The 144,179-nt window shown below is 41.1% G+C and overlaps 3 protein-coding genes and 1 pseudogene across 3 annotated transcripts; 3 read left to right on the top strand and 1 right to left on the bottom strand.

Annotated features, from left to right (window-relative positions):
• Positions 1-25,152: 25,152 nt before the first annotated feature.
• Positions 25,153-44,937, bottom strand: LOC129073461 (procathepsin L-like; annotated as a pseudogene).
• On the top strand, positions 44,926-103,275 carry FLT3 (fms related receptor tyrosine kinase 3). The gene is made up of 24 exons (XM_054577059.1): positions 44,926-44,978; positions 55,419-55,540; positions 65,007-65,212; positions 67,763-67,878; positions 72,100-72,229; positions 74,785-74,912; positions 75,469-75,608; positions 75,704-75,857; positions 76,833-77,001; positions 83,004-83,107; positions 83,786-83,897; positions 84,175-84,353; positions 85,147-85,253; positions 85,388-85,520; positions 85,610-85,714; positions 88,935-89,045; positions 89,913-90,066; positions 91,882-91,964; positions 92,764-92,891; positions 96,887-97,009; positions 98,832-98,943; positions 99,305-99,404; positions 99,922-100,027; positions 102,904-103,275. Exons 1-24 carry the CDS (start codon positions 44,936-44,938, stop codon positions 103,024-103,026), a joined length of 2,988 nt encoding a protein of 995 aa, XP_054433034.1. The 5' UTR covers positions 44,926-44,935; the 3' UTR covers positions 103,027-103,275.
• Positions 103,276-112,476: 9,201 nt separating this feature from the next.
• Positions 112,477-120,821, top strand: URAD (ureidoimidazoline (2-oxo-4-hydroxy-4-carboxy-5-) decarboxylase). The gene is made up of 2 exons (XM_054577060.1): positions 112,477-112,743; positions 119,804-120,821. Exons 1-2 carry the CDS (start codon positions 112,569-112,571, stop codon positions 120,148-120,150), a joined length of 522 nt encoding a protein of 173 aa, XP_054433035.1. The 5' UTR covers positions 112,477-112,568; the 3' UTR covers positions 120,151-120,821.
• Positions 120,822-128,520: 7,699 nt separating this feature from the next.
• Positions 128,521-133,631, top strand: CDX2 (caudal type homeobox 2). Its single transcript, XM_054577061.1, has 3 exons — positions 128,521-129,061; positions 132,388-132,533; positions 133,392-133,631. The coding sequence occupies exons 1-3, from the start codon at positions 128,521-128,523 to the stop codon at positions 133,629-133,631; spliced, it is 927 nt and encodes a 308-aa protein (XP_054433036.1).
• Positions 133,632-144,179: the final 10,548 nt, after the last annotated feature.

Here is a 144,179-nt window from a genome sequence, read left to right on the forward strand (position 1 = left end):
GGCAATTATAAACCAGTATCTTAGGTGCTAAGCTTACCACATTTGCTGTTAGAGGATCTTACAGATGTTATACTTTGTGGAGAAAGTTGATAACCCTAATGGCAGGAGTTGAGAACTGCTTTCAATCCAGAGAGATCAGAGTTTGTAACCCAGTGCCTACACTTAATAGCTGTGTTACTCTGGGTAAGTTGCTTCACTTCTGTGCCTTATCTGTAAAACAGGTTAGAATAGTACCTACTTCATGAAATACAAAAAAATGTATATAAAGTGTCCCCTGCTTAGTAATAATTCAGTAAGTTGCAGCTATTGCTATTAGTAATATCGTGGCTAGTAGTAGTCAACATATGAGAGTTCAGGAAAGAGCATTCCAGGCAAAACAAACAGCTGTACAAAAGTCCCTGAGGAGAAAGAAAGATTAGATTGTTGGTTAGTGATTGTACAGAACTGAAGCAGGGACCATATCACAGAAGTCCTTACAAGGCATGTTAAAGGATTAGACTTTTTCTTGAGGGCAATAGAAAATTATTACAGAGTTTTAAAAAGGCAAGTAATGACATGATCAAATTTCCCTTTAGAAAAAAATTTTGATCCTTCTAAGAACCTATGAGGAAGTAAAGAAGAAAATAGATCATCCCCATTTTGTAGATGAACCAACTGACTAAGACCTAGAGTTACACAAAATTACCAGCTGTAAATTGCAAAGCCAGGACTTCAACTCAGAACTTCGAATTACAAACATGTGCTTTTTCCATTTGTTACACATTTTGCCATTTCTGAATGAAAGTATATGTCTATTAATGGCTTGGAAAATGGTATCTTCTGGTGAGACAACAGAGGTTCATTAAGTTCATGCCAAATTAAGCATGTCATTCAAACCTTTATTGAGAATTCTACATTATATTATACGACATACCAATCAAGTCATGTGCTAGACTCCCAATATACAAAAATGTATAAGATATAACCTGTCCTCAAGAGTTACTGAGAACCATGAGGGAAATGCCAAAAATAAATCATTCCTCCAAACCACATTTGACAAAGTTTTCTATTAAATCCTCTAGACAAGATGGAAGAAAGTAGGCTGAGATACTAGAGCTAGGTGACTTCAGTACTCTGATTAGTCATAAAGTGTTGATAAAGCTGATTTTGGAGCTCCCTGAGCAATATCCAAAGAGTACTGATAAACTGATATATTTCAACATGGTCATTACAGTCCTCATTTGGACTCTACCCTTAGCCTACTTTTATGAAAAAATGTTATCTACTGTCTAGATGAAGAAATATATAGCATATTTAACAGATCTGCAGTATGTTGCAAAACTGGTGAGGATAGATAATTCAATAAATGACAAATTAGGATTTGTAAATCTCCATCAGCTGGAAAAATTGACTAGCGCTAACGAAACCTGAATTAAATTGGAGAAAACAGGGCCATCACTTTAATACACTGTTGATGATGCAATCTCTTCCCCCACCCCACTTTACCTCAGGCAGGTTAGCAGTGTTTTTTCAAAAGCCTTTGAAATAATAATATCCTACTTGACAAGTAATTCCTAAGAAAATAACTATAAGAAGTCTTATGTTCCATTGTGCTCAATTCAATATTACATATGAAAGCTAAAAAAGTTGTAAAAAACCGAAATTCTAAAACCAAGGGGAATGGTTAAATATTGGACTATTTAACCATTAAAAATAATAGCATTGGAAACATACAACAGTGCTTATAATGCAATGTAAATATTTAACAATATAAAATTATATATGCTATTTTATTATAATGATATAAACAATTTAAAAACCCTATATAGAAATAAAGATTAAAGTAACTGCCTCAGAACATTAACAGCGATTTTACTAAGGTGGGAAGATGACAGAGTAGATCTTTCCTATTTTTCCTCTACTTTTCAAATTTGTATCATGACATTATTTCTACCATAGAAAAATAAGCATTAAAATTTTCTCTCAATTCTGAGTACAGGATGTTTGTTAATTTGTACTCTGTATTTTGGGTTTTGTTTTCAAATTAATTTTATGAAGATAATTGTACACTCATTGTTGGCCATTTCTTCAAATTTTCATTAATCCAGTGTTTCTCAAATTATATTTCATGGAAGACTGGATCAACAGTATATTAATTGGTGTAACACAAAGGTTCTATTGTTGAGAAAGTTTGGGAAACACTGAATTAAACAACTTTACTTACTTCAAGTCTTCTGAGCCTTTATATGATGTGTTATAATTCTCTAAAGGCAGGATATAATATGCAGAATTTACAAAAGTTTTTTTTTAACCACACAACACTTTTTTCTCTAGTCACCTTGTGAAGTTAGTGTTCTTTGAACATGCCCTGAGACACACTGTCCTAGTCACATGCCTTTTCAGTTTTGCTATATAACCTATTTATTTTTTTTAGTATTGATTTTATTTATTTATTTTTATTTATTGACTTTTAGGGAAAGAGAGGGAAACATTGATTTGTTGTTCCACTCATTTATGCATTCATTGGTTGATTCTCATGTGTGTCCTGACCAGGGATCAAACCCACAATGTTGGCCGATCTGTGTGACACTAATCAATTGAGCTACCTGACCAGGGCTATAACCTATTTTAAAATTTGTTCACATTCTTTAATTTCTCCTATCCCAACCCTCCTGCCTTGCTTTCTAGTTCATATATGCATTAAAAGCAACAACACTGTCCTAGCTTATTAGAACAGGAGCCCCTTCTATCTAGGACTAATCTTTTCTCTCTTGTTCTGAACTTCCGCTAACATTTCCTCATGAATTTCATCGTTCTTCTACCAGGATTTTATCTTTACTGACTCTCCTTTTAATATGTGAATATGAAAAGTCTCATTTAAATAATTTTAAGGCATTCAATTCCTTTCCCTTGTGAATCTGTAATCAAAACCAAAATTGTTTTTGTTTTTTAAAAATTTCAGGAACAAACACTGCTGGTAGGAGGGCTAACTGATAAAGCCACTTTGGAGAGCAATTGGTTGTATCATTAAAACTTTTAAATATTCATACCCTATTACCCATCAATGCCACTCTTGGTATCCATCCTAGAAGAATACCTTTGTGTTCAAGAGGTATGCATAACAATGTTCATTTGAGGTTTGTTGATAATAGTCAAATTGGAAATAACCTAAATGTTCTTAGAGAGATGGAAATAAGGTCTCTTGTTGAATGAAAAAGGTGTGATGCAGATAAAAATTATCTGTGTCTTAATTTTCACACATTTTATATCTATTAAAAACATTTTATAGGCAAGTGCCACCCTCTATAGTAGAGGTGTCTAGGTAGGGTTCATTCTTGAGTATCCTTCACTAAAAATATATCTTCAGTCTACTCTAAGTCATTTTCATGTTAAGGAAGATTACATCGAAAACTGCAAAGTATCCATCAATTATGTTTACTTTGGGATATAGTATAAGAATTATCTTTTGTCTGGGTAGCCTCCAGCAACATTCCACTAGCAACAGATTAGTAAAAGCTAATGTTAGTATTAATTTGTATTAAGTAACAGTAATTGGAGAAAAACTTCACATTTTCTGAGAGGATGGTGTTAGTGATAGTAACTCAAGTTCTAAAATGCTTCCCCCAGACAATCTAGAGGGGAAACTACATGTGGATAAGTGAGGGCTGAACATTTCTGAGTTTAAAACTGCCTTTATATATATTTCTTTTTTTAAGTTCTTGTTTAGAATTATTTTTAATTGACTTTAGAGAAAGAGGAAAGGGAAAAGAGAGAGAGACATCGATCTCTTCCATTTATTTATGCATTCATTGGTTGATTCTTGTATGTGCCCTGACTAGGGATCAAATTTGTAACCTTGATATATCAGGATGATGCTCTAACCAAGTTAGCTACCTAGCCAGAGCTATATGTGTCTTGTATATTCATAAAGTTCTATGTCATCTTATGCTCTAAGTTCTACTCTAAAATTCTATACAAGGTTATTTGTAGCTGCCTAGTGTTAATCTTGTTTCAACAAATTTTGTCCACACTAAAAACAAAAGTCTCCCTATTTGTGGCAGTTATAAATAACTGCTATGTTGAAAGATTTTTTAATATATCTGTGCCCCTCTGCTAGACAGGATAGTCTTTTATCCCTGTCATACTTATATAGTATATTTTGCACAGATTGTTGAGTCTTTGTGGCAGTAAAAGCAATGGACTACCTTAAGGCTTTCAAAAAGACTTAAAGACTCATATTCCTGTGAGATTATATGATTTTAACATTAATTGTAGCTGGGAGATAACCCCCAGTGTGGCTCAGTGGGCTGAGCACCAGCAGTAGACTGAGCACAAGCCTGCAAATCAAAAGACCGCTGGTTCGATTCCCAGCCTGGGTTGTGGGCCAGGTACCCTGTTGGGAGTGCGCAAGAGGCAACCTTTCACACACATGTTTCTCTCCTATTCTTTTTCCCTCCCCCCTCTCTAAAAGTAGATACAGATAAAATCTTTGGGAGGGAAAAAGCTTGCTGAAAAAAATAAATGTATTAAAGCAAAAATGTTATTAAGATGTGCCATTAGTAAAATTGAAGCTCCTGGAAGCAGAAAACTTTGTCTTTTGCAGTCTGTTAACCCCCTCAAATTACCTAGTATAGACCAAGGATCTAGGTAATACAGTTTATTTAGAATTTTTGAAGTTTGCCTAAATGCAAACAAGAGTAAAGTTTGTTGTTACTCAACCAATGAAGGAATCCTGGTGCCCTCTATGTCTTCTTAGCAGTTTTTTAATGAAGCCTGGGGCACTCAGCCTGCCACTGAAGACTGGTCTGCAGCCCCCACTGCTCAGGCCACTGAATGGGTAGGGAAACCACCAAGGGGTCCTAAACTGTTCAGCAGACATTTAAACAGGAATTGAAAATAAGGGTGGTGGAAAATATAGTTTCTTAAAAAAAAAAAAAAAGAAAAGAAACTTTTTGCGTGACTGGCCTTGCTCAGTGGGTTGGGTATTGTCCCACAAACCAAAAAGTTACCAGTCGATTCCCAGTCAGGGCACATGCCTGGGTTGCAAGCCAGGTTCCCCGTTAGAGGTGTACAAGAGGCAACCAGTTGTTGTTTCTCTTCCTCTGTTTATCTCTCCCTTCCCCTCTTTCTAAAAATAAATAAAATCTTTAAAAAAAAATAACCCTTTTAGGCCCTGGCTAGGTGGCTCTGTTTATTGTAGCATTGTCCTGTGTATACCTAAAAGGTTGCAGGTTTGATCCCCAGTCATGGTGCATAGCGGAGGCAACCAATCGATGTTTTTCTCTCTCCCCACCTCCTTCCTCATCCCCTCCCTCCTTTCCTCTCCCTCTAAAAATCAATAAAACCACCTCCTTGGGTGAGGTTTAAAAAAACAACTTTCCAAATCAGAGGCCACGCTTCCAGTCAAGATGGCAACATAGGCAGAAATGGCTTGCCTCTTTGTACAGCCACATAAAAATTACAGCTAAAACATAGAAAAACCATCACTCAGGAACATCAGAAGTCAAGTTGAATGGGAAGTCTGACAACTACGGAAATGAAGAAACCACATCCATCCAGACTGGTAGGGGCGGAATAGATGCAGAATAGGCTGGCCCCACACCCACGTGGATAAAAATTCAGGAGAAATATCTCAGGAGTGAGGAGTCTCAGACTCACACCAGGCCCCCCAGCCCATGATTCCAGTGCCAGGAAGATAAGTCCCCACAACTTCTGGCTGCAAAAACACAGCAGGGATTGAGTCAGTGGAAGAGGCTGCTGGAGCCCTAACCAGTTCCTCTTGGGGAACCCACACATGGATTCACCTACTCAGACTCACTCCCTCTGAGCTCCAGCACCGGGGTGGCAGCTTGAAGGACACCAGTGATACATAGGTAGAGACTGAAGTGTCTGGCATTGGGATGAGCAGAGGCCATTGTCACTTTGCTGAGACCTCTCCCCCACAGAGCTAGTAGGCGCTCTGGTGCCATATCTGAAACTCCATCAACCTGGCTAACACTGTGGACCACCTTGGAGATCCACAGAGGCTGTAACCCACCCAACTTACAGACCTACCCAAGCTGCTTTTCCATAAGGATGGCTCGTCTTGGTTCCCAAATCCTATCAAACAAGCAACAGCTGGCTAGAGAGCGCTAGTGGCAACCATATTAGAGTCATAGCTTGGCTTCACCTGGGAATCGCCAAGCCCAGCACAAGTAACAGCCATCTCGGCTCAGTCAGGGTGCCTCATGCAAAATATAGGTGGGGACAGACCTTGGCCTTCACCATCCAGGAAAACCCAGGGCTAGTGCACCCAGTGGAAAGCTACAGACCATGTCAGAGCACCACCACTCTGCCTCTGCACAACTGATCCTCCATGGAGAGCAGAGGTTGGTGGTCAGAGCCAGTCTTTGCAGCTGACTGGCCTGCGTAAGTCCCTCCCATTGATCTGCCAATAGCAACCAAGACTCAACTACAAAAGGAGGGTGTACTCAGCCCACACAGAGGGCACACCTCGAGTACCCAGCTTGGGTGATAGGGGAGGCTGTGCCACTCTATTCTACAGGACACGTACTACATTAGGCCACACAACCTAGACACAGAGTCAAAGCAGCTCTACCTAATACATAGAAACAAACATAGGGAGGCTGCCAAAATGAGGAGACAAAGAAACATGGCCCAAATGAAAGAACAGATAAAAATTCCAGAAAAAGAACAAAACAAAATGGAGATAAGCAATTTATCAAATGCAAAATTCAAAACACTGGTTATAAAGATGCGCAAGGAACTTAGTGAGGACCTCAGCAGCATAAAAAAGACCCAGTCAGAAATGAAGGATACACTAACTGAAATAAAGAACAATTTACAGGGACATAATAGTAGAATGGATGAAGCCAAGAATCAAATCAATGATTTGGAACATAATGAAGCAAAAAAAAAAAACCAAAAAAAAAAAAAACCAATCAGAACAACAAGAAGAAAAAAAGAATCCAAAAAAATGAGGATAGTATAAACAGCCTCTGGGACAACTTTAAGAGGTCCAACATTAGCTTCATAGGGGTGCCAGAAGGAGAAGAGAAAGAACAAGAAATTGGAAATATATCTGAAAAAATAGTAAAAGAAAACTTCCCTAATTTGGTGAAGGAAATAGACATGCAAGTCTAGGAAGCACAGAGAGTCCCAATTATCATGGATCCAAAGAGGCACTCACCAAAACACATTACTAATAAAAGGTCAAAGGTTAAAGATAGACTCTTAAAAGCAAGAGAAAGGAAGTTACAGGAAGGTTGCCAGATGGGAGGGGGGAGGGAGAGAATGGGTGAAGAGGTGAGGGGATTAAGAAGTACAAATAGGTAGTTACAGAATAGTCATGGGGATGTAAAGTACAGTATAAGAAATGGAGTAGCCAAAGAACTTAAACGCATGGCCCATGGACATGAACAATGCTAGAGGGAGCGCCCGAGGGAATAAGGTGTGCTGGATGGAAGACAGGTAAAGGGGGGAAAAAGGTGACCTTTGTATTAGAGAAGCACAACCACTGTGGATAAACAGTGCTGGTGTCTGCATCTCGTACATAGCTGAAGCCACTGTTGGTTGGCCTATCCAATAGCAATGAAGGAGTGCTGAATGTGAATAAGAGCAGGACTAGCTTGAGCCTAAAAGGACAACTGGAAATTTTGAGGAAGAACTGGAAACCCTGTATTTCTCACTGAGTTCAGTGGTTGTCATGGTGTTGCACATGCACTTGGCCCAGGAATCATAAAACCTGGAAGAAGCCAAAGGAACTTCAGGCCCTGTTACTTCTCCACACCAATAAGGGCAACTTGCAGATCAGTTGCCATAATGCCTGATGCCCTCCACCTTCCAAATTACATACACATTCCTCTTGTGTGTAGAACTAATGAAGAATCATACTGGGAAATAAATTCTGCTAAATATAAATTCCATTTAGCTAATTTAACATAGCACAAAGCCCTCACAGTCCTTGACCTGCCAACTTCGTATCTGTGCATGCTTTTCCTTTAAATATTTTTAATTTGAAACTAAAGATGATTGCAAAGTATGGTTCCAGCTAAGATGATCAGCTAACCTTCATAAACTTAAAACAAGCAAATTCACTCTTACCTGAATTACACATTCTTCTGTTGATATCCTGTAATTTACTATAAACACAATTTTGTTAAATGATAGAGGAATCAGAAAGGGGAGGAAAAAGTTGTTTAATATACACAAATATATTCAAATCAAAAGAAATTGCTATTCTTACCCTGTTTCTTCAATTTAATCACATGATCACGGCTGTTTACATTACTACCGTCCTCCACAACCCATTCCTTATTCCATTGGCCTAAGCAAGCACCCTTCACTCTTTATGACCTACCTGTTAAGGTGTCCCAAACCTTCATTTCTGGGAGGTCTGGACCTTTGGCAGTCCTGTCTGTATTGGGTAGCTGTAGTTTGCTGTTGACTTTAATCAATGGGCAGGGGAGTACCATGAAATGCCCCAGGGTATCTCTTGCATTCTGACCACACTCCTTACCTGTTTGTATAGTAGCAGTTATAATTTCCCCTTGATAGCTAGGATCAGTCACATGAGCTACTGCATTAATCCCCTTCTTTGATTTACAAGCTTGAAAAGCTAAATATGGCCAGCTGCAGTCTCAACCCCTAATTCAATGGATCAGTTAATATGTGCACCTATAGTCAATGCAAACAGTAACTAATATTTTTAAACATAATCAGATTAGAAAACTAAATCCAAATAATCCAGAACAATGCAGCTAATCCATCCATAAATTTCCATTCCACTTCTGCTTGACAAACCACACCCAAAAATTAGTGTCTGAAAACTACAGCAGTCATTGATTTCTCCTCATGAATCCACAATTTTGGTAGTGTTTGTCAGGAGTGGCTCATCTCTGCCCCATGCAGTCACTTGGGACAGCTTGTCTGGGAGCTGGGGATCTAATTTTATTTATTTATTTTTAATTTTTTTCCATCATCATTTATCCACTCATACCTTCTTTCACTTCCACCCATATCCCTTGGGGATCCACTTTCAAGATTTCTCACTCACATGGCTGGCAAGTTGTGGCTAGTTGTCATATGGGAAATCACCCAGGACTGTGGGCCAAGGGTCTTTGTTCTGTTCCACTTGATCTTCAACATGGGCTGCTTGGGCTTCCTCAGAGCTGGTGACTGCGTTCCCATAATATGAGTCTGATGTGAATCGGGCAGAAACTGCATAGTCTTTTCTAACTGAGCCTAGGAAGCCACAAGGTATCACTTCCACCACATTCTATCATGGAAGCAGGAACCCACTCGCCCAGAGTCAAGGGTAGGGGATTACCCTACTTTTTGATGAGAAGGTGGTTACTAGAAGAGCATGTGGGATGGGAGATAGTGTCGAAGCTATCTTTGGAAAATATAATCTGGTACAATGTGCAACTTTAAAAATCAGGAGTTAGCCCTGGCCAGGTAGCTCAGATGGTTGGAGCACTGTCCTTATATGTCAAGGTTGCAGGTCCCCAGTCATGGTACATACAAGAATCAACCAATGAATGCATAAATAAGTGGAACAACAAATTAATGTTTCTTTCTCTCTCTCTCCCTCCCCCACCTTTCTCCAACCCACTCATTCCCTTTCTCTCTCAAATAAATAGATTAAAAACCAGGAATCAAAAACATGCAAGTAAAAGGATGGTAAAATATGTATAACAACACCGCAAGAAGTACTTCCAGAGGTAAAGCAGGATATTTCATATTGAAGAGTTAAAGTCACCAAAAAGATTTAACAGTGCCAAATTTGTATGTATATAAGGTTTGTCCAGAAAGTATCCAGCCATGCAAAACAAAAAAATAGAGACAGTTATTGAAGAAGACACAAGATACAAGAACCATTGTACATAGGACAATGACACCTTAGACTCCTTCAAAGTAGGCACCCTGGAACCTCACACTGTTCTCCCAATTACCATCAACTGCCCCAGCATATTTTCCTGAATCTCAGCCATGGTCTGAAATCTCTTCCTTTCAAAGATGATTTTAGTTTGGGGAAAAGCCAGAAGTCACAGGGAACCAAATCTGGGCTGTATGGTGGCTGAGTCACCTGGGTGATTTGATGTTTTGCCAAAAAATTCTGCATGAGCCACGATGCATGAACAGTCATGTTGTGATGAAGCTGCCAATCAACAGTTGCCCATAGCTGTGGACTTCCAAATCATCCAAATAGTTTCTGCAGAGGAATATTTAAGCTTAATGCAAAATTTGATGCAGATTCATTGCTCTACTCGCTCAGTCATTTTGAATGCGATAGCTACACAGTACAAATGCTCATTCAACAGCATCTACCTCCCTTTCTGACCAGGACGGTAAAGTCATCATTGTTCACGCATGTACATTCCAGTTCACTCTCCTTGGCTGCCAGGTTACATCAATGTCGCACAAACCATTCTTGTTGTATTAACAATGACTGGACTTTTTCCAGACAGACCTCGTATACTCAAAATACGTAATGTAAATTGTCCACACTGTAAGGAGAAAATAGACAAATCCACATTCAAGATGGGAAATTTTGAACATATATCTCAATAAATGATAGATCAGGCAGACAAAATCAGAAAGGATACACAAAATGCAAATATGATGAACCAATTTGCCCTGTTAGGCACTTCACCTGCATTGGCAAAATATATATATTCTTTTTAAGTGCATATAGAACATTTATAAAACTGACCACATGCTGAGCCATAAAGCACGTCTCTTCTCACTGAATTTCAAAAAATTGAAATTGTATATAGTCTCTGATCACAAATTTAAACTAGAAAGCAATCAACAACAAAATCTATAAACTGGTAACCGAAATGTATACCTTCAGTCTGACCTCTTGATGTGTATGTCACTATTACTTGAATTTTCACAGATATTTCAACAATGCCATGTCTAAAGCATTCTCACTATTTCCCCGAACTTCCTCCTCTGCCAGCCTTCCTATCTTAATAAACGGCTTCTCCAAACATCCAGTTTCTTAAAGCAGAAAACAGAGTCATCCTGGGCACCCCTTCTCCCTAACTCCCTTTACCTTACTTTCAAAATACATCCATTCTCTCTCTTCCCCTCCACTGTCATGGCTCTTGTTCATATAATCATCATCTCTCTCCTAGAGAATTGTTAGTCTCCTACTTAAATTTGTACAATTCATTCTCCAAAGAGCTTCCAATCAACAGTTAAAGAATATAAATTGTCAAAGGGTTCAAACTTCCAGTTATAAGATGAGTAATTTCTGGATATATAATATTCGATGTGGTAACTCTAGTTAATAATACTTTGTTACATACTTGAAAATTGCTAAGAAAGCAACTCTTAATTGTTCTCACAAGACACAAAAAGACGTAATTATGTGAGACAATAGATGTGTTAATTATCCTAATTGTGGTAATCATTTCACTATATACATGTACCAAATCATCACATTGTACATCTTAAACTTACACAATCTTTTCTTTAAAGATTTTATTTATTTATTTTTAGAGAGAGGGGAAAGAGGGAGAAAGGAAGGTAGAGAAACATCAGTGTGTGGTTGCCTCTCATGTGCCCCACACCGGGGATCCAGCCAGGCATGTGCCCTGACTGGGAATCAAACCAGCAACCCTTCGGTTCACAGGCCAGTGCTCAATCCACTGAGACACATCAGCCAGGGCAGCTTACACAATCTTATATGTTAATTATACCTCAATACCCTTGGGGGAAAATAAATAAAAAGTAAATATTGTAACTGGAGAATCAAATCACCTCCCACCCCACCCTCATTAAAACCTTCATTCATTTACCATTGAATTCTATGTATATCTAAATTCCTTGACATAACCTGCAGAGCTCTGAATGGTATGATACATCTCTCTAGCTCATTTTCTGTTAATACATCCCCTTGGCCTTATTTGAGTTCCTTGGCACACTAAACTGTTTTGTACTTCAGGGCCTTTGGTACCCACCATTTCCTCTGCCTAGAATGTAGCCTCCTACCCTCACTTCAACACACACACTTTGTCTAACTAACTTGTACAAATTGTAGGTCTCAGTTTAAGCCTCCTTAAAGAGGCCTTCCCTTACCATCCAATTTAAATTAAATCTCTATTATATAATGTCTCGTTAATACCTTACAGTTTCTTTTAGCATACACCATATTTTGTAATTATAAGTTATTTGTTTAATGTTGTCTATCTTCCTGGGCTATAAGCTCCATGAGGGCAAGAACTGTTTCTATGTAGCTCAGCACTTGGTACACAAAAAGCTTTCAGTAAATATTTGTTGAGTGAATGAGTAAATAATATGATGCCTAATTAAAATTAAAGCAAGCCTACTAAAATTATGGTATAGGATAGAAGAAAATAATCTCTGCTCCTACTATTATATTTTGGTATGGTTTTCATGTCAGTATTGTTTATGAGCTATCTCAGTGTCAAATATATTGCCTTTTCTCAGCCTAATAATAATTACTACCAGTTAAATTATAGACTTTTTAGTATTAAAAACATGTTTAGAGCTAGAAGTAGCCTTATGAGTGAAAAAACAGAGAAACTTCTAAGGTTATATAGAGTGTGAATGATACACCAGGTCTTATAATAATGACTATACCAGTGATTTTTTTCACTAGGAGGTAGTAATGAACTGCAGGAAAGGGGAGAAGGCATGAAATTGTAAATGCTAAGTAAACTAACAAAAATATTTTAGGATACAATTTTTACCCCTATAATATTTCAAACTATTTTCAAGCCTGTTTAGTAAATACTGACTTTCCAAAGAAAGAACTTTTAGATATTATTCTATAATAATTGAGCATTTTAATATTTTAAAACTACCTATAGGAATATATAACAACTTTATTCATTTGAGATATTTTAGAATGTTTTTTTATTTATTTTTTTATTGTTCAAATACATTTGGCTCCATCTTCCCACCACCCCTTTCCCCTGCCCCACCCAACCCCACCTCCTACCCTCAATCCTTCCCCACTCTGGCTTTGCCCATGGGTCCTTTATACATATGATTTGACTCTTCCCCTTCTTTTCCCCATTACCATCCTTCCTCCTCCCCTCTGGTTACTGTTAGTGTGTTTTTTTCTTTCAGTATTTGCTGGTTATATTTTTCTTGCTTGTTTGTTTTGTTGATTAGGTTCCACTTATAGGTGAGATCATGTGATATTTGTCTTTCACCCCCAGGCTTATTTCACTTAGCATAATGCTCTCTAGTTCCATCCATGCTGTCACAAAGGGTAGGAGTTCCTTCTTTTTTCTTCTGCGTAGTATTCCATTTGGTATACGTACCGCAGTTTTTTGATCCATTCATTTATTGAGGGGCACCTAGGTTGCTTCCAATACTTGGCTATTGTAAATTGTGCTGCTATGAAAATTGGGGTGCATAGGTTCTTTTGAATTGGCATTTTGGGATTCTTAGGTATAATCCCAACCATGTTAACTGCTGGGTCAAAAGGCAGTTCCATTTTTAACTTTTTCAGGAAATTTTTAACTGTTTTCCACAGTGGCTGCACCAGTCTGCATTCCCACCAACAGTGTGCTAGAGTTCCCTTTTCTCCACAACCTAGCCAGCACTTGTGTGTTGCTTTGTTTATGATGGCCATTCTGACTGTTGTGAAGTGGTATCTCACTGTGGTTTTAATTTGCATTTCTCTGATGGCTAGTGATGATGAGCATCCTTTCATATGTCTCTGGGCCCTGTTTATGTCCTTGTTGGAGAAATGTCTGTCCAGGTCCTTTGCCCATTTTTTAATTGGGTTGTTTGTCTCCTGGAGTGGAGTCATATGAGTTCTTTATATAATTTGGAGATCAAACCCTCGTCTGAGGTATCATTGGCAAATATATTTTCTCATACAGTTGGTTCCCTTTTCATTTTGCTGATGTTTTCTTTAGCTGTGCAGAAGCTTCTTATTTTAATAAAGTCCTATTTGTTCATTCTGTCCTTTATGTCCCTTGCTCTAGAAGACATGTTGGTGAAAATATTGCTGCATGGAATATCTAAGAGTTTCCTGACTATATTCTCCTCTAGGACTTTCATGGTATCATCACTTATATTTAACTTTTTATTCATCTTGAGTTTATTTTTGAGTATGGTATAAGTTAGTGGTCAAATTTCTTTTTCTTTCTCTCCCTTCCTTCCTTCCACTCTTCCTTCCTTCCTTCCTTCCTTCCTTCCTTTCTCTTCTTTTCTTTTCTTTTTTTTTTGCAGGTAGCTGACCAGATCTCCCAACATCATTTGTTGAAGAGGCTATTTTTATTCCATTTTATGCTTCTGCCCCCTTTGTTGAATATTAGTTGACCATAGAGACATTGGTTTATTTCTGGGCTCTCTATTCTGTTCCATTGATCTATGTGTCTGTCCTGATGCCAGTACCATACTGTTTTGATTACAGTGGCCTTGTAATGTGGTTTCATGTCGGGTATTGTGATCCCTCCTACCTTGTTCCTCTTTCTCAAAATTGCTGCAGCTATTTGGGGTCATTTATGATTCCATATAAATTTTTGAAATGTTTGTTCTATATCTGATAAATATATCATTGGTATTTTAATAAGGATTGCATTAAATCTATAAATTGCTTTGGGTAGTATGGGCATTTTGATGATGTTAATTCTTCCAACCCATGAACATGGTATATGTTTCCATTTATATGTGCCCTCCTTAATTTCTTTCTTCAGTGTTGTGTAGTTTTCTGAGTACTGGTCTTTTACCTCCTTAGTTAAGTTTATTCCTAGGTACTTTATTTTTTTCTTGTTGCTATAGGAAATGGGATTTTTTTCCTGATTTCTGATTCTGATATTTCATTGTTGGTGTACAAAAATGCCTTCAGTTTCTGAATATTGACTTTGTATCCCACTGTCTTACCAAATTCACTTATTAGGTCGAGTAGTTTTTTGGTGGAGCCTCTGGGGTTTTCTATGTACACTATCATGTCATCTGCAAATAATGACAGTTTCACTTTCTCCTTTCCAATTTGGATGCCTTTTATTCCTTTTTCTAGTCTGATTGCAGTGGCTAGAACTTCCAATACTATGTTCAATAGAAGTGGTGAAAGTGGATATCCTTGTTGCATTCCTAATCTTAGTAGGAAAGCGTTTAGCTTTTGCCCATTGAGTATGATGTTGGCTGTAGGTTTTTTATATATGGCCTTTATTATGTTGAGATATACCCCTTTTCCTCCCACTTTGCTGAGTGTTTTTATCATGAATGGGTGCTGTACCTTATCAAATGCTTTTTCCACATCTTTTGGTATGATCATGTGATTTTTGTGTTCACTTTTCTTTATGTGATGTATTATGTTTATTGATTTGCAAATATTGAACCATCCTTGCATCCCTGGGATGCATCCTGCTTGATTGTGGTGGATGATCTTTATACTGTATTGCTGGATGCAGTTTGCCAATACTTTGTTGAGGATTTTAGCATCTATGTTCATCAGTGATATTGACCTGTGGTTTTCATTCTTTGTTGTGTCTTTATCTGGTTTTGGGATTAGGATGATGCTGACCTCATAAAAAGAGTTTGGGAGTCTTCCCTCTTCTTGGGTTTTTTGGAATAGCCTGAGAAGGGGTTAGCTCTTCCTTAAATGTTTTGTAAAATTCTCCTGAGAAACCATCTGTTCCAGTGTTTTTGGGTGCAGGGAGTTTTTTGATTACTGCCTCAATTTCACCAGCTATTATTGGTCTGTTCAGACTTTCTGCTTCTTCTTTATTCAGTGTTGGAAGGTTATATTTTTCTAGAAATGTGTTCATTTCCCCCAGGTTTTCAAATTTCTTGGCATATAATTGTTCATAGCAATTTCTTACAATCCTTTGTATTTCTGTGGTATCAATTGTAATTTCTCCTTTTTCATTTCTGATATTATTTATTTGGGTCCTCTCCCTTTTTTTCTTGATGAGTCTGCATAAAGTCTTCTTGATTTTGTTGACCTTTTCAAAGAACCAGCTCCTGGATTTATTGATCCTTTGAATTGTTCTTTTAGTCTCTATGTCATTCAGTTCTGCTCTGATCTTGATTACTCCCTTCCTTCTACTCTCTCTGGGCTTTGTTTCTTGTTGTTTCTCCAGTTCTTGAAGCTGTAGGGTTAGGTCATTTATTTTAAATGTTTCTAACTTTTTTAGGTAGACTTGCATTGCTATGAACTTCCCCCGCAGGACTGCCTTCGCTGTGTCCCATAGGTTTTGGACTGTTATGTGTTCATTTTCATTTGTTTCCAGAAACTTCTTGATTTCTTCTTTGATCTCATTATTGACCCATTCATTGTTTAATAGCATGCTATTCAGTCTCCATGAGTTTGAATGTTATTGAGTTTTTTCCTTGAGGTTGGTTTCTAGGTTCAAGCCCTTGTGGTCTGAGAAAATGATTGTTATGATTTCAATTTTCTTGAGTTTGTTGAGGCTTGTTTGTATCCTATCATGTGCTCCTATCTTTGAAAATGTTTCATGGGCACTTGAAAAGAATGTATATTTTTCTTCTTTGGGATGAAAACTTCTATATATATCAGTTAAGTCCATTTGATCTAATGTGTCATTCAGTTCCACAATATCCTTGTTGATATTTTGTTTGGAAGATCTAGCCATTGTTGACAGTGGGGTGTTAAAATCTCCTACTACCAGTGTGTTGCTGTCTATATCTTTCCTGAGGTCCTCCAAGATTATCCTTATATATTTGGGTGCTCCTATGTTGGGTGCATATAGGTTTACAATGTTTATGCCTTCTTGATGGATCCTTCCTTTGAGTATTATGAAGTATCCTTTCTGGGTCTCTTTTTATGGCCTTTGTTTTAAAATCCATTTTGTCTGGTATAAGTATTGCTACGCTGACTTTCTTTTCCTGTTCTTTACTTGGAATATTTTTTTCCATCTCTTTACTTTCAGTCTTTGTATGTCCTTTGTTCTGAGATGAGTCTCCTGTAGGCAGCATATGTACAGATCAAGTTTTCTTATCCATTCAGCTACCCTATGTCTTTTGATTGGAGCATTTAATCCATTTACATTTAAAGTTATTATTGATAGGTACTTCTTCATTTTTTCCCTTTGTACGTGTGTTCCTCTCTTTTTCACTCTTTTTCTTCATCTTCTTAAAGCAGTCCCTTTAGCATATCTTGCAATGCTGGCTTGGTGGAGGTGTTTTCTTTTAGCCTTCTTTTCTCTGGGAAATTCCTTATTTCACCTTCCATTTTAATTGAGAGCCTTGTTGGGTAGAGCAGTCTTGGTTGCAGGCCTTTGCTTTCATGACTTGGAATATTTCTTGCCGCTCCCTCTGGCTTGCAGTGTTTCTGTTGAGAAGTCAGCTGCTAGCCATATCGGGACTCCCTTGTATGTTACTGCCTCTTTCTCCCTTGCTTCCTTTGGGATTCTCTGTCTTTGATATTTGCCATTTTAATTAGAATGTGTCTTGGAGTGGCCCTCATTGTGTTCCTCTTGAATGGGACCCTCTGTGTTTCCTGGACTTGTGTGACTTCTTCTCTCCTCCAATTAGGGACATTTTCCATCATTACTTTTTCAAACAGAAACTTCTTTGTCCCTTCTTATCCTCTCTCCTTCTGGTATCCCTATTATGTGAATATTATTACATTTCAGGTTGTCCTGCATTTTCCTAAATGCCTCTTCATTCTTTCTGAGTCTTTTTTCATTTTCTTGCTCTTTCTGGAAGCTTTTTTCTACTTTGTCCTCCAGCTCACTGATTCGATCCTTGGCTTCATCTAGCCTGCTTTTGATTCCTTCTACTGTGTTCTTCAATTCAGAAACTGTATTCTTCATTTCCTCTTGTCTCTTATCAATAGTTTTTATGTCCTTTTTCATGCCGATATAGTTTACAGTAAGTTCCTCATAGTTCCCCTGTGGTTTTTTGTAATTCTCTCTGAACGCACTGAGCTCATTGAGCTTCCTTAGAACCATTGTTTTGAACTCAGTATCTGATAGTTTACTTGCTTCTATTTCATTTAGTTCTCTTTCTGGGGATTCCTCCTTTCCTTTCAGTTGGGTGTTGTTTCTTTGTCTTCTCATTATTTGTGAGACTCTTCTTTTTTGCTTCTCCTTAAATTGATCTTTCTTGACTTCCTGATTTTGTTGTGTAAACTTCTATGGAAGGAGACCTGTGAGATTCAGTGGTGCAATGTCCCGGATCTCCTGAACTTGGTGCTCTTTGGATGGCTTTTATGCTATTTATGTTGGTTCTCTGGAAGTGATTGGGTTTTGATTGTTGGGTCATTCTTTGGTGGGTTTTTCCCTCCAGCTGGTTGCCTGAGGGTCACTCTGCCCACCATGTCTTGTGTTTTTGTGCAGGTGCTGCCAGAACAAAATCACAAAGCCCAGTAAACAAATCCACATCTGCAAAAATATCTTTTCCAATCCTACAATTGACAGCAAATGTACCAGTATTAATAAGGCTGTAAAGAGATTAAGAGTATTATAAGAAAGGATAGAAATAAACTATTAGTATAAAATCTAATGACTTAATATGCACAAACTTGATAGGCCCAAAACAAATGTTAAAAAGCTATGCAGTAAAGAAAATATTGCAAATCATGGAGAAGACCACAGTGGATTTCATCTCAGTAGCCACTAGTATTTACCACTGTTTTTTCTTTCTGGATCTGCCTCTGGTGATGTCAGATGTTGACCCCGTCTGACCTCAGGCAATCTACTGGAGACTTCCAGGAATCTACCCTCTGTGGCTGTTAATCTAGTCACTCTGCACTCAGCAGGCCAGCTTAGACACCACAGGACTGGCCAGAGATCCCTCCTGGGGGCAGGGTTATTGGGTCCTCTCATGCTGTTGCTCCTCAGGAGAGTGGTCTGCCCAAGTAAGATGGCTGCTGCCATATCGGGGAGGAGTCAGTACTGGCATCCTGCCAGTTACTCCCTCTGTTCTCTCCCCAAAGCCTCTGTCCCCAGTCTCTCCTCAGACTGCTCTTCTCAGGGGGATCCAACTGGCTACTTAAATATTCCTCTTGTGCTGCTGCCTATGGACGCCCAGTCAACCTCCTCAAGTCTTTACCACACTCCTTACCAGTCATGTTGTGCTGAAGCTGATTCTTCTGTCTGTCTGAGGTTATGAGGCTTCTCTCTTGCTATTGTTCAGTTGTTTTTTCTGGGTGACTTCACAATTTAGTTGTAATTCCAGATTTGTCCTGGGGGGAGGTCATTGTGACTTCCATTCACTCCTCTGCCATCTTTCTCCTCTAGAACTGTTTTAGAATATTTTTATACTCAAAAATTAGTATGTAAATTGGACTATTATATACCATCAAATATAAGGAGCCATTGATTGTAAGATACACTGCTATTTTATGTAATACTAAGAAAATAGTCTTCTTATTTCAAATTTTTATTTTATACCTTTCATAAGAGCTCTTTTAGATGTATTTAGATATGTTTTTCTTTAAATTATATAAACTCTTGCTCTACATTAAAAGGAAAATTAAAGCAAACTTAGCACTTGTTTATGATAAAAAGAAAAAAAACTCTGAGCAAAGTGGGAATAGATGAATCATACCTCAACATAATAAATGTCATATATGACAAACCCACAGCCAACCTCATACTCAATGGGCAAGGGCAAAAACTAAAAGTGTTTCCCTTAAGATCAGAAACAAGACAGGGATGTCTGCTTTCACCACTCTTATTCAACATAGTACTGGAAGTCCTAGTCACAGCAACCAAACAAAATGAAGCAATAAAAGACATCAAAATTGAAATGGAACAAGTAAAACTGTCATTATTTGCAGATGACATGAAACTATATGTAAAGAACTCTAAAGATTACACACACACATGCACATACACATACACACACACACACTACCAGAACTGATAAATAAATTCAGTAAAGTAGCAGGATACAAAATTAATAATCAGAAATTGTTGGTATTTTTATACACCCATAATGAATGATCAGAAAAGAAACTAAGAAAACAATCCCATTTAAAATTGCATTTTTTAAAAAAGGGGGCCCTGACTAGTGTGAATCAGTGGGTTGGGCATTACCCCATAAAACAAAAGGTCTACTGTTCAGTTCTCAGTCAGGGCACATGCCCGGGTTGCAGGCCAGGTTCCTGGTTGGGGGTGGGTGAGGGGCAACCAATCAATCGATGTTTCTCTTGCACATCGATATTTCTTTCCCTCTCTTTCTCCCTCTCTTCCCCTCTCTATAAAAATAAATAAATAAAATCTCTTTTTAAAAATGTACCTAGGAATAAATTTAACCAAGGAAGTAAAAGACCTGTACTCAGAAAATTGTAAGATAATGAAGAAAGAAATTGAAGATGATACAAATAAGTGGAAGCATATAACATTTTCATGGATAGGAAGAATTAGCATCATTAAAATATCCATACTGCCCTGGCTGGTGTGGCTTAGTTGGTTGGAGCACCATCCCATAAACCAAAAGATTGAGGGTTTGGTCCCCAGTCAGGGTAAAGACCTAGGCTGTGGATTCAATCCCCTTGGTCAGGGCATGTATAGGATGCAACCAATTAATGTTTCACATGTTGATATCTCTCTCTCTCTCTCCCCTCCTCCCCCACCCTTTCCCCAGACCTTCTCTATCTCTAAAAGTAATGAAAAAATGTCCTTGGCTAAGGATTTAAAAATTATACTACTAAATAATAGTAAAATAAAATGTCCATACTGTCCAAAGAAATTTATAGATTTAATACAATTCCTATCAAAACACCAATGGTGTATTTACAGAACTAGGACAAATAATCTAAAAATTTATATGGAGCCATAAAAGACCTGAATAGCCTCAGCAATCTTGAGAAAGAAACACAAAGTTAATGGTATCACACTACCTGATGTCAAACTATACTACAAGTCCATAGTAATCAAAACAGCCTGGTACTGGGATAAGAAGAGGCATGTAACTCAATGGAACAAAATAGAGAGCCAAGAAATAAACCCATATTTATATGGTAAATTAGTATTTGACAAAGGAGGCAAAAACATATAATGTGGTGTATACAATCTATTCAATAAATTGTGTTAGGGAAATTGGATAAAAAATTGGTGCAAAAAATTGAAACAAGACCACCCTCTTATACCATACATAAGAAAAAACTCTTGCAGATTTGATCCCTGGTCAGGGCACATACAAGAATCAACTAATAAATGCATTAATAAGTGGAACAACAAGATGTTTCTCTCTCTGTCTTTTAAATCAATTAAAAATATTTCAATAGATTAAATACTTACATGTAAGATCAAAACCATAAAACTCCTAGAAGAAAACAGCAGTAAGTTTCTCATAGCAATATTTTTTCTGGTATATCTCCTCAGGCAAGGGAAACAAAAGATAAAAACAAAAGGGGCTATATCAAACTAAAAAGTTTTTGCACAGCAAAGGAAACCATCAACAAACTGAAAAAGTAATCTACTGAACGGGAGAACATATTTTCCAATGACACATTCGATAAGGGGTTAATATCCAAAATTTACGAAGAACTAAGACAATGTAACACCAGAAAAACAACCCAATTAAAGTGTGGCCGGGAGACCTGAATAGACACTTCTCTAGGGAAGACATACAAGTAGCCAATAGACATATGAAAAATTATTCAACATCAGTAGTCATCAGAGAAATGCAAACTAAAACCACAGTGAGATACCACCTCACTCCCATCAGAATGGCTATCATAAATACATCAACAAACAACAAGTGTTGGCGAGGATGTGGAGAAAAGTGAACCCTCATGCACAGTTGGTGGGAATGCAGACTGATGCAACTACTGTAGAAAACAGTATGGAGGTTCCTCAAGAAATTAAAAATGAACTTTCTTTATGATCTAGAGATTCCACTTCTGGGAATATATCTGAAGAAACTAAAAACACTAATTCAAAAGAATATATGCACCCCTATGTTCATGGCAGCATTATTTACAATAGCCAAGATTTGGAAGCAGCCCAATTGCCAATCAATAAATGAGTGGATACAACAGCTGTAGTATAGCCCTAGCTGGTGTTGCTCAGTGGATTGAGCACCCGCCTGCAAACCAAAGGGTCGCTGGTTCAATTCCCAGTGTAAGGCACATGCCTGGGTTGCAGGCCAGGTCCCCAGCAGGGGATGCATGAAATGCAACCACATATTGATGTTTCTCTCCCTCTCTCTCCCCCTCCTTTCCCCTCTTGAAAAATAAATAAATAAATAAATCCTAAAAAAAAAAATACAGCTGTGGGATATTTACAAATTGGAATAGTACTCAGCCATAAAAAAGAAGGAAATTCTACCTATTGTGACAGCACAGATGGACCTGGAGAGTATTATGTTCAGTAAAATAAGCCAGTCAGAGAAGGACAAATACAGTAAGATTTCACTTATATATGGAATCTAATGAACAAAATAAACTAACAAACAAAATAGAAATAGACTCATAAATACAGAGAACAGGCTGACAGTTGACAGGAGGTAGGAGGGTTGGGGGGCTGGGTGAAAAAGGTGAAGGGATTAAGCAAACAAATAATTCATAGATACAGACAACAATATGGTGATTATTAGAAGGGAAGGGGTAGAGGGAAGTAGAACAGGTTAAAGGGGAAAAATGGCAATGGAAAGAAACTTGACTTTGGGTGGTGAAAACACAATACAATGTACAGATGATGTATTATAGAATTCTACTCTTGAAACATATATAATTCTGTTAACCAATGTAACCCCAATAAATTCAATAAAATCTGAAAAATAAATAAATAAAAACAAAAAATTGAACTGCCTTATGACCCAGTGATACTACTTCTGGGAATATATCTACAGAAACCTAAAACAATAATTCAAAAGAATACATGCATCCCTATGTTCATTGTAGCATTATTTACAATAGCCAAGATATGGAAGCAGACCAAGTGCCCATGAGTAGATGAGGAGATAAAAAAGCTGTAATACATTTACACATGGAGTATTACTTACTATTAAAAAAGAAAAAGTAGAATGAAATCCTACCTTTTGTGATAGCATGGATGGACCTAGATGGTATTATGCTACATGAAATAAGTCAGACAGAGAAAGACAAATACCATTTGATTTCAGTTATATGTGGGACCTAATGAACAAAACCAAAATGAGACTCAGAGATACAGAGGACAGACTGACAGCTGTCAGAGGGAAAAACAGTTGGAGGGGCTGGGTGAAAAAGGTGAAGGGATTAAGCAGTACAAATTGGTAGTTATAGAGATACAGATTACAAAATGAGGAATACATATAGTCAATAATACCAAGATAAATATGTATGGGGCCAGGTGGGTACTTACTTAAAGAAGTGGGAGGACCACTCTGTAAAATACATGATTTTCTAACCACTTTACTATACATCTGAAACTAAGACAGAATAATACTGAATATAAACTGTAATTGAAAAATAAAAAATTAATTATAAAACAAATAAAAATAATAAAAGATAATTGAAGAAAAGAAAAGAAAAACTATGGTTATTCAGTATGTTGCAAGTTTTTTTCTAATGGGTGAAAGGAGTCTATCACAGCAAGGAAAACAAAGGACAGTATTTGTCCCGAAGATAAAATTTAAGCTTTCGAGCAAAAATTGGAATTTTAGAAAATTGATCTCCATTTCCATGAACTTGACAAATTTTAATGACTTCTGATAAGATAAATGATGATTTTAATTAATATGATATTTTATATTATATAATGAAATATGTCAACATTTAGAATATCTGCATAATTCAATAAATTAATATTTTCTATATAAAAATCAAAGCTTTAATCTGTTGGTAATAGTCTCTTATTAGAATAATATATTTATGAAAAATTAAGTACCTGTAAAATATCAAAAAAAGCAAAATTAATTGGCTAATTTTTCTTAAATTATTTCACATTTAGAGCCCAAGTCTTCTGAATCACTTTCTGGCCCAGAGTTGTGAGTGTGTTTGGTTTTTCCATCTAACACTTAAAAAACTCTGGGAACTTAGATTTTTATTAAAAAGATTTTATACATTAATTTTTAGAAAAAGGGGAAGGGAGGGAAGGAAGAGAGGAAGAAAAACATCGATGTGTGAGAGAAACTTCCATCACTTGCCTCTTGCACATGCCCCAAACAGGACGGAGCCAACAACCCAAACATATGCCCTGACTGAGAATCTACCTGGTGACCATTCACTCTGTGGAAGGATGCCCAACCAACTGACCTGCACTGGTCAGGGCTAGATTTAGATTTTTGGAAGGAATTTTTTTCTTTGCCTTTTTAATTTGATCTCCCAACCAAAAAAGCAACAAATATTTTTCTCAAAAAGTATATAAATTACCTTCTCAAAACTATAAAAATGTGTATCTGTCTAACCAAACAAAATTTAAGAATCAGAAAAAAAAACAGCATAATTATTTGGTAAGTGACTGGGGGTTGGATGGGGAGTTTTTATCACTGAAGGGAATAAAATTCCCTGAAGGGATGTTTGGTACTAGAAATGATACTATGACTCTCAGCTTTCAGAACCAGCTTTGTTTTAAATGGTAGGCTTTTAATTTATAGATAGGGAGAAAAGAAGAAAGAGGAAAAAAGAAAGAAAAAAAAAGAAAGGGAGACAGAAATGAAGAAAAAAAGAGAGCTAAGACCCATGACCCTTTCTTTTTCCTTTTTTACTTTGAAATTGTTTTATTTAAAATAAGCCAGTAGATGAAAAACAAATTCCATATAATCTCACTTATAAGAGGAATCTAATGAACAAAATAAACTAACAAGCAAAATAGAACCAGAGACATGGAAACAGGGAACAGACTGACAGTGGCCAGAGGGGAGGGGGGAGTGGGATAATGGAAAAAAGGGGAAGGGATTAGTCAAATAACATGTATGAATGACCCATGGACCACCGTGTGGGGATGGGCTGTGGAAGCAGAGGCTGAGCTGGGCAGAGGAGGGCAACAAGGGAAAAAGTGGGACACCTGTAATAGAATAACAATTAAAAAATAAATAATAGCTAAAACTTTATATATCCTTTTAAAACATGAAAATTCAATACTTATTAGGCAAGTCACACAAAGTTGTTTAGAGCAATAATTAAAAAAAAATAGCATTTTACTAGTGTGAAATGTCACAGAATTCAAATCACAACTTTTTCAGATGATTCAAGTGTTTTATCTCACACAATAAGGTCTGGTCAGTTTTAAGATAAAATTCCTCCTCTGGATACTCTATTCTCAATCAAGTCCTTCTTTATCACCACAGCGTGATAGGATAGCTGGCTATGATGGTACTACCACAATGGTTGTTCCAGTCTTTGATCATCTTTATGTAGCTATTCATGCCCCAGTCTGTAACCCAGCTGTTCTTGACAAGTCAGTATTTATTGTTATGTAATCTGCTCCTTCAAAGTCAAAGCCACACACACCAGAATGCCATGATTCAGATCTTCTCTGCTACAGTCTGAATCATAGTAAATGCCTTCTTTATAGAATTCGGAGATATCTTGGACTGCATCTATACCAACAGAGATGGATGCCACAATTGCCCCTGCCATCAAAAGGGACTTCTCCTGCCTACAGGTGTCCACAAAGCCAATGTCATTGGCAGCAGAATATTCAGGCTCATATTTGCAGGATTCAACCTTTGCATAATACCAGGATTCCTCTGAGTCCAGGCCTCATTGTCCATGATGGAAGGCACAATCTTAATAGCCACCATTATAGCCCTCGTTACCTTGAGACTGAGAGAAGTCCGCTAGGGACTGCTCACCTATGGAATAAGTTTGCACATTCCAGAACATCTGTCCTTCCAGGGCACCAGTTGCACTAAAGTCCAGCAAAAATCACACAGCCCCTGATTCTTCACAGGAGTTACATAGCCTTTCTCTTTTCAGTCCACAAATTAGGGGCTCTCCTCAAGGAAAATTTCTTAAAATATGTTCCCTTTCTTGTGCTTCTAGTTTTGAAGGCCAGTCTAAAATATTCATTGACCATGTCGCCAAAGGCATTCATTGTCATGGTGAAGCTGTTTCCTTCAGCTGTATTTCTGATGGTGCAGTACAATCATTTCTATATTCTCCCACAGTGCTCTCCTCTATAGTTCCTCATTCACTCCACATTGTTCCCTGTGTATTGTCACCCACTGGTATCATTGTGCATCTAAACTTCCATCAACTTTTGGGCAGTCAAAAAGAGTGAAGGATTCGTGTTTCAACAATATGCAGCAGGCAGAGCTGCACAGGTGCAGTTAACTGGTATGGGTCCAGGTGTGTCTGGGGCCCACCACTACATTTTTTAAACCTTAACTCTCTACTTAGATTTGAAAACTCAGCCTAAGCTTATTGTTGTTTTTTTCCTAGCTAGTAGGATAACCAGTTTTTTTGTCATTTTTTATTTTTAAATAATGTTTATTGTATTACAGTTGTCTCAATTTTTCCCCCTTTGCCCTCCTCTACCCATCCCAACCCTCCCCCTTCTCCCATAGTCAGTTCCCACTCTGTTGTCCATGTCCATGGGTCATTCATGCAGGTTCTTTGTTTAATACTTTCTCCTTCTTTCCACCATTGTCCTCCTTCTCCATCCCCTCTAGTCACTTTCAGTCTGCTCCATGTTTCCATGCCTATGGTTTATTTTGTTCATTAGTTTATTTTGTTGAATAGGTTTCACTTATAGGTGAGATCATATGGTATTTTTCTTTCACCGACTGGCTTATTTCACTTAACATAATGTTCTCTAGGTTCATCCACATTGTTATAAAAGGTAGGAGTTCCTTCTTTCTTTTTTTTAATGCAAATTGATTTAATTTTTTTGAATGTCAAAATCCATTATAAAATATTAAAAACTTTAAATCCATTATAAAGTCTCAGAAATTAAAACAATATGACACCAGCACATAAAGTAGATCAATGAAATAAAATGAGCATTCTAGAAACAAATGTATATGTTTGTCTAACAATGTAACATTTGATTAAATTGATACTTCAAATAAATGGGGAAAATAAAGCTTATTCAACAAATAAGGTGCATGGACTGTTACTACTGGAAATAAAACAAATATATAGCCCTAGTTCACACATTATACAAAAAATATTCAGGTGAGTTAAAAATCAATATGTAGAATCTAAGGAGTTTGAAGAGAAAATACAAAATAATATTTTTCTTACCCTGAAGTAACATTCAAACTCAGAAGCTATAAAGTAAAATATTGACAATATGACTATATTAAACATTTAACTATACAGTAATAGACATATGTAAAAAAGTTAAAGGACAAGAAATAGGACAGGAAAGTATTTGCAACACATCTGAAAAAGGGTTAATAGGTTTTTTGTTTTGTTTTGTTTTTTAGGGAAAAAATTCTACAAACATTTAATCAAAAAGGGGATAAAGAATACCAAAAAGTCATTTAAAGCTTTTTAAAAAGGCAAGAAATATATAAAAACAGGTTTAGTTTCAAAAAATAATAAAGTAACAATTAAAATAACACTTTATTGTCAAGATCAGATTCCTAAGTATTAAAAATATTGGTCATATCAAGTATTGGTGACTGTGAAAGGAACTGGGTATTCATAGACTCTTTTTCTTCATCTTCTTAATGCAGTCCCTTTAGCATATTTTGCAATGCTGGTTTGGTGAAGGTGTATTCTTTTAGCCTCCTTTGGTCTGGGAAACTCCTTATTTTGCTTTCCATTTCAATTGAGAGCCCTGCTGGGTAGAGCAGTCTTGGTTGCAGGCCTTTGCTTTTCATTCTTTAGAATATTTCTTGCCATTCTCTTCTGGCTTGTAGTGTTTCTGTTGAGAAGTGAGCTGCTAGCCTTATCAGGGCTCCATTGCTTCCTTTAGGATTCTCTGTTTGTCTTTGATATTTGCCACTTTAACTATGATGTGTCTTGGAGTGGGCCTCATTGGGTTCCTCTTAAATGGGACCCTCTGTACTTCTTGGACTTGTATGACTTCTCTCCTCCAATTAGGGAAGTTTTCCATCATTACTTTTTCAACAGGTTCGCTATCCCTTGCTCCTCTTCTTCTCCATATGGTATCCCTATTATATGGATGTTATTATGTTTCAGGTTGTCCTGCATTTCCCTAAATGCCTCTTCATTCTTTTTGAGTCTTTTTTCATTTTCTTTCTCTTTGGGAGCTCTTTTTCATCTTACCTTCCAGCTCAGTGATTCGTTCCTCTGTTTCATCTAGCCTGCTTTTGATTCTATCTGTTGTGTTCTTCAATTCAGAAACTGTCTTCTTCACTTCCTCTTGCCTCTTGTTGATAGTTTCTATGACTTTTCTCATGCTGATATAGTTTGCATAAGTTCCTTGTAGTTTCCCTATAGGTTTTGGTAATTCTCTCTGAGCTCACTGAGCTCATTGAGCTTCCTTAGAACCATTGTTTTGAACTCAATATCTGATAGTTTACTTGCCTCTGTTTCATTTAGTTCTCTTTGTGGGGATTTCTCCTTTCTCTTCAATTGGGGGGTGTTTCTTTGTCTTCCCATTATTTGTGAGACTCTTCTTGTTTGCTTCTGCTTCTTAAATTGATCTGTCTTGATTTCCTGACTTTGTGGTGTGAACTTCTATGGTAGGAGGCTGCTATTTTTCCTTTCTGGATCTGCCTCTAATGATGTCAGATGTTGACCCTGTCTGACCTCAGGCAGTCTACTCGAAACTTCCAGGAATCTACTGTCTGTGGCTGTCTCCTCCAGCTGTTAATCTAGCCACTCTGCACTCAGCAGGCTGGCTTAGACACCACAGGGCAGGGCCAAGCCTCTCCTGGGGGCAAGGCTATTGTGCCCACGCCCATGCTGTTGCTGCTCAGGGGAGTGGTCTGCCTGAGCCAGATGGCTGCTGCCATTTTAGGGAGGAGTCAGTTCTGGGATCCTGCCGGCTACTCTCTCTGTTCTCTCCCCAAAACCTCCATCTCCACTTTCCTCAAGTGTCTCTACATCACTATGTACACCCTTTAGCCAGAAATCTATCTGTGGCTGCCACTCTGTACTCAGCAATCGGGCTTTAGCACTACTGGGCCAGGGCTGAGTCTCTCCTGGAGGCAGGGCTATTGCATCCTCTCATGCTGTTGCTGCTCAGGGGTGTGGTCTGCCTGAGCATGATGGCAGCTGCAGTCTGGGGGATGAGTCAGCACTGGGGTCCCACCAGCTATTCCCTCAGTTCTCTCCCCAAAGCCTCCTTCCCCAGTCTCTCCTTAGGCATCTCTAGCCCACTCTGCCTCTGCTTTTGCTGAAGACCTGGGTAAGTGGCTGCAAATAAAAATTTATGTGTTGGCCCTTTAAACTGCTCTTTGCATCTCCAGCCACCTGTCTCTGGCAGAGAGCAACCCTGCTGCTTTTTGCAGCTGGCTGTTTTCTGTGTACTTTTTGGGCTCTGGTGCTGGAGGCTGAAGATCCCCACTTATGGTTTAGACCAAGCTCTTCTCAGGGGGATACAATTGGCCATTTCAATATCCTTCTGGTATTGCCATCCACAGGTGCCCCACCCACCTTCTCAAGTCTCTACCACACTCCTTACCAGTTAGGTTGTGCTAAAGCTGATTTTTCTGTCTGTCCAAGGTTAAAACACTTCTCTCTCCATTGTTCAGTTGTTTGTTCTGGGTAATTTCTCCACGATTTAGTTGTAATTCCAGATTGGTCCTGGGACGAGGTCAGTGTGACCCACTCACTCCTCTGCCATCCTGATTCTCCAAGAACTCAGCCTAAGCTTGTTAACAGTCATGGCTGTTACCAAAGGGACAGAAATGGCTTTAGCTTCAGAAAGGTAATGGAAGTGATAAGATGAACACTATGCTTTTTTTAATGTACAGTTCTGTTAAGTATCCAGAAATAGCATGTGTTTACTCTCAGTCTTTTGTTGTCTTTCAAGTGAACACTGCCTCTATTTAAAAAGTAAACTTCTGATCTATTTCACTAAAACCATGGATAACGAATGTATATATGGGGAAAAACATGTGTGGTTCTAGACATATGCAAAATCAATGCAGTAAATTTTTACCTGTGAAGGTAATATTGGTTGAAATGTTCTTGAAAATTTACTTGTCATTTCAACTCTTAAAATGACTTTTTTGCCATTCATGATTCATTTGTCATTTTGACTTTCATCTCCATACTTATTAGTTGAGAATTTTAAATCCCCCAAATATCCCAAGTCCAAAATACAAATAAATGTCATCAAAGAATTTAAACATTTCAGAGGGAGTCCCAGATGACTCAGAATTCGAATTTCACTTTGGAGAGGAGCATGCTGGATATTAACAGAAGTAAAATCACACAATACTGAAAACATTATGGTTGGTACTGATAGTCATTACTAATAATTCTTTTTCTGGAAGAAATTCCTGACAGCCTTTCTTCATTTTAATTCATGGCTAATTTAGTTGGTGAAAGAATGTTGCAAAAGTCATTCATCCAGCAGCCATTTATTGAAAGCCTACTATATATGATCTGTGTGCTATATAACACTGTAGCAACCAGCCATACTACTGAGCACTTGAAAGATGGCTAGTGTGATTGAGTAATTAAATTTTTTAATTTATTTAATTTTAGTAAATTTAAAGTTAAGAAATGATTCTCAATTCAGTGATTGGAAGACTTTTAAGTATTTTTGGAACAATTTAGGGGCATAAATCTACTTTTTACCTCTAAATTTTATGAAGTGCAAATACAGTTCAAGTATTTACAATAAAAACTTAGCAATTTTTTCCAAGTTAAGAGGTACTATAAGTGTAAAATATGCTTTTGAAGACTCAGTACAAAAATCATTGAAATATCTAATTAATATATTGATTGCATACTGAAATGATAATTTTTTTTGTATTTGGGGTTAAATAAAATATCTTATTAAAATTATTTTCACCTGTTTCTTTTCATCTTTTAAAAATGTGGCTACCAAAAATTTTAAATAACATATGTGGCTTGCATTATATTTCTATTGGACAGCTCTGTGCTAGAGACTAGAGATAGAGCAGAAAATGATTTTGTCTACTCCTTGGTCTCCAGAAGCCTATGACTTCAACTCTAATTAACCTAAGCTATTTGTTCTCACCATATTTCTTAGCTGTCAGTTATCCCACATATCCCAACTAGTACACAAATACCCGTACGTGCCGTTGAGTCTAAAGATTGATGTATGGATAAATCAACACAAATGCATTCATCCTACTAAAAAAAGTCAATTCAAAGGAAATATTATACTGATGCTAGAATAAAAACATAACTTTTTTACATATGATTACTAATAAATTCTCATTGTTCTTTATTTTCAATGCTCTCAAACTTTCATCCTTTCTTAGAATTTAATGATACCCTGCCTGACCCAAGTTCCATACATCTCTGAACTTATTCATTAAGATTTGAATATAGTCTAAAGAAAGGGGAATTTATTAGTTATCTATTACTGCTTAACAGATTACTCAAAAATTTAGCAGCTTAAAGCAAGGGGCAATTGTTATCTCAAAGTTTTTCTGGGTCAGGAATCTGGGTGTGGCTTAAGTGAGTTCATCTGGCTCTGAGGCTCCCACAGGCTTCAATTTAAGTCAGGCCTACAGGACTGACTGGGGAGGATCATCTTCTAAACTCACATTCTGTGGCTGTTGTCAGACCTCGTGTCCTCACTGGCTGTTGGCCAGAGACATTATTTTTTTGTCAAATGGACTCTCATGAGGAAACTCACAATATGTCATTGGACTTCCCTCAGAGCAAGTGAATGAGAGAGTATAGAGGGCAAGCAAGATAAAAGCCTTCATTTTTCTGTAACCTAACCTCAGAAATGTCATCCTGTCACTTCTGCCATTTTTTGTGTGTTAGAATTGATTCATTAGGTCCAGCCTACAGTGAGGAGACGTAACAAGGTCCAGCCTACAGTGAGGAGAGGTTGCACAAGGGCATGAACACTAGGAGGTGGGGATCCTTGGGATCATTTTAAAGGCTGCCTACCCCAGGGAATAAACTAGTCAGGAACCATTTCAACTTCAACAAAAATCCTTTAATGAGCCCTTAAATAATGGAGACTGACTGAAGCAAAGACATTCTTTAGATAAAGCAACTCTTTTCAAATTGTTAACCATAAATCTTGGAGATGTAATCAAATGTTTTAAGACCTGTGTATATATATATAGTGTAATACTAACTGAAGACATTTGGTTATTGTTTGCTGGAATGCTGGGACTTTTAGGATTATGTTCATAATTTTTGAGGAAAAATATATATGAAGTATGGTCCATCTCTAAAATCATAATTGCATCATTAAAATTCTCTGAAACTTGGGAGGCAGAAGGCAAAGGGGGAATAAATGGGGGCGGAAAGAGACTTTGCTTTGGGTGGTAAGTGCATGATGCAGTGTGCAAGGATGTATTATAAAACTGTACACTTGAAACCTGTATGATATTGTTAACCAATGTCACCACAATAAATTCAGTTCAAAAATTCCCTGAAAGTCGTATTTTAAGAATCCATAGCCAGACGTGCTCAGGAATATTTTTTTTTTCATAGGCAAATGATGGTTAGTCACCCTTCAAAGCTTTCCCATGTAACTGGCAAAGTTCAAGCATTCCTACTGTTTTTTCCTAGGGTGAAAACGTGCTGCTCTAAGAATGACACCCAATTCCCATTTCAAAGTAAAGCCCTTATATAAAATCGATCCCCCTCCTTTTGTTTAACGAACTCATCTCTCATTATACCTCAACAGCAGTTTTCCACAATGACCTAACTCCTCCAACTCACCTCTCCCTATAGAGTTGTCACATAGCTGTCATCTTGATTGATAATAGAGCCTTTCTATTTCTCTGTATCAAAACACATTTGACCTTCTCCTTCTCTTTAAAAGTCTGCTGAGGCTCATGTTCCAGATTAACCACAGCAGATTGTTATTCACACAAATCTAATTAGACTTGATGAAGGTACAGACGAGGGAGGGGTTGAGAGTTGCTGTTAGTTTGGTGTATTGAAATTTAAGATTTCATAGGTAAAGGATTTTCAAGATGTGATCATAGAAATGAATTAGTAAATTGTGAAAAAAGGTTGGCAGTGGCTAAGAGGAATGTATACTATACTAGATTTTAATTTTTAAAAAATGGTTTGAAGATGTAATGGGCCAAATAAAGACTGGGCTGTATAAATTATTGTGGCAGGTTCTCATCTCCTGATGCCAAATCTATAACCTATGATCTTAAATACACATCACAGCCAGCCTGAGCTTCTCTTAGACAAGTAAACTTGCAAGTCTGGGAAAGTACAAAAATAAGTTTTTAGGTGGTAAAAAATTGATATAAAATTATAATGGTTATATTTTTCTACAGCTCTTGTGATAAGTTTTGTAATCATTGTTATAGTTTCTATGTTTTATTCATCATTTGAGATATTTGATATGTAAGAGAATCTCACATAGTAAACTTACATATTCTTAAGTGGTGGATACATATACATATTTAACAAATTAAATTTATAATTAATGTTTATTTCTTAAATCTACAAGTTTTGCCTCATTATGCATATAAATACTCCTTAAATGCTGAGGAAGTTTGATTAGACTTTATTAGATATTTGAAGGGCTACAGAGGAACACATTTACTAAATGTGTGACTTATAGTTTGAAATGTCTAAGAGAATTTGGTAAAAGTGTTAAATGTTTAGAGAGACTTAACAATAAATTTAAAATTAGCAATTTAAATTTATAAGATGATTATTAATCAAGTACAAGTAAAAGTGAGTCTTTTAAATTTCAAGACAAGTTATATTAGATTTATAAATAAAATAAGATGTGTAAGTTGAGCTCAAAGGCTTCAAAAATTTTAATTCTAAAATTTGCCAATATAACTGACTATTAAATAAAATAAAAGAGCAGTAAAATGCCCAACAATGTGGATTGGTTACATAAATTATGATTCATCCGTATGATGGAGTTTTTAACTATTAGGAATAACTTTGTAGAAAAATCAACATGGACATTTGATTTTTTGAAAAGCAAACTATGGAAAAGCATGTGTAAGATGATTGTATTTTTCAATTCTAATTTTTTAAAATCTACATGTATGTATACATAGATATATAGAGACAAATCTGAATGGACTAATATCAAATTGGTCATTGTCACTAGTTGGTATTCATAGGTATTTGTGTATGATTGTATACTTCCCAATTTTTTGTATTAAACATGAATACTTCTATTCTTTTTAAAAGAGGGGGAAAAGGGCTAATAATGTATAGTGTGTACGTAATGGTGTGTAATGGTAACAATTAAGAGTTAGAAGGATACCCCAATTCCAGCTCCATTATATATAGATTTGGGGAAAATAAGTAGCATTTGAGTGGGTATAGGGAAGTAAAGCCAGGGCTCTAAGGCCCAGGGGTGGAGGTAATGTTTTGTAGAGACTTGACCATTGTCTATCAGGATCCTGTTATACCTGACACATGTTTCCATCTAAGTCCCCATAACACTTGGTGTATTTGTTTATGTGACTAACCATATTAGAGTATATACCTCTTTGAATATAAGAATCCTCTTTCTCACCTGTGCAATCCCAGTGCCTAGCACATAGGAGACATTCAGTAAGGGTTTGTTGAAAGAGGGAATGAAGAATAACTACTTTTTTAAAAGGTTTTATTTATTTATTTTTAGAGAGAGGGGAAGGGAAGGGGAAAGAGAGGGAGAGATACATCAGTGTGTGGTTGCCTCTTGTGTGCCCTCTGCTGGGGACCTGGCCTGCAACCCAGGCATGTGTCCTGACTGGGAATCAAACTGGTGACATTTTGGTTTCCAGGCCAGCACTCAATCCACTGAGCCAGGGCAGAATAACTATTTCTTTTATTGCCTCTCCATTTGAAAATACCTGCTCTGATTTAAAGACACCCCCCCCCTTTAAAAAAAAACGCAACTTGCTCCAATGTATTGCCTTAGAAACTTAGCACAATGATTGAAATTCTGCTCACTCAGGCAAAGTTTTTTAATTAAAGCACCATCTCTGAAGACCCCACTCTTGAACTCTGTCCATCCTCATGAGTGGCAAAATGACCAAGAGTGTTGGATTATAAGTATCATTGTATTGTACCCTCTACTTTTGTAGAGGTTTGAAAATTTCTATATTAAAAAGTGTTTTAGAAACCTGTCAAAAAATTCAACATCATGCAACAAACATTTAATGACTTATGAGAACATACCCTACGCTAGTCATTGTGTTAAGGTCTAGAATACAAGTGTGAATAAAAGTTAGGGGTGTGGGTGGGGTGTGGGTCACAGTGGGATAAGCATACAGTACAATATACAGATATGAGATGTTAAATGACTGTTTCCAGTCAAGATGGCCATGTAGGTAATCATGGTACTCACATCCTCCCACAGCCCCATCAAAATTACAACTAAAGAACAACCATTATTCACAACTGTCTGAAATCTAGCTAAACAAGAGTCCTGTAACTAAAGATATAAATGTGAAGACTATATATTTTTATTCAGCATTGTTTTTTAAAATCTTTCTCCCATTTTAAAAATGAATTGTTTGAGAGCTCTGATGTAAAACTTCTCATAAAATAAAATACAGATTTATTTTAACCAAATACTTACCCAAGCAAGGAAAGATTTCAGACCTTTGAACCATTAAGGTTTGGCAGAATAGTTATAATTTTAGGTTATATGATGACTTGGGGGTAGGAATTTTTAAAAAAGATTCAAAATGAAAAATAAATAAACACCACAAGTTAGTGTCAATTACAACTGTTTGGCAGTTTCATATCTTTAGAAATGTTTTCTAAACCTATGCTACTAGCATTTAACATTAACACTTGTGTACTTCAGGAGGGAATTCTACTCTCAGCTTAAAAGTTGTATGAATACATCCTACCCACTCACCCCATTTTTTGGTTTTGGATAAACATTAGGGGTGTTGGTCTCAAAACTGTGAAGCAGTATGCCAAGAAAGTCAATATTGGTAAAGACATTAATAACCTCACTTGAATTTAAACCAGCTTTAGATAGGAAAAAAAATCTAAGTCCCCTCATGTTCTTTTTCAGTGGGGTAGCACATCCCATATTTTAGAATAAGTAGGGGTTCCTAGCTTAAATAAAAATAGCATTTCATGTATAATTGTGTGAAGGGTTTACAGATAAAGTTGGACTTCTGATACATTGTTGTGGTACCTTCTGCTTTAATATTAAACAGATTGTTTTGTAACTAACAAAATGGATCAAAATGGCTGGTTTCTTTTTTTTTTTTTAATTAATTTATTTACTTTTTAAATACATTTGTCTCTGCCTTCCCCCCACCTCTTTCCCTTGCCCCCTCCCACCTTCCCTCCCTCAGCTCTTCCCCTTTGGTTTTGTCCATGAGTCCTTGCTATATGTTCCTTGACTTTCCCCTTCCCTTCCCTTTCCCTGCCCCCCCCCTTCCCTCTTGTCTCTGTTGATTTCTTTTCCTTTCAGTGTTGCTGGTCATATTTTCCTTGCTTCTTTGCATTGTTGGTTAGGTTCCGCTTATAGGTGAGATCATATGGTATTTGTCTTTCGCCCCCTGGCTTATTTCGCTTAGCATGATGCTCTCCAGTTCCATCCATGCTGTTGCAAAGTTTAGTACTTCTTTTTTTCTTTCTGCTGCGTAGTATTCCATTGTGTATATGTACCATAACTTTTTGATCCAGTCATCTACTGATGGGCATTTAGGTTGCTTCCAACACTTGGCTATTGTCAATTGTGCTGCTATGAACATTGGGGTGCATAGGTTCTTTTGTATTGGCGTTTTGGTGTTCTCAGGGTATAGTCCCAGCAGGGGAATCGCTGGATCAAAAGGCAGTTCCATTTTCAGCTTTCTGAGGAAATTCCACACTGCTTTCCATAGTGGCTGCACCAGTCTGCATTCCCACCAACAGTGGACTAGAGTTCCCTTTTCTCCACAGCCTCGCCAGCACCTGTTGTTTGTGGATCTGTTTATGATGGCCATTCTGACCGGTGTGAGGTGATACCTCATGGTGGTTTTGATCTGCATTTCTCTGATGGCTAGTGATGCAGAGCATCCTTTCAAATGAAAATGGCTGGTTTCAATACGTAGTCACTAATGAACTAATTTTGTGTGCACCTGTGTGAGAGCGTCAAAGTCCTGTATACTTTCTTTGCATTGTTCCTCCTCTCTGGATGAAACTACACATAGTTACCAGGAAATGCAATTCTAGTTCTTAATATCAAATCAGCCGAGATTTATGAGAGGTGATATCTGAAAGAAGGATTATATCTGTCTTCTCTCACTCAATAGATAACCATCTTTGATTACCAGTTAAGATATAAAATCACTGTACTGTAAATAGTCAATGAATAAAGGCTTGGTTAAAAGAAGAGGAAGAAGAAGAGGAAGGAGAGGAAGAAGAAGACGCTGCCACATTGAGACTAGTAGGAGGGGCAAATATTCAGAACGGGTTGATCCAACACTCATGTGTGGCAGATAAAAATCAGGAGGGGGTATCTCCACTGCAGAGGTTCCCCTCACATGCAGGAGGGAAAGGTCCCCAGCACCCAACCCAGGGTTCCAGGGCCAGGAAGAAAAATAACCAAACATCCAGCTATAAAAACCACGAGTGTGGCTAAGTGAGGCAATGGGCTCTTAGATTCCCAGGCAGTTCCTCTTAAACAGCTCACACAGGGACACACATGGACTTACTCGGGTTCACTCACTCAGCTCTAGCACTGTGGTGGCAGCTTGAAAGGCACCAGGGACATACATGGAGGAACTAAATTATCTGGCATCAGGTGAGAGCTGGTGGGGCAGTTTTCTCCCAGACAGAAATGCTGGCAGAGGTCGTTGTTACTTTTCCAAGTTCTCCCCCAACAGAGCTGGCAGTTAGATACTGCCATATCTGAGTCTCCCTCAATGTGGCTCACACTGTCTACCCTGTCCTGGTGACTCCTTGAGACCTTGCCCCACCCAGTTTGCAGGCCCACCAAGCTGTTTCCAGTGGCATTTCCATACAAATGACCTGTCTCAGCTCATGCTCCAGACTTAACTAAAATCTCTCAAACAAGCAGCATCTGGCCTTGGAGTGTCCTGTACCTCTTGCTAAGTGGCCCCAGGCCCAGCACTAGCAGAAACCAGTCTTGGTTCACAACATGGCCTCTCCCAGGCACCTCCAAGTCCAGCAGAAGTAGCAGTCATCTGTAGATCATTTTGTAACACATGCCAGGAGGCACCAGGTAGAACACAGGTGCTTGGCATGCACCTCTGGGAAGCCCTGGTGCCAGCATACATGGTAGACAGCTTCAGAGCATACCAAAGCACCACCCAACCACCTCCATAAGCAACACACTCAAGGGGCAGAATCGCAGGGTCACAGGAATCCTGTGGAAGTATGCCCTGCTCTATAGAGTGGGACCTTGTACAGCTGATCTTTCACAATGGTCACAACCAGTCCTTGCGGCCAATTGGCCTGGGGGTAAATCCCTCCCATTGACATTCCAACAGCAATCAAGGCTCAACTACAATAAGAGGGTGTACACAGCCCACACAGGTGGGGGAGTATACCTGAAGGGTTCTGCCTGGTTGATCAGGGAGGCTGTGCCATTGGACCCTACAAAACATGTACTACATTTGTTCACTTTACCAAGCCCAGGAGATATAGCAGCTCAACCTAACACACACAAACAAACAGAAGGAGGCTGCTAAAATAAGGGGACAAAGAAAGATGTCTCAAATGAAAGAAAAGGAAAAAAAAATTCCAGAAAAAGAACTGCACAAAATGGAGACAAAACAAGCTAGTAGATGCAGAATTCAAAACACTGGTTATAAGGATGCTTAATGAACTTAGGGGAAGAGTAGATTAACTTAGTGAGAACTTCAACAAAGAGATAGGAAACATAAAAATGGAACTAGAAAATATAAAAAAAGAGCCAGTCAGAAATGAAGCTTACATTAACTGAGGTAAAGATTACATTACAGGGAATCGACAGTGGAGTAGATGAAGCAAAGGATCAAATCAGATTTGGAAGATAAGGAAGCATAAAACACCCAATCAGAACAGAAAAAAGAATTTAAAAAATGAGGATAGTGTAAGGAGTCTCTGGGACACCTTCAAGTGTACCAACATTCACATCATGGGGCTTCTGGAAGGAGAAGAGAGAGGGAGAGAGAGAGGAATTGAAAACATATGTGAAAAGTAATAATAGAAAGCTTCCCTAACCTGATTCAGGAAATACACATACAAGTCCAGGAAGCACAGAGGGTCCCAAACAAGATGAACCCAAAGAGGCCCACACCAAGATACATAAATCAAAATGCCAAAGATTAAAGACAAAAAAGGAACCTAGAAAGAGCAAGACAAAAGCAGTTAGTTACCTACAAGGGAGATCCCATAATGCTGTCAGCTGATTTCTCAACAGAAACTTTGCAGGCCAGAAGAGAATGGCAAGAAATATTCAAAGTGATGGAAAGCGAAGACCTATAACTAAGATTATTCTACCAGCAAAGCTATCATTTAGAATGATAGGACATATAAAGAGCTTCCCAGACAAGAAAAAGCTAAAGGAGTTCATCACCACCAAACCAGTATTACATAAAATATGTAATTAAAAATTTTTTTTAGCCCTGGCTCGTGTGGCTCAGTGGATTGAGTTCTGGTCTGCAAACAAAATGGTTGCCAGTTCAATTCCCAGTCTAGGGCACATGACTGGGTTGCAAGCCAGCTCCCCAGCAGGGTTGCACACAAAAGCCAACCACACATTGATGTTTCTCTCCCTCTCTTTCTCCTTCCTTTCCCTTCTTTAAAAATTAGTTAATTAAAAAAGTTTTTTAATCCTCATCCAAAGATATGCTTATTGACTTAAGGAGAGGAGGACAGAGAGAAGGAGAGAAATATTGATGTAAGAGAGAAATACCAATTGGCTGCCTCCTGTACACATGCTAACTGGGGATCGAACCTGCAAGCTATGTCCAAACCGGAATAAATTCTGCAAGCTTTTGATGTGTGGGATGATGCTTCAACCAATTGAGCCACCTTGCCAGGGCTACGTAAAATCTTAAATGGCTACTTTCAGAAGAAGGAAAAAAAAATTAAAAATATGAATAATAATATAGCAATAAATACATATCTATTGACAACTGAATCCAAAAAACAAAATGGACACGCAGAGCAGAAACATATTCATAGATACAGAGAACATTTTAATGGTTGCAAGATGGGACAGGGTTGGGGGGATAGATGAAAAAAGTAAAGGGAATAAGAAGTACAAATTGGTAGTTACAGGATAATCATGGGGATGTAAAGTACAACATAGGGAACACAGTAATATTGTAATGACTAGGTATGGTGTCAGGTGAGTACTAGATTTATCAGGATGATCACTTAATAAAATTATACAATGTTTGATCACTGGATTGTACACCTGAAACTAATATAATATTGTATGTCAACTATAATTTAAAAATAAAGAAAAAAGAAAGAAATAAGAGGATCTACCTAACTCACAGCTGGGGTGATGTGAGGAGACAGATAGAGTAGTCCTGGATGATTCTAGAAGGTGAATAAGAGACTGAAAGGGGCAAGGCAAATGGTGAAAAGGGAGATTGGGTCATTCTAGACAGAGACAACACGGAGCATCAAGACATGGAAACCAGGCAGGACAAAGTGAGTTTGAAGTTCTAGTTCACTATAACTCTAACTTCAGGTTATATATGGAGGAATAGCGGGAATGAAAATAGAGTATAGGCTGAACTGTCGCTACAAAAAGACCTCAAGATCCAGTGGATTAAATATGATCAAAGTTTATTCCGCTCAAGTAGCACAAGTAGCAGTCACACATGGTCAGTTTTGATTCCTCCACTCAAGCCTTCAACATCAAATTATTTTGAAGAAAATCCAAAACTTTAAATAAATTTTCACAGTTTTATAAAAAATCTAATTGGCATACTATATAATTCACCTATTTAGTGTGCAATTCAATGGTTTTTAGTATATTTACAGGGTTATGCAATCATTACCATAATCTAATTTTAGAACATTTCATCATTTCAAAAGAAGCCTTGCACCGATTAGGTATCATTCCCTATTCCCACCCACTAAACCTTCTCATTTTTTATCACTTTATCTGTAAATATTTCTTATGTGTTTCTAGAAAGATAGGAACTACTTTTAAAATACATACCATAATATCATTGTCACACAAAAAGTTTACACAATTTAATGTCTAAAATAAAATCAGTGGTCATATTTTCCTATTTATAATTTTCCAGTTTGTTTGTTTAAATCAGGATCCAAGTAAAGTCCTTAATTTGTACATTGCAAATTGCTTGATATATCTGTTAGGGATTTTTTTATCTATTAGACAATCTTTCTTTTTTTTCTTAAAAATTTTTTGTTAAAGAAACTAGGTTATTTGTTCAATGAAGTTCCTTGGGGTCTGGAATTTTCTGATTCTAGTATTGTGTGCTTGTTAACCCTGCTTCACTGTCCCCTGTATTTCCTATAAACTGGTAGTTGATCTGGGATCTTAATCAGATTCAAGTATTGTTTGTTTGTTTAGATAAGACTACTTCAGAAGTGGAAGTACTGTTTCAAACTTCCATTTAAATTTTCTTTTATTGTGAAATGCATCATACTGCAGTATATAAAACTAAAAGTTTAAAGACTGCTAGTAAAATGAATATCCATCCCTCATCACAAAGGTTAAGAAATAGAGTATTGTCAGTGCCTTAGATTCCTGTTCATCTGCTCTAATTACACCTCCCTCTGATTTCACCCCGTTCAGAGGTAAGAACTATCCTGAGTTTTATGATAATTATCCCTTCACTTTCTTTATGCCCCTTATGAGTATCTTCCTAAAGAGAATATTGTTTGGTTTTGCCTTTACCTCTATCGTTCTATGACTTGCTTTTTGCCCCTTCCACATTGTTTTTGAGATCCATGTTGTCTCCATTAACTGTAGCCCATTGATTGTCACTGTTACATAGGATTTCATTATATTAATATACTACAGTTTATTCTCTGTGAGTGGGCATTTATTGTCCCTGATTTTTTTGATATTACAAACAATAATGCAATGAACACTCTGGTACATATCTCATGGTGCATAGGAGTTTCTCTAAGGTGCATGTATATCGAGGGGTGAAATTTCTGTGTGTAAGGTATGCATATGTTTAATTTTTAACTAATGTCAAATTATTTTTCAAAGTGCTTATACTAATTTAGATTCCCACTAACAGTGAATAAGAATTACAGATTTGAATCCTTAATAACACTTGATATTGTAAGGTTTTGGCCATTGGTAGGTTCAAACTTGATAAAAATGTGAAATTATACTATATAGTTGATATTTCAACTCAATTCACAGGATTCCTATTCAAATATTTCCTTTGCTTGACCCTTATTTTAAGAAAAATATAAAGATTTGTATTTTTTAAAAATGGCATGAAAGCATTTCACCTATGGTTGCCATTGAAAATATATCACAATTTATGAAGGGAGATATTCATGTAAATTTAGATGCTGGAGAGATGTTCATAAAATGAATGGTCACTCATGGCTATGTAGCAGCTAAGTTTCATGAGGGTAAGAATCTAGATAAAATGTATCATTTGTACTGCTAAGGGGCTAATGCAAGACTTCCATTGGACCCACAAAAACTCTTCTGTCTTCTGATTTTTCTTCCATCTTATTTCTCCTGGTTGCTTCCTGCAACTTTTAGCATTTTTTTTTTAAATAATAGCTGTCATTAATATCATGACCTCTGGAAACAAAATTTTACATTTGGGTGTTCATAACTAGCTGTGCAATGTAGGGCTCTAGATAATGTAAGGCTACCTTCCTTAGAGTGTTGTCAGGAGGAATAAATTAGGCACCATAATAGGCATGACTCTTGGCACACTTCAAAGAATGATTGGCACTATCTCAACTTCTAAGTAGGAGCCTATATCTCATACTCCAAAATTTTTCAGTCCATAAAATTTGCTTTTTCTAGATTTATTTTTCTCCGCCAATTTCCAGGGGAAATCAGGCGCTCTTAGAAACCATTCCTAATTTCTCCCATTTTACCATTGCTTCACAGAGATTTCTGCCTTGTGTCTAAAATTCTTTGAAAAAGCGGCAATAGCTTCATGATTTTGGGTCCTTGACCAGTGCCTCACCGAAGCTGATATTTTGCAAACTTAAAATCATCAGCTTTTTTTTTTTTTTAAAGCTTGAAATAATCAAGCTATAAATGAAAAGTAATGCACTCAGATCTGGGCAATCGGAAGATTCACTGGCTCACAATTCTTCCCATCACCAGCCTGCTTTATATCTCACTTAACTCATGCCTCTTCCTCTAGTTCTGACCTAAGATAGACACTTAATTTTTTAAAAAACTTTTAATTGTGGTAAAATGCACATAACATGAAATTTACCAGCTTAACCATTTCAAAATGTACAGTTCAACAGTGTTAAGTACATGCACACTGTTGTGCAGCCATCACCACCGCCACCTCCAGAACTCTCTTCATCCTGCAAAATTGAACCTCTGCCCTCATTAAACAACAACCCTCTATTCTCCCTCCACCAGTCTCTGGAAGCCACCATTGTACTTTCTGTCTGTATGAATTTGACTACTCTAGGCATCCCATATAAGTAGAATCATATGGTTTTTGTGTGTTTGTGGCTGGCTTACTTCTCTTAGGATGTTCTCAAGGTTCATTCATGTTGTAGCATGTCAGAATTTCCTCCCTTTTTAAGGATGCATAATGTTCCATTACAAGTATCTACAGAATTTTGTTTATCCACTCATTCAATTTTGTTTATCCATTTATCTGTGGATGGACATCTGGATTGCTTGCACCTTTTGGCTATTGTAAATAATGTTGCTATGAATATGGGTGTGCAAATATTATATCTCTTTATGACACTGCTTTTAATTCTTTTGGGTATATACAGTTTTATTTTTAATTTTTTTTCCAGAAGCTGCCATACTGTTTTCCATAGTGGCTGCACCATAGTACACACTTTTAAATAAGTTTCTGTCATGCTCTGGGAGGGGGGATTATTTTACTGTAGACTACAGCCCAGTAAAAGGATCGTATGTCCGAGAATGAACGCTGTCAATTACCATACTTTATCAGGAAATTATTAAAAGCATGGAATTTCTAGAATTTAGACACACTATAAACCATTTGGTCCATTCATCTCATTTGAAGGTAAGTCAAGTGAGAGGAGGAAAAGACATGGCTTGCGAAGGGCAAAGCGCTGGTTAACTGAGGAGTCAGAACTGGCATCCAGGGCTTTCCAAACTTAAATTTACTGCAAATAAAATAATTTTCAACTCAAAATATTATACAATGAAGAAGAAGCATTATGGGTTGGATAATTCAAAACAATCTCTGGTGGCACTGTGTTTTGCTTTTGTTTCTTTAGCTGGTTCTCAGCTTCCCGAATTGCCTAGATTGACAGTGAAACCGAGTCTGTTTTTCTTGCTGCCGCTGCTGACCTGGTCCCGGGCACTGTAGAAGATGGTGGGGGAAAACAAGGAAGACCACTGGTCAGTCAAGATCCACCGAGGGTGGACCGCAACCTTCTGCTAGCCTTCGCGCTGGCCAGGGCCGCAGGGGTAGCACGGATTTAGCTCCCATTCTGGGGCCTCAAGGACCCCTATGCACAATGAGGGCGCTTTCTGGTTCTCTGATGTCCCCACGCTCCTGCATACAGAAGAGGGTGTTCAGGGACTCCTGGGAGCGAGTCAACTCTTGCCGAGCCGCCTTCCCAACCAGACTGCCCTGGTGGCGCGGTGCCCAATTCCCCCTGCCACCGCCCGGGAGCCCCAGGCGCCGCGGAGCGCAGGGTGCGGACACGGGGGCACGTGGGCTCGGCCGCTGCGCTGCGCCAGGCACCCGCTCCAGGCTCGGCCCAACCTCTGGGCGCCCGCCTCAGCCCCTGCCAGTGCTGAGAGAGATCCAGCCCCTTTCCACTTTGCACCAGTCCGAAGGAATTTGCGGTCGGTGACGCGCATCCTTAAGCGAGTCACCTGCAGCGCAGGGCGCGCCGTTCTGGGCAGCATCACAGAGCAGGGCCAGCGCGGCCTGGGGACCCCGGGCTCCGGAGGCCATGCCGGCATTGGCGCGCCTCGGCGGTCGGCTGTCGCTGCTCGGTAAGGCCCCGCTCGCCCGCTCACAGACCCCGCAGCCCCCCGGCGCGGCCTCAGCCCCCAGACCACACAGGGGCCGGCGCGCACCTGGCCGTCCCCACTGCCGAGCGCGTCTCCCCGCGCCTTCCCTGGCTCCCGTGCCCCTCCCCTCTGTCGCGCTCTTCGGACTCGCCCCTAACTGGTGCGGGGACCCCGCCCTGCCCACCCCAAGTCTTCATTCCTCCTCTCTAAAGTCGCTGACCGGCTTGGGCCGCGTCCCGAACCGCGGTCCGGACTCCGCGGGCGGCCTCACCGAGGATCTTCCCTGGGGCCGGGCCGCCCCACCGCCTGCGCTCACTCCCACCGCCGGCTCGGTCAGCGCGCTCAGGTGCTGGGCCCTCCGCCCGCTGTCTGCCGTCCCGAGGGTGGCGCCAGGTGGCTTCGGACCTTGCCGGGGCCGACCCTGGATACTGTAGGCTCCTGGATGGCGTCTTTAACTCTTTTGGGGTTTTTAATGTATGGAGTGAACCCCGGCAAATTCGCCCGAGTTCTCCCCCAAGGCGAGTCATTCCGAATAACGAGCACTACCCTCGCCGAATTTCGGTTGGATTAACGAATAAGTTACTTTGGGAACATTATGGAAACAAGATTTATATTTTAAAACACTAGCTACCCCTTCCTTCTCTATTCAATTTTTATTCTGGCATTAAACCCCTAGGGAGTTTTCAAGGACTCAGCCAAAACAAACAAACAAACAAACAATCAAACAAAAAACAAAACCCAACCTATTCTGTGCATTACATCTGTTTGAGAAGATGAGAGGGTTGACTCGAGCTTCGGGTGTAGGAGACAGTTCTGGGAGCCCAAGAGCCTCAGGTCCCTGTCCTCGTTCTGCAACCTTGGAATTGGCAGTTGCTTCTCCCAAATTCTGGCTTCTAACATGAAGTCTCTGTGTAGGAATTATGTCTAATAGTTTTTGTTACAAATCATTCAAAATAACGGCAAGAAAAGTAATATAAGGGGCAAATGAGTGGGAAAACAGAGTTTCATTTCTTAAACATTTTTGCTAATTGGTAAATGTGTGCACTTGAAATGTATAGTACAATATATTTTTCAGCCTATGAATACAAAAGTTAGCTTTCTGTTAAGTATGACACTATTGAGTTTTTCAGTGGCATACAAAGGTTTTCGAAAAGTATAAAGATTAATATTTGCGGCTATATTTAGTCTGTTTTGCGTTCTTAATTTAGGAAAGAGCCCCCAAGTTTCTACCTCTCTCTGCAGATTTTTGCAAATAAGGTATAATTTGCATGTAGCAAGTATGCAAAAGTCTCCACAGTACAACTCCATTAGCTTTTATATATGTATGTACCCACATAATCATTATTGGGTCAAGATATAGAACAATTACAGCTCAGCCCTAACTCAGTCAGTACCCTACAAAGGTAGCCACTATTTTGACTTCTAATATCATTAGTTCACCTTGTTTTGAACTTCATGTAAACCAGATTATCATTATGTATTCCTATATGTCCAGCTTCTTTCATTCAATACTGTGATTATGAGATTTAACTTTGTTCTCAGTAACAATGGTCATTTTTTAAAATTGTGGGGTGCTATTCCTTAGTGTGAATTTACTGTACAATTTTGTTTATACATTCTATTGTTGAAGATCAGGTAGGTTTTCAATTTTGTGTACTATGGATGATATTGTTGTGAACATTTTAAAATATGTTTTTGGTGTGCACAACACCCTTCTCCTAGGATGATACCCGCAAGTAGAATTCCTGGATTATAGGGGAAGGCATTTTTCAGTATCTAGTTTTGCTAGATACTATCTAACAGTTTTCCATCGTGGTCATACCAATTTACATTGCTGCCAGCAGTGCATAGGAGTCCCAGTTCCTCACATCTTTGCCAGCATTCAGTATTACATATTTTCTTGAATAAAGAAGCACAAAGTAGAAGCTAAAAAGTGAGGGCTTTAAAATGTTTTAAAAGCTTTAAATTCCTTGAATTATAAGATACAATCCTCATTTTCCTTATATTGTAAACTCTACCTTTTATGAATAATAATGATGTTTCCTAAGTAGTGTGTAAAGAATGAGACGGTACTCTCCATGGCTTAGCTGTATTGTGTGCTGATACTCGATAAAAAGGGAAGAAATTCAGTATTTCAGTAGCTGTGATACTATTTCTTTCACTAGTGTCAGAAAATTCATATTCAGAGCCTTGAATTACACATTTTAGTTGCCATCCTTTGTCCTTATTGCTTATCTTTCTTTACTTGCCTTCTTGTGAGCTACTAGCTTGGGTGTGGGGGTGTTTATTCAAGAGGAGGTAGAAGGAAGAGATACTAGGCCAAGATTGGTTTGGATTGGATAAGACACCAGACCTGGTGACCTTATATTAAGGTCTTTTCAATTGTAAAAGTCTAGTTTTAATTGGTGCCTTCATACATGTTTAGATGGCCTTTTCTCCCTAGGTACTCACATCTGTCTATAGTAAATGATCCTCTTAAATTTAATTGTGAACTTGCCTTCCATTAGAGAATGGCTCTACTTTTTATAACTTAAAAGACAGTTAAGTAAATCTTAGATATCAGTAAATATTTTGTTATTAGTATTCTTGAATTCTGCTGTTTAACTGAAAAACAGCCAGGTAATGAGATATTAAATGTGGAGGAGGACCTCTTACTTACATCCCAGGGAAGAATTCAGATAAGAATGATGAGGAGGAAGCATGCATAAGAAAGAAATTTTCTCTTTGATAAGTTTTTATTGAAAATCTATTCCTGTGCTAGGCACAAGAGGTACAGAGATGAAGTGAAGTGGGAAAGGGGAGCTTACACAGAAATAATGAATTACACTCTATTTAAGTAAATGCATGGACATTGCCTATCCCTAGGAAAAGCATTTGAGTTGTAGCTTGCTTTTAGTTAGTTCGATCTTCCAACACATTTCTTGTGATCAATCAGTAGCCATAGAGGAAAAATAGCATGCTTCAGTGAAGGAAGCTTCAACCAGGTCAGAACAGGAATCCAGGTTTCTTGTTTCCTAAAACTACATAAACATATCCTGGTTCAGTGGAAGCTATAGTTAATGGTTATGGGGGAGAAACTGCTCTTCCATTTCTAATGAAACAAATGGACTGTTCCAGAATTAAGTATGACCATCTCTTAGGTTGGGGACAAAGTTTTCAAATGGTTCTTTGAACAAATTTGTTGACAACATTTTACTCCCAGAGGGCATTTCTGCTTACTTAAAAAGCCCACAGGATGGCTCAGCCTTATTACTTTCTGCACAGCTCTTGTCCCTCTTATCTTGTTATTCTCTAATGAAACTCAGAAAACATGTGACAGAAGCACTTACATTCAGTGTTGAAGATTACAATCTTGTTGACTCCTCAAATACCCACCAGATATTGACTTAGCCTTTGGGTCAAGATTCAGATTTGACAAAAAGCAAATAATCTCAAAAGTATTGTATTTTATCATTTTTCTTGAAGTTGAAAGGGACCAGGCAGAGAATAGGAATAAGAGGAGTAAGACATTGGAGAGGAGCTATTGAGGGGCTTAAAATTAGCTTTGCCTGCTTTACAATTTAATTTGCTCAGCATTGCCTTGCTTTTATGCTCTATCCTTCATTCACTCTGAAATAGCAAACTCTTATGAATCGCACAGTAGGTGGTTTGTTTGAGTAGAGTTTTTGCTTTTCATCAGATGACTTTGTGATCTTGAGATTTTTACCCTGACTTCCAAAAAAAGCTTTCACCACTTCTCAGTTAGGTAGCCACAGTTATGTGGCCGACGGTCTTTCTGTCTTTTGGGGTTCTATGAGCGTCACACATATGTAATTTCATCCCCTTTGGTTGATACCTTCTTTCGGTGTATCATTAGTGGTCCTCAAGGGATGAAAGCTTTGATGGTGCTTGCTGATGGTCGTTAATTTGAATAATGCAATTCTGTTCTATGGGTACCAAAACATGTGGAGGAAATTTAAAAATAATATGGAGTACACACACAGTGTTCTTTTGTGGCCAGAAGAATTGCATAAGACCCTAAAAGAGGAACTATTGTTATTTTTTAGGTTAAACAGTAAAAACATTTTTTCGCTGCTGTCATTATAAGTCAATTGGTAGCCAAAAATCCTCCATAAAATTATTTACAATCCCCACTAAAATAGGATATTATTATTTCTTTAAACTATTGTGTTTTGGTTATAAGATAGCCACTAAATTCAGTCTTAAAATGCTTCGCCATTTGAGTTCGGATATTCCTAAAGGGAGGAATTCCATTTTTGGAGGGATGCAAGTAGGATGGACAACATGGGGATTTCTCTGCACTCAAGTTCCTCATTTGTAAACAAACAAACAAAAAAAGGAAATAAGCAGTATCTTAGTCCTTCATCAGATAGTATGTAGAAGGCACAGCCACATTCCTCTTTAGGCAGGTGCTTTGCCGAAAGAGATATGTATAAAATCTTGAGAAATCATTAGTATTTAGAGTCAAAGGATTTTCCTCCTTCCATTTCTAGAAACTTTGAGTATCAGTTATGTCTAGGACTTGTGTGAAGTGCCACATAGAACTGGTTTCTTCCCTCCAAGAATTCACAGTCTAATGGGGTATATCAATGGGAAGGGGTCAGAAATATAGAAGAAAAATGGCAGTGCAATTTTAAATATATGCACAGAGGTGGAGCCTCTGACCCAGACTAGGAAAATAAGGCAAAGCTTCCAAGAGGTGACACCAAAGCCAGCACTAGAAAACTAAGAGTTGATAGGGAAAAGGGAGGATGAGGAGATTCCAGGCAAATAAGACAGCAAAGAAAAAGATTCAGAGGTATAAAAGAAACATGAAGTAGACAGAAAACTGTAATTTCCTTCCAGGTTGCTGAGACAAAATGTACAAGGCCTCCAGGAATAGAGTAGCTAGCATTTACAAAGTTATGACTTGGAAAATTGCCTGAAGACTGTTCAATGGTTAGCTTTTTAAAGAATTCAGGATTGCTAGAGGCTCAGGCTGTCACATGTGAGGAGTGCCGTAATGATGTGATAAGGAACTTGGACTTTAGCACGCAGATCCAGAGTCTCTGGATGGAATTCAGTGGTCCATTGTATCCCTGGGGGGGGCGGGGGGGGGGAGTGAGAGTGAGAGAGAGAGAGAGAATACGTGGTATTATTATGGAAAGAAGCAGCTGATGAATACATAAATAAGTAGAGCAACAAATTGATGTTTCTCTCTCTCCCTCCCTCTCTTTCTAAAAAAATCAATAAATAAAAAAATTTTTTTAAGAATTTTTATAGAGCTTAACCTGCAGCCCCCTGCTCCTTTACTGTGGTCAGTGGTGGGGCTGAAACTCTTACTTTCTTATCATCGTTTGGTCTTTCTGGTGACCAGCCCCATCTTAGGGCTATCTAGGGGGCCCCACCCTAAGTCAACTAATTAGCATAAACTCAGTGGTGCTGAGAAGGGGCCCCTTATGAATAACAAAAGACACTCCTATCACTCAGGAAATTCCAAGGGTTTTGGGAGCTTTGTGCCAGGAACCAGGACTGAGACCAAATGCACCACACTAGTCTACTGTTCTTTTTTACTAGAGGAGGAAAATGGGTCCCCAAAAGGTTAAATGGCTTGCTGAAATTCAAAGTTATCAAAGTGGATAACCCTCATGGGAGGGACTTGGGACACAGGTCTCCATGTCTTATCCAGTTATCTTTATGTTTGCCTCACAGAAGACTCAGCTGGGAGGATTTGTAAATGAGGTGCTCTGACTTTCTGTGATTTGTTTTGTAATGACTAAATCCATCACTCTTTTCAGTGGAATAGATTTTACTTTTACCTGAAATTTTAGTTTCAATTCATGCCAAATATTTTTCCCCACCCCACCCCAGTCCTGTCCCTTCAAAGTAGGTGACTTCGGGAATGCTTTTCCAGCTTTGCAATTGTCCTCCTTGTTCAGAATGGGTTTAGAACTGGACTCTGGGAAGGCCACTAGGATTTGGGGTTGGATTCTCAGGAAGACCTCGTTATCAATGGTGGTGAATTCTTCCTTTGACTTTTTAAAAAAGTGGGTTTATAGACGTGCTGTTTGAGTTTATATGAAAATTGTAAATGGTAAATTTTCATATAGCAGGTTTTACCCTTTTCAGTTTATGATTCCACGCATTTAACAAACATGTACAGTCACACAACTCCCACCACTAGCAAGACACAGAACATTTCCATTTTCCCCCAAATTTCCCTTTTGCCCCTTTCTAGTCAACCCGATTGACTAGACATTGAAAGAACATACAATGCCCACCCCCAAGCCCTGACTACTGGTAATCTCTTTTCTGTCCTTATCACTTTTCTTTCTCCAAAATGTCTGTAAGTGAAATTTAACAATATGTAGCCTTTTGGGTATGTTTCTTTTACAGAGCACAATTATTTGAGATTTATTGATGTTCTATATATCAGTATATTTTATATATATTAATATATTCTCCATTTCTATTGCTGAGTAATATTCCATTCTATGGATGTATATTCATTAACCATCTGGTGTTCATTTGTTTGCTTCTAGTTTCTGGCAGTTATTAATAAAGCAGCTATAAATATTTGAATATAGGTCTTATGCAAGCATGGGCTTTAATTTTTCTTGGATAAATATCCAAGAATGGTATTGTATTACTGGATTGGATACCAGTCTTTCAGAATGATTGCACCATCTTTCATTCCCACAAACAATGTCTGAGAGTGTAGTTACTCAGCATCATTGTCAGCACTTGGTATGGTCAGTTTTTTGGTTTTGTTTTTTAACCTTTCTTAAAGTGGGGTAACAATGTCATTGTGGTTTTAATTTGCATTTGCCTAATGGCTACTGATGTTGATAATCTTTCTGTGTGTTTAATTGACATCCCATATATTTTTTAAAGATTTATTTATTTTTTTAGAGAGGGGAAGGGACGGAGATAGAGAGGGAGAGAGACATCCGTCTGTTGCCTCTCTCCTGCCCCTAACTGGGAACCTGACCTGAAACCCAGTCACATGCCCTGACCTGGAATTCAACCTATGTCCTTTCCGTTCACAGGCCTGTACTCAATCCACTGAGCCATACCAGCCACGGTGCCATCCTATACTTTTGGTGAAGTGTCTCCTGAAATCTTTTGCCCATTTTTAAAAAAGAAATCAGGATGTTTGTTTTCTTAGTATTAGTTTTTTTGTGTATTCTGGAGACAAGTCCTTATCAAATATGTGTTTTGAAAACATTTTCTCCCAATCTATGACTTGCCTTTTCAATTTTTAAATAGTCTCTTTTGAAGAACATAAATTATTAATTTTGATGAAGCCCACTAGTGGAAAAAAATAGGTCTAGACTAAACACTGCTCTGATCCCCCCAAAAGCTTAAACATGAGAAACAAAGTGTTTACAATGAGCTTAACTGAATCTCAGAGAAAAAGTTCAAGAATATTTAACAGAATACAAAAACGTCTGACACCAGGTAAAATTCACAATTCAATGTAAAAACATGGTGACTAGAATTATGAGTATTCTGTTGTATATTTAAAAGTTGCTAAGAGTAGATCTTAAAAGTTCTCATTACAAGAAAAAATTATAACTGTGTGAGGTGATGGTTATTAATTAAACTTATTGTGTAACCATGTCGCAAATATACCTATGTCAAGTCATTATGTTTAACATACCTTACTTAACCTTACACAATGTTACATGCTGATAATAACTCCGAAAGCTGGGAGAGGGGACCCTCAAAACTCAATCATAAGAAAATAAACAACCCAATTTAAGTGGACTTGATTTGGGTAAAACATGTGAACAAAGACACTACGAAAGAACATATAAGACGTCAAGTAAGCACCTGAAATGATGCTTTACATCATTAGTAGAAAAATGCAAATTAAAACCACAATGAGCTATAATACACCTATTAGAAAGGCTAAAATTAAAAATTCTCATTAAACCAAGTGTTGGTGAGGATGTGGCACCATGAAATTTCAAGAAGCTGCTAATAGAGATAGAAAATGATACAACCTCTTTGGAGAACAGTTTTGTATTTTCTTAAAAAGTTACAAACACCTCGCTTATGACTTAGGTATTCTACTCCTTGGTACATGCTCAAGAAAAATGAAAGCTTACATCCATACCAAGACTTCTATACCAATGTTCATAGAAGCTTTATTAGTAAAAGCCCCCAAATAGAAACAATCCAAATTCTATCCACAGGTGAATGAATTAAAATATTGTATTATATTTGAATAGTAGACTACTACTCAGCGATTGAAAGGAATGAACTGCTGATTGTATACTACAATATAGGCCAAGCTCAAAAACAAACCAAAACAAAACAAAGCAAAAAAGGTGAAAAAAGCCAGACCTTGCTCCAAAAAAGAAAAGGAATTCATATTATATGATTCTACTTGTATGAAATTCTAGAAATTTAAACTAATTTGTAGTGACCGAAAGGAGATGGAATGTTGCTTGGGCATGAGGGAGTAGGGTGTAGGAGACAGGGATTACAAAGGGGCATGTGGAGGCTTTCTGGGATCATGTATGAGTTCACTATTTTACCTGTGGTCATGGTTTTACGGGTATATGTGCTTGTGTGTCAAAACATCAAATTATACACTTTATGTCAAAACATCAAATTATACACTTTAAATATGCTCAATTTATTGTATGTCAGTTATACTGAATAAAACTTAAGTGTAGGGAGAAAAAATATTTGGGAATAAGGTAGGAAAGTATCTTAAACTCTTTCTTTCTTCTTCCTTTCCCTCTCTCTCTCTCTCCCTCCCCCCCACTTCCCCTTCCAGTGGTGCTCATTTAGTTTCCTTTAAAAGACTAGGAGCTACCTTAAGAAAAATAAAAATGCATAAAGACTAAATGCTAATATGGTTGTAGTAAAATTATTACATTCTCACCTCCCATGTCACAACATAAAATGGTATAGCACCTTTGGAAAACAAGAAGGCATGCATATCAAGAATTGTTTAAATATATTTATATCCTTTGATCCACTAATTCGTCTTCTGGAAATTTATACTAAGGAAATAATATTTTAAAAGTGAAAGGCTTAGTGAAGTACTTTAAAGGGCAGGGGAAAGTGGTCAAATGCTAGCAAGGGAACAATTGGGTCATTTTATATTCACTAAAGGAATGCAAATCAATTACATATGTAGCATCATAAGAAATGCTTGTATTGTGTTTAAATCAGAATATAAAATGATTTCTACTCTATCAAATACAATTAATTGACAACTATATATACAGATAGAAAAGGTTTTAGAGAAATTAAAATGGTTCATTTGTTAGGATGTCAGGGTTTAGAGTGAATTTTTACTTCTAGTCCTACTAATATTAGTATTACATGGACTATTTAAAAAGAATAAAATAATAAAGATAGATTAAAACAAACCAATAAATGTATCTTAATATATAGTTCCCAAAGTTGAAATACTGAGATTTTAAAGAAGATTACAAGGTACGAAGGTGGCTGAACACATACACTTATCTCCTATCTATCAATAGTCTACTCAAATGACAGTAAAAAAAAAAATTAAGACATAAACATAACATGACAAAGATAACGGGGATGGAGAAAATAAAATTTTGAAAGCTCTAAAGCACATGAAGAAAGCTGAATCATGAGGTACAGTTGAGAAAGCTGAGAAGCAACCTAATTTTCACTGCGGGACCTCAAAAGAATATAAATTGCCAGCACCAGCTCCCACACTGTGGGCAGCAGACAAGAGAGAGAAGGGTCCTTTCTGGGGAAGCTGACCAGCCCATGAGAAAACCTAAAGAGAACCATAGAGAGAAGATGAAGCAGCAGGTTAAACCATGTGCACACAGCTTACACGATCATTTTGTGCTTCATTCTTACACATAAGCAAATTGTCAAAGGATCATCCCTCATTTGGGACAAACATCCTATAATAGGAGAACGGGAGTGAAAGAGAGAAGGAATCAAAGAAATAATTCAGAGAAAACTTCTAGAAAGAGAACAATAAGAATTTCTAGATTGAATGGCCCACTGAATTATCTAACATTATGGATGAATATAGCCTCTCAAAAAAGCACATACTTTTGAAAGTTTTAGTGCACAAAGATTCTACAAATATCTATAAAGAAGAAATGATTTATATGTAAACAATTAGTTCCTCAGTTGATCAGTGCATTTCAAGTGCCTAATAGCCACATGTAGCTTATGACAACCTCTTTGAACAGCACAGATAGTGTTTCCATCGCTGCAAAACATTCTATTGAGCAGCACTGATCTAAGTACCTCTGCTCCTGATGTATAGTCAAGACTCACCCTTTATGAAATTATATTTCCTGAATACTTTCCTGCTGGCCACTTTTCCTTGATTACCTTTTGTTGTGTCTTTTTGTTGCAAGATGAGTACATAATTTTCTTTTTTAGGTGTGCATATATCAACATCATTATTTTTATTTTGTTTTACAGTTGTTTTTACAGCAATGATATTTGAGACTATTACAAATCAAGATCTTCCTGTGATCAAGTGTGTTTTAATCAATCATAAGAACAGTGATTCATCAGTGGGGATAACATCATCGTATCCCACGGTAAAGTAATATTAATATTTTAAGTTTAGCTACTTTCTCTGGCAACCTACTATGTCTATATGGGCCTTTCTTTATATGTATTTAAGTATATTATGTACTCATATCTGGTGCACATGGGCATCTATACTCATTGCTACATGGCACTCCATTCCAAAAAGTCATGTTTTCTTTGAGTTTGGTTTCAGGAAGGACACTGATACTCAGCATGAATAAGTAGCTGGGATTTCCCTTTCTCCTTAAACAGAATCCAGATATCTCTCTCAAGCCTGATTCCCCAAATTCTAACTACTTCCTGGATATAGAGAAATACATTTTCCATTTGCTCATTAAAATTCTCCTCCATAATTCATCCTACTTCTATTTCCCCAAATCTGCTCCCGTTCTAGTATTAATTGATTTCTGTGTATGGCCTTGTCTTATTACCAGCCTTGAAATCTCAGTGCCATTTTGGAATACTTACTCTCTTTTGCCTTCACATTTGCTCAGTTACCAAACCTTGTCAATTCCCATTTTTAACTAGTTCTCATCTAATCACCTCAGATTGTACAGTCGCACTGTCACTTCCCTGATTCAAGCCCTCATTAACTCCATCATAATTACAATAATGTCCTACATGGCTTCTTCTTTCTGCAGTTCATCTCAGATGGGCTGTTAGACCCTTCTTTTCAAAGCACAGCCTGATCCTTTACTGTCTGCCTTGAGACCTTCAGTGACCTCATTTAGGCTGACATGCAAATTGCTCCATAATCTGATTCTGGCTCCTTCAGATTCCAGCCTCTCAAAGAGTATTTTCATTACTCTTTTCTTTTTTACTATTCCTCTAACATAGCCTAGGTATTTACACAAATAAAGGAAGCTTAAATGATAGAGAACTGAGAATATTAAGAATATATATGCAATAAAAAGCAAACCTAATTTAGCCAATTCTGTGAACATTTCCAGTTAAGGATTTATACAAATAGCTAGTTACTATTTTCTTTTGTGTAGGTGAACATATAAACACATGACATGATAACTTATGTGCCCCCCCAATCAGAGATGTTAGAAATATTCTTAGATTTTTGAATCAGTATGAAATAGGTTTTAATGACAACATTCTACATTAATGAAATGAAAACACCTAATTTACTGCATGATTTTTTTTTTATGCCAGAAGCATGGTTGGTTTGAATTTTTTAATTGTTGTTGGTATCATAACACATTGGCTTCTTAACATTATTTGCATACATAGTATTTCAGCAGAGACAAAAAGTTAATATTATTTCTATAAGGTTTTAAACTTTTATTGTTTTTTCAACATCAGAAAATAAATGCACACATTTAATTGTTTTCTTATAAAACACAATCTTTTTTTGGTAAACTTTTAATTTATTTATTTTTAGAGAGAGGGGAAGGGAGGAAGGGAGGGAGAGAGGGAGAGAGATATTGACTGGTTGCCTCTTGAACACCCCCAGCTGGGGACCTGGCCTACAACCCAGGCATGTACCATTAATGGAATTGAACTGGTGGCCTTTTGGTTTGGTGATCTTTTGGTTTGGCTGCCTTTTGGTTCACAGGCCAGAGCTCAGTCCATTGAGTCATACTAGCCAGGGCTAAAACACAATCTTAAAAGAAATTAATGATTATTGGTCTTGGTTCTAGTATTAAGCCCTGCGTTATTTTTTCATGTAGTATAAATTATATTCTTATGCAATATTCAGGATTATATTGAGACCTAGTAGTTCTTAAACAGCATTAAACAAACAACACAGAGGAATTCTAACTATGGCAAAGGTGAACATACCTCATCATGCACGTGCATTTCCTTGAAGCTGAAGCTGCTGCATTTAGGTATTTCCCTACGTCAATGTGAAGTGGATTGTTTAGGAGTCTGTGGCTATTTATTTATTTATTTAATCTTTATTGTATTTTTTTTTCATTGCCATTTAGTCCCCTTATACACTCCTCTCCACAGCAGACTCTACACTGTTGTCCATGTCCATGAATCCTTTTTCCTTTTTGCTTAATCCCTCCACCCACCCCCAGCTTCCAACCCCCCCCCCCACTAGCTGTCATCCTGCTCTCCATCTATGAGCCTGTCCCCATTTTCCTTGTTACTTCAGTTTGTTCATTAGATTCTACACATGAGTAAAATTGTATGGTATATGTTTTTCTGTGGCTAGCTTATGAAGAACTTAGCATAAGGTTCTTCAGGTCCATCCATGCTATTGCAAAGGGTAAAATTTTCTTCTTTTTTATGGCCAAGTAGGAGTTCACAGTGTTACTGTCCCATAGCTGTTTTATCCACCTGTCTACTGATGGACACTTGGGCTACTTCCATATCTTGGTGATGGTAAATAATGCTGCAATGAACACAGGGGTGCTTATGTTCTTTTGAATTAGTGTTTTGGGTTCCTTTGTATAAATTCCCAGAAGTGGGGTCACTGGGACAAAAAGCAGGCCCATTTTTAATTTTTTGAGGTATTTCCATTCTGCTTTCCACAGTGGCTGCACCAGTTTGCGTTCCCACCAGCAGTGCAGAAGGGGTCCCCTTTCTCCACATCTTTGCCAGCACTTGTGTTTTGTTGATTTATTGGTGATAGCCATTCAGACAGATGTGAGATGGTATCCCATTGTGGTTTTAATTTGCATTTCTCTGATGATTAGTGACATTGAGCATCTTTTCATATGTCTATTGGCCATCTGCATATCCTCCTTGGAGAAGTGTCCATTCAGGTCCTTTGCCCATTTTTTAATTGGATTGTTTGTTTTTTTGGTGTTGAGTTTTGTAAGTACTTTATAAAATTTGGATAGTAACCTCTTATCAGATGTATTAGTGAAAATGTTTTCCCATTCTGTGGGTTGTCTTTTTATTTTGTTGATGATTTCCTTTGCTGTGCAAAAACTTTTTGGTTTGATATAGTCCCATTTGTTTATTTTTTTTCTTTTGTTTCCTTTGCCTACGGAGATATATCCGATAAAATATTGCTTTGAGCAATGTCTGAGACTTTGTGGCCTATGTTTTCTGCTAGGATTTTTATGGTTTTTGGTCTAACATGTAAGCCTTTGATCCATTTCTAATTTATCCTGTGTGTGGTGTAAGAAGGTGATCTAGTGTCGTTTTTCTGCATGTATCTGTCCAAATTTCCCATCACCATTTATTGAATAAACTATCTTTAGCCCATTGTATGTGCTTGGTTCCTCTGTTGAATATTAATTGACTACAAAGGTGTGGACTTATTTCTGGCCTCTCTATTCTGTTCCCTTGATCTGTGTGTCTCTTTTTATGTCATTACCATGCTGTTTTGATTACTATGTCCTTACAGTATAGTTTGATATTAGGTAGCATGATTCCTCTAGCTTTGTTCTTTCTCAGGATCGCTGTTGCTATGGGGGGCCTTTTGGGGTTCCATATAAATTTTTGAAATAATTGTTCTAGTTCTATGAAATATGTCATTGAAATCTTGATAGGAATTACATGGAATCTTTAGATTGCTTTGGGTAGTATGGACATTTTACTTTTTATTTTTAAAAATGTTTTATTTATTTAAATATATATTTCATTTTATTTAAAATAGGGGGGAAGGGAGGGAGAGAAACATTGAATGGTTTCCTCTCACATGTCCCCAACTGGGGACCTGGCTTGCAACCCAGGCATGTGCCCTGACTGGGAATCGAACCAGTAACCTTTTGCTTCACAAGCCAGTGCCCAATTCACTGAACCATACCAGCCAGGGCTGGACATGTCAATGATGTTAATTCTTCCTATCCATGAACTCAGTAAGTGTTTTCACTTATTTGTATCTTCTTCAGTTTCTTCCTTCAGAGTCTTATAATTTTCCAAGTACAGACCTTCTACATCCTTGGTTAGGTTTATTCCTAGGTATTTAATTCTTTTTTGAAGCAATTGTGAATGGGATTGTTTTCTTAATTTCCCTTCCTGTTAATTTGTTATTGGCATATAAAAATGCAACCGATGCAACTGATTTCTGGATATTAATTTTGTATCCTGCTACTTTGCTGAATTCATTTATCAGTTCTAGTAGTTTCTTGGTGGACTCTTTAGGGTTCTCTGCATATAGTATCATGTCATCTGCAAATAAAGACAGTTTTACTACTTCCTTTCCAATCTGGATGCCTCCTATTTCTTCTTCTTGTCTGATTACTGTAGCCAGGACTTCCAGTACTATGCTGAATAAGAGAGGTGAAAGTGGACATCCTTGTCTTGTTCCCAATTTTAAGCAGAATGCATATAGTTTTTGCCCATTGAGTATGATGCTGACAGTGGGTTTATCACATATGGCCTTTATTATGCTGAGGTATGTTCCCTCTATTCCTACTTTGTGGAAGGTTTTTATCATAAATGGGTACTGGATTTTATCAAATGCTTTTCCTGCACCTATTGATATAATCATGTGATTTTTATCCTTCATTTTGTTTATGTGGTTAATCACATTTATTGACTTGCAGATGTTGTATCAACCTTGAATTCCCATAATAACTTCCATTTGATCATCGTGCATGATCTTTTTGATGCATTGCTGTATTTGATTTATTTGTTTCGCTAATATTTTGTTGAGGATTGTAGCATCTATCATCAGTGATATAAGCCTATAATCTTTCTTTGTAGTGTCTTTATCTGGTTTTGGAATTAGGATAATGCTGACCTCATAAAATGAATTTGGTAGCCATCTCACCTCTTGAATTTTATTAAATAGTTTGAGAAGAAGTTCTTCTTGTAATGTTTGGAAGTTCTTCTTGTAATGTTTGGAAGTTCTTCTTGTAATGTTTGGGAAAATTCACCTCTGAAGCCATCCTGTTCAGAGCTTCTGTTTGTTGGGAGTTTTTTGATTATTGCTTCAATTTCACTAGGTGTAAACTATCTATTCAGATTCTCTGATTCTTCCTGATTTAGTTTTAGAAGATTGAAATTCCATTTCATCCAGGGTGTCCAGTTTGTTGGTATATAGTTGTTCATAATATTGTCTTAGAATCCTTTGAATTTCTTTGGTGCCAGTTGTTATTTTTCCTCTTTCAATTCAATTTTATTTATTTGGGTTCTTTCCCTTTGTTTCTTGATGAGTCTGGTTAAAGGTGTGTCAATCTTGTTTATCTTTTCAAAGAACCAGCTCTTGGATTCATTAATCTTTTGTTTTTTTAGACTCTATTTCATTTATTTCTGCACTGATCTTTATTATTTCCTTCCTTCTACTCACTTTTTTTTTTTTTAAAGGTTCTGATTTATTCCACAGTCCACAGTTCTCAGATGAGACATTTTTCTGGAAATGTTATAGTCTAAGGGTGTTCTATATAACCAAGCACTCTTTAGTAATTAAAATTTGCCCATGAAAATCTAGTAAATAAGCTTCTACATCCTTAGTTATATTATCAGTATATCCTGGATCCAAAATAAGATGATATTACTGTTCCCACAATCTACCTAATGGTTGCTTAAAATCTGAATATTTCCATCATTTTTTATTTCTTTTTGAAGATTAAGATGGTGTGTGCTGGGTTTCTCCACTGCAAAGTTACTACTTTTTCTTTGTAATTAATATTTGAGGGGAGATGCAAATACCCTTTATCTCCTCCAGTTTTCACCTGCTGATTTTAGCTTCCATTGGTAGGCTTTGTCTACAATTATTACTGTGATATTTGCCTAATTGTGATTTTTTTCTTTTCTCTCATTCCCTCCACATGTATTAATTGGCATTTTTCTGTGAGGAAGAGCTATCCTTTCTGTTTTATGTATTTACTCAATTATTTGTATCAGTAAAGACTCATAGATATGTATTTTATTCTATGGGTTCTAACCAAAAACTATCATTTTTATTTTGTTGTACAAAAGCTTCCAGCATTTGGCCATTGGGACCTACTTCAGATTGGCCCCTATGTCCCCGCAACATGTCCTCTTCTTTTTCAAGCATTTCCTTACTTTCTAGCACTACAACATAGTCGAGGCTCATCTTGTATTTTTCTTGCCTCAGCCCTGGAATTAACTACTTTTCCAAGGAGCACTGGTTTCTTGGAGAACAGTATTTAGAAACCAAGATCTGAGAGCTGGATGTACTCATTGCTACTGGGATGTCATTGCTTCTAATCCCTCTCATCTGGCAGAGGTAGGAAATGTATGTATGTATACTAACCCCACATACAATACACTAATATTTATCTCTCTATCATCTCTGCATCTATCTGTCTGTCATCTATCTATCTGTCTCTCCATCTATCACCATAAGTTCAAATTGATAACTCCCATTTTAATTTGGCACCAAAGGATTCATTCTACCCTTTCCTCTTTCCTTATTTGTATTTCTCTCTCTGTCAGTAAGAAACCTGGCTCTTATTATCTATAGTAATCTACTTATGTATTCAATCCTAGTATATACATAAACTAGTTTCAGAATTGTAAACCCACATCCCAATGAGAAACAGGTGTAGTTATTAGAATACTATATTTGTGTTACAGTTATTTTTGTCTTTAACCTTATTGTATACAAACAATTATTTTCCAAAGTTGCTTAAGTTAATTCTTTACTTTCCCACCTCCTTCGCTATGGTTATGTTATTTATTTGTTACACATGAAATTGATTTGGTCTGTGTTCCATTTTGATTCAGTTCCTCTTATATCCTGGTTGGTTTTTATTATTTTTTAAGTATATGAAACATAATTATGGTCCTAGAAACCAAGCAATATAAAAAGGTATACTCAGAGAAGTATCACTCCCTCCTCATCTTTACTACCAAATTCCCATCTTTTTCCTAGTTACCTCCTATACTTAACCAATTCCTTTAGATTTTTATTATTATTCCTGATTTCTTGTGCACAAGTGAGCAAATACATGTGTATTTTCTTATATTCCCTTCCTTTTTGTATGAAGTGTTGCATACTTGACGGTAGATACTTTTTGCACTTAGCTTTCTTCACCTCTCAGTATATATCCAGGAAATCACTTCAAGTCAGTTCATAGAGACTATTCTTTTTCTTTTTACATCTTTGTAGTTCTCCATTAAATGGATGTATCCTAGTTTATTCGACCACTCTCCTATGTATGAGTATTTAGGTTGTTTCCAATATTTTACAATGACAACTAATACTGTAGTTAATTGTTGGAGCTATATTTCTAGAAGTGGGATTGCTAGTTCAAACAGTGAGTGCATATGTAGTTTTATTGGGTATTGCCACATTCCCACCTAGAAGGGCTGTACCAGTTTGTAATCCCGCAGCAATGTATGAAAGTAACTGTTTCCTTACAGCCTCATCAACAAAATGTGTTGTCACACTTTAAAATTTGTGCCAGTCTGATAGGTGAGAAGTGATATTTCAGTGTTATTTTAATTTACATTTCTATAGTAATAAGCAAGATTGAGCATTTTTTCATATATTCAAGGACCACTCTGTATGTATGTGTGTGTGTGTGTGTGAACTCTCTATTTCATTTTCCCATTTTTCTACTGTATTTTTTGTTCTGTGTCACTCAATTTTTAAAACTTATTTATATATTAGGAGTATTTGTCCTTTATTTGTAATATATATTGCAAATATTTTCCTCAAGTATATCAGGTTTTTAAAAACTTTATTCTATGCCGATCTTTTAAGAGTCAGCTTCATTCCTGGACTTCAGTGAGGCATGCCCACCACACCAGCCTTGAAGCTGCCTGTCCCTCCTGTGAATTCTCAGAGCACTTAAATTTACCTTTCAAAGTAGTTGGTACTTTTTTATGGTTCACATTCTCTTTCAGTTTTACTTATGAGACTGTTTACTTCTTATTATGAGACTCAGAAATCTTTAAGGCCCTGGCTGGTATGACTCAGTTGATTGAGCATCATCCCACAAAGCAAAAGGTCACTGGTTCAAGTCCCAGTCAGGGCCCGTGCCTGGGTTGCAGGTTTGGTCCCCCACTGGGGCACATGTAAGAGGTGGCCAATCCATGCTTCTCTCCCTCTCTTTCTCCCTCCCTTCACCTCTCTAAAAATAAATGAATAAAATCTCAAAAAAAGAAAAAAACTCTTTAAGGACAAGATCAGTACCTTTTCTTTCTGGTTTTATAGTGCTTGGCAGGTGGTCGAGCACTTATTAGATATTGATTAAATGAACTTATCTGATACTACTGAATAAGGGAACAGGTAAAACCAGAAATATGGTTTATTATCAGTAGCAGAAGAGCTACCCTGCTCTTCATCTGAAGAAACTTTAGTGTCTGTGTGTGTGCACACATGTGTACATACATGTAGTTCATGTACATGTTAGGGGGTAGGAGGTGAGGATTCTAGCAATAGAAGTTGCTACCACATCCTCCTCTCAATATATGTCAGTTTTTTGAAGCAGGCAAGGGGTGTGGTGATGGTGGTGAGCCTATGGGGAGTATGTGCCCAGAAAGTAGTTTGGTTTTAAATTCCCTTTAACACAGATACCAATTTATTATTACTGTGTAGATTCTTATGTGCATACCAATAATCATAAAAACATTTACCTATGTATGACAAATTTTGTGATTATGGCTGTATGTTAGCTTACTAAAGCTGTCATAACTAAGTATCACAGACTGGGTGACTTCAACAAGAGAAATTTATTGTTTCACAGTTCTGGAGGCAAGAAGTCTGAAATCTGGATGTCAGCAGCGTTCATTCTTTCTGAGGGCTGTGAGGGAAGGCTCTGCTCCAGGCCTCTCTCCTTGGCTCGTTGTTCACCATCCTCATGTTCATATGGCGTTCTCCCTGAATGTATATCTTCTCCAAATTGCAGGTTTTTAAAAACAAGATTTTATTCATTTATTTTTAGAGAGAGGGGAAGGGAGGGAGAGAGAGAGGGAGAGAACATCGATGTGAGAGGGAAACATCGATTGGTTACCTCTTATGCGCCGCAACTCGGGGGACTGGGCCTGAAACCCAGGCATGTTCCCTGACTGGGAATCAAACTGATGAACTTTCACTTTGTGGGCATGATGTGCAACCAACTGAGCCATGCCAACCAGAGCCAACTTTCTTCTTTTTATATGGGCACCAGTCATATTGGGTTAGAGCCCACCCTAAAGGCCTCATTTTAACTTGATTACCTCTGTAAAGATGTTATCACGAAAGGTCACATTTGGAGGTACTGGGGGTTAGGACTTCAACATATAAATTTTGTGGGGGGGACACAATTCAACCCATAAGAGCCCTTAAAACATTCTAGAAATGTAGCCTAATACTATCTATCTTTTTTTAGAGAATTATAATTAATGCAATTTTAAGTCAGTGATATGTTCTCAATGGGTGTTATGTGCAGCATGTCAACATGTATGTATCAATATTTGGTAAAGATTTCAATTAAGAGACTGCATTAAACATGCACTTAGGGCTTTTCTGGTGTGGCTCAGTGGGTTGAGCACTGGCCTGTGAACTGAAAGGTTGCTGGTTCGATTCTGGTCAGGGCTCATGCCTGGGTTTCAGGCCAGATCCTCAGTGGGTAGAGGCAACCAGTCAACGTTTCGTCTGTGACACAGGCATCAGAATCCCCAGAAGACCTTGGCTGTGCCTTGAGGCCTGCGAATGCGAAGGAGGCAGTCTATGAAGCAGCCACTGTAGAAGTAGACGAGTCTGCGTCCATCACACTGCAAGTGCTGGTCACCACCCCGGGGAACATTTCCTGTATCTGGGTCTTTAAACACAGCTCCCTGAATTGCCAGCCACGCTTTGATTTACAAAACAGGTAAGGGAGGGGTGTGGATGTGCAACAATAAAGACTTATGGAAGAGCACATTTTTGCCATAAAAATACCTTTTGCTTCATTTAGAGTTTATTTGCAAATTTCTGTACATGTCCACTGTAATGAACTAAAAATATAGTTAAGGCATGGATATATGACATTATATATTTGTTAAAACCCGTAAGATGTACAACACAAAGAGTGAAGCCTAATGTGAACTATGAACTTTAGTTAATACAAATATTGGTTCATCAATTGCAGCAAATATACCACACCTACCAAGATGCTAATAATAAAGAAAATTGGGGGCAGGGAGAGTTGGTGGGAAGAAGGATGTATATGGAATTTCTCTGTACTTTCTGTTCAATTTTTCTGTAAATCTAACATTGCTCTAAAAAAGTCTTAATTTCAAAAATTATATATAGTTATGTAGGTATAGGTAGGGCCTACAAAAGCAGTGAGTAGCTGGTAAAATGTAAAACAAATAGTGAAAAGACTATTTGGGATTTTTAAGGTGTCTTGTTTAATTGTCTTAAAGATAAAAAAGTTAGAAAGTTTTTATTATATTCTAGTTCAAATAGCAAGAAGCTTCTTTCTGGGAAATGCTTGGAAAAAGAACATCAAGTTTTATCTCTTTTGTTTCACAGCATGGTGAGCAGAATTGAAATGTGATATCCACAAAATGTTTTAGTCAGAAATTGATCTCTGTGTGAGGAACATTGGTCTCATGGTCCAGAAAAATATCTTAGCCAATATTTGTGGACTGACAGCCAAGCCTGTATCTAACTGTCCTGATTGCTGCTACCTGCTGTCCCTGTCTTCTTGCTGAGACCAGACGGGGACAGGAAACAAGGGGCACAGTTATTTAAATGCCCAGTTAGTAATTCTAAGGCTGCCTTTCTCTCTAATTCTTGGAGGTGTTTTGGTGGCCATTTGCTGTAGAAGAGATATTGTCTTTCCAGAACAGAAAGGCAGTAAATGACACCCAAATGACACAATGGGGGAACATCTCTGTGGTGGACTTGTACCAAGTATTTCTACTTGTTTCTTTAAGTTCAGGTAAACTCTCAAGTAATTTTCAGAACAGTGGCTGTAATTCTGAAGTTTGGTTCTAAATCTTGGAACACATTCATTTTCTTTTCCTCTTTTGAGACTTTATTACTTACTTCTGTTTTGTGGGTACCTTTATCTTTGGGTTAAACCAAAACACCCTAGTATTAAGAATTTTGGCTTCCAGAAATGTTCTGGTAATCTTATTAAAATTTGATGCCACAACACTTCTCACTGGATTGAGACCAAAAAGCAAAGTAAAAAAAAGTAGGGTTTTTTTCACTCCGTGAGAGGTAACCTTTTTTGCTTTAGAATAGGCAGCGTGGTTGTTAGCCAAAGTCATAGAGAAGTCTTGTGTGGATTAGTTAATTTAGTAACAAAACACTTTTAGAAACTTTTTCACAAATCATGTGAGGAGAAGGAATGGTTCTAAGAAAGAAGGCCTATCACCAAAATATCTGTAGAAACAAATCAAATGTATACATAACCCAGTAATTTGCTGTCTGTATGAGTGCAAGCACAAATACTCTTTACTCGGCTGCTTGGAGCTCTGAAGCAGGACTTTTCCAATACAAAGTACATTTGGATGGCCTGGGGGTCTTGTTACAATGCAGATTCTGGCTCAGTAGGTCTGGGTAGTGTCTGAGATTCTGCATCCCTATTAACTCCCAGCTGATGCAAACACAGTCGAGGAAAGACCACACTTTAAGCAGTAAGGATCTAGATGTCAGAAAGCGTCCATTTAAATCCAACATTACTTAACAAACTGCTAGAGAATACTTTAGGCTTTCATGAGAATGAGTATCGCCAAACACACACCCAGCCGGCACAAACACACATGTATCTGTTGAACATTTGAAATGTTTCTTTGAAGTGAATGCCCCTAGCCAAATTTATCTTTACCAAATATCTGAGAAGTTAAAAATACACACATTGAGACATCTTCCTCCTTTTATCTATATGATATGTCAGTGTCATTATTACTTCATAGGAAAATGCCTTGTGTCAGATTTTGGTTAAATTCTCTCATTTAGAGAGGCACAGACTGTTCTTTTTCAGCGTATCTCGCTTATACAGTGATCTGGTTCTGAAAATGGGAACTGAGGCTGGTGGCCAGGTGACTGGGCCAATGTGACTGTGGAGCATGCTTTGTCAATGAAGAGCCTGCTTGCTGCTGCAAGTGGGAGCACACCCTATACCTTTGTGTTTTGGGATGGAAGATTTCCCTCCAAGAGGCTTGGAAAACGTGAGGTGAAGGTGCTGTAATGGAAGTCCTTCACTTTCAAGGGAGGGACTGGTTAAAAATCACGATCAAACTAACAGGGCCCAGGCTAAGTGTTGGGCACATGACAAAAGCTGTGTTTTCCCCAGAGCAGCAGTCTGTGCTGCAGTCAGACACAGAATATGGGAGACACCCAACAGCCTTCTGACTCAGTATGAAATTTTATGCTTTTAGTTTCATACGTTTTTCAAAATAACCAGTTCTCTTTCTTGTGTTTTCAGAGGAGTTGTTTCCATGTTCATTTTGAAAATGACAGAAAACCAAGCTGGAGAATACCTACTTTTTATTCAGAGTGCAGTGACCAATTACACAATATTGTTCACAGTGAGTATAAGAAGTAAGTATACCTTGCTACTAGGTCTTCACAATAGAACGTGACATTGCTTAGAACCCGTGAGCTTTTTTCCCAGTTGCTCTGGGCACAAAATACAGCCTGTTGTTGAATTGATTGAATTCACTTCAATCATCTGTATAACCTATTGAGACTCTGGCGTGACCCATGGACTACCAGAATCAGCACTCTGAGAAACCCATGACATCCCTTCAGTGAGAGAAGGCTGACAGGGAGAAATGGAAAACATTTTGCTCTTGGAATCAGAAGACTTGCGTTCTTATTCTGGATCTGATATTATCACCTCTGGCAGATCACTTAATCACCGTGAGCCTCAACTTCTATCGCTGTAAAAAAAGGGATAAAAATACATACCTCATAGACTGCAGGATCTTAGCACAATCCATTGTCTCTGAGACTATGAAAATGTCTGTGTCTGCTCTTTCCAGTATGGTAGCCACTGGCCACATGTATCTGTTGAACATTTGAAATGTGACCAGTGTGACTTAGGAACCAAAGTTTTAATTGAATTTAATTTTAATAAATTAAAAATTGAACTTAAAATGCCACATATAGCTAGTAGCTACTGTATGTTTATAAATGCCAGGTCACTATGCAAACTGTAAGGAACAATCCAAATGTTCTTAACCAGAAAGGCAACTGTGTGGCAGAATCATCACCTGCATGTGTCTTCTGGCTTCTTGCTTCCTCTCAATTGTGCACAGGCCTAGTGATTGCACAGTTTCATGCTTTACCTCCCGTGACAGACAGGACTAGAGGTATGTGCATTCCCATAGACCCTACTGCTCTTAGGGGCCAGGGCAGGCCTCCAAAAGCTCTGGGTTTGTGCCACAGTCAGTTAAGGTCCCTGGCTACACATTGGTAGGACTTCCTGTGCCCCCCTCTTCCTTGTCAGTGACTAGAAGGCACAAAGCTCAGGCGTTGTATGCATGAGTCCAGCCTGCAGAGGTGCCCAGGCTAAGGACCACCCTTTGTGAGGGTATCCTGCACATGCCCTCTCCATCCTCACAGCGATCCTGCCTTGATCCTGCCTATGTGTAGGTGAGAAAATGGACACTCCAAGAGGTGTGATAAAGGGCACAGTGAGAGCTGAGTTTAGCCAGCTCTGCACTTCCTGCACCGCGCTGCATAGGGCTTGCAGTCAAAACTGCTAACAGCAAGAGCACTTCTGGCCATTTATGTTCCCAGAAGTATCATTTTACTGGCAATGGGGATGGGGTGTTTGTTCTAAAATCAGCCTATAAGGAAAAAAAAATTAGATAAAGTCAAAATTACCAAATTTGTCCTGAGAAACCCTTCAATTACTCTGAACTTTATGGAATCAGAGCCCTGGAAGCTCAAAAGACAGGAACTACCTTTCGTTGCTCTTTGATTTTGGTCTTATTCTCTGTTCCCTCCCAAACTGCTGACTCCATTTTGTGGGACAGTGAGTCTGTGTGCTTCAGGTTGGAAGGAAATAAGAGATTTCTTTCTTGTTCTCTCTCTCTCTCTAAGTGTTAATATCTGTATTTGTTTAAGCTAAGTGGGCATCTGCTGTGTCTCAATTATACTTAGAATATCTTCTTTTCAATTAAAATTTACAAAAATTTTAATAATAACCACTCAAATATATTGTAATCTGTTTTTAGCTTTCTCCTGGGTGGTGCGGTTAAAAAAATCAGGTGAGACTTGGCAACAGTCAGTGTGAAAAAGAAAAAAGTGTTTAGTGAACCACAGGTTCTGTGTTAACCAACAGTATGGCATGGCTGGTAAAAAAGGAAGTCTCAACCCTGGCAGTGTTCATAAAAATATAATGTGTAGGTTAAGTAAATTAGTAGAAGATTATTATTGTTAGTTCTCCATTTTTTCCCCAGATGAATGTTGACAAAACAGAGCAACCAGGATAGTGAAGAACTTGGAATTCCTGAAGTTAGGAACAGCAGAAGGAATTGGTAATGGTTAGCAGAAAGAAGGGGGTATTTTTGAAGAGAGGAGAAAGTTGATGGCAGTGTCATATAAAGGAAACTCTTCTGGCACATGATTCAGGAAACCTGGTTTAACTAGTTTGAGTACCTTGGATGGTTTCTAATTTTTTTTCTTTTAGTAGCAATTATGTTTTTTTGAAAATTTTCCGTTACAGTTGACATATTATATTAATTTCAGGTATACAGCATTTAAATAACTTATGCAATGATTGGGTTCTAATTTTAAATACATGAAAGATTTTCATGTGGAAGCAAAACTACACTTTAAAAAAATTTGCCCTAGAGGGTTGAGTTGTGACCAATGGTTAGAAATTACAGGGAGAAAATGTAAAAACCGCTAGAAAATAGAATATTTGAAACTCATAATCAACAAAGGATTAATAGAATAGATAGAGAACTCGTATAAATCAATAAGAACAAACAGCAGAAAAATGAACAAAAGACATGAGTGGTCATTTCTTTTTTCAGAGCCTGAAAACTAAATGATCAGTAAATACGTTAAATTAATAATTAAAAAAGGCAAATTAATACCACAACAAGATATCATTTTATACCCACTAGATTATTGAAAATTCAGAATTCTTGGTGAGTATCTGGAACACTCACCAAAAGGCAATATCACGTCCTGCTGTGTAAATGGAAATTAGTATGATGACTTTGGAAAACATTGTCATTACGTGTAAAACTGAATGTACTCATACCATATAAACCAGGAGTTCTACTCCTGGCTATATTACTAAAGAAACTTAAACACCACCTCAGTAGGAATGTACAAAGTGTTCATAGCACCACTGTTGGTAATACAAAAAACTGGAAACTACCCAAATATCCACTGCAAGGAAATGGAATCATAGATTGTGATATATTCACCAATAGAATACTAAGTAGTAGTAAAAAAAAAAAAATGAAATGCATTGAATGAACTAAAAACATAAGAGTGGATGAAAAAATGAAGTTGTACAAGACTACATATTGAGTGACACTTTCTGTGGAAGCTCAAAAACAAACAAAAGAAACAAATATATTATTTAGGGCTACATGCCTATGTGGTAAAAACTTTCTTTTTAACCCTCACCCAAGGATATGTCCACTAATTTGAGAGAGAAAGAGAGAGAGAAATATCGATTGGCCGCCTCCTGTATGTGCACCTACTGGGGATCAAACCCTCAACTTTCTGCTGTACAGGGCAATGCTCCAACCAATGGAACCACCTGGCCAGGGTGGTGAAAACATTTTTAAAAGCATGGGATGATAAACACAAAATTTAGGATAAAGTTTACCTAGGATTGAGATATGGGGAAAGGCACAAAAGTAGATTCAAAGGGGTTTATTAATATTCTGGTTATTAACCTAGGTATGGGTCCATGGGTATTAGTTTTTATTATTAGGCTCTAAAATTCACACTTCATATATTCTTTTGTGCATATGTGTGTGTGTGTGTGTGTGTATGCCTATGCACACACTCATACATATATGTATAAAATATTATGTAATACTTTAAGATAAAATTTATTAACAGATGGAAGATTGAAATTTAGCATAGGGAAACTTTCTTTTAAAAAAAGGTTTGTTGAAAAATAGATGGATCTATTCAGGGAGATAGTAAACTCCTGCCCCTAGAAGAGTCCAAGCAGAAGTAGAAAGAAAGTTTATACAGTAAGCATTGTGAGAGCAGCAGATGAGGGAAGGTAAGGTGTCATGGTCCAGTGTGAACAGGAGGCCAACAGAACCTTTCAATTTTATTTTTAATTTTATTGTTCAATTATATTTGACACTCAGTATTATTCAGTTCCAGTTCTAACTCCATCCTATTATACTTTTGTGTGTCTAAGACTGTATATTTCTGCCTAGATCTAGATAAAACTGTGTGAAGAAAGTTGGGTCTTAAACTATACAAGTATAGGTTTTAAACTTCATGTTATTTCTAGTTGTCTTTTTCCCATTGTATCAATATTTGTGTTTTCACATGGCTTTACTCCACTTGTCTTTAGTTGTCTGTGGATTTATGAAGTGCCCAAAGAAACTGGCTAAAAGCATAAATGCTGACGTTGGCATTTCAGCCAGAGTTGAATTTAATATATTGGTCAGGAGGGGCTAATTACTATATATATTTGAAGTGGAGCAGAAGACACTGCTATGATATAAAATACTAACTTTTCTTAATGATGTATAATTTTTTTGAGGGGCTGCTAAGATAATTATTTTTAAAATATTAAAATGTTAATAATTTGTGATGCTTTAGATACACAGCTTTACACACTAAGGAGACCATACTTTAGAAAAATGGAAAATCAGGATGCCCTGCTCTGCGTATCTGAGAGCATTCCAGAACCAACCGTGAAATGGGTGTTTTGCAATTCACAGAGTGAAAGGTACGACATGTACATAGAGATAACTGCTAAGATTCCTTTACTTATTTGGTCTTTTTTTTGGTCTTTTCCTAAAACAGTTGACATCATACTGGAAGTACAATTGAACTTGTCACCATGTTACTAGGAAACTTTGGCCATTTAAAGAATGATTAGTGTGGATTTTCCAAGAAGGACAGGAGGTGTTGTTTTTGTAGAAGGGCCTTGCAAATGCTCCTGTGTCCAGTCACTCAACTGCAGGGTCCTCCCTGGACATAAAAGCTCTTTGAAGTTTTAGGATTGTTAGCTCCCTGAGTATCTGGTTGGAGAAAAAGAAACGTAGGGATTTTAGTGTCCTGTTCCCTGTAAGTAAGAAATATACCTGTGAATAAGTGCTTAATTTGTGGTTATTCTGTTCCTTTTGAAAGAGTAGTTTAATGCAATTGTGTAAGGACTTGGAATCTAGCCTGAGTCTGAACCCTGGTTTGCTTACTACCTGTGTGGCCTTGGAGAAGGGGGATGGTAACAGTACACACCTTATAAGATTGCTGTGGTGATTAAATGAATTGAAATTTTTGAAACACAAAGAACAGTACCTGGTAGATAGTAAGTACCATATAACTGTTTACTTTGCTTTTTGAATATACCATAGCTAAGTTTTCACAAAGTAAGAATTCATGTAATTTGAACTAATTAAAATTTACTAAATCAGGTTATCAAATGATATGCATATGATCCCAAATTTTAGATGGAAAAGAGAGAAAAATTATCCATAGATATATATGTAATATATGCATAGACAGCAACAAAAAAATGAGAAAACTACACACCAAAATCTAGGTAATTTAGAACTCTTTTCTTTGTTTTTTTTCCTAAACTTTCCAAAATTCCACACTTTCCACAATGAATCCAACTATTGTTGTCTTATTGTCAGTGGAAAGGAACTGGTCTTGAATGGGTCTGCCTCAGGCCAGCCTGTAGTGTGAGAGTTCTTGACTTTGTGTAGGAAAGACTTCACAAAACCAGTCCAGGTGATTTTGAGAGTATATTTATTAAGGCAAGGGACAGTGAAACAAGGAAGGGCTTATGATAGAAGAAGCAACAGAAGAGAACCTAGATGGTGCTCTGCTTTGGCTCCCTAGAAACATTACATGACAGTGAGCCTCGTTGGGCTGGGGGCTGTGTGGACTCAGAAGTGAAAGGCAGAGTGATAAAAGTGAGCCAAGGCTAAGCTGCTTAAATTTAGCTCATTGAAAAGTCAGAGAAAATGGGGCCATGGAGACAGGTTCAGAGGGTTAGCCTGGGACGAGCTGCTGCTGCCTGCTGCTCCTGTGGTTACAAGTCTCTTGGGGACCCTTCGAGTTTAGGAGAAAGACAGCAAGACCAAGAATAGGAGAGGTGCAGGTGTGCTCCAAGGAGGGCACTCAGGCTTCCTTTGTATTGAGGTGTTTTATCTGTTTTCTAAAGGCAGGAATTTTAGGGGGTCTCAGAGGAGGATCTCAATAGAATATTCATCAGCTTTACAGGTGTGTCCATCTATGCTGTTCATCAAAAGAAGTATATAGAGGGGTCAGGGTCATTCTCTGGTCAGCTTCACCTTCAACGAACGTCACCAAGGAGGGACCAGGACTGAGGCGGGTCTGCCCCAGCATGCTCTGGAATGTGTAAACCATATGCTCCTAAGTGTCCTTGGTGAGGCAAGAGAAGACCTTGTGATTTATCACCTGACTGTAATTGCTCAACCGGTTTGTTCAGCTTTCCATCTCAGTTTCCCCATTCCACTTGCTAAGGAATTTTCCTAGCTTCTTACTTTCCTGCCTCATTATAATAAGAAAAATAGAGCTCTCAAGGAATGATGCATAAACAAAGAAAAGAATACCTCTGACTAAAGTGCTAAAGAGGGGAAAAGTGGCAATAAACAGACTCCAAAAAGCGTATCTGCTTTGGGAAAGGTCAAGGTTAGGGAAGCTCTGAGGAGGAACCAAAGTCTATCCTCTGCGGAGAGAGAAGAAAGGGTTAACTAAATCCTGAGATGGGGCTGATGGCTGATGTCTCTTTGGAGGGATGCCTGGCTCTCCCCAGTCAGCTCAGGGAACTGTGATGGCTTTGCTGCTATCCCTCTCCCTGGCTAGTCCCCTTCCATGCTTCAAAGAAAAGATACCTACCTTGTTAAGCTGTATTATAAAAAATATGCTTTCCTTTTCTTTCTTTTCCTCCCCCTCACTTCTGTCCCTTTTCTCAATTCTTTCTTTCTCTCTTTAAACAACAACGAAGAAGTCACCAAACACACACACACACACACACACACACACACACACACACACACACAATGAAACTGTTTTATTATGTAATTCTCTCTAGTGTTATTCTAATTTTTGAGATAATCAGTAACTAGTTCCCTGTGAACTCTGCTGAAATCACAGCTGTGAGTTTTTGTTTGCCTTTTGACCCTCTCTCTTCTATGTACGCTTAGGCAGCCTCTTAATAAAACAAGCTCTAGAACCTATAACTTTGTTCTGAACATTCATTTGTAATTTTAAAGCATATTTAGTCAAATGACATTTATTTTCTAATTGTAGTTGTAAAGGAGAAAGTCCAGCTGTTGTTACAAAGGAGAAGAGTGTACTGCATGAGTTATTTGGAACAGACATAAGGTGCTGTGCAAGAAATGAGCTGGGCCAGGAATGTACCAAGCTGTTCACAATAGGTAAGAGAGAATATTATGTATTCCTATTTTAGTGACTATTCCTTACAAACATCCTGGGACTAACCGAGACCATTTAGGTAATCATTCAACTTCAGAAATTCTATGGTCCCTTTATACCACTTTAAATATAACAGTTGGATTCTGTCCTTGCTGGTGTGGCTCAGTGGATTGAGCGCTGGCCTGTGAACCGAAGAGTCATGGGTTTGAGTCCCAGTTGGGCACATGCCTGAGTTACTGGCCACTTCCCCAGTAGGGGGCGTGCAAGAGGCAACCACACATTGATGTTTTTCTCCCTCTCTCTCTCCCTTTCCCTCTGTCTAAAAATAAATAAACAAAATCTTTTAAAAAATAAATAAATGCAATATTATGGATTCTGTAAGTGCTACAAGATTTAATTAAAAAATAAAAGATTTTTATTAATTTATTAATTTTTAAAAATTAATAAAATAGTAAAAGGTTCATAACATTTGAGATGATGTTAAAATCTTTGCTCTTCAGAACTCTTGGTATATATTTTGTAATGAGGACAGATGATTTGTTTTTCTTACTCTTCTAGACCTAAACCGGACTCCTCAGACCACACTTCCACAATTATTTCTTAAAGTGGGGGAACCCTTGTGGATCAGGTGCAAAGCTGTTCATGTAAACCATGGATTCGGACTCAAGTGGAAATTAGAAAATAAAGCCCTAGAGGAGGTAATATGATGCTTTTGCATTCTGAAAACACGGAAACAGTGAACTGATAGTCCAGGATGAAATCATTAAATTCATTTTGTTTTATTAAAACCTAGGGCAGCTACTTTGAGATGAGTACCTATTCCACAAACAGAACTATGATACGGATTCTGTTTGCTTTTGTATCATCAGTGGGAAGAAACGACACTGGATATTACACTTGTTCCTCCTCCCAGCATCCCAGTCAGTCAGCTTTGGTTACCATAGTAGGTAATGCAGCTGCTTACTCAAACTTTATTCTTATTTTTAGTTGCTTTGATATGGACTGTGAGGTATGTGCTGTGAATTCAAATTTCAATGTAATGTTAGTGTCAAAAGCTGATAAAGACACTGAATCTGAATAGCTTTGCAAACGTAAGCTGCCCACTCCCTTCCTTTTCCAGTTAAACCAAGGCCTCTTGAATGTCACTGTCTTTGTACTTACCCCACTGCAATGGTGACCATCTGTTTGTGGAATTTTGTCTTCCATTAGACTGTAAGTTTCTTAAGGACAGGAATTATTCTTCTGTCCTTATACTCCCAGTACCTGGCAGAGATCCTGATGCAAAATAGGCTGTTAATAAATGCTTCCTCTAAGACCTGACAGGGCAGTGAACAGTTGACAGGGAGATCTGGACAAGCACCTAGATACATTGAAATATGGGTAGACTGGGGAGGATTTGAAAATAATCATATGTTAAATAATTTCAGATTAGGTGGCAGCCTTCAGCCATAATGAAAATGCTAAGATGTGAAGTAGTTTTCTTATTGCACTGCTAAGGAAGTGTTCCACAAGGAAGCCTTGTGAATATTGCTGGATAGATTGTTCTTTTACTTGTGCCCTGAGGTTACTTAATGGGGATGTGTCACTGAGAGAGCCAGTCTGACTGAGGACCCCTACTCTCTACGTGGCGGGCTGGGCTGGGGGATCCATTTCAACCCTTAGAAATTGTCTGCAAGATCCACAAGTTTATTAATACGTTTCTTTGGGGAAGAAAGTCAATTATTTACCTCCAATTCTTAGAGGAGCCTTGACTCTGGAAAGTGATGATCTCAGGCTTATGGGTCTCCTGTATTTCTTGGACTAGAGAATTTGACCTTCAGCATGAGTTTTCTTGTATTAAATAATAAAAATGTATTCATTGTCTCAATGTATTTTCATATGGATCTCATTACCTAATGTATAAATACTTTTTTTTTTAACAGAAAAGGGATTTATAAATGCTTCCAAAACCAGTGAGGATTATGAAATTGACCAGCATGAAAAGTTTTGCTTTTCTGTCAGGTTTAAAGCATACCCACAGATCAGATGTACATGGACCTTCTCTCAAAAATCGTTTCCTTGTGAACAGACCAGCCTTGATGATGGATACAGGTGAGACCACACAGTGCTCCAGCCTTCGGCCTCATTCTTAGCACAGCTCTTCTCATCCTAACAGAGGAGTGGTTTTATGTGATGAGTTTGTGTATTGTTGAGTTGACATTGGAGACAGCAGATGTGAGTACACAGTAACAGGGAGTTTTATAATCAGTTCAGATAGTGTAACCACCACATCAAAAAACAGAAAGAATCCTGTTAATTGGAGCAAGGTTCTGTGGCATTTTCTGAGTCACCAGATTGTCCCTTCCTGTTTGAGAGTACGTGCGGCAGAGAGCATGGCGACTCTCCCTCAGCACGTTTGCAGAGGATTGAGGAAGTAAAGCCCCTGAAAAACAGGAAAACATTACCTGTCAGTGTATTGATTTGTTTTTGAAAACTGGTATAGAAATTGCCTGATAATCAATGCTACAGGAAAATTTTGTTTTTCCCCAGTAGCAGAGAAGCACTTGGCCCGGTGGGAGTCTCTTTTTAACCCAATTCAAAAAGATTTTAAAAATCAATTCAATTTAGTTCAATGAATATTTCCTTAATATCTTCTTGATGAGCTTGATGCTCTGTGGGGCTACCAGGGTGAGTAAGGTAATGTTTTGCTCCTCCTCAAATTTACAGATGCATGTGTAAGTGCCAGAGACCACTTGGGAGATCCTTGCTCCCATGCTGGTGACATCTGGTACAACCTCTTAAGATTTTACAGATTCATCCATTAGAGGACCACGTTTCTGATACATGGGTTGTGGGCTGATCTAGTAGGCTGGCTAATTTGGTTTTATTCCATGATAACCATCTATACTCCTGACCCCAAGTAGTTATCTTGTAACTATCTAGCCAAATGAATGAATCAGGGCCGATCCTGATTCCCATAGTGGTTTTTACTTCTCATTTGTCATGACCTGGTGATATAGTTAAGCTCTTTTTGTGTTGATTCTCACCGGTGAGTTTATATGCTATAAGGGTCGGCTGTCTGTCATTTCTCTTTCTTTGTATAGTGCCTCCTTCACGCAGGGGTGTTTAATAAATGAACACATTATTGTTTCCCCTGGAGGGCAAATCAAAGTGCATAGCCTGGGCCAAAAATGAGTCAGTGTATCCTCTTTGCACGGTAAGGACTACAGATAGCACTTGCAACACCCTGCACTCAGTGTTCATTTTATTTTAAAAAGTTCTTAAAGAGCTATAGTGTTTGTGGGTGATAATGATGCACCACTTAATACAAATGCAAAGGGAATATGATGCCACCTTCATCATGAAAAAGTGGTCTAAACATTGCATAAAAATGAACAACTGGTGTGGCTCAGTGGGTTGAGTGTTGTTCTGCAAACCAAAACGTTGCTGGTTCTATTCCTGGTCAGGGCACATGCCTGGGTTGTGGGCCAGGTCCCCAGCTGGGGCTGTGCAGGAGGCAAACAATTGACATTTCTCTCACACATTCATGTTTTTCTCCCTCTCTTTCTCCTTCCCTTCCCCTTTCTCTAAAGATAAATAAATGAAATCTTTAAAAAAATATGTGAACACTGGTGCTCTAAGTGTCTTTTGCTGTCTATGTGAGGCTCTGTATTGAGATAGGGGATGGCAGACTAAATTATAATCTGAGTTCTTTTCAACTTTTTATCATAAAAAGTTCAAATTTACCAATAAACTCCAAAAATAGTACAATAAGCATTCTTTTCCCACCATCTAAATTCAACAATTTAATCAAACTGGATTTTGTTTGTGAAATACAGTATTTTAGTGTTTCAAGAGATGATACAAGTTTTTGTATTGTAACTGAAAGGTTTACATAATAACATTACTCCTGAAAAAGCTTTGACATTTTCATAGTGCTTGTACCAGACACCTCTCAGCTTCCCCACGTTCACAGCTTCATTTCTCCAATTTACTTCCTCAAATATTAGCCCAGAGTTCACTAGGGCTTGCCTTAATCTGTTCACAGTTTTTTAAACTATAACTTTCCAGCAGATCTGATAGTCTGGTCTTAAGAAAAGGTTCTAGGATAGTTCATCTGTTAGTTTCCACAGTTTCTTATCTCTATAGACTGAATTATAAACAAATCTATCTTAGCTTTTCCTCATTTTGTGGTAAAGAAAAAAACCCAAATTATTAGAATTTTATAATTATTTAGTAATTTCCTCTGGAAGACACTCCTTAGGCCTCCATGGAAACTTGGGTCTGAGGAAGACAGGATCGCCTGCTTCTTGGTAAAGCACCTCAGTCCCGTCAGCTCTCCACTCTCCAGTTTCCCGGTACACATTTTATCATTCTCTGCATTCTGATTTGACTTGGATAATCCCTTGTTCTTTGAGTGAAGCATTCTTTACTTTATAGTCAGATTACTCCCTGAGCCACGAGAAAGAGCCTGCCCTTTCTCAACTCCTCCCTCTAGGTGCTGAATGAAAAATAAAAATGACCTGTATTTTAATGGAACAGAAGAGAAAACCCTCTGTACAATGCAACAAGAATGCATCTTAGTCACCAAGATATTATGTCAGTGTAAACTCCAATTCCTTCATCTCCTGTCTTATACCAGCTGGCCATTTTTAGAAAAACACTGGGGGAAAGAGGAAGCTCTGAATCCCTTGGTCACCTAATAGGTTAGTCCCTTGGGAATTTCCAGAGGAGGTTCAGCAATGCTGTTGTTTCTATTGCTATGACTGACTGTCATAAACAGAGAGACAAACAGTTTAAAACGACCTGGATATTCACATCTGCATTCAGGTTATTTATGTGACTACTTTCCTACCTGAAGATTGAAGACATTTAAGGTGATAATCTGCTTGACATCATGGCCAGTCACACTCCATGAAGACAACACAAAAGACTTAGGAGGGAAAGAATTTACAAAACATTTTGCTTTGGACTGCATGACAATCAATAGTTGTATTGGTAATTTCTTCCATCAAATTGATTTGCGCTTTCGGAGTGGTCCCCAGCTAGCCACCTGGCCGTGGCGGCAGCAGCAGCGGCGGCGGCAGTGGCTGCTGTTGCTGCAGCTTCTTCATCATCTCCTCTTTTTTTCCTTTTGAGGGTCTTTGGCTATCATCCAGTTAGAATTACATTTTCCCTTATAGAGGCTCACATCTTTCTCTTCTTGGGCCATTTAAACTGTCTTCCTAAAGTCTGGAAATCACATAATTTACTTTTCTCTTTAGTGTTTTAATTTGGCTTTTCCCCAATCTTTCTACCACTTGCACTTCATAATAATTCCTTCTTGTCCAGAAGTAGGTCAGGATAAGAAATTCCCTTTTTAATTTTTAAAAAATGTTATTTATTTATATTAATCCTCACTTGGGGATATGTTCATTGATTCCAGAGAGAGAGAGAGAGGAAGCAGGGTGGGGAGAAAGAGAGAAAAACATTAATGTGAGAGAGAAGCATTGATCAATTGCCTCCCATATGTGTCCCAACCAGGGATTAAACCCAAAACCTAGGTATGTGCCCTGATTGGGAATCAAACCTGCACCCTTTCCGGTGTACTAGATAATGCTCCAACCAATGAGCAACCCTCCCGGGGCTTTAAATTTACTCTTAAATTACAGCTGATAACAGTATTATATTAGTTTCAGGTGTGCATCAATGACTCAACATTTATATGCCTTACAACCCATCCGATACCATACATAGCTATTACATTATTGATTCTATTCTCTGTGCTATACTTTACCTCCCTGTGATTTATTTTATAACTGGCAGTTTGTACTTCTTAATCCCCTTCCCCTTTTGCACCTGTCCCCCAGCCCTGTTTTTACTTCTCCAGCATTCTTGTTAACAAGACAGACAAGAAACTTGTTAAATTCTCATTTGATAGGTCAGAGCAGTAAATTCTCTCATCGCTACTTGCAGTCAGAATTACCTTTTAGCTTTGGAATTAAGGATGCACAACATTGCTGTCAGATAACTACAGGCTCAAAGCTGCTCATCAGTTGTTAGCTGAGAAATTTGAATCTTAGGCATCAACTGGTGTTCTGTTTTCTCCTTCATGTCCATATCCAGTCCAGCACTTGCTTTCTCTTTTTTTCCAGGTACCTCTTGGGTTTGCTCTTTCCTTTCCTTTCCCATTTTCCCTACTTTAAGCAACCCTCATTTCATCATGCTCTGTTCAAATCTGAACTTTTACTACTCTCCTAAAACTTCTCACATTATACTATAACTGTTTATTGACTTGTCTGCCTTCACCACTAAACTATAAATTCTGTGAGAACAGAAATCTATTTTTTCTAACTCACTGTTGTATTCCTGATTCCTCCCACAAATAGGCACTACCAATGATGAATGAATGAATGAATGAATTCCTGGGTTACAATTGTCTCCAGTTTTCCCTCCAATAAATTTTTCCTACGTCCATCAGTCTAAGTTAAAATACTGTTCCTGATAATTCTCCCTTGCTCAGGAGTCTATACCATATTCTGCTTTCTCCATCAGGTCTAAATAATTCAGCTGGCTTTTTAAGGTCCTTGATCATTGGCTCTCCCCTACCCATTTAGCCCTCTTTTCTACCCACATCCCAATGGGCACCTCTGCTCAGTCCATTGGCCTCCCTATTACTCTCCTTTATGGCTGTATGAGTTTCCATCTCATGTATTAAGTCCTGCCCTCATCTCCTTCTCAGATGTCTTTTCTTTTGCCCTCTCATGAAAACTAACTAATCCATGAAGACCTAGCTCAAGTCCCACTTCTAGGAAGCCATTGGAACTTGGCTCATCTCTATTGGACTCTGATCCATTCATCTTCTCTTGGCCTTATTATATTGTTTAACATTATAATTATTCCATTTATGTAGTTTTGTCCACCCACCTGGATATATCTTTGAGGACAGGAGCCATATTTTATATATTTTTTGCATTCTGTATAGCTCCTAGTTTATGGCTGGCCTTCACTCCAGTCCTCTAGTTTATGTTTCCACCCTGCCCATACATAGTCTTTTTTTTCTTTTTTAATTTAAGTAGACTATATAGAGGAAGCCTAATTAATTAATCTCTGAAAAGCCTCATTTTTTTTTAATCTAAGGGAAACTTTAAAAAATCTTTACAAATATATGTATTTTAGAAAAAGGGGAAGGGAGGGAGAAAGAGAGGGAGAGAAACATAGATGTGAGAAAGAAACATTGATTGGTTGCCTCTTGCATGCTCCCAACCGGGGGACCTGGCCTTCAACCCAGGCACAAGGCCATGACTAGGAATCTAACCAGTGACCTTCAACCTATTGCTTTGTGGGAAGGCACCCAACCTACTGAGCCGCACCAGTCAGGGAGGGAAACTATTTTTATTTCTTCAATGCATGAAGGCAAATTCAACAGGTCCTCACTCCCCTACCTCTTATACTATCCCACATCCCATTACAATAACCAGCATCTCATATACATGGTAGACATGGTAGATTACCCCCAAGATCAAGTTATCCATGTTAAATTGTGTTGAGTGGTTGATGAGTACTCCAAGTGGATACTAGAGCCTGCTGAGATTGCCTAAAGACTTTGTACAAACTTCGTTGATTTGAGTCCTCATCACTGCCATTTAACTCAGGGGTTGATCATAGGTTTTGCTTTGGACCAATGTCAGAGAATCTTTCTTTTGGGAAGCAAGGGTCCTCCACCTACAGTGGTTTTTCCATATTTCTGGGAAGTTGGACTAGTCCAGAATATGTAGAACAGCAGGGGCGGGAACCTTCTTGTCTCTCTGAGGAGCCCTGGCCTAGATCAGTGTGTCTCAATTTTTAATTTGCATATGAATTACATATCTTAAATTCAGACTCTGAGTCTGTCAGCTTGGGTTTGAGCCTGAGATTTTGTATTTCTAACAGACTGCCAGAAAATACAGGTGCTGCTGCCACCTGCCCCCAGACCACACTTTGAGTAGCAAGGGCCCAGCATACAGATACTCCTTGACCATTGAACTTCAGAGAGTGAGTGTCTCAAGGCAGATTCCTCCCATGCACGTTGTCATTCATTTCAGCATCTCCTGTAAGAAATGGGCTAAGTCTGTCTTCAATTCTTTTTCAAACAGCATATCTAAGTTTTGCAACCACAAACACCAGCCAGGAGAATACATGTTCCATGCAGAAAATGATGACGCCCAGTTCACAAAAATATTCACGCTACATGTAAGAAGTAAGTTAAATTATCAAGAAATTTAATTTCAGCCTTATAACTCCTTAACTATTAATTAACTATGACCTGAAAGAGCTAAGTAATGACTTACAAGCAATGCTGTAAAACTTTTTATATACTGAAGTGTTTTGAAATTTCACTTTTGTAACTACTGGCTTTGTTTTTACATATATCTCTTTCTGTGTTCATCCTTTGAAGCTAAGAGACTTATTCCATGTGCCCTGTGAATGTGTTTAGTGTTGTTACTGTTGACTTTGATACTTTGAAAGGTCATGTTAAGGAAAGGCCAAAAGTCATATTACCTGCCATTTACTTGTTTTAATATTTTTGTTTCTCTGATCTGTAAAAAGGTAAGAGTACCTTTCATCGAAAATGTTGTAGCTATGTCTGAAGCTAAGAATCATTTTGAGGTAAATAGAGGTCTGCACCTTAGCTCTCTCTGGAGCCTAGCAGTGGGAAAGTGGTGTTTTGCGGACAGGCAGTCAGGCTGCATGTGCCGAAAGTTCCATGACAGGGAAGGAGAGAATAACCAGAGGCCTTACATCCTTGTGCATGAGACAGCCGCCCAGAAGCACAAACTGCTTGGAGTAAATAGGCTGCCTATATGAAGCTGACTTTGAAACCATTTCTGGAAAGTACTGTTCTGCATGAGCTTATTTTTCATGTTATTCTCTACAGAGAAACCTCAAGTGGTGGACAAGGAATCATCAGCAGATTATGTCTCTTGTTCTTCGGATGGATATCCATTACCATCTTGGACCTGGAAGAAATGTTCAGACAAGTCTCCCAAGTAATACAGACACTGGCATCTTTTATATTGGAAGAACATGAAATTCACATTCTCCCTGACATATTGGCTCTTTCTTAGAAATACAATTTAAGAAGAAATGATGAAGTATTTAAAATGCATATCTCTGAATCCACCATAATTCTACATGGTCATAGATTATTTCTGATATCTTATGACAGAAGAAAGTCTTTTCAAGTTCACTAGAGAAACCCTGACTTCCAGTCTGACAACAGCCCCACCTATCTAACCTACCTCTCTGTCTGTCATTCTTTTTCAGCTGCACAGAAGAAATCACAGAAGGAATTTGGAATAAAAAGGCTAATGGAAAAGTATCTGGACAGTGGCTATCGAGCAGTACTCTGAAAATGAGTGAGGCCATCAAAGGGTTTCTCGTGAAGTGCTGCGCATACAATTCCCTGGGCACAGCTTGTGAAACAATCCATTTGAGCTCACCAGGTACACAGCAGCTGCTATTGTAATGTACCGCCTTCAGGAATTCCCCACCAGAAGTTAGTCCCTGGTTTTCATTTTTATTTGGGGAATTTTACAAGAACGCAGAGGTTCAGTGTGTGATACCATAAGGCTTTCTGAGTCAGGCAGGAATCTCCACTGAGCATAAACAGTTGTGTAGTTTAGCGTCAGAGTGACGTCTGTGGAACATTATGACGACTCACAGGATAGAGTGAGGTAGGTAGAACCATACACTACCAGAATAGTGAATATTTCCTGAAAGACACAATTTTAGTAAAACAGATTTAGTAATTTGGGGTTGCTACCATTTTCCCTTTTGCTTAACCTCCTTATTTGCCTTTAGCTTTAAAAACTGTTTCATAATTTTTAATTTTGCTTTTTTATAGTCATCCTAAATTAATTCTAAAACCTGGCTGCCTACACTTATTCAGAATCACCAGCATCCTATAACTCACTTCTCCATATTCATACAATATAATACCTTCAAAATCTTTTTTTATCTAACTTGTCTATCCTGTGAGTTTTAAGTAGATATAATTCTTATAAACTTCTGATTTTTAAGAATGGGGTCAGGATCATTAAAATTTTCTAGGGAGGGAGCTCATCCTTCATACTACCATCACCTGATTTTCTGTGGGGAGTGGAACATTTGTAGAGAACTTGTGAGGTTGCAAATCCTGATACTCAAAGAGGGTGTATGAGGTCATGGTGTACATTCCCGATAAGGTCAATGAGAAATCCTAAGTCACTGCTCAGTGACACTTTTTTTCTGTTGCAGGTCCCTTCCCTTTTCTCCAGGACAACATTTCATTCTATGCAACCATTGGGCTCTGTCTCCCCTTCATTGTCGTTTTAACCATGCTAGTTTGTCACAAGTACAAAAAGGTAAAAAAAAACCCAACACACCAACCAACCAACCAAAAAAAACCCCCCTAAAACTCAAAGGTAACAATTTTTCATGGCTTCCTATTTCTGAAAATCTGCCTGTTGCTAACTGACTCGTTATTTCCTCTCTGAAGCAATTTAGGTATGAAAGCCAACTGCAGATGGTGCAGGTGACTGGTTCTTTGGATAATGAGTACTTTTACATTGATTTCAGAGAATATGAATATGATCTCAAATGGGAGTTTCCAAGAGAAAATTTAGAATTCGGTAAGAATTGAATGTTCCAGATGTTTGCATAACATGTCCTTTCTGTGGGAAAATCTTGAACCTGCCCTCACTCACCATTTATCTTACAGGGAAGGTACTAGGATCAGGTGCTTTTGGAAAAGTGATGAATGCCACAGCTTATGGAATTAGTAAAACAGGAGTCTCCATCCAGGTTGCTGTCAAAATGCTGAAAGGTATGGTGGAACACTAGCCACAAAGATGGGCGGTGCAGGCTCCCTCCTATCCTTCACTTTTCCATGATTTTTGTGGGTACTGCTCACCATTCTTCAAACCTGAAAAGGAAGTGAGTCAGGGTTAGTGCCAACCCAATCGTGAGTGTAACATGCAAGTCACAGATCCAGAACTCTACCTCTTCTTCCTCTTCTCTTTAATTGTTTTTTTGAGGGGGAAGAGGGAGGGCTTCAGTGTTTGGGGATACTGTTGCTGCAGGCAGATGTTGTTGATGCCATTTTGACATAGACTCTGGGTAGAAGAGCAAATTTTGGACCTCTCTGTATTGTTTCTCACTCCTTGCTCCATCCACTCCCATCTGGCTCCCACCTCCACCCCTCCCCCTTAGTGGTTAAAAGATCCCCCTTGCCCACTCTGCTGGCTTTTGCTAAAGTGGTCAGTGACTTCCAGTGAACTAAAGTCTAATGGGCATTTTTCAGTCCTTATGTGCCTTGAATTTTTAACATGAATCATCAGGATTGACTCTTCTCCATCTTAAAAACCTTTTCTCTGTTGGTTTCCATGTCACTGTTTTTTCTGGGTTTCCTCTAACTTGCTTCACAGCCCTTTGCGCGCCTGCCTTCTGCCCCGCTCTTTCTGTGGAGTTCTGGGAGGCTTGCTGCTGCGTCTCCTGCCATCTTCACCCCACATGCTTGCCACAGGCTGTCTCAACCACACCTGGGACATTACCCTATATGTCAGTAGTTCTCATGATTGCATCTTCCTCCTAAGCTTTAGGATCGTATGTCCAAATGCTTAGTTGTCTCAGAAGTCTCTTTAATTCAACTCATCAAAATGAACTCCTCCAACTCTGGCCCCTCATCAATAGTCCCTCTTCAGTAATTGGTACAAATACCCATGACTCACCCCTGTCCACACAACTGGGCAAACCAGAAACCTATGTTTGAAACCATTCCCATTCTAACACCCCAGAAACTATTCCCATCAGATTTCTGCTTAGTGCTTTTTGAGTCCATCCTTTCTCTTATCTCTATTACTGCCACCCTAGTCCAAGGTCATCTCTTCTGAAGAGCTCCCATAGCCTTCCAAGAAGCTACTCTATATGTACTCCTACCTCTTTTCAGATTCTCTTTACTGAAGCCCAAGTGGTGGCTGTGAAATGCAAGGCAGATCCTGCATTTTCCTACCTAACATTTCCAGTTGCTTTCAATCACCCTTGAAATACACTACACAGCCCTGCATGGTATGTTGTCTGCTCAGCACCCCACCCTGCACTCTCCGCCTTCTTTCACTTCCTCCAGAACACCTTGCTCCCTCCCATCCCAAAGCCTGACACAGACTGACCCTCTCTCTCACCCTTCCCATTCCACAGCGTTCTCTTCCACTTGTCCTTTAGATCTCAGCTTAAATATCACTTCCTCAAGCAAACTTACTCTCACACCAGAGACAAGATCAAGTGCCTTGGTAGATGCTGTCTTAGCTCTCTGTAGACTTTTTTTCCCCCATCAAATTTATCACATATGTAATTATATCTTCATTTAATTACTCAATTAATGTCTTATTTGTCATGTTAGTCTGTAAGCCTCATGAGGGCAGGGTCTGTATCTGTTTTGCTTTGGTCTCTTGTTCCTTGGTCTTTGCCTGTTCTGTTCTTCCCATATAAAGTGTTCCTCTCTCTACCTCCTCACTGTGCATTCACCTGGTTAATTCCTATTTTTCCTCAGGTCTCAACATAGACATTTGGTGTCCCTTTCCCAACCTCTCCAAAGGCTAGGTTAGTGTCCCTCTGGTGTGACCCTATAGCACCCTTCCATTCATTGGCTACATTGCATTTATCACACTATGTTGTAATTGTTTGTTCACATGTCTCCCTTTTCCAGGAGACTCTGAGCTCCAGGAAGGCAGAAGCTGTGTCTTGTCTATTATTTATTCCCCCAATGCTAGACACATTGCTTCATACACAGTGAGCATTCAATAAACACTTGTTAAATAAATGAATGAATGAGTGAGTGAATGTCAGGTAATGGTATATGAAGCCGCTTTGAAAAATTTAAGCATGCCATAAAATGTATTATTTTGAACTTGAACAGTAAAAAAAAAAATAAAAAGAAAAGAAAAAGAATAAAAATAAAAATTTAAAAAATGTATTATTTTGGTTATGAGGAACAAGACACAGACATTTGAAAGCCATGAGTCCCTATAAATCATGAAGCAGCAGAAGACATGAGGTGCTAGTAGGTCACGATACACAAGTTACAGATCTCAAGCCCAAACCAGAATGTTGGAGATAAGATACCCCCGATGGCATCAGTGCTCTGGAAAAACCAGATATCTTCTAGGACAAAGTAGACTTGGAAATAGCTAATTAAATCTTCATCGGATGTAAAGAAAAGACTATGGTTGTAAGAAATAATAAGTTAATAGAGGGGTGGGTGCCTGGTGCCTGGAGCCTGGAGAGGGAAGACCAAAGACCCTGTTATTGTCTCTAGGGCTCCAGCACCCACCTGGGCAAGGGTGTCCTGACCAGCTGGCACATCAGCTTCAGTGACACATGACCTTTGAGTTCCTCAGTAATTACTCCCCTGCTGTGCTTTTAAGTAAGATCATAAGTACAATTTGCCAAGCTATCTAGACTTTTTCTCTAGGGAGAGAATGCATAGACCAGTGGATACATTCTAACCTACTCATCAGTTATATTTCTCATTATCAATTAATGAGTCTCTGGAGAATTTGGTTACTGGGAAGTGGTCCTTTTCACTCCCTCACCATTGAACCCACTTACAGATTTAAGGTTGTAGACCTGAGGGCCAGCAGGCTGGAGTCAGCCACCCGCACTGACTCATTTCTCTATGAATCCAACAAATTGAAGAGTCAAAAGAAAAGTATGTTTTTTCCTTCAGCATATGTATTAATTTCTGTGGAGGAAAAGCTATTGTTCTTATTTTGTTTCGTTCTATTTTGCTTTCTGAGGGTCAATATCAAGGATTTTTATTTTGGTAGAGGAACACCCAATAAAAAGGCATACTATTAGATTCAACTTTAAATCTATTACAATCTTTGAAATCTTCCTTAAAACAGGATATTATTATCCAAAATTATGTAGTAGTTTATATATTTTTAAAAATTTTATGCAAATTGGCTCTGAAGAAAAATTTTAATTTATTAAATGACCAAAAATTCCCATTTTACTTTAGCTTTACATTTATTTTCTTCCATCCACAGAAAAAGCAGACAGCTCTGAACGAGAAGCTCTCATGTCTGAACTCAAAATGTTGACTCACCTGGGGAACCATGAGAATATTGTGAACCTGCTGGGAGCATGCACACAGTCAGGTAATCAGTTCCCCCTGAAAACTCCTAATCGAACATAGTTTAGCCTAAAGACAAAGAGGGCATTTGTTCTCATATGTTTCTTCTTCTCTCAGTCACAGTGTAGGTCCTCAAACCCAAGTGTAGTTAGACAAGAACGTGGTCTAAGCAGGTGGCTCAGTGTAGAGGATGCCTCTCCCTATTGGGATATGCCCCATGATCTAACCTGCTTAAAAACAGTCACCACACTGCAAGTATTCCGTTGTAGGTTCTCCCTCTACCTTCCCCCCAGATCCCCCGATAGGAAGTGCTGCTGAGCTTAGCTGCCAGCCTAATTGGCTGCTTTAAAGAAGCACAGCCCAGGTGGGATTTCAAACTTTATTTTCCCAGAATTCAATGGAACACTCACTCTGATTCTTTTCCTTCTACCCAGAAATACCCGAACCGGGGTCATTCTTTCTGGGACAGGTGGCGTGAGACTGGGACTAGAGGAAGAGCAGAAGAGAAAATGGATCTCAGGGGGGATTAGGGGTATATTTCTCCCTCCTCAGGCCAACAACAAATCAGCATCTATTTACCAAGTGCTCATCACACAGCTGGCTTAATATTTCCAGTTGCAAACTGGAGAATCTAGGTGGATAGTGATTATTGGCAAGGCCACATGTACAAAGGCCAAAGTGGAAGGCAAGAAGAAACTATTGTACTTCCCAAAGGAGTTTGAATGAATGGCTGAAATTGAATTTAAAGTACAAGAGACAGGCTCAGAAAAAGTTGTACTCCTCTCAAAGTCAAGGGAGAAGTGAGCTCTCATAGAGATGTTCCCTGCTACACAGACATCTGAAAAATTACTTGGTATTCCTCTACCTATAATTAAAACTGTCACTATTTCAGGGCCAATTTATTTGATTTTTGAATACTGTTGCTATGGTGATCTTCTCAACTATCTAAGAAGTAAAAGAGAAAAATTTCACAGGACATGGACAGAGATTTTCAAGGAACACAATTTCAGTTTTTACCCCACTTTCCAGTCACATCCAAATTCCAGGTAAGAGAATAGGCCAAGGTTTCATGATGATGCATCCTAAGACACATACAAAGTATGACGGTTAAACATCTCATACACTCTGACCAGCTTCTAAAGGCGTTGTGGAGTCTGTGGGTTCTGAGACCTAGAAAAGTCACATACTGTGCTAGAGTTTCCCTGTTGATTTGGAACAATGAGACCTTTCTTGCATGACAGGCACTGTAGCTGAGCCAGTCCCTATCTATCTGTGCCTGAATCACATCCTACACACATATTTAGTTTTGGCCTCCTGGTTAACACTTAGGTATTAGTAAAAGAATGAACACTTTTTCCAAAGTCCTGGTCATGTTTACTGAGGTCCTGGGAGTATTACACAAAAGAGCTCTAAACTTATAAATGGAATTTAAAAAAATAGGATAGATCCATTGATGTAATGTGATGGGGACAGGATAAAGTTGTGGCAACTTTAGTAGAGTTTTTGTCTCTATGCTCTGCGTTATACATTCCCCCAGCTGTGGGAATCCTGAGTGACTTTCCACCTTGACGCATTGCTTGTTTTGGTGTGCATGGATGAGGGTTGGAGAAGTTTGGTGGGATGCTCGCCCTTATCCTTGGAAATTTCTTACTAATTATTGAGTACTTGAACCTTGTAGCTCTGTAACACCTTTCTCTGAATGAATTCATAGGCTCTGATGGAATCATTCCACAATCTGCAGTGCTTTCCTGTTTCCCCGAATATGGGAAAGCTCCCCATATTTAGGCATATTTATCAGAGTCTTTTTATTTTTTTACTAGGGGACTTTTGGAAGATCTGTTTGAGATCCAGCTTTGTTTTCTTAGCAAAAGTTTCAGTGCAGACCTTTAACCTGCTAAGGTCTCATGCAGACTCAGCGTCTAAAGCCGTTAGGTCCCACGGAGATCCCCATGCACGCCTTTGTGCAGCTCCTTTCATTGATTCATACCTCCCTTTTATCCTCATTTCTCAGCGCACCTCCTAAAACTGAGACAATTCTAAGGTCACACATATTCTAGAACAGGGAGTCTTTCCTAATGGGTCAGATGTGCATGATCAGCAGTCGTTGGTTAGTAATAACGAAGGTGAACTTGGTGCCTTTGATTCAGTCAGTCACTGAGCTATGAAATACACTGAAGCAGTTACTTTTGGAATACCTGTAGCCTGGAAGCTTTAAGCCATTTTCCAAAGATATGGCAACTGTAAGTTGTGGTAAATTTATATTCTGGAATAAATTGAATTATTGTGTGTACATAATACATACCAAGTTCCTCAGTAAAAAGTTCTATCTTATATACCATAAATGAATGGGCATTATTACTGTTCATTAATTTCACAAGAAAAGGAAATGAGCTTTGCAAAGGTCACCCTGAAAAAAGGAGGATGGTAGAGTATGTAGGGGTCCCTGTAGGAGATTTGTATTACTTGAGCCGCTAACTGAGTTTAGAAACAGAAGACTGAGGTGCAGTTGCACTCTTTACTAGCTTCATGATTTCAGCAATCATATTCATCTCACTAAGCCCAAGTTTGCTTTTACAAAAGATGACTTTGACATTTGCATGTAGACTTGTGGTAAGAATTGAGTGAAGTCATCTTCGAACTGTTAAGACTCTGTACAGAAACCAGGCTCACTCTTCCCCTAGTTAGGCTGGCTCAATTACACAAACGTTTTTAATTCCACAAAAGATGGACAAGTCGATGCTGTGCTTTTCATTTAAAAACCAATTTAGAATTGCAATTCATTTCTTTGATGAATTGTATTTTTTAGAATAAAATGTCTACTTAGAAGAACATAAATAATGAAATAATAATTTTTTTAATAGTATGCCTGGTTCACAAGAAGTTCAAATGCACCAGGACTCGGACCATATCTCTGGGTTCAATGAGAATTCATCTCAACCCAAAGGTAATATTGTATTCTAATTAGTAGCACTTAAAAGTAGAAGTGAATACAAGAATTCTGTGTTAGCTATCCTTTTTTTAAATGTATAAATGCAAAAGCATGTTGTACTTTGTTACTGTTATCTATAGACTTTATGAATGCATATTTACTTTAAAAGTAGTTAAAAATCAACACTATATGTATTTCGAATCTTTGTGTCAGTGTTTAATAAACACTGAGGCCTATTTTAATTGATCAGATTATTCTTTTAAAAGTCATACTTAATTAGAGCCATGCTATTACCTGAGAAGTGGAAAAGATGCTGAGTTCTAGAGTGAGATAGGGTTGGGTTAACCTGCAGTTTCTTCACTTTCTGGCTGGATGACTTTGGATAAATTATTTAACCATCCCAGCCATAATTTTCTCATTTGTAAAATGGGCTTAATGATACTTCCCTCATCAGACTATTAGAAGGACATTAAGTGTACAATGTGTTTGGTTGATGTGAATTATTTTCCCAATGTGACAAAACTACCTAGTGCAAAAGAGCATCTGAGACTACTTCGCTGACCTCTATCTCTATCACCAGTGCAGCTTGAGAATTAGTAATTTACCCTGCTAACCAAAAAGAATCTTTAGGTGAGTCTTCAGAGGCTGCACAGTTCTCAGCATAAATAGCCCTTGTGTTACCAGGAAAGTGGTGTGAGGGCCGCACTCCTAATCTTGGCACCTCACCTAACTGTGGCTTTAATAACCTCTCAGAGATTTGATAAGGCAGCTTCTTAGGGTCTTGGCAAAAATGAGGACCAGTTCTGTTTTACAGATGAAATTGAATATGAAAACCAAAAAAGGCTGGAGGAAGAAGAAGACTTGAATGTGCTTACATTTGAAGATCTTCTTTGCTTCGCTTATCAAGTTGCCAAAGGAATGGAATTTCTGGAATTTAAGTCGGTAAGTTCCTTAAAGAAGAAACTAACAACAACAAAAGATAATTCTGAAAAAGAGAGTGTTTTTTTCTTGTTTATTTGAGCTTATGTCTCTTAGTCTGTCTTTCCCAGCCTTGTCCACTGTTGGAGTCACCTAGAATGTTGCCTGGCTCTTGGCTAATTATAGTATAAAGGCTCAGGAGCCCTTCTTAGATACTGGTTATTAGAGCCCTCCCCAGCTACCCTGACAGGCCCACACAGGAAGTCCTCAGGATTCCCTCCTCACAGCAAGGAAAGGCCGTGTGGGCCCTTCCTTAGACAGTTCAGGTTGCCAAACTGTGCCTTGCACAGGGGTATTCGACCCAAGGGGTGAGAGGAGGCTCAAACACAGAGTGCTCTGCGCCAAACCAGCCACCCGGGGTGCCTTTGTCTACTTCTCAGTGTCCTGGAGGCCTGCCTACTCCCTCCCCGCTATTCTTCCCAGATCCTTCAGAGCTGTGATGACAAGGTCCAGGAGCCTGCCTCCAACCATGGCTCTATCTCTTTTGCATCCTTTCTATAACTGCCTTTCAGCCCTGCTGTTTTCTAACGTTTCAAGCGTCTCCTGCCTACAAGCAGATTCAAACCATTCCCCCAGCTACTTTTTGTCCTTATTTGCTTACCTTCCATTACCTTCTCTTTATTTTCCAAACTTTTCCCTCCTCTTTTTTTTGAGAGAGGGTCTTTTATTCTCTTCCTCCCTCTCTCCTCCACTTCCCCCCATTTGCTTCCGCTATTCTCTTTCTCCTTGAATTTGGAGAGAATAATTTCAACTGTATTTTTTCCTTTAAAAAATTAGTCTTTAATATAATGTTACATGTCAGTTATATCTCAATTTTTAAAAAAATTAACATGAACTAAATCAATAGCTTTGAAGACTAGAAGCAACTAAACCTCTAGGACATCTTGAGATAAACAAGAAACATCTTTAAATGAAAGAAACCTGTGAAACTTCACCCAAGGGCAAAAAACAAGACCTGAATAAATGAGTCCTACTATGTTCACAGGAGAGAATTAATGTTTCAAAGAAAAGTCACTTTTCTCCAAATTAATCGATATACAGAAGTGGGCAAAATTAGGCTTACCATTGTTTGTATGGAAAAAGACATGCAGGTTATCATTATTACAATAGCTCTATTAACTCTGTTTCGCATACTTACAACTGTAAACCTACTTTTGCCTACCCTGTATTTAGCACAACTACAATTAGAAGTGTAAGGATTTCCCCCACCTCCCCCTTAAGGATATTAAAAGTGCCTGTTACCTTCTTTTCCAAATTTAGGCTTCCTTACTCAACAATTGTTTAAAAAAATTACTATCTCATAGTTTTCCCTGCCCTTCATCTTTGAGGCACATTCTTCTCTTCATCTTCCTCCCTGCTGCTGGATTCCTATTGTCTGAGTTTCTTTATCTGCATCGTCACCTGCATGACTACAATAGTACTTTCATGGGGACCTTCTAGGTGCTGGAGGGTTAGCCACGTGGTTCGTCTGGCCTGGTTGGCTGCCTCTAGGAAGTAAATACTCATCCACTACAGTCCTCTGCTCTACCAACTGCGTTATCGAAAACCCCACTTGGGAAGTAAATACTCAGACTGCTCACAATCGGTGGTCAAAGAGCACTGCTATTTCCTCCTCTGGTCTTGTAATAAGAATTTTTTGATGAATATCCAGTGCCTTAGGCCCTGGCCCCTCGTTTTCCACGCAGGCCTTCCCCTTGAATCATGAGGGCACTGTCTCCTGTTTTTCTCCCTCTTTGGTTGCTCCTCAGGTTCCTCTGTAGGCTCTGTGACTCCCTCAGACAGGGGTCCCCAATCCCCGAGCCATGGGCCATACTGGTCTGTGGCTTCTTAGGAACCAAGCCATGCAGCAGGAGGTGAGTGGTAGGCTAGTGAGCAAAGCTTCATCTGTATTTACAGCAGCTCCCCATCACTCACATTACCGCCTGAGCTCTGCCTCCTGTCAGCTCAGCAGGGGCATTAGATTTTCATAGGAACAGGAACCCTACTGTGAACTGCACATAGAGGGATCCAGGTTGCTTGCTCCTTATGGGACTCTAATGGTGATGATCTGAGGTGGAGCTGAGGCGGTGATGCTAGTGCTGGGGAGCGGCTGCAAATACAGATCATCATTAGCAGGGAGGTGTGGCTGCACAGAGGCCATAATAAATCAATTGCCTGCAGACTCATATCAAAACCCTATCAGTGAGCGGCAAGTGACAAGCTGCATCTGGTGGCAGGCTATTAAGCCATCCTTCCCCCAGTCCATGAAAAAATTGTCTTCCATGAAACCAGTCCCTGGTGCCAAAAAGGCTAGGGACCGCTGCCTCCAATCATTACTTGAACACTGGCTAGTGCTTAAGCACTGTGCTAAGTGCTGAGATCCACAGTCAAAGCTCATCATTGTTAGGGGAGAAAGAGAGGAGCAGACATGCAAATCAGTGATTAAATTGTAGCACAATAAATATTGTGTTCCAGCAAGATCTGGGAACCCTGTGGAGGGACAGGCACGTCAGACCTCGGGGAGGGGAGATGGTGCAGAAAAGCCTTTCTAAAGGAAAACCATGGGATGGGGTCAGGAATATGGAATCAGGAGGGAGTTTGTTGAGAAAGGTCATGAGTTCAACATGCTGAATGTGCAATTCATTGGGCAGCAAAGCAGGGCTTAGTCCAGGAGACACTTGGCTATGCATATCTAAAGTTCAAGGGAACTCCTTGGATTGGAACTAAAGATTTGGGTGATGGTAGTTGCATCCCTGGGTTTGGATGAAGTGGTCAGGGGAAGATGTGGAACCACCAGAGCAGGAGGAGGAAGACAGAGGTGAGTGAGCTGCAGAACCCACAGGAGGACCTGATGGAGGAGTACCAGATGCCACCGAGAGGTCAAGTCAAATCTTGCCTGGATTGGCGCTGTACAGGTCATTGCAGGGCTTGGCCAGAGCAGCCTGGGCAGCCAGTTAGGAGGCAGGCTGCAGCGGCCTGGGGGGGGTGGGGGGGGTGAAATGTAAATGGAACCTGGAGGCTACAACTCTCCCAGAAAACCAGACAGAGAAGGAGAACTGCAGGGATTTGAGACTTTATGGTTTTTTTGCTTTTATTTTTTAAGTATTAAAGATAGACCTTTGGACCTTTGCTGCTAGTACCCTGTTCCTTTTAAAAAGCTTCCCTTTTAGAGTTAATTTTCTTTTCTCTTTTTTAAATATTTTTATTTATTTATTTTTAGAGAGGGGAAGGCAGGGAGAAAGAGGAGGAGAGAAACATTGATGTGTGAGAGAAACATCAATCCGTTGCCTCTCACTTGCCCCCAACCAGGGCCTGGCCCCCAACACAGGCATGTACCCTGACTGGGAATTGAACCAGCAACCTTTCAGCTCTCAGGCCAGCACTAATCCACTGAGCCACACCAGCCAGGGCTAGAGTTTATTTTCTTGTCAGACCACCAGGATTAATGTCACATCATGTTTCAGTACAGGGGTTCCTTCTAATTCCACTTTACTCAACTGTCCCAAATGTATTTTTAGTTTTCTTCTGAATATTTCTTTTGAGGTTTCTCCATGTTATTGCCAAAGCTATTTTCTGGTCAGAAAAGAGATCTTTTTCTCCACCCTCTCAATAAGAGTGCTGGGAGACAGCCTCTGGAAATCCCTTTGGGAGCTCAGCCTAGGGCCCTGTTGTGTCTCTCACTTAGAGCAAGATAGGACATTGGCTAAGTTTGATCTCTTTCCTGAGAACCCATCCCCTTTGGCCTCTGGAAATGTTCCATACGCAGCACAATGTCTGCAGCCCCCGTAGCCGGAGAAGGGGGCCCTGGGTTCACTGAAGGGCTTGGTCACATTTCAGGATGACTGGTCACGCCCCAGAAGAGATAAGACACCGTACATTCCGTCAGCTGTAACTCCTACTGAACTCCAAGCCCAAGCAAAGGCTGAATGCTGTGAGCCTCTACACCATAGCAAATAACTCTCCAATGTCATTCCTTACAGTGCGTCCACAGAGACCTGGCGGCCAGGAATGTGCTGGTAACCCATGGCAAAGTGGTGAAGATATGTGATTTCGGATTGGCTCGAGATATTATGAGTGATTCCAACTATGTTATCAGGGGCAACGTGAGACTGCTGTTTCTTTCATGTTTTTCCACTGTTATTTTGTGTTTTATCATTGTTGGAGTGAACATCTACACTCACTGCAGTGTGTTGATTAATGTCCAAATGAGTCCTCACAGCAGTTTGCCTTTTTATGCTTAACAGGTTTTCTGTAGCTTCAGGGAATATTCTTTCTGTAATGAAAGTTGAGCAACACATTTATGCTTGGGCTAGGGTCCTTTGAATGCAAGCCACGCCTAACAACGAATCTCATTGCTTGCATTTATTTCAGTTCCTTTAACTAAAAAGTGATATTAAATTATGTTTCCAATGATGGAAATAGCTAATAGTTATGATAAAGCACTTAAAAATATAACATGTAAATTAAATATTAAATATAAATTTCTAAAAGGCAGAATATTTAAGTTAAATATTAGTTAATGAATATTTGTCATCCTACCGCTGTTAAACAGAGAAACATAGAACATGACTAAATCTACTTGTTTAAAAAAAAACTGAGGACAGGTGTGTTATTTACAGGAGAACTATTAGAAGTACTAGATGATAACATTGTGTAGTTAGTTGAGTATGGTTGTTAAAAATTACACCACCTGGATTCAAGCCCCTATTTTCTTTTTGGCTCTTCATTTTTGGGAACTCTAGCTGCTTTATTGCCCCTGCTGGTGAAATAATAGTAACAACAAATGCTGATATCATGCTCACTGTGTGTTAAGGGCTGTCGAAGCACTTTCCATATATTAACTCAGGTAGTCCTAAAGTACCCATTTATGTGTGAGGAAACTGAGGCACAGACATGTAACTTATCAGTGACTACACAGCCTATGGATTAGAGCATGAGTGGTCTGAGCCTGTGTCTCTGTATTACCATGATGAGACAATATTTCTCATGAAGATTATACACTGACCTCAACATCTTTGTGGGGATGAACTAACGAAACCCATATGAAAGCTCCTGTCCAGGGTAAACATCTAATAAATGTTAAAAGTCAAATTCAGCTGTATTCCCACTAGACTCAGATAATCATCTTAGCTGATTTGAGATCTGTGCCTCACTGAAGTCACAGATATGATGAATGCTCATCTATGGCTATATAGTTTCTACCCTACTAGCCAGGAGTCTCTTATGTGGAAAGCTGAATTGCATTTGCAATCACAATTAATTCTGTCAGTTGATGCAATTGATTCTACCAGCTCATCAGTTTGTGGAGGATTTAAGATAGGGTTTCTGTCTTGAGGTTTGATTTTCCTTAGCAGAATAAACATGCACTGCGAAGGGGTCTTCAACCCATGAAAAAGAAACTACTGTACAATGCCCTTCATTCCTGTCTTGATTCTCATCTGAGGCTGGACTCACTCAAAACCCCCGTTTCATGCTACTGGAAATTATTAAAGCCACAGAAACCAGCCTGCTATCATTTCTGAAAGTGATGACATATGCCCTCTTTACCACACTGTTGTGGAGACCATTTTCGCTATAGCTCTTCCAAGAAATGCTTTAACAAAATTATTCACTAGTATCCACTCCCGTCTGGGCAACTGACCGGCTACTCCTTAATGGAAAGTTTCTCCTCTTAAACTTCCCACTTGCAAGCACAAGTTTTTGTTTGAGATAAGTTTTAAAGAAATATGGGTGGTTTTTTTAAAGGCTACTACATTAGAATGTTAATTTAAAATGAAACACTTCCGCGTGAGGAATATGATTTTCTCAGTTAAGCATTAAGAATGGCCTTAGGAAGAGAACATTTTTCTTCTAGCTCATAGTAGATAAGAAGTAATGATTGTCCGTGGAAAACTCACCACTGGTCTCCTCTTGGATTTTGCACAGACCCGCCTGCCTGTGAAGTGGATGGCTCCTGAGAGCTTATTTGAGGGGATCTATACAATTAAGAGTGATGTCTGGTCATACGGAATATTACTCTGGGAGATATTCTCACTTGGTAAGTTTGGTAGTTTGCTGCCCTCTCTGGTCACAAGGCTTCTGGACAATCTGTTCTTCTGTGCCCTTCCCCAGTTCCCAAGTCAAAGAGTGGATGAAATGCCACCTGGAATGCACCCAGAGCTCCCGAGTCTTACTTCTGTTGCAACAGGTGCTCCTTGATGTTTTATCTGCTGGTGTCGATAGTTCTGTCTTCAGCCTATAACCCACTTGACAGCAGGAACCATGACAGTGCCCAGTAGCAGCCTAGCATAACTCAGTGCCTGGCCCATGGGAGCTCTCCATATATGTTTGTTAGTTGAGTGAGTGAGTAAACAAATGAAGAATGAGTAAATGCTTATACTCCCCAATGTTTTCCTCAGGTGTCAATCCTTACCCTGGCATTCCAGTTGATGCTAACTTTTATAAACTCATTCAGAGTGGATTTAAAATGGACCAGCCATTTTATGCTACAGAAGAAATGTAAGTTCATACAGACCGTAAAGTGCCTGAAATCAGAAATGTATGGTCTGTCTAGTTCCCAATGCATGACAAAAAAAAAGTAAAACTTCTTAATGCAAAGCTCACATGATTCCTCTTTAAAAAAAAAACACAAAACTCCTCCTTTGTTTTTTGTGGGGCGAGGGGTGGGACGAGGGGTGGGGTAGGGACAGGGTGTCTGAATAAAACTGAACCTTTCCTGCCCTGAGGTACTCTCACTTCTGGGTTTCAGTTCCTCTGCTTGAGGGATCCATGAGAGTGATAAGACTCCATCTCCTGACTTCTGGTCTACACTGTATTTTTTAAAATGCATTTCTGTTTGTTGTTGAATTTGTCCTTTCCGATGTGCGTTCAAAATCTAGTGGAGTAGTTACTACAAAACAAGCATGCCATAAACAAGCAGCTCCCTGGCAATCAGTGGTACTTCATTATGTGAAAAATAGTTCTTTTTCTTTGTTCAAATTTCCTCATCTTGCTCCTTGTTTTGTTACTCTTACAGATATTTTATAATGCAGTCCTGCTGGGCTTTCGACTCAAGGAAACGGCCGTCCTTCCCTAACCTGACTTCATGTTTGGGATGCCAGCTGGCAGATGCAGAGGAAGAGGTATGTGGCAGCACTTTCTCCCTTGTGACGAGAAGGGAAGCAATGAGAACACTCATTGCTGGTTTCCTAAAAACCAAAGCCACCAAGTTGTCTTCCTCACCCCAATTTATCATGGTCACCCTATAAAAGTAATGTGTGCTGATACACATGAAACTAAGATAATATTGTATGTCAAGTGTAATTGAACACTTTTTATAAAAAATTAAACTTAATTTTAAAAAAGTATATAGGTGAGACATACTTATTGATAAGTGACTTGTGGGGAGGGAGGTTTTTCCTGAAAATTTCAGCCAACTGATTTAGAAATTAAATGCTTTTAAATGTCGGGTGCAGAAGACTAGACAACTAAATAAAGCATAATCCCTGACCTACCTTTCCTAATTCAACATGAAGCTTTGTACAGTGCAATTGTGCAGTATAGTGGAGTGGGAAGAACATTGACCTGGAGCTGTGAGAGCCTAATACCAGTTCTATGATTGTATCCCCTCGGAGCTGTGTGAATTATGGCAAATCACTTTATTTCTGTGGGCCTTCGTTTTCTCACCTGTAGAATGGGTTACTAAGCTAGATGATTCTTGAACTGCGGGAACATGGGTTACTTTGATGACTCTTCCCCTTATCAGTATCACCTGGCGCAGCAAAAGGAGACACCCCCCCAGGCGAAGTGAGCAAACGATAGTACCTTGAACTCCACATACCTAGGTTCAAATATTGGCTCCATCATTTGCTTCTTATAAAACTTAAGTCACTTAGACTTTTCTGGGATCTCAGACCTTATCTGAAATATGGGATTAACAAACCTTATTTCATGAACTTGTAAGGAATAATTAAGATGACACTTGTGAAAAGACTTAGCACATAGCAGGCACTTAGTAGTTACTCAATAAATATTAGTTAAATATAATTCTGGTTCTTTAAATAAATTGCCTGTCTTCTGTTTTAAAATTATTAAGCATCCATTTTCAATTCTGTGTCTCTCTCAAGGTTTATATAGATGATGAACGTCCCCTCCTCCTGCCATGACTTTTTAAAAATCACGTATAGAAACTAAGTTATTGTCAGGAAATTAGGTCCAACAGGTTGGGGGAGCTAGAAAGTCCCCAAGGGACTATGGGCTATTGAACAGATGACCTGTAAACAGTTAATGGAATTATGAAATAAACTGAAAGAAGAGTTACAAAGAGAAACAAGAAATGAGCTGTTGAAGTAACGAAAAAAGGTTGAGTGATTTTTACTTGTTGGAGGGTTAGGTACGGATTTGCAGAGGTAGTCTTGTAGCTACAGTGAAGAATACATAGTGTTTTGACTGTTGGAGATTGGAGGATTAGCAGTGTGTTCCATCCTGGATAAGTAATGTACAGGGTCAAAGTTAAGAAATTAGAATGGGAAATAAATGGTTGTGGCTACAGTATCGGGTGAGGGGGTGGGGATAGGGGGAAACAAGACTGAGAAGGTAGCGTAACCAACTGCTAGGTCCAGTTCACAAGAAAGATATATTGTTACCATTCATCCTTAAGGGCAAAGGCACACTAGCATTATGCAGACTGGGTTGGAAGAATATACGTGTTTTTTTGTTTTCTAGAAAGTAAAATTCAGAGTAGGAAATAGTGTATTCATTTAACACTATAACTGATTGTCAAATACAAATTAACAATAACAACAAAGACAGTGGCGAGGAGTGAGGGAGTGGAGGAGCCTGTCAAACTTAAAGAACGCACCATCTCTACTTTATAAGGAGTTCTTATAAATAGTAAGGAAAACATGTCAGCCCAGTATGAAAGGGCAAAGGAGATAAACAGACTATTCACAGTGAAATGCAAAATGCCATTGAAAATAGAAAAAGATGCTTAACTTTGCTTATCATGAAACATATACAGATAAAGAGAGAGATAAAACATGTTGCTGGGCTAGGACTAGAGACGTGGAAGATTGTTACTACCCCCTGTCAGTGAGGCTCTAAGAAAAAAGTCTTCCCAGACGGAGTTGATAGGAGTAGAACTAAGGAAACCCTTCTGCAGTGTAGCCCAGGTCAAGTGTATCACAATTCAAAAGTGCACCACCTTTGATCACCTGCCCCACTTCTCCCAAAGGCAGATATGGTCACGTGTGCACTTTTTTACTTTACAGTGTATAACCAGTCCATAAGAAGGTTAATTATGGTACATTAGTACTATAGAACCCTAGGCTGCCATTAAAAAGATAAGTGTTCGTGTTTAGTAAATAGTGAAAATATGTAACATGTAATGTGAACATCATAATTGACACCTGTAACATATAAACAACATACTAGTAATGCAAAATAAGGTCCTGAAACAGAATCTATAGTCTGAGCCAACTGACACAAATTTGTGGGTGTGCATAGCAAGCTATCTATAATGGTGGGTACCTCTGATGGTTTTAGATTTTTCTATAGAACATTCTATATTGCTTACATTATCTATATGAATATGTATTAATTTGATAACCAGAAAAAAAATAGAGCTGTTTTTGTTTTTATAAAAAAATAATTTTAAAAAAATAATTAAAAGCCACTAAATTCCCAAGTGAGAACTCAAGAATCAGTCCCCAGTATTATTTGCATAATAAACAGATGTCTTTTTTTGTGGCCTTTCTGTTTTGTGGTTTTTCTTCATGGCTTTAGGGTTTGTAGATGAAGATATTATATATAAAAGTAGAAGCAATAATGAAATAAAATATTTGACTATGACTTGATTTCTCCATTAATATGAAGACCAAAATTGCTTTGTCAGTTAATATGTAGAATAGCCTCTAAGGCCTATAAGCACTAAAAGCAAGCAATAATTTGTAATAGAGGCACATGACATGTAAGTCTTCATCAGGTGATAATGAGCATTCTGTCTCTTTCCCATATTCAGATGTATCAGAACATGGATGGCCATGTTTCAAAACGTCCTTCTGGCTACCAGAACAGGCCACCTTACAACAGAGAGGTGGATGCAGGGCTACCCTCTCCGCAGGATCATCCTGAAGACTCATAGAGAAACAGTTCAGTCTTAAGGACACCTCTCCCCAACCTGCCCATCTTCAACAGGTTATCGATTACCAAAACAAGATTAACTTCACCACTAAAAGAAAATGTATTCTCAATTGCTGCTTTGCTGGACTTTTTCTCTAGAAGTTCTCTGTATTCACTCATGTTTCCAAAGGAACTTTTGTAAAATCAAATTTGCACAAGGCAGGAATAGCTTATTGGAGCATCCACCTACATCCAAAGGCCTTCTCAGGCTGGCTTGAGTGAAAACTGTGTACCTAAAGTATAGTATATTCTTGTAAATACATAAAATAGAAGCATTTTGCTAATAAGAAGCTAATGTGATTTTTTAAATCTATGTTTTAAAATAATATGTAACTTTTATAGCTATTTAGTGATATATTTTATGAATGGAAATAAAATTTCTACTATAGAAATGTTTGTTATTGAATTGCTTAAATGGTATATTTAGGGTAAGACTTACCTGGAGTTCATGAACCTACTAAAATGGCGGGTGATGTTTTGTTTGTGCATGTATATTTTTTTTCCCCTACCAAGAAGGCCCATTCTTTCATCAAATTGTTTTTTGAAAGATTTTATTTATTTATTTTTACAGAGAGGGAAAGGGAGGGAGAAAAAGAGGGAGAGAAACATCGATGCATGAGAGAAACTTTGTTCAGCTGCCTCTCGCATGTGCCCCAACCAGGTATTGGGCTTACAACCCAGGCAAGTGCCCTGACTGGGAATCAAACCCATAACCCCTCACTTTGCAGGATGATGCTCAACCAACTGAGCCACACTGGTCAGGGCTCATCAGATTCTTAAAAGGACCCGTACTCCTGCCCCCCTGACTAGGAAAAGAACAGCTGATGTTGGACATCTGCTGTCTTCTCCGTAGCACCGCTTTGATGCAGCCCCCTTTGCCCTTTGAAGCTTAGCACTCTCCATCCCACAGGCTTATAAACTTGGACCTGTCCTCCTCCTTACATGCCAGGTGTAGCTCTTGGGGAAGAACGTGGTGAAATTCTGCCTTTTCTTTCTTCTTGTCCTCCCTTCTAGTATAGTGGTTACAAACAAGAGCTCTCCACTACTTCTTAGCTTTGCGATGTTGGGTAAGTAACTGAACTTCATTAGGTCCCAGTTTTCTCTTCTGGAAAATGGGATAATAATGGCATCTAACTTACGGGGCTGTTGTGAGAATTAGATGAGTTACATGTATCTGTATGCGTGTTATAAATGTGTACATACATTACATAAACATATAAATCACTGAGATTAATGCCTGGCCCATAGAGATAATCTAATTTTGTCATCTCTTCTTTCTTTTCTGGTTTTAATTTTTTGCTGTAGACTAGGCCCCCACAAACTCACTTAGAATACATTGATTTCTTCTCCTAACTCTGCTCCCAGTCTCTCCACCAACCAGTGTTTTCTGTGAGCTGCTGATGGATCCATCTTCCCAAAGCATTGATCTGCATCTATCACTTCTGGGCTGGAGAGCTCTCAGTGGTTCCATATCTAACTGCTAAAGTCAGATTCCCAGCATCCAGCCCCCTGCAGCTGGTTCGACTGCTTTTCTTGTATTAAATGACGTTCCCTGTCTCTCTAGCCCAAACCTCCCAGTCCTGTTCAGTGGACATGTCTAAGGCATTCTCATCTCTGTTTTTCCTTCTCTTCACCCTCCCTCTACTTGAGATGCCAACTTCCTTCTCCTCTCCCTGTTTAAGCCTTTGCTTCATGACCAGACTGGTGCTCTGCCTTCTGCTCAGGTCTTTCTCAGCTCTATCCGTCATTAGTGATGGCTTCCCGCACTGAAATCTTGTATGGGCTTTGTGTCTATGCCTTTTGCTTGTCTCTGGACATACAGTCTGCCTACCTTATGGAATGACTTATTTTCTTAAGTCAACATCCTTTTGAAAGTAGATATAATTTGTGCCAAGCTATATGCCACGCTTCTATTTGTATATGTAGTCAAGACATAATATTTTTTTACCTACTTTAATGCATAAAATATGCTTGATATTGAAAATTCAAACAATTTTACATTTTTACTTATAGTAATAGTGAAATTTCTCCTTTATGCACTCAAATCCTAAAATGCTTCTTCAGGGGAACCACTGTTAAAATTTCAGGTATATTCTCTCCATCTTCTTGTTTAAAGATTGTTACATTACTCACACATGTTTATACACAAACACACATGCAGAGGTTTTTGGAGCTTTTAAAAAAAATATTTTATATCTTTTTAGAGGCAGGGAGAGAGAGAGGGAAGCAGTGATGTGACAGAGAAACATTGATTGGTTCCCTCTTGTAGGCACTCCGACAAGGGAAAGAACCTGCAACCCAGGCACGTGACCCAACTGGGGCTCAAACTGGTGGCCCTTCCCCTTGTAGAATGACACCCAACCAACTGAGTCACATCTGTTAGAGCCAGAGATCTTTGTTTTTTTCATAAGTGGAATTACACTAGCCATACTGTCAAACAGGCTTTTTGTTTTTCACAAGACGCCAATATTTTTCTCAACTATGTAGTTTATGTCCTAAGCATTATCCTAATTACATATGCCTTATCTCATTTAATCTTCATAAAAACATTATGAAATGGGTACCAAAATTATACTAATTTTTTTCCTCAGGGAATTGAAACAGATTAATAACTTGTGGTCATCAAGTCCCTGTTAACACTTACGTTGCAATTTCTCTTGGGTTCTATTATTATTTTGTTTATTGTATTTATCATATTTATTTTTAATTGTGGTTAAAAACACATAATAAAACTTACCATCTTGACCATTTTTAAAATTTTATTTATTTGTTCCTGGAGAGAGGGTAAGGGAGGAAGGAAGAGAGGGAGGGAAACATTGATACATCAGAGAAATATTGATCAGCTACCTCTTGCATGTCCCCAACCAGGGACCTGGCCCAAAACCCAGGTATGTGCCCTGACCGAGAATTGAACCAACAATCTTTTGCTTTTCCTGTCAATGCCCAACCCACTGAGCCATGCCATTCAGGGCATTTTGCCCAATTTTAAGCTCAGTAGTGTTAAATATATTCTCTTTGTTGTGAAACAGATCTCCAGAACTTTTTCATCTTGTAAAACTGAAACTCTCTACCCACTAAACAATCCCGCTCCCCCGCTCCTCTAGTAATGACCATTCTCTTTCTGTCTCTATGAATTTGACTCCTCTGGATAACTCATGTAAGTGGAATCATACAGTATTAGTCTTTTTGTGACTGGCTTATTTCACTTAGCATAATGTCTTCAAGGTTCATCCATGCTGTTAGCCTGTGACAGGATTTCCTTCCTTTTTGAGGCAGAGTAATATTCCATGGCATAACACATTTTGCTTATTCATTTATCTGTTAATGGATATTTAGTTTACTTCCATCTCTTGGCTATTGTGAACAATGCTGCTACGAACATGGGTGTGCAAATATCTCTTTGAAACCCTGCTTTCAATTCTTTTGTATATACACCCAGAAGTGGGATTGCTGAATAATGTGATGATCGTATGTTAAATTTTTGTTGTATTTGTTATTTTTATAGACTCTGCTGTAGTGATCACATGTTTCTTTGCCATCCAGTATCAATTCCCATTTCTTTTGGTAACAGCGCTGTGAGTTAAGGTATCACTTCTCCTTATTGTATGCAGTGAGGTGGAAATTTAGCCAGGGGGCTTTGCCTCATAGCCAAGGGGGGTGCTTGACTCAAGCTGGGTGAAGAGACACACTCTCTTGTTCTGGAACTTTGTACCTTGACTGGATACAGGCAAGAATGGAAACAAATTGGAATTTATCATTTACCCAGTACCAGTCTCTGCCTATAATGTCAAGCACCTCCTGCTTCTCAGATCCCTGGAGTTGCTTTGGTCCCTCTTCTTGCCAAAACCTTCACCTTCAGCCTTCCCATCAGATCAGTAAATCCTCCTCTGAGGCAGTGAGCACAAGTCTGCCCCTGTGGCATACAACCCAAGAACCTTGGTGCAAACACGCGCACCGACTCAGTCTCCTTGGCTGAACTGAGGATTTCATCTGCTTTACCTTCTCTCAAAAGTCCTCTCTGTTTTGGTTGCCAATGGTCTCCTTTCTAGCTGCAAGTGCCATGCTGATCTATCTTTACCAGCACACTCTTCTGTCATCTTGATAGGATGTGAGGGAGTGGCGACACAAGCATTTGGTGTGCCCTCTTAAACAGCTTGCCCAAAACTCTTGGTGATCACAGGGAGGAAAACAAAAGTGAGTTAACATGTTCAGGGATGTCATCCATTTCCTTCTGCCAGAGTGGTTTTCGTCAGGATGCACACACGTTCTGAACCTAACAACACTGTGGATGGAGCCGAATGGATATGTTTGTACATGGAGTTGTCCACACAGCACACCCGTTGTTACAGTGTTAAAAGCCCCAAATAATTTTATTTCTTTGAAAATGAATATTTTGTTGTTCATGAGCTTTAGAAAATGGCAACATACTCTGTACAGACTTTCAGATCTTGCTTTATTTATTTATTTTTTTTGGATCAGCATATGCCTCTAAGATTCACTCACGGTGTTACATGAACCTTTTGTTCTTTTGTTTCACTGCTGTACTATGTGAACTCACAATCACCATCATTTAGTCACTCTCACACTGATGACATCTGAAGTGTTTTGGATTGGTTAGGGTAATGAGTTCAAGAGTGCTCCTTGTATCATTTTACTTTTATATCATTTGTTATATCAAATATGATATTTAAAAGGCAACATTCTCTAAGGATGGATGACATTTATAATGAAATTAGATTGTATTAAACCCAGCTTTTACAACAGACTGGGTTTTGGTTTAGGCAAAACTGTGTCCCTGACAATGCTACGCAACTAACACAGACTGGTTTTAGAGATGTTGCTGCTACCACTGCTTGGACAGCCCCTTCAGCCAGGCCTTTACAGTTCTCTCACCAGTAGGTGGCGCCCTAGGACTACTGGTTTTTAACTAATCCCAGCCATCAGGCCAGACTTTGTTATTGCACAGCCCCTGAAAGGCACATTTTAAGCAGAATTAAAGGAAAGGTCAATCAGTTAATTAGAAGAAAAAACAACCTTCTGTTATATAACATCAATCCATTTATTCAGCCTTCAGCTGTTTCTTGAGTATGGTAACAATTGTGAATTTTTATGTGCATTATTCATTTACCATATTCCTGACATGAACTGAGCAGCCTAATGCCAGATTCTTTCACAGGACCTGGTTTTTACCACTCTGTTCTACAGAGTGCCTTCATCTGCACATGTAATTGACTTTTGAACTTCTTCTTGGATCACCTTCTATACTCAGTGTTCTCTGAGCCTGCGCTGGTTTCCTCTATTGAAATAAAAGGCCTATTTCCTAGAGATTTTTTGGAGTAAGAAAAACACCCAGGGGCATTCGGCTGCAGCAGGAAGATGTCCTGGGTGACCTCTTATCACAGTTCCAGCCCTTCAATTACCCGCCTTCCTTTCTGTCCTTCCTTCCCCCACCACTGTCACTTGGTTTTCTTCCTGATCTCCCTTCTTTCGCCGCAGGTCTTCAGGAAGGTCTTTCTCAGTAACAGATTTATCTGAACTCTTCTACTACTCCCTCTATCATTTTTGTCAAAAATAAATGGCATATCAATATTCACATTCGTTTCTGTCAATGCCACTATCACCATCAGCAACAACACCAATAACAAAAAGGGTAAGGGGAGATTTCGCCAAAAATAAAAATAAAAACCCCACATCTTTTTAGCTTCTAAGAGTTCAAATGTATTAAATTTCAAATTACCTTAATAAGGATGAAAAGACTTTGATGAATTTTTTGTGGTAAAATAGACATAAAATAAAATTTACCATTTAACCATTAGGCACATTCATGCTGTTGTGCAAACATCACCACCACCCATCACCGGAACTTTTCCATCGTCCCAAACTGAAACTCCGTCCCTATTAAACACTAGTCCCCACTCATCCTTCCCCCAGCCCTGGCACCCATCATTCTACTTTCTACTTCTATGAAGTGGACTTCTACTGGGTACCTCACAGAAGTGGAACATACAGTATTTGCCTTTTTGTAACTGGCTTGTTTCACCTAACATAATGTCTTCACGGTTTGCTTTGATGCATTCTTTATGTTAGCATTTACTGATGACACATGTATCCTTGAGCTGTTGCTAAACACTTGACATGTATTGTTTCATTTAACAAATTGTGAGGTAGGCCCTTGGAAGTTCAGACACACGGGGGTACTAAGTGCAGGCCTGGCCTGGACCCCCCACCCCCTCTCCTCTCAGCCACACTGGCCTCTGGGCTACTTCCTGAAGCCCTTATCTTGCTTTGGCTCAGTCCTCGGCCGATGAAAGCTGGCTGGTAACAGCAAGATTGTAGGATTTCCAACTTTCAGTTTGCCTCGAATCATGAATGTATATGTAGGAAAGAGAGCTGTCTTTCTGGTATCTTATTGAGAAAACTCTCCTGCGTGGGCTCATTCATGAAAAGCTAACGGCGATAGCTGGAGGAAGCAGGCACGCGGAATGTTTCAACTAAAAAATGAAATAAAAATTTAACTGTGCCTATTTAAGAATTTTCTGCATGTACTGCTAAAAGTGTCTTAAAAAATTATAATAAAGTCAACTATAATACATTCAGCAATCAGAACATAAGAACCACATATTGTATTGGTAAACACAAATTAAGAGGCTACATTTATATATAAATTAACTTTAAAAAAACTAAAAACTAGCTTTTTGACATATAATTCATATACCATATCACTTACCTCTTTCTAGTATACAGTTCAATAACTCAACTTTTTGCTTGGGTGAAAATTGCCTTACCTCTGACCACCTTACCTTATGTTGATTGATTTGATTCCTGAGAGTCAAACAGGAAAAGTTAAGCCCCAGAGAGCTTCTGTGGCATGAGCTGCCGTATTAGTTCCACCTTAGTAATTTGGGTTTTTTGTCAGTGTTGTCTCTATATCTGTGGCTGTTTAATTCCTTAATGTTAGTATCTTAAAAATTAATGTGTTGTAAGTCACTTGGAGTTCTGTTATTATACAGGCTCTGGCACAAACAATGCCCCCTTTTTATTATAAAATCTTTTATTACAAAATCATAAGCATATAATTCTGTAATAAAACAACATCACATTCATACATACCACATGATGTTTTTGGTGAAATAGTCAAATTAAAACTGTAAGTTATTACACCCATGTTATTACTCTACCAACCACGCTCAAGCAGGCGTCACTTCTGCCGGGCCCTGTCTTATAGATAGAACAAAATAAAAGGAGGCTGGTTAGGGGAGAGGGTTGGGGGCGGGTGGGAAAGGTGAAAGGATTAAGACACAAACGAACAAAACTCGCAGACACAGACAACAGTATGGTGACCACCAGAGGGAAAGGGAAGTGGGGGCAGGTGGAAGAGGGTAAAGAGGGGATAAATGATGATGGAAGGAGACTTGATTTTGGGTGGTGAACATAGAATACAACATGCTGATGATGTGTTACAGAACTGTACACTTGAAACCTATATAATTTTATTAACTAATATCACCCCATTAAGTTCAATAAATTAAAAAGAAAAAGAAAAATTAAAAAGAAAAAGGAAGCTAGCTTTCCAGTCTCTGCCAGAAATGCAGTGACATCAGTAGGCAGCCCTTCCCACCAGGGGTATCAGCATTTCTAGGTGGATAAGCCTGAGCACGTTCCTCTTGCAAATGCAGATTTCTATCTCTGGCTGCTCTCAGAAGAACTGACAAGCCCCCGGGCTCAAGCCCCAGGCAGGAGCCCCTCTGAGCGCAGGGGACCCTTGGTGTGCAGGGATAAGGGGAAACAGTAAGGGGGTCAGGCAAAGAGGTGCGGGACAAAAGCAGCGTAGCCAGGACCCCCTTCTTCCTCAGCTTCCACTCCATCTTTTTCCCGGTCACCCAGAGCCTAGGAATCAGGCTGGGAAGCCGGATGGACTGCAGCGGGGCCCTAGACAGACCACACCTTCCCTTTCCCCAGGGCGCACTCTGACATTGCAGCTGCCGCACAGGTCAGCTCTAGAGTGAACCGGGGCTGAGGGCGGTGGTGCGGGGAGAAGGGGACAAAGTGTATACTGGGCTGTTAACTGGGTCTGCGGCAGAACCTCAGGGGCAAGGAAAAGCCTACATGACTCTGGTGGCAGAATGGGAAAAAGAAAATTTTGTGGTTGGTCCAACAGAGACACTGTAATAGAAAATGTTATATTAGCCAACACCTGGGTAGTGCTATGTAAAGGAGCCATTTTAAACACGTTAGTATATTAATTTATTTAACCTTTGCAAAAATCCCATGAGGTAAATACTATTATGATCTTCATTTTACAGACAAAGAAACTGAGGTACAGAAAAGTTCAGTAACTTACCAGGTGTCAGATGGTAGGTGGCAGAGCAGATCTGAAGCAGCATGTATTCCGCAGGATCCTATGTCTTTTTACATATATGTAGGTATGTGACATGTAAGTGTTAATCTTGTATGGCTTCTTTCATGTTGAAGACAAGATCAGTAATGGTGGTACTTCTGGCACCAGATTTTCTCCTTCGAGAAGCAAATTTCATCAGTTTCTTTTCAAAGAATGAGGTCTGTCCTTTAGTCATAACCTTGGCCCAGGTAGTCAGGGTGAGACTTGGGCTGGGACATGTCTATAGAGTTAGGACAAAATCTGTAGCTGTGATAGATTGTCCTGGGCACTACCGTTGCTCGTCTCTCACAGACCACAGGGACAAAAGTGACTGATTTATCTTAATTTAATATTAAAGTAGTTGCTCTCTCTTTGAATTTGATTCAGATGGAAGCAAATGTGTACCTTGTGTGACTTTTGGAAATATGTTTCTGTTTTTGGTTCTAAAGCTATATCTTTATTTTTAAATTCTGACCCCTCCTTTTCTTTGACTTTATCATCCACAGTATTTGGGGTGGGGGTGTCTGTGAATAATGTGAGGGTGAAAAATTAATCCATGTAGTCATTTGGTCACTTAATTCGACCCACAGATTTATTGCCAGCCCACCATGGGCACCGTTCTGGGTCCCCTGTTTAATGAGCATTTACTAAGTACCTATTGTATGAAGCATTTGCAATACAGAGAAAGAGTAAAACATACTACCTGCCCTCCACTGCAGCAGCAACAGGTGGGCAACCAAATTCCAAGTGGGTTGACTTGTGACCTGTCTTTGAGGTTCTCAGGGAAATCTTCCCTAGGATATGTTGACATTAAAATGTTATTGACACCAAAACTGTATGTGGCTTAAATGCTGAGAGTGAAATATGGCCCTTGTGGCTTTGATGGTGCAAACAGTTTGACTGAAAATGTTTACCACACACAGATAGTCACTCCCTCGATTAGAATCCAAAGCCTGTGTTTGCTTATTACACAAGTCCTCGGGATCTGCTTCTCGGGGGCATTTAAAGCATGCCAACCTGGTGTTGCATAAAAAACAAGCTGTGCATTCAGCAAATATAACCTGGTGAGCAGAGTCCCTGTCGCCCACTCAGCAAGAGGGGAGCTGACCTCCCACTGCCTGCAAGCAATGGACATAGAGAAAGTCAACTCCATGGACTTTCGAGAATTTGTGGATGTATTTGGGAATATCATTGAGAGATGTCCTCTGATTGCAGCTGCTGTTTGGTCCCAGAGCCCATTCTCTGACTGGAAAGATTTAGAGAGGCACTTTTCTGCCTTTATTGATGCTCTGCCACAGTCAGGTAAGACTCTGGTACTCTCCACTGAGGGGTTTCAAATATTCTTATCAAAACACATTCAGCTCCTTTAGTTAGTTATAATTGCTATATTTATTTAGCTATTTTTATTGTAAGGGCCACTAAGTTTCCTCAAAATTAGTAAATGGGAGTTCAGCACTTGCACGGTATTAAGTCAAAAGTAAGGTAAAAGAATGTATATTGGCTCAGGTAAAGTGGCTGTTAAATGTTAAAGCTATGAGGTCATGAGGAAAGAGATTGGGGCCTCACAGGGCTCAGAAGCCAAAGGTCAGGCCGAGGGCCTACCTGTTTCAGCTGAGTGTGTTCACTTTGGGAATGTCCTGTATGAGGGAGAGAAGACAGCGTGATACCAGAGTATCTCAGGAGCCCAGGGGAAAGAGCACATGGCTGAAATTTTTACCAAAAAGGGCCAGTTTGGACTGGACTGCTGAGGAAGGTAAATTCATTCATATCAGCTTCTCCCGGAGGGGCGTGAAGGAGAAAAGACAAAAATCTGAATGAATTCTTCTGGAGAAAGGGAAAGAAGTTGTTGATTTCCTCTGGGTGGAGAGAGAAAAGGAAGCACTTCTGGTGTGGGGTGGAGGTTCAGGCAAACCACAAGTGACTCAGCCTCACAGGGATTTAGAGGCCAAAGAGATTGTCTAGATAACTCTTCTGAGACACCTGGATGGAGCTGAAGGGACAGCAGGAAGCGGGGGAGACAAGTGCTGCTGTCACAGAGGGGCCTTCCCCAGAGATCTGGGTGCAGAGGGACAACTGACCCTCTCCCCTCTTCCATGAGGTCAGCGAACAGGGTCTTGCCTATCCATCCAGGCCTTTGATATCTGGGATGGCTTCCCATTGTCAAATGAACATCTCCCAAGTAAGAAACTCATTTTAATGTATTTTAGGCACATCTAGGAAGAGTGGAGGAGATAGTGTTACAAACTCAAACTGACAGAAATGTTGCGGCCATGTTGACACCCATTTCTCAGGGCCTCTCCAAATGAGCTTTTCCCTCCACCACTGAACTCAGGCACTAGGGGAGCTGACATACAGCAGAGCCCTCTGATCGATGACCCACAGGAACCATCAGCCCGCGGCCTGCTGGAAAGAGCAGGAGGCCCTGGGAGCTCAAGTTCAAAATGTCTGGCAGGAAAATGGACGAAGGACAAATGAAGTCTTCTGAGCCAGAGGGGAAATGATTTTTAAAGGATGTGAATGCTTTGTGAATGACATATTTTTTTTCTATCAGGAAAAGAAAAAATAAGTAAAAGGAGGAAAATCCTATAATCTATCTCAATACCCAAAGCGATGGTAGGGCCAGGGAAGGAATGTATTGAGAGAGAAAGCTGTGACAGCATAAATAATTTCAATCCAGTATTCATTGCTTTATCAGTTATTCAACATTTATTTGGAGTTTGCTCTGTACTAGGAGCTTAGATAATGAAATAAAAATTTCCCTATTTCTTTCTTCTCTCCTATCAACAGTCACTCCAACTAGTTGGACTAGAAGCTCTAGTTAAGGCTGGTAAGGTCTAGTTAAGGGACCTCTCTGCGGGTGGAGCCTGCTTCTCAGCCCTATGCTGGTGTCCGTAATTATCTCAGACAGACAGCTGGGAGCAGGCCTCCATGCTGTCTGAGTGGGTGCTCATTATCTAATCACCTTAATAATACCAGACAGGTGATGTTAGCAAAGTACTAGTAATAATAATAATAATAGTTAAAACGTAGTCAACCCTTACTATCAGCGTGTTTCAGGCACTTTCCCAAATACTCAACATTTGTTAATTCATTTAAGCCTCACACTAATTCTAGAAAACGAGTATTATCATTATTATCCCCATTTTACAGAGGTGAAAACTGAAGCATGGAGACAGTAAGTCACATGATCAAGGACACCCAACTAGCAAGTGGCAGAACTGGGACTCAAACCCTGATAGTCAACCCAGCAGCCTTTGAAGGATTTTTCCAGAGAATTGGAAGCAAAGTCTAGAAACAATTCCTAAGGGTTTTATTCATTCGTTTACTAATTTATTTAATTAACATAAATGCTTGATGCCACAGGCCTATTTTGGTTGCTTAAGTAGTCAAATAAAATGGGATTTACTGCATAGTCTAGCCCTATTCCTTGAAGAGTAAGGAACAAACTGCGTGCAATAGTCTTTGTATCCTAAAAGTAAAACGGACTTTAAGGAAATGTGCATGCTGTGATGATTCACCTCATCCAACATCTGTTTTAAATGATCTAAGAAAATTCTCTACCATTAACAGAAAACTGAAGATCCCATGTTTACAGGAAAAAGGTTGACAAGCCACTGGCAATCCATTTAGGTTGTGCTATGATGACTACTAACCAGTAGGTGGCAGCCCAGGATTAATATTTAGTTCTAGCAAAACCTGGCCAAGTACCCCTTGAAGCTAACCTCCTGATTTACAGGAAAGGGGAATGGCAATAGTAAAGGGAAGAACGTTGAAACGCGCGTGCGCGCAAACACACGCACAGTGGCGATGATGAAATAGTTCAGTACCAGTTTGTGTTAAAAATCAAAGAGCAATAAAACTGTTATAGTAGAGTTAATCATGCATCTCTTTGTGGCATTTCACAGTTGTGATAATGGCATAATTCATTATTTAATACTCATTTCAAAACAGAGTTGTTGAATTAATGAAGTTAGATACTAATAAAGCCCTTGAATGCAGGCTATAAAGTAGAAGAGGCTATTAAAACATATTCTGTCAAAGAATATATTAAATTCCTTCCCAAGAGTGATGTGTTGGTCAACAAAATACTTATCAAATGCCCACTATGCCCCAGAAATTGTCCCAGGAACAGTGACCAAGACAAGTTCCTTACTTTAATGAGTTTACATTCCACTGAAGAGAGACAGAATTAACATAAATAAATAATTTTGGATTCTAGGAACTATTAGAAGAAAATGAGTACTCTTATAGAAAATGCATAAGAAAAGAGAGGTCTTTCTTAGGAAGTGATATTTGAGTTTAAAACCAAAAGATGAGAAGGAGGCAGTCAAAGATAGGAGAAGGACACTCTAAGAAAAGGGACCTGAGACTTTTGGCATTTGGGGGCACTGAAAAGATGAAGATGGTTGGAGAATAGTGAGAAATGGAGAAATATGAGGAAAGAGAGGTCAGCTAGCAGGGACCTCTCTTAAAAGTCAGAGGTCATTTGGACAAGGATTGAAGCAGGAGAGATGGAGAGAGGTGGCTGGATTCTCAAAATAGATTTTAGAGTTAGAGCCAAAAGGTTTTTGGAATTTGTTGGGGGAAGGCAGGTCAAAAACTAAGAGAAATTAAGGGTAACCCCTAAGTTTTTAGTCTGAGCAATGGAGTGGGTGGTAGTTCTGTTTTCTGCAATGAGGAAGACTTAAGGATAGAGAGTGGGAGTTTGTAAAGTCTGAGATGCTGGCAATCACCTGGATGAAAAGATAGCATCTCCAGGTGGGCCATAACAAAGGTACTCGGTGAAAAGTTGAAGGCTAGACTAGATCTGAGTGTCATCAAAGGCTTTGTGGCATTTCAAGTGATGGGACTAGATGGGCATCAGTGTAAATACAGAAGGGAGGAGAGATGAGTCTCTGGTGCTTCTATGTTAGTAATCCAGCAGAGCAAGAATCATTGGTGAAAGAAAGCAAGTGATGGTAATCTTTCAAGAAGGAGAGAGGGTCAACCCTGTGACATGCTCCAAAAGAGGTTGTGAGAGAAGAGGACAGAGCTCTGGTCATAGGCTTGGGCAAAATGTCCATCATCTGTGCCCTTGATGAATGCAGACTTGTTGGTGGGTGGGACTGAAAGCTTGGTAGAGCAAACCTGAAATAGGAAGTAAAGATATGGAGATATTACATAGATATTAGCTTTCTTGAGTTGCTCTAAGGAGGAGCAGAGACATAGGGAGAAGCTAGAGGACAACAGGAACTCAAGGGAGGGATTTGATTTTGTTTATGGGATGAGTGATTCTATGGCATGTTTGTGTATTGATGATAAGGCAATGAGTTGAAGGAAGAGACACTGATGTTTGAAATTGCAGTCTTTGAGATGAAGAGAGACTGGCTGCAAGAACGCCAGTGGAGAGGTTGATCTTCAATAGAGGGACTGAATGATCTGTTGTACCAGGAAGGAGCACACACTACTTGGCACAGATGTAGGGACACAAGTGGACCGGAACAGGGTTGTAAGCAAATTGCCTACTCTTCAGTGGCCTCTATTGACTGCCCTGTCTTCTCCTTTTGGAACAAAGAGTGTCAGCTCTATGCCAGGAATTCTTCTGATGCAAAGATGCATGTCTTGTGGCTGCAGCAAACACTACATACCCACACCTACATCTCTACACAGGCTAAAGAACAGGCAACATTGAAATGGCCCTGAGAACCAAGGGACATTCAGGTATCTGGTTAGAACTTTGGCATTCCAAGTGGGAGGATCCACAGGACTAAAGGCAGGGAGGTTGGCAGTACCTGCCCCTCGCAGGATTTTAAGGTCAAGGCTGGAAATGTTTCCAGGGTGCAGCATTGGGAGGGAAACTGAAGCATTGCTGCAGGCCAGGGGGACTGGATCAGAGCCATCCTGGGCAGTACTCTGGGCTCAGTGGTTTGGGGCAATAAATACAGAGGACAGGACTACACATCAGGTTCTATTTCTTTTTTTAAAAAAATATTTTATTTATTTATTTTTAGAGAGAGGAGAAGGGAGAGAGAAAGAGAGGTAGAGACACATCACTGTGTGGTTGTCCCTCGCGTGTTCTCCACCAGGGACCCCTGCAACCCAGGCATGTGCCCTGACCAAGAATCAAAGTGATGACCCCTTGGTTCACAGGCCAGCACTCAATCCACTGAGCCACACCAGCCAGGGCAGGTCCTATTTCTTGCAGCTGAGGGGTGTGTGTGTGTGTGTGTGTGTGTGTGTGTGTGTAAGTTCCAGTTTATTTTTTAGTCTCTTCTTCTCTTTGCTTTGCCCCTTTTCTTGGCCTCCTCCCTCTCCTCCTGCAAACAGTGGAAAATACAGGCTCGGTCCTGGGCAAACATTAACCCCAGGCAACGTTTTCAAGAGAAGAGGCAAACCTAGGGGAATTAGAAGAGAGGTGCAAAGGCAAGAGGAACAGAGTCTGGTGGGGCACGCGTGGGACAGTGAGGCAAGTCCTGTAGGGGGGCGGTAAGGGGACAGGTCCTGCCCCCACACCAGCGTCTCCCACCTATACCTACTGCCCTGAAGCTAGAGCTGGGCCTCTGGAGAGTAAGAAATAGGGTGAAGGGGAAGCTGAAAGACAAGAAGTCCTGAGAGGACTGGGGCCAACTCCACCTTCCCTTGAGGCTGCTTTGAAAATCTGAATATGCAAGGAGGCGGCAAGGGATAGGCACTGACAGTCGGGCACCTGCAGAGCCTCCCAGGACTCGAAGTGTCCCCCACCCCAGCCGATTAGCCTGAGCGGCCCGGGGCTGAGTGGGTGCGCAGCAGAAGCAGATCCAGCAACCTCATAGCACAGCCAGCTCTTGAGTCAGAGCTGGGTCGGGAGGTCCCCAGGCAGGGAATTTAACATCCACATTTTCACACCACCTGGACAGGGCTGGATGCAGGAAATAAGAAAGAACCATCTCCTGTTTGCAGGGCCAGGAGAGGGGTTCTAAAACCATGGTGATACAGAGATGGGATTATTGGTGACACTGGATTTCATTTTAAACTCCCCTTAACCTTGTAGAGGCAGCCAGTGCCCTGAAAGATGCCCAGGATTTGGAGTCCAGAGTCCAGTGACAGTCAGCCTCTGGCTAGGTGACATTGTGGAGGTCACCTAACCTTTTCTAAGCCTCCATCAAATCCTCTCTTAAATGCAGATGTTCCCCTGCAGTTCTCCCCATTGCTCAGGACTCTGGTCCATGAGTTAAGCAGAACAATCCCAATCATCCTTTAATTGGGCAGAAATGATAAAGTTCGAGTAAAGGAATGTTTACATCACAAGGAAGAGGGCTTTTAAGTGATCGCTTTTCCAATGGAGCCCCTGCCTATTCCCAGCGCTGGAGTCAGAGGTGTCAGGCCGCGCCTCAGTCAGTTACACTGAGCATTGGACGCTGTGCTTTAGGCGGATGAGTTATCCCCAGTCTTCACAACTGCTCAGCAAATTCGGCCTCATTACTCTCGCTATACGGATTGTGGCTCCCTCTCACCCTATCTGAAACCTCCCCCAGCCCTGAGGATTCCAGTGACCTCTAGAGAGCTAAGAGGAAAGATTTGCCAGGGCTCGAGAAAACCCCTGGATTACGATTTACTCTCGGGAATCACACCGGGGGTCCCACTCTAGTTCTTGGGGATTATGAGAAAACGTGATACTTCTTGGTCTATTTGGGATCTACTGTTGAGGAAGGGGAATGAGCCTCAGACAGGGTGGTTGGTGAGTGGGTGCTATTTTCCTAAAAGCCACTTTCATTCAAAGGGCTGCGGAATTCTGGCGGGATTTTTTCCCCCCCAGTTAATCATCTGCAGGGCTCTTTGGAGGCCTGATTCCAGAAAGGTCACAAAATCCTGGGCATTTTGCCACGCCCCATGGATGTTATCCTTGTGGGCCGTCCCCGTCCTTCCTCTCTGGAACAGAACGAACCCCATTCCTTGGCCTTTGCAGGAAGTCCTCAGGCCTTCGTCCGTCCCTCTGCGACATCAAAGCCCCCCTGAGAGCAAAGGACTTTGAAAAGATACGAAATGCTGGGGCTCCTTATCGCGTCCCTGCTCCCTCCCGAACGAGTCGTAAATTCCGTCTCAGCAGCCTCACCCCTCCGCTCTTCTTGCCCCAAGGTCTCAAAGGACAAATTTGTCACTTCCCGCCCCGCCCCTGGGTCCCGACGGAGGCCGAAAGAAGCGGAGACACAGGGGCGCAAGGTTCAGGACCTGTTTGAGGGGCGAGTGCAATGGGCGCCCCTGCTCCTCCAGGACACTCCTTTTGGCCCCTCATAATCTCCTGGGAACCGCGATTCCCACTTCGGGGCGGGGCAGACGGTAGCCCCTTCCGCCCCCTCAGCGCAGAGGTAACGGGCCCCCGCCGGGTGTCTGTTCTTCTCCGCAGGTCAGGAGGGCGTCCTGCGCTGCTACCCGGACCTGGCGGGCCACGAGCTGCAGCGGGGCACGCTGACTGGCGAGTCACTGCGGGAGCACAGCGTCGCGGGCCTGACGAGCTTGGGAGAGGACGAGCGGCTTCGGCTGGCTGAACTCAACGCGCAGTACCGCGCGCGCTTCGGCTTCCCCTTCGTGCTGGCCGCGCGCCTCAGCGACCGGGAGATCGTGTTCCGCGAGCTAGGGCGCCGGCTGCACTGCCCATCTGCGCTGGAGCTGCGCACAGCGCTGGGCGAGGTGAAGAAGATCGGCCGCCTGCGGCTCGCCGACCTCTTCGGCGTCGACCCTGCCCGACTGTAGAGGCCGCGCGCGCCCAGGCGCGGGACGCGCGGAGACCGCGACCCTGCACCACGCGCCCTGGGCGGGAGGCTGGCACAGTCCTGCACCCGCGTCCGCCGCGCACACAAGGAAGGGGAAGATTGAGGCAATCAAACGAATAATGAGTCCTTTTGTTCACCGCCCCCTCTCGCACGATTTGCCAAAATATCTATGTATTTTCGTGCTTTGCCCCATTTATCCAGCTCACTGCTTCAATTCTTCACTCCCTTTGCGGCCCGTTGACACCACCAGCGTTTGCGGTTTCCAAAGTGCTTATCCAGCTCTGGCTGCATACCCTTTCCTGCTAAGCTGGAGTTGCCAAGCAAAATGGACGGAAAATTAACCCTTTATTCCATAGAGGTTTGCCTGTTTGTTTTTCTTCTCTCACCTTACTTGCTACACCGACATTTACATGTGAGCGGAGCGGCATTCTCGCTCTGGGGCAGGTTAGGAGCCCGTGCAAGGAAAGCAAGCGCGGGTCTCAGTCTGCGGCGCCGGCGCCGCGCGCCAAGGACGCCAAGTTTGGGAAAGCTGGGTGGGAGAGAGCACCGCGATAGGCCAGCGCTGGGAACGTGCTCCTTGGGGCAGGTCTCTCCTGGAGGTAGGCTCCTCAGAACCTCAGACTGCCCAGGAAACCCATTACTCATTTTAAAAATTGGCAATAAAAATTTAATTTAAAATAATGTAATGATACTCATTGAGCAATCCTGGATATCGTGGCCGGCGGGATGAAGATGGGACGTCGTAGAGCTGATACACTGGGTAATGGAAGAAGAAAAGCAGTGCCCATTGAAATCTTTTTGGCCAAAGTAGGTCGGCTTGGCGGAGGCTGTCAACCCTGGGGCTACAGATCCCCAGCCGGCTGGGCAGCTTCCTGCCTTGGTGGCCAGAACGTCCACTTATGCAGGAAGAACTCACCTTTCTCTCTCTCTCCCTCTCTCTCTCTCTCTCTCTCTCTCTCTCTCTCTCTCACACACACACACACACACACACACACAGAGGAAGATGTAACAAACCCAACAACTGCTATTTAGGTTTCTGTTGGCAGAGAAGAACCTAGCCATGTGTACCCTCCTCATCCTAACCAGGGTAGAAGTCAAGGCAGAGCTGGCCCTTTTACAGACAAGAACCTCCATTAGTGACCAACTAGTGGTCTGGGTTAGCAGCAACAGCAACAAGAAAACCTTCTTTTCCATAAAAAATGGTGTGGCCACATCCTTGATCGGGGCTGGATTCAAGAGAAAGAAGCCACTGTGGCAGCACTGGAATTTTAATCAAGTAACCTCACTCGCCCTTCGCATTTTACAGGTGTCCCCAGTTAGTGGTAAAGGTGAAGGCATATGTGAGAAAACCAGGAGAGTGAGCTGTGATCACTAGCGTCTTTGTAGCTGGGGTCTCTGCCAGAGCCTTCTCTGGGCCTAGGAAGGTCAGGTGCAAACGGCAAAGGGAACTCAGCGATTCAGTTTCTGTGCTATAGGACCCAGAGGCAATGGCGGAGCCCCTGGGCCTAGGGCTGGACCCCTGTCTCTTTTCGGCCAGGGTAACTGGGGGGCTTTCCTGACAACGCACACAAGAAACCTGCCGCTGGGTCCAGGACACATGTGCCACAGGCTGGGCCTGACACTCAGAATCATGCAGTAGATGCAAGGCATCCCGTCAAACCCTGGCTGAGTCCAGCTCTTAGAGAGATGGGCCACCCAATGCAGAGCCTGGGCTCCTTCTGAAAGTGAGCTCACCCTAAGATAGGCAGACCTCCCAGCGCTGTTTTTAGAACGAGTACAGAAGTGATCTGGACTTCTCAGGAACGACCTGGTGTCTCCAATTTCACAGTTACATTTCAGCCATTCAAAGCTTGTCGGAGAAATTGTTTATTTCTGCAGGAGGGGGTACGCATGAGGAAAGACGCTGGAACCGCTCTTTCAGAGGAGCTGGGGGTGTAGGGGAGGGAGAGCCGGCTGCGCGGTGCCTCTTTCAAGGAAGCCCGAGCCTTTGCAGCCGGAGGATGGACGAGGGACTGGCCGGGCTGGGAAGGGCCTTGGCTAAAGCTTCTGGCTGCTCCTACTCTCTTCTCCGGTGGGAGCAGAGGCGGAGGCCTTTGCTCGCGCGGACAGTCCCTGTGCCTGCCGAGGTCTGGCAGTGCAGTTTTCTCCTGCCACAGTTTGGCTCAAACAGTGACGCGCCCTGGGTCTCCGCGGACCTCCGCCTGGCCGAGAGGTTTTCTTGGTTCCGCGCTCCAGTGCGCAAGATGCGGGAGACAAACCCGGCAGCAGGGACAGCGGTCCAGGACTTGGATCCCCGTCCGCGCACCCGCCGCGGCGCTTTGGGTGACCAGAGCGCACCCAGTGAGTGTCAGGGGCGCAGAAATAATTGGTGCAGATGCCAGGGCGAATAATAATACTTTTCTTACCAATTCGTTACAAAAGCACGACGGCAACGCTAAGAGGCGGAGGAGCTGATTTCAATATCCGAACGCTTCAGCCCCTACAAGCACACGCCCTTCTGAGGAGGCGTTGCTTTGTTCATTTCCACGTCCCCTTAAAAAGTGCAAGCCCAGTCCGGGCGTCCCTTGAATGAACGGACTCGACGGGTCTCGCCACGAATTCACGGGCCCATCAGAGCTTGGCTTTCACCTACGTAACCGGAACCTGTATGGGGGCTTCCTTCATTTTCCCAGTGAGGGAGGCTTTTTGGTTTGTATCCAAAAGCTTTCCACGGACAGTGATGTAGGAAGAAGGGAAAGGGGGAAAGGGAAAGACAGCACAATTTCTTTGCGTAACCATTACTCATTTTACTTTTAACACATTTCCAGAGAATAGCCACAAGATACCGGTTTTGATTAAAAACTAGAGATCTCTTTTTGCAAAGTATTGACTGTGGGACAAAAGTAGATGGATAGCTTCTTTGGCAATTGGAGAAAAATGTGGGATAGAATTTGTGGAAAATTCACCAACCAAGAAACTAATAAACAGCAGTTGGCAGGTGCCTGTGAAAGGGGGAAATAAACAGGACGGCGAAAATCATCCGAACCTTCCCCAAAGCAGAAACTGGTTGCTCTGGTACAGCTCGGGGTAGGGGTGGGGAGCTGGGGTGTTTGTTGGTCTCCTGTTGGGGAGACAGTGTTTCCAGGGTGGCACCAGCAGCCTTAGTAATAATTAACACATGCACAGAATTACAAAGAATGAACTATAGCAGTGATTTTCAACCTTTTTCATCTCATGGCACACAGAAATTATTAAAATTCTGCAGCACACCAAAAATATTATATTTTTTGCCAATCTGATGGCTATTGTTGTGTTGGCTCTGTGTGTGTGAGTGTGTGTGTGTGTGTGTGTGTGTGTGTTTAATATGACAATCTATGGGAAAAGAGGTCAGTGTCCCTGACTAAATAGTCAGGTATTGCTTGTTTTAAAAATTCTTGTGGCATACCAGGTGAAAAATTGCTGCACTATAACAGCTCGTTTAATTTAGTGTGATCTTGGGAAAGTCCCCTAACCTTTCTGGACCTCAGATTTCTCCTTTGTAATATGGAAGGGTTACACAAATACTGAGTCCCCTGTCTCCTCTCTAGGGAGAGTAGCTTTCCAATGGGCCCAGTGACTCAAGGAGAGCTGAACCTTTACTTGAGCCCCTTCCCACAGCCCCATAAAGCCTACTGTGTAGGGCTTCCTAGGAACATATTTTCCTATGATAAACAAAGGTCACTTTAAGCAGGAGGCACTGGCAAGTGAACAAATGGGAACTGAAGGCTCTGTGATAACCTCTAGCTGCTGCTGGCCTGGGAGCCTGGTTCTCCCCGCATCAAGGGTTTTCCTCTGTGGTGAGAAGCCCAAGCCCCCCTGCCCCCCCCCACCTTTCTTGCAAGCCAAACCAGATTTCTGCCCCCAAATTCCAAGCCCTTCCCTGGGGCTCTTTATTTTCCTAACTCTCCTGCCTTTAAGAATATATCTTGGATAGAAGAGAGGAAAAAAGGTGTTGCCTGCCTTGGATCTGAACCCTTGGTGGCACCTCCATGAAAAGAGTAAGGCAGCTGTTTTTCCCACTGTCTGGGACCCTGGTCCCCGAGTCCACCAGTGACCTCCTACAAATTCAGGAATTTTTCTTCAGGTGGAGAGGATGAAACATTCAGTTTGACTCCACTGGGCAGGGACAAATCTACTCCTGGGCAGCTTTGGATGGTGCGGTCCTTGTCTGCTTTTCAGGATGAACATGTTGGGCTCCATGTGGCCTGATGGGGCTGAGCAGACGGTGGACTCCGGAGAGGCCCCACAGAGAGGACTCTGTGATCCATTTCTTTTTCAGCAAGTTTAGCTGAGTGGGCTGTGGCAGGCTAGGGTGGGGTTTGGGGGTCAAACCGACCATTATTGAGCCTTCCTGTGGGGGGGGGGGTGCTGACTGGATGCAATGGCTGAGGAACTCCCTAAACTCTGGTGAAATGCACTTTGAGTCATTTTCCCAACAGCAGTACAAATTGCCAAGCCGAACAGCTTTATCAAACATTTTCTTCCTTCTTACTCTTCCTTAATTATCCTGGGAACTCAGGTCAATGCAGGGTGAGGGTTTCCTGTGCAGTGGTGGAGAGGGAGTCGGGAATGGTGCATTATTTGGATAAGTTCCTTGATCTTAAAAGGGATTTTAAAAGTAGACTTGCCTGTAAAGGTGGATAGAGCTGGCCCGCCCTATCTGGGTTACAAGGGTCACAGGCTCTATAGTTTCCAGGAGCCACAAATATGGGGGAAAGCAGGGTCCCCCAAGGTGGAGCAAACACCGGGGACCTTTGAGCAGGGAGGGAGCCCTGTCAATGATCTGTGGATTCAAGGAGTGTCTCATCTGCCTAGAGAACACGGCCCGCCCCTTCCGGAACCTCCTGCTTCCCATCCCCCCTGTGCCCCTGCCCTTGCCACCGAGCTGGATCCTGGAAGCCCTGACCCTCTCTGAGGAATGTAGAATGGCCACTTCCCCCTCAGTGACAGAGAAATCCATTTGATAACTGAGTCATGGCTGCCCATGTGGTCTTCCTGACACTTTGTTTAGCTGGGTCCCTCTTCTCACCTTCTTTTTGCTTTTAAAAGCCTGCTCTAGCCCTGGCCCCATGGGGCCACCACAGCTTCATCCCCAGCCCAAATCCAGCCGCAAGCTTCCCAGATAAGTTGGCTTCTTCCAGAGCTATTTGCTAAAGGCTTCTCTGGTGGGGCAGCCAGTTGGAGACCAGAGGTACTAGCTGGAAGAGAGCCTTGAGTGGCAATGTTGCGGATGACCTTGCTAGGTGCTTCTCAGCTCAGGCCAAAAGGTTCTGAGAAAGCTGTCAAGCACCTTGGAGAAAGGTGCTTGGGGCCCTAATGCAGCTGGCACCTGCATTCCCCCAGGGCCGCACACCTGCATCCAGAGGCTGGGGAGTTGCACCACCCGCAGCAGACCTTGGAATAAGCACCTGACAAAGACCTGCCAGAGGCTAAGCCATCAGGATGGAAAGACAACGCTACCCTTCTCAGATTGCTCCACCAACCCACCACTGTGCTGTACACAAGATGTGAGGGCAACCTGCAAGTGAGGGGGCAATTCCACTCTGTGGAGCTTGTCCAAGGACATCACTATTCATTTCTTTTCCCCTCACCCAACAGCTTAGACCCGAGGCTCATGGGCGGGGCCATGCTGCTACCACAGGTCCCTTTCTCAACCCAGGAAGGAAACTGATTGGTTTTCAAAATTATTTCCTTTCCCCAGCCCTCCAACCCCAAGTGAGCCGAAGGTTTCCCCCGCAGTCCAGCCAGCTCTGGGGCTAGGCATGACCCCTGCGGCCTGTGCCGCCCTGGCCACCCCCACAGCATTTGGGTGGGCAGTCCAGAATCCTTCTCTAGGGCAGAGCACAGAGACACAGCTGGAAAGGCAGGACAATTAGCCAGTGGCTGGCAGCCGGGCCATAAAAACACAGGAAGTGGCCACCGCAGGGTGGAGGGGATGGCTGTCCCCAATAAAATGATTGTTACAAAGAATGCCCACATTCCGAAGACACAGGCTGAAGACTGTGCCTCGTTGGCTTCCAGAGCTTGAGGCCTGGGAGAGGGGTGTGGGGGACGGAAGGAGGGACTCTGTCTCCAGGAAGAGGAGGAAGATGTTTACTAGATCAAAAGTCTTCAGTGCCCATCATTTAACCTCTCACATTCCTGCCCCATCAGGACTGCAGACACCCCTTTCACACTCACACCGCATTCAGTGATTTGGGTTTTGTAATGGCGCTTGCAATGTAGTTTCTATTTTTTTTTTTTCTGGAAAGGTCCTAATGACACTCAGCTGTCTGGGCCAGGCCCAGGGGGTCCACATGGATGACCTGCTTGAATCTCATGCCTCTTGAGTGCTCAGCTTGCTGCCCACCCCCCACCCTCAATTTTAACCTTTTTCCTTAGGAAACACAAAGAATGGGAGGGACCAGCAAGCAGGAGATGCCGAGGAGCCCTGAACATGCCTGGGCCTGGTGTCTCTGCACCATGCAGCTTGGTGGGTGTCATCTGTGAAACGAAGAGCATGACAACACCAGCTTTGTTTCAGATCTAGGGAGAGGTGAGGATCGGGGGAGATAAAAGACACTGGAAAGGGCTCCAGAGATGACAACATGAAGTGACAAATACCAGAGAGTGCTTGACAACGAGAACCAAGTGCAGATCTGGAGAAGGGTGGCCAGTGCCCTGCCGTTTCCAGAGCAGGAGCAGAGCCAACCCAGTCAGCCTGCCCTGCCCGCCGAACTGGCCCTGTGAATCCTCTAACCCTCGAATCCTCGCCTGGCATTGCCATCTGGATTGGAAGAGAAGGCAGACTGTGACCTCGGCCCTCTCCCTGCAGTCACTAACCTGAGAGGGCACATGCAGGAGCTGAGTCTCCTGGACCTGAATCTCCTGGATCTGTGCTCCTGCTGTCGGTGCAGATCCCCGGCCGGCCCTGCAGCAGAGATCCCCACAGTCGCGACTTCCAGTCCTGGCTCCTTGGACACAGTGCTTCATAAACCGAGGAGGATCCTTTCTCAACCCTTCCCCACTCAGTTTTTCAGAAGCAATCATTAGTAATGGGCCAGGGTTTCCTTACCCCCCCCCGCAAAGATGACAAATAATTTTCTCTCAAGAATGTTTTACTTTGTAAAAGAAAGAGTGCTTTCAGGACCTAGGTATATATTAGCGGACATTCTAAGCTCCCCTTTCTTTGGTTTTTAACCACTTTTTTAAGTATAGCAAACTCGTAAGTGTAGCTCGCTGAATGTTCACAAAAACACAGTGTGACCAGTATCTGCACTGGAGCAACGTCCTTCTGCTTCATTACTGCCCTACAACTAGCCTTATTTCTAATTTGGTTTGTAGTAAAGACTTTTGATGTTAAGTGCAATTACTTAACAATTGCTTTAACTTAAACCCCAAACGTTAGATGAACTCGGAGACGCAGCCTGTAGCTAGGGTCATCATTTATCTCCTACGGAGGGTGAGTGGTTTCCTTAGGGAAGAAAATAAATGATTAGCGATGACAGTGTTTGGGGCGCGCAGTCATTGTGGTCAACGTCGCAGAGAGGGAAGGAACCTGAGCATCCCATCTGGCTCAGCTCTTTGCCTCCCGGGTTGGTTAGAAACGTTTTCATCAAAGCAATGCCTTCCCTTTTCTCTTGCAATAGAAGGAACTTCTTGACGCCCCCCGCCGCCCCCGCCCCCGCCTTTTCTGCAAATACATAAACACAACTCCTTACGCTTCAAGTCCAGATTCCACCAAGCTAGATCTTCCCCCTCTCTTTTGTAAGTTTCTTGATTTCATTGTTTGAAAATGAAGGTTAAAGTGCACCATGTTGGAAGGAGGAAGCTCCTAACAATAAACGTTTGAATATTTAGCTGTGATCAAGTCGCTGCCATCTCGCGAGCACCCTCCCCCCCTTATCTTTTAAAATGCAAATCATGTTTCGGGGGGTTGTGCGCGGGGTGCGCGCTTCGCCTAGACGTCTCCAGCCATTGGTGTCTGTGTGATTACTAATAAAGTTCTGTAAACACTTGTTAATCACGTAAGGCTGCCGACCCGGGGCTCCCGGCTCCGTACGCCAGCCGGTTGCGGGTCTTCCCCGCCTCTGCAGCTTAGTGGGAAGGAGGTGGGAGAAAGAAGGAGGAAAGGGAGGGAGGGAGGGAGGGAAGAAAGGGAGGAGACAGGCCAGTGGGAGGGACCGCCTTAGAGGCAGAGGCGCCGCGAGTAGCCGGCGGAGCACCGCAGGCTGGGGCGCAGCCACCCACGGCTCCTCGCACCCCCGCGACCTTTCCCTTTCGCGCCCCGCGGCAGTCCCCAGCGTCCGTCCCCAGGCAGCATGGTGAGGTTGGCTGTCGGGCCCTCGCCACCATGTACGTGAGCTACCTCCTGGACAAGGACGTGAGCATGTACCCCAGCTCCGTGCGCCACTCTGGCGGCCTCAACCTGGCCCCGCAGAACTTCGTCAGCCCCCCGCAGTATCCGGACTACGGCGGCTATCATGTGGCGGCCGCGGCCGCGGCAGCCGCAAACTTGGACAATGCTCAGTCCCCGGGGCCATCCTGGCCCGCAGCCTACGGCGCCCCGCTCCGGGAGGACTGGAACGGTTACGCGTCGGGTGGCGCCGCAGTTGCCGCCAACGCCGTGGCTCATGGCCTCAACGGGGGCTCGCCGGCTGCCGCCATGGGCTACAGCAGCCCGGCCGACTACCACCCGCACCATCATCCGCACCATCACCCGCACCACCCGCCCGCTGCACCTTCCTGTGCCTCAGGATTGCTGCAGACTCTCAACCCCGGGCCTCCCGGGCCCGCTGCCACCGCTGCCGCGGAGCAGCTGTCCCCCGGCGGCCAGCGGCGGAACCTGTGCGAGTGGATGCGGAAGCCAGCGCAGCCGTCCCTCGGAAGCCAAGGTGAGCGGCGGCGCGCCCCGCGGGAGGGCGCCCCGGGAGGCGCAGACCTGACGCCGGCTGCTGGGCGGGCCGCGCATCCTGTGCGCACCTGGGTGACCAGGGCTTTGGGGGCTCCGCGCCAGCAGAGAGGGTCGGGCGACCAACGTCAGGAAGCTCGGGCCCTCGGCGCTTCTTTAGCTCCAGCTCTTAGGCTGGAGGGGGTCTTGGGTGGTTGTTTTGACCTTACACCTCCGGAGCAGTTTAGGGCAGAGCCGAAGCACGGCTGTACTGAGTGGATCGTGTCCTCCCCACCTGCTGCCTACGCTCCCACTCGGTGTGCCGCGTCCAGCCACCGGGAAGACGGAGCCTCTAACTCTACCAACAGGGATCTCTACCCTACGTCTTCACGCCCTCCTTCCTCATCTAACTACTCAGGAAGAAAGGTGGCCTGTGGGGCCAGGAGGGCGACGCGTGCGTTCAGGTCTAGCCTTTCGGGTGAACTCAAGGGACCGGAGCTACAGGAAGTCAGGAGACCCGGCAAGGGTGCAGTGTCTGAAAAGGAGACGTTGTCCACAAGAGTTAAGGTGAAGGGGGCGCGCCCCGGTCTTTGAACTTTTGATCTGCAACGGGGTTATTTCAATCTGAAGCCGCAGAAGACTAGGGAGACAGGAAACCTTGGTGCGGGTTCAGCCGCCGCTGTAGAAGTGGATCATTTGTTCCGAATCAGGAATCTAGGCGCGCGCGGGCGCGCGGGCGCGCGCGTGTGTGCAAGCGCTCTCGTACGCAAACGGTAAAGACGCTTTGCTCAGGAGATATTCCTGCAAAGATCCTAGGTTTGCCAGACTGGGGATCTCATTGGTTCTGGGCCTGCCCCTTCAGGTGTAGGGATGTGGGTCAAGGTGGGAAGGAAGTGCGAATAGTTGTGTTGCGGAGAGTTCTTTTGGCGTCCCTTTTTTATTCCAGGAAGTCTTCCCAGTCCTCTGCACTTCCGCTTTTTTCTCTTCCCTCTTTTCTGGCCCAGCCCGGCTGCCTGCAGGTTATGGCCACTTGGAAGAGGTTTATAGCCAATTACAGACGTATAAATCAGAGCAGCCGTTGGGGGCTGTCTTTGGGGGATTGGTTTCTGAGTCACTGGGCACATGCCAGTGTCGTTCGGGTGGGAAGGCCAGAGGGCCAGACTCGCAACCTCTGCTTGGTCCCTTCCCCTAGAGGAGGCACCCTGGTTGGAATAGAGCGCGAGTCCAAAGTAGGCTTTCTCTCCAGAGCCTGCCAGGAGCGCAACTGGCGGGGACCCGACGGCCTAGGGGAGGCCTTTGGCGCGTCCCGGGAGAGCGCAGAGCGGTGGGAGAGGGAGGAGAGCTGCAGGAGTCCAGGCCTCGAGGTCAGCAGATGAGAGGTCGCTGTGAAGTCCCGCGCCAAGGTGGCAAGGCCGCAGTCGGCGCCGGGCGCCCTTATGATGTTAATGTAAGGAGGCCGCGGCCCGCGGGCTGGAGCCCGGCTTCTCTGCGGAGCATCATCTGTCAAGGGGAGAAGGGGTGGTGCTCAGCCCGGCCCGCTTTGATATACACCTTCCCAACCCTACCATTGTCTCTTTTAGGGCCCGGAAAGAGGGTGGTGACTTTCGCAGTCAATAATGAATTCTGGCAAGTCCCTCTCATCTCTCCCCTCTTCCAGCCCCCTCTTTGGTTCCCAGGGGGTGCGGGGCGCCTGCAAGGCCCTTGGGCGCGGGCTGCAGAGTGCAAAACGTCCCCCTCTCCGCGTTTCCCGATCCCTCTGGGGTATTCAGCATCCGAGCAACAGCGGCTCCCGAGCACCCCAAGGTGTGTCTCTACTGGGGAACTGGGCTCGGATGATTCCTTTGCGTCCCACTCCCCAGCCCTGGAGGTGTGTTTTGTCGCGTCAACCTGACCAAGGTGCCAGCCGCACCTTTACTACTTGTCCGACCTAGTCTGATTCTGTTTCCCCATCCGTAAAAAGGGGGGACTGTCATTGGCAACCGCGAGTGGTAACCTGTGAGGCTGTAGCTCGTGGGAACGCGCCCACCGCTAGGAAAGCCCTCGGGAAGTGTTAGTTCCCTTCACTTTCTTCGCCGGCGCGGGGTCGGGGCCGCAGCTCCCATTCAAATGCGCCTGCCGGGCGGTGTTTATGTTAATGTGCCTGGCGGGGAGGGGGATGAAAGCCGGGGCCGCCATTTGCTCAGTAGTGGTAATTCAAACAGAATGCGGTTGTTATTAAGGCATTGAAAGGGCTTTTCTTTGATAAGATCGCCTTGTCCGGCATTGTTTGCGGCTGTGTTCGCCTTTCAGAAGCTTGGGGGAGCTCCCTCTGATCCAGCCTGTATCTTCCCAGGGCGCTTTTGTTGTGATTTGCAAAGGGTTTTACCTGAACAAAGTCGGCCTGCGGGGCATTAAACACCTCCGAGCAGCTCCTAGACCCTTTAGATCTTTCTGTCGGACTGGGCACTGGGCGACTGAACCGTTCTGCTGCCGGAAGATCGAGGCCTGGCCAGGGCCTTGCCGAGGGTTGACCCAGGACAGACGCGGTGGAGACGCCAGGCTGGGGTCTGTTCCAACTGAGGCGGCACCATTTGTCAAGACCCTTCAGTAAAACAATCAATCCGTGGTTTAATATGTTGACTCAATCCAGTGAATATAGATCCCTGGTCAGGATAGCTCTGCAGGGTTTGAGGCAGAAATAAATGGGGGATTTAAAGAGATTGGGAAACCTCAAACCAGGTTCCACCAGGTATCCACTGTGTTCCCAGCTGGCGGGGCTTTCTGCCTGCCTCTGCCTGCCAGACCCCAGCTCAGAATTTCTGCAGAGGGGCCCGGGGTGCTGAGGGGTGATTCTGGTGACTTGAGGGAACCCGTCAGCGCCTGCACCCCCGTTTCCACTTCTAATAAAGCAAACAGAAAGTAACCTCCACCACTAATACATACCCATGATTTTAGTTGGGCTTTCATTTCTGGTGGGCCTGAAAATCTGAGTAGTCCCAGGACTCTGGATTCTTTATCCTGTTCTCTTTCCCTAGCCGGCTCCAGTACCAAATTTGGTTCACCAAAATGGAGGATGGGTTCTGCTTTCTTCTGTGTGTAGAAGTTTTAGTTTTTCTTAGTTTTTAAAAACCACTTAACCCCAAGGTTAGTTTAGTGTCCCAGAGAGCCCCACACCCTCCCCCAGTGCCCTCTTGGAGGGGGGGTTCTTGTCAAACTGGCAGGAACCAGCCAAACCCCGGCCCCCCAGGGCGGTGGAGGAAGAGAAATGGCCCTTGGGTTAGGGAGGTTTGTCATTACCCATGACTGATGGGCTGCCTTGTAGTTCTCAGCTCTGACTTCTCCTTCCTCCAGTGAAAACCAGGACGAAAGACAAATACCGGGTGGTGTACACGGACCACCAGCGGCTGGAGCTGGAGAAGGAGTTTCACTACAGTCGCTACATCACCATCCGCAGGAAAGCTGAACTGGCCGCCACCCTGGGGCTCTCCGAGAGGCAGGTAGGAACGACCCTTCTCCCTCCCCACCTGGTCACTGCCTGGGGTGGGGGGTCCTGTGGGGAAAGTTAGAAGCCAGGCTGCAGGTTAAAGCAGCAGGATGGGGAGCATTTTCCTTCTGAGTGCTTTAACAAAAGAAAAGGCTTCTTCTACCTGTAGTTGTCTTTCTTGATGATGTTGAATATTTATTTTTCTATTTTCTGGGGTCAGGGCAATGTAAGAAAAAGCAGCATTGGTTTAATACAGGATTCTATTTGGGTCACTGTACCTGGAAAAAAATTAATTGACCGCGATCCCTGCCCATGAAAAACTATACTAGGGGGTGAGGCTTAGCTAATGAACACTCTCTATGGTCTAGGAAAAAAAATAGGCCAAATTCACAGCCAGGAAGCCCACATTAAGTCTCATTCTCCACCCCAACATGAGGAATATTACCTTTTAGTTTAGTTTTGAGAGGCCAAAAGTTGTCATATGAAGTCCACCCAGCCCTGGTTTCCTCTTGCTCGGTACAGAAAAGGTCTTGTGGTTTCTGTTTTCCTTAGTTTTGAGACTCTGAACTTTTCCAGTGAAGTTGTAGATAAAGGCTGCTTTAGAAAGAAAGCTGGGGAACAAGGGGACGGGCCAGAGCGGGAGGGAGGCCCTTCTCTCAGGGTGCCGAACCGGGCTTGGGAAGGGCTCCAGCGGTGGGCTGTTGTGGAGATATCCCATGAAAGGCTGAGAGAGGGCTTGGGGGTCCTTGCTTCAGAGAGGCACTTCTTTAGTTGGAAAGGAAGATACAGATGCTAGTGCTGATATCAGTCTCCCACCCACCCACATCCTTTTCTTCACAATCTGCTGTTTTCTTCATCTGTCCATTTCCAGGTTAAAATTTGGTTTCAGAACCGCAGAGCGAAGGAAAGGAAAATCAACAAGAAGAAATTGCAGCAGCAGCAACAGCCTCCACCGCCTGCAGCTCAACCTCCGCAGCCACAGCCAGGTCCTCTGAGAAGTGTCCCAGAGCCCCTGAGTCCTGTGTCTACCCTGCAAGGCTCTGTGCCAGGCTCTGTCCCTGGGGTCCTGGGGCCAACTGGAGGGGTGTTGAACTCCACTGTCACCCAGTGACCTACAGTGGCCTGCAGCAGAGCAATTCCAGACTGAGTCGTGAGGAGCATGGACTCCGCTTGAATCCTCAGGAGAGAGCCCTCCCCTCCCACCCACAAACGTACACAGGAAACCAATTTATCCAGCTCTCAGAAGAAAAGTGGGGGCCAGGAGTAAAGACAAGTGGGGTTGGGGACCTCAAGAAAGACATTGTCCCAGATTTTGACTTTTTTCGGTCTGACTGCCAGGGAGGAGACGGGAATGGAGTCCACTGGGATTTCACGTAGTGCTGGCAGAAGCGGTACTGGCTAAACAGACCAGGTTTTCAGCCCCCTCCTCCCCAGCTCTTTACCTCCAAAATCTTCAGGATGCATCTCTGGTTGAAGCTGAGGGGAGAGAGGAACTCAGGGGAATGCCAGTGCTTAGAGCCAAGATGGCTACTGCCTACTCACTGCCATCCAAAGACCAGCTGGCCCCTACAGCCTCAAGGGAAGACAAGATTTAAACTGCAGAAGTTAGAGACGGCTAAGATAGAAACCTGGATGGAGCAAAGACTGCAGAACCCCTAGGTCTTTGTCTTTCTTCTCTTCCCTCCCCAGATCAGAAAAGGCTTGGCTGGTGTATGTGCGATGGATGGTGAAGGGGGTGGTTTTGGACTCTAGGCCTGACAAGGGGGCCCAGGACTGGACCTTGTTTAGAAAGCCTGTCACCAGAGCTTCTCTGGGCTGAATGTATGTCAGTGCTATAAATGCCAGAGCCGGCCTGGACTTCCTGTCATTTTCACAATCTTGGGGCTGATGAAGAAGGGGAGTTGTTGTTGCTGCTGTTTGAGTTGTTGGTCTGTGTAACATCCAAGCCAGTCTTTAAAAAGCCTTCTGGATCCATGGGGAGAGAAGTGATATGGTGAAGGGAAGTGGGGGTATTTGAACACAGCTGAATTTTTTTTCTAAAAAGAAGAAAAGATAAAATGAGTTTTCCATATTTCAGATTCTGTATTTATTGTCTTCAGATTTTTTCCAGAATTTTTTTTTAAGAAAGGAAAACCTCTACTTGCAAAGAGAATTAGCAAAATCAGGGCGGGGGGGGGGCGTGGAGAAGGTTATCTGAATAACCTCATTTTACCCCAGAGCACCAGAAGCCAGAAAAAAAGCAGGTTCGGAGACCATCCCTGCCCCCAAGCTTGAGCCCAGCCTTGGATTGTGAAATGTGTGGTTCCCCTGGGTGTGCCTTTGGGCAGAATGCACATCTGAATGGGCCATATCTCCCCACCTGCGATGAGTTTTGGAGGCTGGGGGTCAGAGAGCCCCTCAGAGCATCTCATCAAATCCACACCAAGGCAACTGCAAACGTTTCACCAGTGATTCCTTTCTTCCTAAGAGTGTGCCACAATCCAGCTAGTTAAACATGAACATTGAGGAAAAGTATTTTATTTTCTGATTTCCCAGGGAATATTTGCATGAATATAGTCTCCCATCAATGGCCGGGCATTGACCTGAGACTTTTCTGCCTCTATCTCTTGCCCTGTCCCACACAGTTCCCTTATCCCACCCTTCCCGTCCCACCTACCCCATCACCAAGAATTCAAGAATCAATATATCTTTTTATCAATGGCTGCTCGTTACCCAGCCGGGGACCTGGCTGCTGTCCCTGTGGTTCTTGGTCCTGGAAGCCGCTAGCTGGGCACTCTGGGCAGGGCTTCGTCCTCGGTTTCGGTATTCCCACAAGTCCTTTGAGCTTTACTCATTGCCTTCACAGGGGAAGGAGATGCCCCCGAGGGCTGGGGAGGACGAACAAAACTGCGGGACAAACCGCCCCCTCCAGCATCTCCCCAATTCCGTGGTCTTCCCGGCTGGCGCATTCCACTCGGGGGTTGGGAAAAGGGCTCCGGGGGCTGGGCCTCTGAGTGTGAGGGACAGTGCCGGGCCGCCTCGCCCACGGGAGAAACCGGGTTGGGGTGTGCTGAGCAGGGGGTATCCCCTGGGGGTCCAGGAGCCTCTAGGGCAGCCCAGAGCCCAGGCGGGCCGCGCCCTCACGCCCGCCTCCTCGCCGCCGCCACGGTTGCTATGCGTTGCTGTGAAACACCTGTCAATAAACCCTGTTTGGACAGTGGAGCGAGAGCCCAAGGGTTGTTTGCTTAGTGGTTAGAGGTTCAAAAGTCGGCATTGTCCTGCGGCAAGCGATTACAAGCTCTTCCTTTTCCCGACGCGGCCCCCGGCTCTGAAGCGGGCCGCAGGTCCGCTGCGCCAGGCGCTTCCGGGCAAAGAAGGGCGCTCAGCTGCCCCCAAATGTCAGGACCCGGCTCGGGCCGCGGGCCGCCGGTCGCTGGCCGCCAGCCGGCCGCCAGCCTTGCAGGCCACGGAAAAGGCAAGAAATGCGGGCCCGCGCCGGCAAAGTTGGGGCCACCGCGCTCCGAAGCCAGGACAACTCCCCTGGAGCGAGCCCGGAACAGGGGGACGTAGCGCGAGTGGGCAGAGCAGTTTGGGGAGACTAAGCGAGGTCGATGCCCGGACACCCGGACTTCTATTTGTCAGGGTTACCTCCGGGTGCGGGCGCCCCTAGCGCTGCGCTGGCGTGAAGGACCCCGGAATCCCTCAGTTCTCAGGCACCCTATTCCCGGATCCGGCCGCCAGAGGGCGCACGCGCTCCGGGAAGAGCTGGGGCCACGGCCCGCACTCGCGGCCTCCTGAGCAGACTCGGAAAGGGACCGTGTTCTGACCCAGACGGAAAGAGCCAGCTCCAGCGCTTGTCCAACCCAGCTGCTCCCAAATTGGGCCAGGCGAGATATCCCCACTGTGGCCACGGGCCTGTTTAAAGCAAAGTTCAGCTAAGGCAGGCGCAGGAGCTTCTTGGATCTGTTCAATGTTTAAGAAAAACAAATTTGGTGGACTGGAGATATCCACCATTCTAAAGGGTCTTTTTGCACAAGGTGTTTCCTTAAAAAATTACAGTAGTTTGAGTGTGATACTAATATATGGAAGGACTGAAAACTTAGGATAAACGAGGGGAGGGAGTAGTACCAGCATTGTGGAATTCATGTCAAAAAAAAAAAAAAAAAAGGTATATATGGAGAGAGATCAGCCTGAATCTTTTTTTTTTTTCTGTGAAAAATTCATGGCTTTACAATATTCATCCAATAAAGTTAACAAGATGTACTGCTCATGAAAGCAGTAAAAGTTTCCATGATTTTCACTTCTTTCTGATATCTGGTAAGCCACTTACACTAGTCAAGAAAACCAGTCTTAAATAGAAATCTAAATATATAAACAGCAATATTCTTGCTGTTATCCTCAACTACTCAGGAAAATGTAAAAAGACTGAAATGAAGGAAATCTCAGCTGCAGAATCTTAAGAAGAGATTATATAGTCTTTAGGGGCCTTGTTTTCACACGGTTTTAGAGACAGGCTGCTATTTACAAGTTTAATGACCTTGGGGAGATCACAAGCTCTGAGCCACCACTTCCGCATCTGTAATATGGAGACCAAATGAGGTAATAATGTAAGCATGCACTTATGATTAGATCTCAATAATTACAGGAGCTGCTGCTTCTTTTTATCATGGGCCATCTTCTCTGCAAAGTGCTCAAGGGTCCTTACAAAGAAACTTTGATCAAGGATAATGTCTCCAATCACAATAGATTAACCCCTTCCCAGAATTGTTTCTAATGCATTCGGGTTGCTTACTTCAAAATAGCCTCAAGTGTGTTGTCCCTTGTTTCCACAGTGTCAGAGTCCGCATAGGATCTCAAGTGGCAAAGCACTAACATTCCAGATGTGAAGATGATTACTGATCTGCATAGCTTACTTATCCTTTCATCTACAAGAAGATATGTCTCCACTTACAGTTTTACTTAGGAGACAGATGAGTTGAAGTAATAGTTGGGACCTCTTTATAATCTATTAGGAAACTAGCAAGTTTCTTTATTTTGAAACAATTTCCACCCAGCATCTCAAAATCAATTTCATACTCTTTATTTTGCTATTTTAAATATTTAAATTAAAATTTAAATTATTTTCTTAAATCACTTGTAGACCATATAAACTTTCAACACCCATAACTCTCACATTCAGTCATTTATTCCTTTGCCTTTTTTCTTTCTTCTCTACTCATGTTATTCAAAACAATGACTATGGTTTAGGAAAGTAAACAGATTTCATTGATAACTGTGGGATGAACTGAGTGATACTGGGTCAAAAGAATCTCTAAATTTACTTAGCTACAAATCAGAGAGAATATATCTTATATCATTACTTGTTTGAAGATTGGATTGAAGGGGGGAAAACTTTCAAATTCCAAACAAGGAAAGTAGGATCTGTCAGTTAAGGAGATTATACCAACATTTACCCTGAAGAATCAGTTTAGAGAAGGTGGGGGCAATTGCATAGGAAACTTTTTGGCAACTATGTTCCTAGTACCCAAACATGACGTTTGTTTTAACAACAGCTTTTCCAAATTGGAATTTGTCATTAATCTCAGTGAATATAGATAATATCAACTAACTTGCCAGAGCTCCAAAGTTAAGCAATCAGTTTGTTCTTTTTTTGCAGGATCCTGGCAATTTTGTGCTGGAAATCTAATCCATAGACCAGAACACAATCAGTTTTGATTCATGAAGATGGGTTCCCTGAGGTCAAATGCTAAGCAAACTGTTCCTTCACACTCTCACATTTACATAAAAATAATATCCAGGTCATGTGTTGGATTTACATGTCCAGTATTTTATTGATATGAACCCAGGCACTCCTGAATTTTAATACTTGTGTTTTAATTTCCAGGAAAGGAATTCTTTTCTAATTGTTCATAAGTTATCTCAGGACTTCCAGGACTGACAGTCTGCTATCATAACACTTGCTATCTGTAGTATGACAATAATAGGTTTCACACGAGCAGTAGTTGATAAATTCCTCTGCAACCTCAGGAAAGCAAACAATGAAAAACAATGTGAGAGCTAAAGTACAAATATACACTGACTTGTTGTATGGCACTTAAATAATTTTGACTTATTCTTGATTAGTAGAATTAGCAACAGAGTACCTAAACCACAGATTAGAAGTTGTTAAAAATGACCTAGGCAGGCTCTGTTTTTGACTTATGAAAAACACAGTGTATTGTTCTTTCACTCTGTGTACCTAATGTATTAAAAACAACCAAAACAAAACTCAACAGAACTAAATTCTACTTGCAGTCCCTCCCCCCATTTTTGTATGTGCATTGCCAGAAACAGAGGAAAGACATAATTAACCTAGAACCAGAGACCATTATCCAATACACAGCAATATAGAAGAGTGCAGGCAACCCTGACTGGAGAGGCTCAGTGGGTTGGGCACTGTCCCTCAAAACCAAAAGGTCGCTTGCTTCCGGTCAGGCCAGGGCCATGCTAGAGGCAACCAATCAATGTTTCCCCTCATGTCACTTTATTGAAAATAATGTAAACTTCAGAAATCCAAATTCCTCTCATTATTTTCCTTTGTTCCTGTCATAATTTTCATCATACCTATAAATTTCGTATAACCAACCATCTTTATACTTTTAGATGTCTCTTACTGGCATTGTTATACACATTAGACACTATTCAAATACAGTTCTTGGTCATGATCTTAAGCCCAAAGAAAACCAACAATCAACAATTATTCCTCACTTCTAGGGTTAGAGTCTTTAAATGTACATCCAGTGTTAGGACTGCTCCTCTTGGATGGACACTTGGCCAGAAGTAACTAAAAGGCCAAACGATTAAATGAACAAAATGACGAGTGGCCATGCCATCTACAGCTGTTCAGTAAGTACAGTTTTAGAATGGACTTGGTAGTACTGAGTAAGCTTTTGCAAACCTAAAGCCAGACAAAGCAGAGAAGCAGCAGCAAGCTGTTTCCTTAGCAGAAACTTTTCATTTATTCCCACCTCCCAACTCTATCTTAGAGAAACTTGTCTGGATTTGAGTCTTTTGGACAGAAAAAAATGAAAGAAAACTTTGCTCATGCCCAACGGGCCAGCTGTCTAACACAGGCTTGGCAGAAGGTTTGGGCCTGGCATCAAGACATCCGGGCACGTGCCCTGGCTGGGTAGCTCAGTTGGATAGAGCACTGCTTTGATAGTCAAGGTTGAAGAATCAACTCATGAATGCATAAATAAGTGAAACAACAAATTGATGTTTCTCTATCTCTCTAATCAATCAATAAAAATAAAAATAAAAGGCATCTGCGGGTGGCCCAGCCATTAAGGAAGACAGAGCTCAGGTGGCAGCAGCCTCCCTCGTTCCCAGTCGCTTGGAAGGACAATTCACACGGCCTCAGTCTCCCAGATTCTCCCCAAGGCCACCAGAACCCACCGCCCAAGCACCACCTGAACCTTCCAGCTCTCAGCCGGCCTGGGGCAGCAGGCCCGCCCGCATCAGGTCTTGGCTGCGGTCTGGGACTTGTCGACGTTTCACGGGTGTGGGAGTGCGGCGTGGGTACACACACGGGGCCCGGGCGCGGGGCCTCCGCGAGGTGAGCAGCGCCTGCAGGCAAAAGACCCTGAGGACGCCACCCCCGCGCGCCCGATGCCGCCTGCGCCTCAAGAGAGCTGGACTCGAGATCCCAGGCACTTCTTTTTCTTTCAAACAGCTGGGTTTCAGCAGTGCTTGTCATTACAGTTAAATGTCCTAGGACGTTTAAAGGGCGCACACCCAGCTGTGGGCAGGGAAAGTGACGAGAACCCGGGACCCGGGTGCAGGCGGGGAGCTCCCGGCGCGGCTTCCACCCGTAGGAGCCGAGCGCTCGGGGCTGCGGCCAGGCGGGCGGGACTAGGTTTGCGGGAGGACCAGAGCGTCGGTGCTTTCCGCCAGCTCACCGCGGCACCGTCCGCGCCCGGCCCGTACGGACCTGCTCCGCGGTCCAGCCAGCAAGAGGTATCCGGCAGGCGGCGCTGCTGCTCCGGCGAAGCGGGCGGAGCGGTCGCGACTTGCGGCGAATGGCTCTGTGCCTAGACCTCGGTGAGGACACTAGAGTCAGATCCTGGATCCCGAGGCTAAGCAGGGGCAGCCGGCGGAGGGGGCGGGGAGGGGGGCAGCTCTGCAGGGAGACCCCGCGGCTGCTTCTTCGGCACCCACAGAGCCCAAGAACGGGTGTCGGTTGCAGAAAGCATCTCCTGAACTTCGTGTGCGAACGAACGTCCACCTGTCCACCTTCCTCGGCTGTGGCCGCGGTGTCGCACTTTTGTTCCCAGATACTTATCGCAGCCACCGAAAGGGGCGGCCCGCGACGGGCAAGGGGCGGGGAAAATACCATCTTCCCTGGAGCCGGGTCGCGCCTGGGGGTCCTGTCGCTCTCGCGTGCATTTTGGCAGAGAAACGTCAACGTGGTCTACCCCTCACCAGCCTCCAGATACTTTCCAGTTTAAATGATCAGTGGCAGTTCCAGGACTGGTCCTCAGCCGGTGCCCACTTTGAGGTTTGTGGGGGAGAGGGCGGAATCCCTCTTCATCTCTGCTCGCAGCTAAATAATTTACTCCAGGTCTTCTCGGCCTGCCAATTCCCTTCCCTGCACCACTACCCTGAACTTCCTGCTTCGTGATGCCCGGGGACAGAAAGGCCAAGTCTTAATAAAAGTTAATATTAATAGTGGCGGAGGCGCCGTGCAGGTGCTTTTCTCCCACACTTCATCTTCGGCTCACGGCCCCTCCACTTCCAGGCCAGGACCCCCTCCTCTGGAGATGAAGCTTGTACTTAGGGGTGCATTCCTGAAATAAAGACCCTTGGGCCCCGTTCTTGCAAATCTCCGGGTTACTGAGCGCGGCGAGTGGCCAAGGTCGAGCGCGCACCCAGAAGCTGCCGCCGCCCACCCCCTCTGGCTGGAAAGCGCACAGTTAAGATAAGCAGGCTGGAGGGGTCAGAAGGGTGACAGGAGAGGGACCCGCAGGAATGGAACAGGCAGAGCAAACTAAGGAGAGGCAGATGGGAGGATGCAGGGGGCAAAATTTACCTGTAAGAGTGTTAGGTGTTCAACAAACAATAAAATAAGACCAATATTGCAAAAAGAATACCTGTCAACGACCCTTTTTGTAAAGTGTGGGTAAAGGATTCCAACGTGCCTTCTTCCACATAGCGGAGTTTGGTTGGGCTTAAACCTTTATTGATACAAGCTAATCGTTTTTAAGAAATTATAATTCCTTCCAAAGAAATTAAACCATTTAGAGAAGTGAAAATGAGTTAATAATTTCTCCATTCTATCAATCCCAGCCTTCGTTAACCAATGTTAATGCCCTAGTCCATATCATTCCAAGGATTTTTCTGCTTACACAAACATACATTACATATAATCTTTTTCTTTTTTTTTCCTCTCCATTAAACAAAAGCACCAAAAAAAAAAAAAAGTCATACTCTATTTTGTGACTTGCTTTTATCACTTAATAATATATCATGGGTATTTCCCCGGGAGCATTAGGTATAAATCCAACCGATTCTTTTTAATGACCACAATATTTTATAAAATTTGGATATACCAGAATTCTACTCATTCATTTATGCAAAAATTTATTTGAATGTGTATTATGTTCAGGTGCTGGGAAAACAGTAATAAGATCACAGATAACAGTCTCTGTCCTTGGGGAGCTTACATTCTAGTGGGAAGAGGCTATTTCTTACTTCCCTAATGATGAATATTCAAGTTGTTGTCAGTGGTTTGCTATTATAAATGACACAAATGTAAATATCTTATGGTATGTAAGTATTTTTTAAAGATTTTATTTATTTATTTTTAGACAGAGGGGAAGGGAGAAAGAAACATCAATGTGTGGTTGCTTCTCACATGCCCCCTACTGGGGACCTGGCCTGCAACCCAGGCATTTGCCCTGACTGGGAATCGAATTTGTGACCCTTTGGTTTGCAGGCCAGTGCTCAATCCACTGAGCCATACCAGCCAGGGCAATATGTAAATGTTTTTTACTTATATTCTTTGTGTCTTATGTTTTTGAGTTTTAAAAATTATTTCTAACTATGGTAAAGTACACACAACATAAATTTAGCATCTTAACCATTTTTAAAGATTTTTAGAAAGAGGGGAAAAGAGGGAAAAAGAGAGGGAGAAAAGCATCAATGTGTGAGATATATTGATTTGTTGCCTCTCTTACGACCCCAACTGGGGACTTGGCCTGTGACCCAGGCATCAGCCCTGACCAGGAATGGAAGTGGTGACTTTTGGGTGTGCAGGCTGGCACTCAATCCACTGAGCCGCACCAGCCAGGGAAATATCTTAACCATTTTTAAGTGCACAGTTCAGGACTGTTAAGAACATTCACATTGTTGTGCAATCAGTCTCTAGAACATTTTTCATCTTGCAAAATCGAAAATCTGTAACCATTAAACAATTCCCATTCTCCCTCCTCCCAACAACCAGCACCCACTATTTTACTTTGTCTCTATGAGAGTGACTACTTTAAGTACCTCATCCAGACAAAATCATATAGTATGTCTTTTGTGTGTCTAACTTATTTCTTTCAGCATGATATACTTAAGTTTCACTTGTGTTGAGGTATATGTCGAATTTCCTCCCTTTTAAAGACTGAATAAATGTCCCATTGTATGCATATACCACATTTTGTTTATCTATTCATCCATCGAAGGACACTTGAGTTACTTCCAACTCTTGGCTATAATGAATAATGCTACTTTAAACATGGGTGTACAAATATCTCTTCAGGACCCTGCCTTTAATTCTTTTGGAATTTATAAAAAAATATATATATATAATATACATATTATTATATGTATATTATGCTTTTATATATATGTGTGTGTGTATATATATAAAATCTCTGGAAATAGATTTGTTGGATCATATGGTAATTCTGAGTTTAATATTTTAAGGAACCACCAGATTATTTTCCATAGCAGTTGCACCATTTTACATTCCCATCAACAGTGCACGTGTTCCAATTTCTCCACATCCTTGTCAACACTTAGAATTCAATGTTGTTTCTTTTTAATAGTAGCCATCTTAATGGGTTTTAGGCAGTATGTCATTGTGGTTTTGATTTGTATTTCCCTCATTTTTCGTGGTGTTGAGCATCTTTTCATGTGCTTATGGGTTTTTTGCATAACTTTTTCAGAAAAATGTCTATTCAAGTCCTTTGCCTGTTATTAATTAGATTGGTTTTCTTTGTTGTTGTTGTTAAGCTGTAGGAGTTCTTGACATGTAACCCCTTATTAGAATATGATTTCCAACATTTTCTCCCATTCCATAGGTTGACTCTTCCCTTTGTTCACTGTGTTCTGTGATACATAGAAATTTTTAATTTTAATGTGGTAAATTTACCAATTTTTCTTTTCTTTTGTGTTCTTGTGTTCTATCTAAGAAATCATTGCCAAATCTAATGTCATGAAGTTTCCCCCCTGTGTTTTCTTTTAAGAACTTAATATTTTATCTCTTAGGTTTAAGTCTTTGATCCAGTTTGAGTTAATTTTTGTATATGATGTAGGGTAAGAATCCAACTTTATTGTTTTGCATGTGGACATCTAATTTTCCTAACACCCATCTGTGATTTTTTAAATGGATGTTTGTACTATAAGCACTTACTGCTATGGCAAACATCTTTGG

This window comes from Pteronotus mesoamericanus, unplaced genomic scaffold (genome assembly GCF_021234165.1).
Source record: "Pteronotus mesoamericanus isolate MK-2021 breed Mesoamerican mustached bat unplaced genomic scaffold, CSHL_Meso_final contig_41, whole genome shotgun sequence".
NCBI lineage: Eukaryota > Metazoa > Chordata > Mammalia > Chiroptera > Mormoopidae > Pteronotus > Pteronotus mesoamericanus.

Excerpts from the sequence above, each read along its gene's own strand:
- FLT3 (XM_054577059.1), top strand. The coding sequence starts at position 44,936 with ATGCCGGCATTGGCGCGCCTCGGCGGTCGGCTGTCGCTGCTCG. Across the intron at positions 75,609-75,703 it reads AAAATAAAGCCCTAGAGGAG|GGCAGCTACTTTGAGATGAG; the intron begins GTAATATGATGC and ends ATTAAAACCTAG. Across the intron at positions 100,028-102,903 it reads TGGCAGATGCAGAGGAAGAG|ATGTATCAGAACATGGATGG; the intron begins GTATGTGGCAGC and ends TCCCATATTCAG.
- URAD (XM_054577060.1), top strand. The coding sequence starts at position 112,569 with ATGGACATAGAGAAAGTCAACTCCATGGACTTTCGAGAATTTGTGGAT. Across the intron at positions 112,744-119,803 it reads TGATGCTCTGCCACAGTCAG|GTCAGGAGGGCGTCCTGCGC; the intron begins GTAAGACTCTGG and ends TCTTCTCCGCAG.
- CDX2 (XM_054577061.1), top strand. The coding sequence starts at position 128,521 with ATGTACGTGAGCTACCTCCTGGACAAGGACGTGAGCATGTACCCCAGC. Across the intron at positions 129,062-132,387 it reads GCCGTCCCTCGGAAGCCAAG|TGAAAACCAGGACGAAAGAC; the intron begins GTGAGCGGCGGC and ends TCCTTCCTCCAG. Across the intron at positions 132,534-133,391 it reads TGGGGCTCTCCGAGAGGCAG|GTTAAAATTTGGTTTCAGAA; the intron begins GTAGGAACGACC and ends GTCCATTTCCAG.